The sequence below is a fragment of the Drosophila willistoni genome, chromosome 3R (genome assembly GCF_018902025.1).
Source record: "Drosophila willistoni isolate 14030-0811.24 chromosome 3R, UCI_dwil_1.1, whole genome shotgun sequence".
NCBI lineage: Eukaryota > Metazoa > Arthropoda > Insecta > Diptera > Drosophilidae > Drosophila > Drosophila willistoni.
In genome coordinates, this window is record NC_061086.1 from 2,569,161 (window position 1) to 2,685,057 (window position 115,897).

The following is a 115,897-nucleotide window of genomic DNA, read 5'->3' on the forward strand; positions in this document are numbered from 1 at the left end:
TTTTCACCGGCACTGTACGTACATATGCACAAATTTAGTTTGGACATCTTCGATCTAAAACTCCATTATTTAAGGATTACTCCTGTGGGAGCTTTTTATATAGTGGTCGATCCAGACTGACTGATACATCGATAGTGACAGACCAAAAATACATAAATAAATAAATGTATGTATAAAGTAATAATAAAGAAATAATTTGTTATTCGTTTCACACTTCACAATGAATATACTAGTTCGGTAAGGGTATACAAAAGAGAACAGATACTTCAAGAAAATACCGTTCCTAACAGAGGCTATCGCACCGCAGGGGCAGATATACATACATATGTGAATATGCATATTCTCTCCCGCTCACACTCACAGCTATCTGTCGATTGTTCGAGAGAGTTCGCGAAGAGAACGTCTCGAAGTTTCCGAAAGAGAGCGGCCAGGTATAAATAGGGCCGGCAATTTCTCTTCGCAGCAATTCAATTCAAGCAAGCGAAGTGATAACATCACAGAAACAAGCAAAAGCAAAACAAGCGACTAGCTGAATAAGCTAAACAACTGAAAAACATTAAACGTTAAAAGTGAACAACTAAAACTGTTTAAACAAACTCAAAAGTCAACAGATTAATTTACAAATTCAAGCAAAGAAGAATCATTCAAGAAGTAAATTATTCAAGTAAAAGAACAATAAAAACAAAAGAATGCCTGCAATTGGAATAGATTTGGGTACCACGTTCTCCTGTGTGGGTGTCTATCAACATGGAAAGGTGGAGATTATAGCCAATGACCAGGGCAACCGGACGACGCCCAGTTATGTGGCATTCACCGACTCGGAGCGCCTGATAGGGGATGCAGCTAAGAACCAGGTGGCCATGAATCCAAGAAACACAGTATTCGATGCTAAACGTTTGATAGGCCGCAAGTACGACGATCCCAAGATAGCCGAGGACATCAAGCACTGGCCATTCAAGGTGGTCAGCGATGGAGGCAAGCCAAAGTTGGGAGTTGAGTTTAAAGGCGAGCCGAAGCGTTTCGCGCCCGAGGAGATTAGTTCGATGGTGCTGGCCAAGATGAAGGAGACAGCTGAGGCTTACTTGGGCCAGAGCATCACAGATGCAGTCATCACAGTGCCAGCCTACTTCAACGACTCCCAGAGGCAGGCCACCAAAGATGCGGGCCATATTGCTGGTCTTAATGTGCTGAGAATCATAAATGAGCCAACGGCGGCGGCTTTGGCCTATGGCCTGGACAAGAATCTCAAGGGAGAGCGAAATGTGTTGATATTCGACTTGGGAGGCGGTACTTTTGATGTATCCATTCTTACTATTGATGAAGGATCTCTGTTTGAGGTTCGCGCCACTGCCGGCGACACACATCTTGGCGGAGAGGACTTTGACAACCGACTAGTGACACATTTGGCAGATGAATTCAAGCGGAAGTATAAAAAGGACCTGCGCTCAAATCCACGGGCACTGCGGCGCCTTCGCACAGCGGCTGAGCGTGCCAAGCGCACCCTGTCATCCAGCACAGAAGCCACCATTGAGGTGGATGCATTGTTCGAAGGACAAGACTTCTACACTAAAATAAGTCGTGCCCGATTTGAGGAGCTGTGTGCCGACCTCTTACGCAACACCCTACAGCCTGTGGATAAGGCTCTGAATGATGCCAAGATGGACAAGGGACAAATCCATGACATTGTACTTGTGGGCGGCTCCACCCGGATTCCCAAGGTGCAGAGCCTGCTCCAACAGTTCTTCAACGGAAAGAGTCTGAACCTCTCGATCAACCCAGACGAAGCTGTGGCATATGGAGCTGCTGTCCAAGCTGCTATTCTCAGTGGCGACCAGAGCGGCAAGATCCAGGACGTTCTTCTGGTGGATGTGGCACCACTCTCACTTGGCATAGAGACTGCTGGCGGAGTTATGACCAAATTGATCGAACGCAATTGCCGGATCCCCTGCAAGCAAACCAAAACGTTCTCCACCTATGCCGACAATCAGCCTGGAGTTTCTATTCAGGTGTACGAGGGCGAACGAGTGATGACCAAGGACAACAATGCCCTGGGAACCTTCGATCTGTCTGGAATTCCTCCGGCACCTAGAGGAGTTCCCCAAATAGAAGTCACATTCGACATGGATGCCAACGGAATACTCAATGTCACCGCTAAGGAGATGAGCACGGGCAAAGCCAAGAATATCACAATCAAGAACGACAAGGGACGCCTGTCGCAAGCTGATATCGACCGAATGGTGAGCGATGCGGAGCGTTATGCTGATGAGGACGAGAAACAGCGCCTACGGATCTCTTCCCGTAACAGCTTGGAATCTTACGTCTTTAACGTGAAACAGGCTGTGGAGCAGGCCAGTGCCGACAAACTCAGAGTAACAGACAAGACCTCCGTGATTGAAAAGTGTGACGAGACCATTAAATGGCTGGATACGAACACCACAGCCGAAAAAGAAGAGTTCGACCACAAACTGGAGGAGCTCACCAAACACTGTTCCCCGATCATGACACGAATGCATCAGTCCGCCAGTCATCCGGCCGGAGCTGGATCTGGTGCCAACTGTGGTCAGCAGGCTGGCGGATTTGGTGGCTATTCTGGACCCACTGTTGAGGAAGTCGACTAAGCCAAAGAGATTCTACAATCATAGATATATTTAGTGTTTGAGACTGATAAGAGTTTTTGGTCGATTTGCCATTCCAAATCACTAGACTTAACATAGGAGAATAATAAATTTTTATATTGTTTTAAGTTATCCCAGGCTAGTGTATGGATGTAGTTTTCGTCTAAGCCGAAGGCCTTAGTTGCCAGTGCTTGTATAATATAGTTAGGTTTATAGTTTACAACTATATCCTATACTTTAAAACAATACAATACAATTGTTTTAGGTTAGTAACAAATTCTTAAATATATTCAAATTATTGAATCAAAGTTGAAACACAAATGACTTTTTTCTTCATTTCTCTATCAACAATATTCGTTTTTTAAGTATTTGGTTTATTGGTAAGTAAAACAACGATTCAAATTCCGTGTCATTAAGTTTTTCCTTTTTATACCCTCGCAAAAAGGGTATATAAATTTTGGTCAGAAGTGTGCAACGCATAGAAGGAAGCATCTCCGACATTACAAAGTATATATATTTTTGATCAGCACTACGAGACGAGTTCAAATAGCTATGTTCGTCCGTTCGTATGGATCAATGCAAACTTCTCCTAGACCGTTGAAGCTACAGAGCAGAAATTTCGCATGTAGGCTTGTATATCTTGGATATATCTTGTATATATATCGGATCACTATATCATATAGCTCCCATACAAACGGCAAAGTCACGAACAGTGACTTTTCTCAATAACTTCGTTATTTTCTGAGCTATTGCCGTGAAATTTAATATTGGTCAGTTTATTACACCTACAAACGACTGGGTCAAGATCGGGTGACTACGTCTTAAAGATCCCATAGGAACAATCGCTCGAAAACAGTGACTTTTGTCAATAACTTCGTTACTTTTTACCAGATTGCTTTCAAGTCGCTGTGCCGAATTTGATAAAGATCGGTTACCAAACTATATCATATACATAGCTCCCATAGAAACGATCGATGGAAAATAGTGACTTTGATCAATATCTTCGTTTTTTCCTATGTAGACGGTTCTTTCGCAAACAATAGCCTTTTTAGCTTTTTCCACTTTGATGGCTATAGGTAAGGAAAGAGTTACAAAAAAAGTTGTAAGTGTATACAAACTTTGACGCGGTCGAAGTTCATATACTTATGTGTAAAGCAACCTCCGAGTTCATGTCGAATTTTTTCTAATTAATGTTCCTTCTCTTCATAAATAACGATTGGACTTTGGCATTCGTTTATGAACTGGTGAATTTAGCTATTTGGTTTTTCTAGAATTGTGATGATCTTGAGTTGCAAAAGAGGATCGTTTGACATCCAGTTGCCATAAGTCCGAAAAACCTATACTTACAAATATATAACCTAACAGACATAGACATGACAAAGTCTGATTTAGACCGACCTATCCGGTTGACTCGTGCAACGCAACACGTGCAGTATGTATATAGAAGCCCACATGCAAAATGTTAGCTACAGAGCTTATGCGGTGTAGAAGGCGTTCGCGTTGATCCGAACAGACGGTCGGAAATGACTATATGAATTCGTCTCGCCGTTCTAATCAAGAAGATGCTTTCTTCTATGGTTTGCATACCTCTGAACAAAATGAATACACGCTTTTGTCAATCAATCGTAAGAACTCGAAGCTATAAGCAAAAATACGGTTCGGCTTTACGCAATAAAAATGGAAGTAGGATTGAACTTTCAACTAATAAGTTGTTTAAGTCTGAAAATCGGTTTTTGATTTCTGTACAAAACATTCACTAAATGGTTTTCAATAAATACAGATCTATTTTCCAAGATCATTTGCAGTTTCTTTATATTAGCGTCAAAATTAAATGTAGCGCTCAGATTAAATGTAAGTAAGTTGTCTCGCCGACTTAGGTATACCATAAACCAGTAAAACAAATATTCCAAATTTATAATAACAAATGCATTAACATATTTTTAAAAAACTCTGTTCACATGCTTTTTACAAGCATATCTTATTGTTAGTATTTCGCTCACTCAAGCATACGGCCAACCTAGCGCCACCACCATCCGACGGACAACTCCGTCCTGAATGTTTTGTTTTGTTTTTTTTGAAAGAATTCAGTTGCAGAAAAAGAATTTTGACATGTAAAAATATTATTGTGAAGGACTACAAGGGTATATAAACTTCGGCATAGCCGAAGTTAGCTTCTTTGATATTTTAGTCCGATTTTGATAAAATTCGCTATTTTTATTTTATTACGAGAGATAATTTAGATAGTTTTCAAATTACAGGGGCGGAAAGGGGCGGGGAAAAATCTTTACACATACAAAATTTGCGCATTTACTATGCAAATATATGTATACCAAATACGCTTTTTTTTTTAATTGCGGGGGCGGAAAGGGGCGGGGCAAAAATTTGAAACAAACTTGATCACTTTAGATACTACACGAGTCTATAAGCCAAATTCGGTCGTTGTAGCTTTCATAGACTCCGAGATCTGCGTGTTCATACGGACAGACATACATGGCTAGATCGACTCGGCTGTAGATGCTGATCAAGAATATATATACATTATGGGGTCGGAATATTCATTCAGCCTGTTACATACATTTTCGACTTTAATATACCATTTCACCCTATGGGGGTGAGAGGGGTCCGGGGCTAACTTAAACCGCGCCAAAGTATATATACCCCTTCAAGTTTTTTGTTAGTCCTTTCTTACCTATAGCCGTCAAAGTGGAAAAACGTTTTATCTAAAACGTCTATTGTTTGCAAAAGAACAAGCTTAGCATAGCAAATGACGAAGTTATTGATCAAAATCACTGCTTTCGACCGATCGTTCCTATGGGAGCTATATGATATAGTAACCCGATCTTGATTAAATTTGGCACAGTCATTAACAGATATATAGAACTGACAAATGTTTAATTGAAAGCAAACGCGTCAAAAGTAACGAAGTTATTTAGAAAAGTCACTGTTTTCGACCGATCGTTCCTATGGGAGCTATATGATATAGTCACGCGATCTTGATCAAATATGTGTAATAAACTCACCCATATTAAATTTCACGTTATTGAGAAAAGTCACAGTTCGTGACTTTGCCGTTTGTATGGGAGCAATATGATATAGTGGTCCGATCCCGCTGAATACAAGATATACAACCCCTACAGTATATACAAGCCTACATGCTTTCATTTCAGCTTTGTAGCTCTTACGGTCAAGGAGGAGTTTCCGCTTATCCAGACGGACGGACGGACATGGCTATTTGAACTCGTCCGTCTAGCTGTAAAGTATATACATATACTATATATGGTCAGAGATGCTCCCTTCAATGCATTGCACACTTCGGACCAAAATTAATTTACCCTTTTTGCAAGGGTATACAAAAGTCTTACATTTTTTTCCAAAAGTACCTCTAACAGAAGAGTTTCCGATTCTATTTAACGATCAGCATCAGCAGCCGACTTGATCTAGCCATATATGTACCTCCGTTCGTACGTATAATCAAATTTATTTCGGAATATGTATTTTCTCATCATGAACATCCCACTTTGTGTATATTTATTACTTTTTGAATTCAAAAAAAACCTCAACATCCACTACAACATTGAATGACCAAGAAGTGAGTGTAAAGTGAATGCAGTGAAAAGTGAAAGTCCCTATAATAGACAAATCTGTTTATAGTGTTGTGGATTTTTCGACGATGAGGAGGATCTATGTTCCTCTTAGTGCTACAGTTCATTAAAGCTTTACTATATGTAATAGTATGGAGTTGAAGGAGAAAATCAAAGGACTGGAAGGGAAACAATCGGTGGTTAAAAACAAAAATATAGAACTTCGACAAAGATTATTAGAAATGGAAAATTTAAAAGTTCAAGGTGAGCAGATTGAGCAATTGCATACAGCAAATAATAACAATTCTGAAGGGTTTTGCTCAGCAGCAGAATAATATTGCGAGAATTGAAAGTTTTATCAGTGATACAACAAATTGCAAATAACAAACAGAAAAATACGATTTAAGAAGGGAAACTTAAAGCAGCTAAGAATCAGAAAGATTTAATAGAAAGAAATTGAATTAATGAAAATCGAAAATTAACAAATATTTGATTTCATGGTAAAAAATTTGAAAAAAGACATCTAAAATTTAAAATTGAACTTAGCAAACGAAAAGTCGAATCGAGATAAAGTTAAAAGAGACCTTGATTCGAAAAGGAAAGAATTAGAAAATTGTCTGGCTAAGGAAGAGAATCGCAATAATGAAGTAAAGGAATTAAATTCTAAAGTGACATTTTGTATGAAGGATTTTGAAGAAACTCAAACTATGTTAGCTGATAAAAGTACTGATCTTCAAAACAATTTTTTGTAAATTAACCAGACTAAGAAAACTCCGAAACCCAGTTGTAAAGGCCTTTCATCTGGAATTTATCAATTTTAAGTTAATGGACATGTTACGTTTTCTGCCTTCTGCAATGAAGATATAGAAGGTGGAAGGTGATGGAACTTGGAATGTCTATTGTAATGGACTCGGCAATGTTGAGGGGGAATTTTTTATTGACCTCGAAAAATTGCATCGCATCACCAAATCGGAGCTGAATGAACTGTATATATTTACAATGGGGATTCTTTAAAGGAGATGTCAAATTTGCTAGTTCTGATATGAACTCAAATCGGTGGGAGAATTCAGAGGAACAGTTCAGACAGAATTGACTACCACATAAACAAGACATTTTCTACAAGGGATCGTGGCAAATTTTTAAATTGTGCCATCGCGTGGAGTAGTGGTTGGTGGTATCAAAATTGTTATACAGTGTAAGTACATAATTACAAATAAAATAATAACAAGTAAAAATTCACAATTGTGATATGTTTTTGTATTTAATTATTAGTAATCTCACTGGCAAATATTTTAAAAGTGAAGTCGAGGATGTCAAGAGTATGAAGAGTAAGTATGGGATATTCCTTCTCTCAAAGCTGCCAAGATATAATTTTTCAAATCCTAATAAAATGTATATGTATATGCCTTGTGTCTTTAAAAAAAAATTCTTTGAGCAGATCTCTTTCGATAAAAGAGTGGCTCTTTTAAGAAACAAAAAGAAACTTATTTTTAGGCTGTCATTTTGGAGATAATAGAAGTACCTAATGAGCTGATAACATAAGATTTACCAAATTCCCCAAGGCGTATCAGATTTAGCGCTATATACCTAAACATGGTTGGATTAAAAATTGGTGTTTTGCTTCTCTTGGTGGTTACCATTGAAAACTCAAAAAAGCGAACAGCGAATACACTAGCCTGGTATCCGATTGACTGAGTCTCAGTTTATTCGTAGTAGTTTTAACTAACTGACTAACTAGTAAATTTATATTTTTTATACGATGCACCCATAGGGTGAAATGGTATATTAAAGTCGCCAAAATGTATGTAACAGACAGAAGGAAGCTTTACCGACCCCATAAAGCATATATATTTTTGATCAGGATCAACAGCCGAGTCGATCTAACCATGTGCGTCTGTCCGTCCGTTCGTCTATATGAACACCTAGGTCTCGGAGACTATAGGAGCTCGAGGCAGGCCCGGACTCAAGGTAGGGGGCCCCTTTTAATGAAATTTCATGTAGTAGAGTAGCAGTTTTTAGTCACTAGGGCCCTTCGTACGAGGTTCCCACCAAGAATCATTTTTGTACCATAATAAATCGATGGGCGCTGGGGCCCCTGTCGTTCACAGACTGGAAAAGACTGGGGCCCTTTAAAACGAATGAAGTATAGAAAAATTTTCTTGAAAAACCGAAGTTGAATGTAGCAATATACCAGTCAGCCTCTAGGGGCCCTTCAAACGAGGTTCTCAGTACGAATCATTTTTGAAACGTAATAAACTGATGGACGCTGGGGCCCCTGGAATTCAGAAGCCCTGTAAGCTACTGCAACTTTAGACATTGTTTTCAAAATTTTAGAAACTTTCTTGCTTATGTCAGTTCAAAAAAAAAACTTCAATCAAATTGAAAATGAACGCATTATTAAAGCCTTATACTTACAGAGCAATTTACTTCAAAAACTTTTGACTGTTCAATGATTTAAAATCTAGTAAAATTACGCCTTACGTAGAAGTGCATTGTTGAAAAACGATAGGCAAATAAAATTGTTTGTTTGTTTGTAAGAAGTCGTTTTTTTTTTATTCACATAAGCGATCATACTTGATGTAAAACCTAAAAATGTGTACCTTTCATTTTCCTCGACATAATTTTTCAAGCATCTAGTATAGGAGGCCCTTCAACTTCAATGCCCGGTGGGCCCTCAGGGTCCCAGTCCGGGCCTGGCTAGAGGCACCAAATGGTATTGGTATGTAGACTCGTTTTATTAGCGCGCGGAAACAAATTGTTCAAACTTTTTCCCACGCTCCCTTCCGTTCCCGGAACATACATACATAAAACTAACGACATTAAATTGGATATGTATACTGGATACTAGACGTGCAGATAGTGGCTGTTTAAAAATTTTTCCAGAGAAAAGAAAAATAACCCAATCTTCATTTGTTGAATTCAAAATATGAAATATAAATGAACTCTTAGATTCTAGGCGACACTTGTTTTTAAAAATACTTATTCTAATGACCAACGTTTTCGGGGGTTGAAAATTGTTTATATTTCATGCTCAGCGGTGACTACTTGATACCGCGCCGCTGTTATAATCCTAAGTGTTTTCCACAGAGTGTGGATGCATGTTTTGTTTGGAATTAAGCAATAATTGTTATATGAATCTTTATGACTTATTTTTGTTTTATGTTTTCGTTTCGTTTTGTATATTTCTTGGTGCATCTGATTTGGTGAAGCCATTTCAGATGAACACGATGTTTATTCTTAAACACTTATTTTTGCGAAAACTAACAAAGCCAAAGTCACCAAATTTGGTATGTAACTGGAATACTAGATTAATGGTACATAAATCTCGGATTGAGTTGAAGTGGGCATTTACATATGTACATACATATATAGTTTTCATAGTAACGGTCATAATTCAGTTGCAGATCAATAGTTTTGTTATTTTCCAAATGATTGTCATAATATATAACATTATAATTGTGAAAATATATATACCTACATATGTATATACATTTATTATATTTGTGAATTCTATGTTCAATTGTAAAATCGTATACTCTACAATCTTTCGCTTTCGCAGAAAGTTGTTCTGATTTCATGACCACAATGAACGCAGTTTCTGTATTCATCTACATCATGTGTTCATGTATTTAACGATGTCTGCACAGGGAGGTTACAGAAGCTTTTCACCACATTTCACTTCCACAGTCGGGGATGGAATTTCCCCGAAGCGGGTTATTCCAAGTGTGCTGCAAATGGATAAACACTACCCCCGCTTCCAGGCATGTGCCTGAGTGAGTGAACATGTAAAATTCCTGCGTACATACAGAACAAAATGAACTCGTCGGCGTTTCGTGTTCACGAGGCCATCGTTGCCGCTGTTGGGACTCCAGCACTTAAACTTCCAATTCAGTTAGTATTTTGTCGCTCGAAACGCTAGCACGCGGAACGGCTGAATGTGGCCAACGTGGGTTTCCTTCTTTTTGATTTCACCCAACTAGTCAACTAGCCAATGAAGCAGTCGAAGTCGATATCATAGTTGTTAGTTGAGTGCGGGGAAAACGATTGCAAAGTTGTAGCATACTTTGATGCGCACATTGGAAAAGTTTCCCTTTTTCGTACACATTTTCCCTATAAATTATTGAAAGTTGGCGAGAGAGTGATAAAAAACACATTAGTTTAATGCAGCCGTCTCCCGTCTCCCATGTGCGGGCTACACTTCAAAACGCGTAACAGTCCGTCTCAAAAGACGTCCCTCCGTTGGGGCGACTGCTGCTGGTGCCGCCGGTGTAATTCCTAAAATCGCATTGTTGATTCCTATATTAAAGTAGAATCTAGTTGAAACTGTTATTATTATTATTATTATCGAATTTTCTTATTGTGGTTCGCTTTGGAGGATCTGTGATCGGAACGGTGAAACTACAAGTTTGGTTTATAAAAGAAAATGTTGCATAAGTTGAGGTTGAGGCACATTTGATTGGCGCGCATCTTTTGCCATCGAGACGACTAAAGAATAACGCGTCGCCCACAGGCCTTGCGACAACGCTGCCAATTTGAACTTGGTGGTAAAGGTGAGTTTGAGTTGAGCCGAAATCATGCGCAGAGAGCAATCGAACCTGTATAAATATGAGTATAGGGCCGCTCGAAGGTCTTTTGTCTGCGCTCAGAGCTTTGTCAGGTTTTTTGTGAATGAAGACTTTATACAAATATTCGGAAAGGGGGGAGGTTGGAGGGACTGGATGAAGTGTGACGTAGTCGAGTGTGTGCTTATGAATTGTTAATGCATTTGGCCTAAGGTAACGTGCATATCAATACATTGATAATCTGCTCTATAGTATTTTTGATCTCGTTATGTAAGAGCCACAAACCGAACGATTTCAAGTAAATTGCGATACCATTAACACACTTAATACCGTAGTTCAGGGTTGGGGAGTTGGGGTTGGGGGCTCTATCCTTGGTGAAAGGTCAGCTGCTACATTTTGTTTACCATGGCCAATGCAAGGATTAAATATTTAATGTTGTGCATCGGGTAGAGGGCAGTTAATCATAATAAGCTGAAGGCAGAAGTAACTTAATGCATCCAACTATTACGCTAATTAGTTACTTGCGGCATGGATGAAAGTGGTTAATTTGGACTGTGTGTAAAATCTTGACTTGGAAATATGGTAATGAATATAATATTTTACTATACCCTTTATTTCCTTCTTCTTCCCTTTTAGCGGGTAAAGGTCAAACTTATTCCTAGAGTGTCAAGTAACAACAAGGCAGAACAAGAGAGCGTGAAATAAATTGGACTCTAGCTAGGAGGTGGTCTTTCCATAAACTTCAACAATGATTAACGTTGCTGGCGTTGTGAGCATTGTGCTCTTCTATCTGCTGATTCTGGTGGTCGGTATTTGGGCAGGGCGCAAGAAGCAGTCGGGCAATGATTCAGAGGAGGAGGTTATGTTGGCTGGACGCTCGATTGGATTGTTTGTTGGCATTTTCACCATGACAGCCACCTGGGTGGGTGGCGGATACATTAATGGCACTGCGGAGGCGATCTATACTTCGGGCCTGGTGTGGTGTCAGGCGCCCTTCGGCTATGCCCTTAGTTTGGTGTTCGGTGAGTTCAACTTGAGTGTCTCTCAAGACATAACAACACTAAGAAATGACTTTTATCCTGTCTCTTCTCTTTAGGTGGCATCTTTTTTGCCAATCCGATGCGCAAACAGGGGTATATTACCATGCTGGATCCATTGCAGGACTCGTTTGGCGAACGAATGGGCGGCCTCCTCTTCTTGCCTGCCCTCTGTGGCGAGGTATTCTGGGCTGCGGGAATTCTGGCCGCACTGGGTGCCACTTTGTCGGTCATCATAGACATGGATCATCGCACTTCTGTGATTTTGTCGTCATGCATTGCCATTTTCTACACACTCTTCGGCGGCCTCTATTCGGTGGCATATACGGATGTGATCCAGCTATTCTGTATTTTCATTGGTCTGTGGATGTGTATACCATTTGCCTGGACCAATGAGCATGTGCGCAGTCTAAGCGACATGGATGTGGACTGGATTGGGCATGTGGAGCCGAAGCAACGGTGGTTTTACATAGACTACGGCCTACTTTTAGTCTTCGGTGGTATTCCCTGGCAGGTCTATTTCCAGCGTGTTCTCTCTAGCAAGACAGCAGGGAGGGCCCAATTGTTGTCCTATGTAGCTGCAGCGGGATGCATCCTAATGGCCATACCGCCCGTCTTAATTGGAGCAATAGCCAAAGCAACGCGTGAGTTAGAAATGTCCTACATGAAAAATAAGATGTTCATCATGCTTTTCCATTGTTTTTCTTTGCGTCTTGCAGCTTGGAATGAGACGGATTATAAGGGTCCCTATCCACTCACCGTGGACGAGACAAGCATGATTTTGCCAATGGTATTGCAATATCTGACGCCGGATTTTGTCTCATTCTTTGGTCTGGGAGCCGTCTCTGCCGCTGTCATGTCCTCGGCCGACTCCTCGGTGCTCTCGGCCGCCTCCATGTTTGCACGCAATGTTTACAAATTGATTTTCCGTCAGAAGGCGTCCGAAATGGAAATCATTTGGGTAATGCGCGTCGCCATCATTGTGGTTGGCATATTGGCCACCATAATGGCCCTCACCATTCCCTCGATATACGGCTTATGGTAATTGGATTGCATAATTTAGTCTGATTGACATCTGCATAAGTGCAACCCGACTTCTTTCAGGTCCATGTGTTCGGACTTAGTCTACGTTATCCTGTTTCCCCAACTGCTGATGGTGGTGCACTTTAAGAAGCACTGCAACACCTACGGAAGTTTGGCTGCGTACATTGTGGCCTTGTTAATCCGCTTGTCCGGTGGCGAGGCCATCTTAGGACTACCCGCCTTTATCAAGTATCCCGGATACGATGAGGAGGAAAAGCAACAGATGTTCCCCTTTCGCACAATGGCCATGTTGCTCAGCCTAATCACACTGGTCTTTGTCTCCTGGTGGACCAAGTGAGTTCACTATATCACTGCTTTCTACCTCAGTTCTCTTAATTTTTGTTTTTCCCCTAGAATGATGTTTGAATCGGGTAAATTGCCGCCAAGCTATGATTACTTCCGCTGTGTGGTCAACATACCCGAAGATGTGCAACGTGTGGACGACCAGTCCGAATCTGGCGAGCAATTGTCGGTAATGGCTGGTCCCCTGGCACGATCCTACGGTGCTGCGACTATGGCTGGCAAGGATGAGCGAAACGGGCGGATTAATCCAGCTCTGGAATCCGATGATGACCTACCAGTTGCCGAGGCCCGACGCCTAAATCAGCAAACAGCCCAGGCTCAAGTACAAAAAATGCTGGACAAGGCCACGGGCAGTGGGGGTGGTCAGGTAAGTCAGTCCATGCCCACGCCAGAGCAGGACAATACTGCTTTCTGAGCAATGGCAATGGATTAGGGACTAGATTGAATTGCACAGTATTTTAACTAGTTCGCCTACAACTATGCAATATATTTTGTTTAAACTTCATTTGATTAAGTTGCGCTTGTTTAGAAACGGAGGCGGTCTAAACCAGAGTGGGCGGGGCTGATGATGTTGATAGTGAAAAGTATTTTGAAACACACAAGTGCTCAGGTAAAACAGTGCAGAATGTTGAGAACGTAGAACTTATTTATAATTTTGCCAAGTTGTTGTGTAGATTTTTATGTTTGAATAACAATCCTAAAAAAAACAAACGAAAAACATATTAAATGCATTTCCCATAAAAAATGAAGAAAAGAAAAACTGAAAAATGGACATTTAAATATACGTATTTATTGGCAAAGTTTTGGCAACTTGTAAATCATGTTTGGAACCAAAAACAATATAAAGCCGCATTCCCCTTGAAAACACAAAGAAAATAATGTGAATCATGTGTCCTTCCAAAAAAAGAAGAAAACAAACGATAACGAAATCAACCAAAACTACAAAAATGGGCAAACGATATATAATGAATACATATCAAAATGATGACAGACAACAAATACATATCATGAATGTAACAGTTTAATATGTAAGAGAGAATATCTATATATATATACATTGGATATTATAATATCTATCTACATATCGTACTATACATACATATCACTGTTAGTCTAAGCATACACAAATATAAAGCATACATATATATACATATAGATAATATATAGAAAAAGGAATTTTAGCTGCTCTCAAAGAGCAAAAACCACAAAAGTATAAAAGAAAATAAGAAAAAGCAGAGTTAATGCATTAACGAAAACAAAGAAAAGTAATTCGAACATATTGCGTCGTAGTACCTAAAATATACCTATACATAAACCTATATATATTATAGAGAAATGTCATACACTGAATTTAGAGTCCCAAAACCCCTCCCAAAAAATCTATGAGAAGAAAATTAAAAACCTGCCGAAGATCAATTTTCTGGGCAAAAAAAAACTAACTCAATTGTATACACACGCTGCCTAAATCCCGTCAAACCGAATACAATTTCTGAAAATGAATTCAAAATGTTTTTGAGACTATTCATTGAGTACCTATTTGTATTTGTATTTGATTCACTTGGCTCGTTGCATAACTAACTTGAGAATTAATTGTTACTTAACCGACAACAGAAACTATGAATGAATATAAATGTTTGTAAACTAATCTACTTAATTGTAATAAATGTTGACTGCTTTTTGATTGAGCTTGAGCCTCATATGTTTGTTATATTGGGGTAAAAGTTATTTTTAACGTTTACATAAATGAAATGTTTGATCTACTTAATACATGGGAAATACATACATACATACATAATGCATAAAATACTTTAATTTGTTTGTTGTTACCTATTGTTACCCTTACATCCGATCTGAGTGTATATTTTCGGCTAAAGTTCAATAGAGTCTTCAACTCTTTTTCCGACAAAAGAAAATAAAAACACAAAAATACACTAAATGAATAAAAAAAATATTAATATATATATAAACCAATATGTGTACATAAGAATCGAACTTGAATTAAATCGTTTGTTTTAAGCAAATCTACTAACTAACAAGAAAAACCACCAAATGTTTTATCTACCTAAGTAAAGATTCCCCGATACTACGCCGTTTTGTTGGACCTCTATCATATGTATACCAATTACTATCAATTACCTATCTATCTATCTATTAGGTATTTATTGTTACTCAAACTTTGGCATATTCCATTTGATGTATTGCAAATGTAATTAAATATACCTAATTATTATTTTTAGCGGCATTATGTTAATCAAGAAACAAAAAAACAATTCATAATGACATACTGAATATAAACAAATGAATACATATCAATGTTTAAAGCATAAAAAAACTTACAAAAACCAACAACAACAAAATCAATAAACAACAAAACAAAGTATTCAATAAATAACAAAAATAAATATATATAAATTAAAGTGGTTTCTTTGTTGATACAGAATGAATTTGTGTGTGTGTTTTTGTGTTTTTATGCCCTTGCAAAATGCGTATATTAATTTTGGTCAGAAGTGTGCAACGCATAGAAGGAAGCATCTTCCTCCTAGACCGTAAGAGCTACAGAGTTGAAATTTTGCATGTAGGCTTGTATATACTGCACAGTTTGTATATTTCGGACTCAGCCGGATCGGACCACTATATCATATAGCTCCAGTGACTTTCCAAAATAACTTCGTTATTTTCTAAGGTATTGTCGTGAAATTAATAATAATTAATAATATTGGTGGGTTTATTATATTTATAAACAAGTGTGCCAAATTCGAACAAGATCGGATGACTATATCATATAGCTTATACATATATGAACGATCGGTCGAAAACTGTGACTTTTGTTCACGCGTTTGAAGTTAGCCCCAACCCTCTGTTTTTCTTTGCTTTATTGAAATACAAATTGGCGTAGGCGATTAGTATTTCCAATATTTATAAACTAATTAGTGTAGTACTTTGAGTGTTTGAATGATTACTGATCTAATCGAATTTTTAAATTCGAAATTCAAGTAATTATAAAGTTCTGTTCAGCAGAGAGTTGGCGATAAGAAACCGAACTAATTTCCTGCCTCGACAGACCGGCAAAATAGACATTCAATTTTATTTTTCTGAAAACCATCTAATTAGTTTTCCTTTATTTTATATTTCACTATTTTATATTTATACCCTTGCAAAAAGTGTATATTAATTTTGGTCAGAAGTGTGCAACGCATAGAAGGAAGCATTTCCGACCATATAAAGTATATATATTCTTGATCAGCATGACGAGACGAGTTTATATAGCCTTGTCCGTCCGTCCGTCTGTCCGTCTGTCCGTCCGTCTGGATCAACGCAAACTGCTCCTAGACCGTTAGAGCTATAGAGTTGAAATTTTGCATGTAGGCTTGTATATACTGCAGGTGTTGTATATCTCGGATTCAGCCGGATCGGACCACTATATCATATAGACTTTTCTCAATAACTTCGTTATTATACCCTTGCAAAAAGGGTATATTAATTTTGGTCAGAAGTGTGCAACGCATAGAAGGAAGCATTTCCGACTATATAAAGTATATATATTCTTGATCAGTACGACGAGACGAGTTCATATAGCCATGTCCGTCCGTCCGTCCGTCCGTCCGTCCGTCCGTCTGGATCAACGCAAACTCCTCCTAGACCGTAAGAGCTACAGAGCTGAAATTTTGCATGTAGGCTTGTATATACTGCAGGCGTTGTATATCTCGGATTCAGCCGGATCGGATCACTATATCATATAGCTCCCATACAAATGGCAAAGTCACGAACAGTGACTTTTCTCAATAACTTCGTTATTTTCTGAGCTATTGTCATGAAACTTAATATTGGTGAGTTAATTACACATATAAACGACTGTGCCAAATTTGATCAAGATCGGGTGACTATATCATATAGCTTCCATAGGAACGATCTTTCGAAAACAGTGACTTTTGTCAATAACTTCGTTACTTTTGACGCGATTGCTTTCAAATTAAACATTTGTTAGTTTAATATATCTGTTAATGACTGTGTCGAATTTGATAAAGATCGGGTTACTATATCATATATCTTCCATAGGAACGATCGGTGGAAAACAGTGAATTTGATCAATATCTTCGTTATTTCCTATGTAGGCCGTTCTTTCGGAAATATTAGCCTTTTTAGCTTGAACGTTTTTTCACTTTGATGGCTATAGGTAAGGAAAGAGTTACCATAAAAGTTGCAAGGGTATTCAAACTTTGACGCGGTCGAAGTTAGCCCCGGCCCTCTAGTTTTTTTAGCTATTGTCGTGAAATTTAATATTAGAGAGTTTATAACGCTTGTTAACGACTTTGCCAAGTTTGATCAAGATCGGGTGACTATATCATATAGCTCCCATAGGAACGATCGGTTGAAAACAGTGACTTTTGTCAATAACTTCGTTACTTTTGAAGCAATTGTCATAAACATTTATATTTCTACGTAATCTAAAATTATGCCGTTAACGTTTCATGACAAAAATTTGCAAGAGAGCCACAGACGGCTCTTATTTCGGCTTCTAAGCACAGTGGCCAATTGAAGTGAAATTGGTCTGAAATCGCAAGCAGATTAATAGGACTCAAATAGAATTTTTATTTTTGCAATCCGACAACGGTTTCATGCGGATTTGTTTCAAATGCACTATTGCATTCTTTTAAAGAATGTTTGCAATATTTTTAATAGAGTTTAAATACTAATTTCAAATTTCCTTGGTAATTTTAGTCTGAAGTCAGTTTGATCATTGTATTAATACATTTCACCAACAAACACGCACTGGGCCAAGTATTTGGCATAAAGTCAAATTTAAGTGTAAAGTTGAGATGGTCATTAATTTATACCTTCAAGTTAATGATACGGCACCAAACGGGATTGTTAGTATCCTTGAGTTCATACTTTATATATGTATTACATACATTACGTACATACTTCATATTCTTTATTTTGATATGAATTACGGTTCACAGAAACACACAGAACATAGGCTTATACTCCACAGAAGACAAGTACCTTGAACCAAGTTGTATATACCCTTGCAAAAAGGGTATATTAAATTTGGTCAGAGGTGTGCAACTCATAGAATGATACATCTTTCACCATATAAGGTATATACATGTATTTCTTGCAGTCCTCTGTAGATGAGTTGTCTAAGTGGCCTAGTCATTTAGTCAACAGTACAACGAGGATCCGTGTTCGAATCCCAGGCTAGTGTATGGATGTAGTTTTCGTCTAACAATAAGCCGAAGGCCTTAGTTGCCAGTGTTAGGTTTTAAATTTTTTAACTATATCGTATACATTAATACAATACAACATATATATTCTTCATCACCACGACGAGACGGCCATGTCCCGCCTTCTGTCCGTCCGTCCATCTGGATCAGCGAAAACTTCGTATAGACCGCTGGCATATAAACTTATGATGAAAGGGAATGTTATATGCGCCCATTGCCATAACTTTAGACTTTTTAAATAAAACCTTTTTCACGTTGACGGCTATACGTAGAGAATGAACAGTAACAAAAAAACTTGCAAGGGTTTACAATTTTCGGCGCGGTCGCTGTTAGTCCCTCTCCTTTTTTATACCCTTGTTATTATTATTTATATATTATTAAATTGGTCAGATCTTTGTAACGCACAGAAGGAGACGTTTCCGACCCCGTAAAGTATATATATTCTTGATCATCATAAGACGCTGCAAAGCAAATTTACGCCGCCATCTTAAGAGCTATCAGGATAAAATTTTATATTTCAGCTACTTATAGCCCGAAGCAGATAAAGTATGAAAATTGTCAGCATCGGACCACTATATCGTATAGTTCTAGAAGAAACATTTTTGCAGAAATTTGAATTTGAGTACATGAAATTTACCAATATGATAGTATTATATATAAAATCTTACATCCCAAAATTTCAATCCGATTGGATAAATAGAACACAAGTTACAGTCAATATAAATCGGTTTAACCGTTGCCGGCAGCGCTGCTTGCTGCCTACTACGTCAACGCTACATGAACTGTATGTGTATGAGTGCCGTGCTTTGCTTGGGGAATGAAGGAAGAATGAAAAATATAGTAAAAAGAGTAATAATTTGAATGTTTTGTTTGTGTATTGATGAATTGAGTTGCAGGGAAAGAAATTTCAAAATGTAAAAATATTATTGCCAAGGACTGCAAGGGTATATAAGCTTTGGCATAGCCGAAGTTAGCTTCTTTGATATTTGACCGTAGAGCAGTTATATTTTATTTTATATTATTTAACATCTGTCCTTACAAAACTGACTCCTAAACACGGGGCATTTTCAATAATTCTATCAATTTAAATTATTATTAAAAATATATTACAGAAGAATCTCAGGAGCTTTACTCGTTTGTTTTAGTCTTAGGATTTAGATCTAAAAAGTTACCATGTAATCATTATTTTCTTAATCATTTTTTATGACGTCTCAGTTAAACTGGAGTCTTTAATTAAAATGTACAAAATCGAAATACTTTGAAAGCTTCTGTAATTTATATATGTATTGTAATTTAGCTGAATAATATACTAATGTAAAGTAAGTGCCCTATGCTTGTGCAATCGGTAGACAATCCGTCAAGCTGAACCTATTCCAATGACAATTTGAGACAATAGACGAGCGGAAATTTCTCATAATAAAAATGCAGATCTTGGTTAGCGTTTCAGTGTTTGCTGGAACAATGGCTTCACACAAGAAGATCCAAAAGAGATCTATGTGGAAATAGTTACTGCAGTTAAATAGACGGCACAGTTAGTCACAATAACTAGTTTGTTAATTCGGATAAAGACAGCTTCGAAGGGAGTCAACACAAGTCGGGGAGTCAATTAGCTGGCTGATAATTTAAATGGTACCCATTGCTGGCAATTAACGGGTAATCTCGATCTTAGATTGGAATCGGCAAAATGGGCTCATAACTGGTGTCGCTCAAGAATCGCCCCCTCTAATTGTCGTTGCTGCTGCTAACTTGGCTAGTATCAGATGAATTGGCACGTAAAGTCGATGTTGTGGCAGATGTAGTTATATCCGGTATTTTTTTAACCAATATTTGCATACTTGAGGGGAACCTTCAACTGTCGTTTGTTTGATCTGCCAATTAGCAGACCGCAAGAATTTCAAGTCATGTCATGAATGTGAAGGGTTAGCAGATCGTTCAGCAACGATTAATCAATTCAAGGAAAAGGAGAATAAACGCATATATGTATGTATATTTCTCAATTTTATTTGAATAAATGTTGAAATGATTTTTTGATGTACATACGTATATCTAACGTATAAATGAATTATAACTAAAATTTTAATGGATTTAAATGGGGGTGGAGGATGTATAAGAATATATGAGCAGAAGTATGATAAAGAGAAGGTATTTAGTTCGTTTTTGTTTTTCTTTTTTGTCAATTTGGGAGAGAATAATTTACAAGTAGATACAGATGGCGAGATGATGTTGGGGATGCATGCTTGTGGATACGACGAGTATTCGAAGGCACTTAATCGAGATTCAATGATCCTCACTTCTTGCGATAGGTGTAGCCACCATCGGAGCTGTAGCCCTGCTGAATAGTGTCAGGAACATCCTGACTGGGTCCCGAGTAGGCATAGCCGGCATCCTGGGCAGGTGCGTCATAGGAGTTTGATGGGGCAGTTGGGTAGGGGCCAGACGCAGATGAACCGCCAGATGGTGGAGCACTGTAGCTGGACGAAGAACCGCTGCTGGAGAAACTTTGTGAAGATGAAGAACCACCATTAGTGGATGGAGCTCCATAGGAGCTGGATGGGGCGCTGGGAGCACTGTATGAAGCAGACGGGGCTGAAGAGAAGCTACCGCTTGAAGAAACGAAGTTGCTGGAGCTGAATCCACCACCAGATGAGGGAGCACCATAAGACGACGATGGGGCTGCTGGATATGATCCGCCTACATTGGCACTCGGACTGGGTGCCGAGTAGGAAGACGATGGCGCCGATGGATAAGGCCCTCCTCTTGAAGAATCTGAGCTAGGAGCAGAATATGAACTGGAAGGAGTTGCTGCTGGGTAAGATCCGCCTACATTGGCACTTGGACTAGGAGCAGAGTATGAAGATGATGGCGCTGATCGGTAAGGTCCACCGCTTGAAGAGTCCAAGCTAGGAGCAGAATACGAACTGGAAGGAGCTGCTGCTGGGTAAGAACCGCCAACATTAGCACTTGGACTAGGAGCAGAATATGAAGATGATGGCGCAGATGGGTAAGGTCCACCATTATTTGATCCGGAACTGGGAGCAGAGTACGAGCTGGAAGGAGAGGCAGCTGGATAGGATCCACCACGATTTGCACTGGGACTTGGTGCTGAGTAGGAAGACGATGGCGCCGATGGATAAGGCCCTCCTCTTGAAGAATCTGAGCTAGGAGCAGAATACGAACTGGAAGGAGTTGCTGCTGGGTAAGATCCGCCTACATTGGCACTTGGACTAGGAGCAGAGTATGAAGATGATGGCGCTGATCGGTAAGGTCCACCGCTTGAAGAGTCCAAGCTAGGAGCAGAATACGAACTGGAAGGAGCTGCTGCTGGGTAAGAACCGCCAGCATTAGCACTTGGACTAGGAGCAGAATATGAAGATGATGGCGCAGATGGGTAAGGTCCACCATTATTTGATCCGGAACTGGGAGCAGAGTACGAGCTGGAAGGAGAGGCAGCTGGATAGGATCCACCACGATTTGCACTGGGACTTGGTGCTGAGTAGGAAGACGATGGCGCCGATGGATAAGGCCCTCCTCTTGAAGAATCTGAACTGGGGGCTGAGTACGAACTAGAGGCAGCAGGATAAGATCCGCCTACATTGGCACTTGGACTGGGTGCCGAGTACGAAGAGGCTGGCGCCGATGCGAAAGAACCACCTTTGGAAGATCCCGAACCGGGGGCAGAATATGATGACGAGAAGCTTCCACTGCTATAGCTAGCGCTGGGAGCCCCATAGCTAGACGAGGGCGCAGATATAGGCTGGAACGAAGGCGACGAAGAGAAGCTTAAGCTCGATGAACCTGACGGAGCGCCATACGAAGAAGAGGGGGCAGCTGGGGCGTCATAGGAAGCGGCAGGACCAGAAGTGTATCCACTGCTTCCCAGAGTTTGAGTCTTGGATGGAGCACCATAGTTTGATGACGGAGCTGAGGGCAGAGGAACAAAACTGCTCACACTTGGAGTTCCATATGAGGAAGAGGATTGCGATTGACGAGAGGAAGGAGGGAGGTAAGAAGATGTTGGTGGTTTCGGTGGAGCACCATAGCTAGACGAAGGTGGTGCTGGTGCGCCGTAGCTTTGGGATGGCGGCGATGATTTGGGTGGGCCGTATTTCGAAGATGGTGGAGCTGGTGCACCATAGCTTTGAGATGGTGGAGCAGGGTTCGATTTAGGTGGGCCATAGTTCGAAGAAGGACGACGAGGTTGATGTTTTCGGGCTGGTGGTGGTGCTCCATACGATTGACTCGGACGACTGGGTGGTGGGCCGTAGCTAGCAGATGGACGCGCGGGGGGACCGTACGAACTGGAAGGTCGGGTAGCCGGAGCCGGATAAGGACCTCCTGCAGATCCGCCAAACGATGGAGCCGAATAGCTACTAGATGAAGCACTAGATCCGTGATGAGAATGAGAATGCGAATGGGAATGGGAGCCGAACGATGGAGCAGGTCCCGAAGCTGGCGGCAAATACGAACTAGCAGGAGGAGCTCCATTTTTGCTGGATGGTCTCTGTGGTGCCGATGACGGCGGCAAATATCCGTTATTCAGAGGTGCCTCACGTTTAACTCCAGCCACATCGTAGCCCAGAGCCACAATGAGGACGGCGACGACGAGAATACGAGAAAACTGCAAATGAGGAAATTAGTTTTCTGTGCCGCATCGGTCAATGGCATTTATTTGCTTACCACTCGCATGGCTGCTGTTGTTGCTGCTGCTGCGTTTCAAATGCAAATTATCCAAACTGCCGATGCAAAAATAAAAACAGAAAAGAAAAGAAAATCAAATGCATAAAAATGAAAGAGAAGCGCCAAAGAAAGTGAGTCTTTGTAAAGTAAATTACATAACTTTGCATAACTTTTTTTCTATATGTACTGAAGCATGGAGTGGTTGGCCAGTTGACCCAGCCACCCCAGCACCTAATGGCTATGACCGAGAAATGAAAGCCTTCAATCGCTCATCAATCTTCTACTGTCGACAGATGGCCAATGCCAAGAACTGGCCAACTGTCCAAGCGTGAAAAATTCGCCCCTAATTGGGTGTTTTTTTTTTGGCCAACTACCGAAACCGAATAGTTGTTCAGCTTTTATGCTAAACTACTCCATTCACTCGGCCAAATCTAAGTCCAAAGCAAAGCCAAAGTCAAAGCCACTGCCGCAGTCAAATCCTATAATAATCATCATCATCTGAGGCAATATAAAGTGAAACTTTTCTTTTATATCAAGGCAATTGAATAGAAGCCGCCGGCTAAAAGTCCAAAGCTGCCTCTAGGTCTCTCTATGGCTATGCTTTGTGAAGTGTGGGCGTGCAATCGTAGATTTTATGACATTGCAAAATCGCACAGAAACACAAAAAACACAACAGTGCGAAATTGCCAACTGACAAGACTTGGGTTGGCTTGACTTTTCATCCATTACTTTGGAGTTGGCCCCCACTTTCCAATGTACTATCTCCCCATGCTCCTGCACCTTAAACACCTCTGCCTCCTCGCCTAGTCATCATCGCGTGCGTGCAGCACCGAGTGACATATATTTTTCTTAACGGCTGCCAATTATTGTTTCTCCTCTTTAACTTAATTTTTTTTTCTTTCCCCCCACTTCTACACTTTCCGCTGCTTTATATTGCTTTGACTGTGGCTCGTATTGCAAAAAATATTTACTTACATACCTTTAGACATACATTTAGTAAATTATTTTCTCTACTCTCGCAAGTGTCTAGTGACCCGCGCTAGTGAGGCAATCTAAGTGTCTTCATGTTGCATTGGTCGAGTTTCTAATTGGTTATGCTTCTTATGCAAGCAACCATAGCTAATGAGCTTGGATGCCACGCGAGGCAGCCCGACTACATACGATCAGCCAACTGAAAGTGATTTGTACTTAAATAGATTCGATTTTGCAATTAATGACAACGATTCTTCTTGTGAACAAAAAAATTTCTCACAAAAGGACCAAAACGAGAAGCAACTTGGCCTAAAGGTGAATCTTTCAAAAATAATCCTATAAAGTCAAATATTCTAGATTGTTTGCCTTGTTCTTTTTAATACGAGTTCTTCCGAAAATATATATTAAATTGACGTTCTAGTTTCATAGAACATATGTGTGATTTAACGTGTTATTAAAAATTAAGGAAATTGATCACTTGATCAGTTCTTATTTTATTGAACTGGAATATCACTTAGCTGATTAATTAGTTAGCTCACTATTCGGATGTCAACACTAATCGATGCGGTATCGATAACTACTTAAATTCACTGGGTGAAAGGGCAATTAATCCTGCGAATACCTATTGATAGCTTTGTTTCCTTTATTCTGTGCACCTTAATTCGCTGCAGTGGGTTCACTTCGAGTTCTTAATATTTATCCTTGGTACTGCTGGCACACTAACCGTTCTTTAAGCACCCACAAAAATGACTATAATCTCTGTGGTCTGTGCGGATGATTTCACTTGGAGATGTTAGGCTCAGCCGATGGACGGATTGAAACTATACTGTCGACTGATGCGCAGCATGCACTTTTATAGCTAACACAAATAGTAAAAGCCAAAGTCAAAAATAACAAAGCTTCCATCGTCTTTGGCAGAGGCAGAGGCAGCGGCAGTTCCACTATCCACTATGTTAGCTTATTTTTTTCGGCTACTTTATGTAACTTCAAATGCACTCACTCTCCGCAGAGCAACAACAACAACAAACACTAAGACTAACATTATTAAAATCGAAAAAAAGCTGCCGCTCTTGCTCCCTCTATTGTGGCGCTCATCTGCCAAATGGAGCTTTTTTCTTCTGTTTTTTGTTTTGCTTTTGCGGTTTTTGCATTGATAAACGAAAAAACGAAAGACCAAAAACCCAAAACCAGATCGTTGTTGGTAGTCGCCGGCATGCTAACAAGTTTGCCGTTTACCGTTTGCCAGGCCAAGTTCAGTGGCGGAATCTGCCAATGGCTAACGGTACATGTTGTAGAAATGTGCATTGCGTATACGCCACGCTAACCCAATCAAATTATTTTCATTGCTGTTGTCAACATTTGATTTATTTAGGCCACTGTTGGAGGCATCTCAGGCTTCTTCCAGATATAACTGGCCCAGGGTATGCACTCCTTGAGTAGATGCATATAGGCCATGCCATTGGGGCAGTCCACTTCGGTGGCCGCTTCGCCCAATTTCTCGCAGAGCCAATACTTAGCCGGATCAAAGTGATGAGTGTAGGTTTGTCCCACTTCGGACTCATCCTTGCAGGCCGAGCGTCCCGCGTCAGCAGAGATAACGACAAAAATGCCAGCCAGAATGGCGCACACAACGAATACTGGAAAATATATAGAAACGATAGGACGAGAACGAAATTATCCTTTAGACTCTAATTATCTGTTTACACCCACCGTACTTCATGTTCAGCAAGTAAGAAAGTTCCCCCGGAAACGCACACACAGAAAATGTAAGAACTGTGCGCTCGACTCTGGGCAATTGCGTCTTTTATAGGCTAGGCAAGAACACGCGAAAAATTGACACGCGCTTCCGTTGATTATTATCAAGAGCAACCCAAAATAGACAACATGACAGCGATAAGACGCAGAGGAAAAGTGTCCAAAATAGAATCAACGAAATCGATGGAACAAAGGAGACAAAAGAGGGGGCGCCGATTTTTCAGGCGGGTTGGGCAAATTATTAAAGTAATTGATGCCATTTTGTTGCATCTAGATAAGGCGTCGAAATGGATGCTGTCATTCCATCAGGGAAAAAGTTAATAGGAGGAAAATTTAAAAATGGAAAGGTTGATTGGTTTGCGATATATGGATACAGCTTCATATATATTTATTTACTGGTACACGTGAAACAGAAATCCGAAATAAAATTAGTAGAGTAATGACTTAGTTATTATCTCTTAATCGAACTTTGAAAGAAACAATAATTAAAAACCTTTACTTTAATGTACCATTCAACTATTTATCATTAGTCTTTATACTTCAACTTTCTTGATCTTTCTTTCTTTCTTATCATTTACTACATTTTAAAAAGTAAATAAAAAACTTAATGGAGGTGGGATAAGGTTCTAAAGCCCAAGAAAAATCACATTTCTAAACATTTTTTGTGAAGATATGAACAATCTGGGACTCTTTGTTTTATATACACTTGAAGTATGATTGTCAAATTTTTGAATTCTATATATATATATTTCGATCTGTTGCATGCGCATCTGCTGTGGCTCTATGAAAAAAAGTGTTTGAGGTGACCACGATGCTGGGATCATCCGAACGAAAAATATTAAATTCCTTTTAAAACCTAAAAGATATCCGCTGATGCTTTTTTTTCGAGAATTTTTTTATACCCTTGCAAAAAGGGTATATTAATTTTGGTCAAAAGTGTGCAACGCAGAGAAGGAAGCATCTCCGACCATATAAAGTATATATATTCTTGATCAGCACGACGAGACGAGTTCAAATAGCCATGTCCGTCCGTCCGTCCGTCTGGATCAACGCAAACTCCTCCTAGACCGTTAGAGCTACAGAGCTGAAATTTTGCATGTAGGCTTGTATATACTGCAGGCGTTGTATATCTCGGATTCAGCCGGATCGGATCACTATATCATATAGCTCCCATACAAATGACAAAGTCACGAACAGTGACTTTTCTTAATAACTTTGATATTTTCTGAGCTACTGTCGTGAAATTTCATATTGGTTAGTAAATTACACATATAAACGACTATGCCAAATTTGATCAAGATCGGGTGACTATATCATATAGCTCCCATAGAAACGATCGGTGGAAAACAGTGCCTTTGATCAATATCTTCGTTATTTCCGTGTTTGATTGTAGGCCGTTCTTTCGGAAACATTAGCCTTTTTAGCTTAAACGTTTTTCCACTTTGATTGCTATAGGTAAGGAAAGAGTTACCAAAAATGTTGCAAGGGTATACAAACTTTGACGCGGTCGAAGTTAGCCCCGGCCTTCTGGTTTTCTATTTTTGCAACGGTTTTTAAGTAAAAATTTCGTTTTTCGGCAAAATTAAATAAAAAGATAAAAAGAAAAACGCTTCATGTCGACCTGCTTATTTACGTGTAGAATTTTTCTGAAAAACTTGAAAACGATCAAAGGAGTAATTTTCCCTCTAGAGTGCTCACCGACTTGGTAAATCCTGTTCGTCAGAAAATCGACTTAAAGATTTTATACTCAAACAGCTTCAGGCCAATCAGTTGAAGCGCTATATCTTTGTCTTTGTTTCATCCCGATTTACTTCAGACTTTGACACATTCTTCAAATGCTAAAATTAAAAATCAAAAATAAAAAAAAAATGTGAAAAAATTTGTTTAAAAACTTAAAGATTAATAAGTTTCTTAACTGAACCACCGATTGAGGGAATGCCATCAAGCTGGCGGCCTATTACAGTAATCAATAATCAATAATTATCATAATGATATCATAACGAAACGAATCTGAATTCATTTAAATTGTGAAACAAAAATCACCAGCCCATTAATTGCAACCCATTTTTATTTTTGCATGGATTTTTTTTATTTTTTGTTTTTGTTTCTCTTAGTTATTTAATTTATACATATAATGTTGTTGTTATTGCTTGCCTTTGTCATTTTGCAAAGTATTTTATATTAGTGTTGGCTCTTTTGGTTTATCTCTTTGTATCGTTTTGGCCATTGTTTGGTTTTGGTTTTGGATTTCGATTTTCGATTGTTGAAGCCTCAAGCATTTTCAGCGCCAGCCACTTGACCAACATACCTAAATGGCCAAGTGTGGACAACAAAAAAGTAAAACAAAACCAAAGATTCATGAAAAAATCATTTAACAGCATAAGTTTGACGAAAACAAAAAACCGAACGAAAATCGCTTACAAAATGTTTAAGATTTAATTACAGTTTCCGCATTGAAGTGGTGACCAAACAACGAAAAGTTGCAAGAAATTGGAAATGAGAGGGGCGATGAAGGCACGAATGGAATGGGGGAGAGGTGTTGGGCCGCCGTTGCCAATCAACTTAGTCTATGTCTCGCCTTTTGGGTAAGTAATGATGTGTCCATAGACTGAGACAAACTGCCGAAGATGACGCAGCATACCCGCTGTCCAGTTGATCACCAGTAACCAGTGACCAGTCATCAACTCTTCTGCGGGTGATTTTAGTGCAGCGCCTAATTATCGATTAGTTAGGTCGGTTACGGTTTTGGGGCTTGAGTAAATCTAATTATTGGGAGCAAGTGAAATGTGTCTCATTACTATTGCACAAACCGATCCCCAACAACAATAAAAAACACCAAAAATAGTTATATCGATGTTCATGAGTATGTTAGTAAGTATGAGTTGTTGGTAGAAAATAATTTTAACTAAGTGACTTTTCATGTGTTCAGCCTTTTCCGAGAATTCCGCGAAGTGATAAGATGGCTGCTTGTATCATACGCAATCACTATAAATATGCCAATATGTTGCCCTTGTTTGCAGCATTCGTACTCAAACCGTCTCAACAGAATGCTTAAAGGTAGGGGCGACTTTTTTCGCAAGTTCACCGTATGTAACATGATTCTAAGATTGCAATCCAATGTGTTGTAGCCTCCTTGCTTTGTTGCCTACTTTTGGGCTTGTTCCTGGCTGTCTGCACGGCCTACAACGGACAGGATATCTATGCCGAGCCAAATTGTGACATTGTTAAGGACCATTCCCGCAAATTCCGCGACATTTCCGATCCCACACACTACTGGGTCTGCCCAGAGGGCCAGGAGAAAGCCGATTACATTCAATGCCCCGACAATCACGCCTTCATGGAGCCCGAACAGGGCTGTGTCGTCTGGGAGGAATGGAAATGGATAGAGCCCTATACTAAATAAACTTTTGGCATTTGTCCGACTAAAGCAAAACCAACACCATAAAAACATAAGTTTGGCCAAGTTTTTGATTAGTTTCGATGGCTATCTGGGTGGTGAAATAAATTAATTGTGTGTTCAAACACGAAGGAAGGGTAAGGATCGTCACGCATTGTCCAAACCCTGCCCAAATCCTCTGGTTGTCTTGCCCAGAAGTTCACATGATGCAGAACTTTTAATTAAAAGACACATGAAGAGCCACAACGACATTGTCTGTGGCACTATTTCGGTTACTGTTATGGCTAGAGTTACACGCGTTTTCCCACAGGGGCCCCAACCGACGAGTAGTATGAGTTATATGTTTGATAAACGATAATTAGGCAGTGCGTGTCTGTTGCGCTTGTAATGTTATCTAACACCTTCGATTGCCAATCAAAAGCTGATGCCGACGCTTTGAGTGCTGCTGTTGCTGCTACTACAATCAATCAACTTGTATTGTAAGCCATGTATGTACATACAAACACATATCTTCATAATGTATGTACGTATGTGTAGACATGAAAGATTGTTCAAAAAACAAATCTCGACCATATCTGAAATTAGGGATGGCCAAAATAATAGGACAGTGACAGAAGAATAACCAAATCGCCACACCAAATTAAAAATTCCCATAATATGATTGACTATAAATATATTGATATCAAAACTAATCGGGATTAAATGATAAACGATTATTTCTAGGTAACTGCTTTCGAAAACATTAATTCACACCGGTAATTTTGTATATTCACGACAATCATTCGAAAAAGAAAACAATTCACAGACTTTTACAGATGATTGCATTGCTGATTTTTTTAAGCCGCAAAGATATACGAGATAATCTATGTATACTAGATATTTATCCAATTATTTCCAACTTTGTCTTTTTATGATATTGATAGATATTCTTATACATGGGAAAACACTTCTATTAAATAATCCAAATGGATTATAATGGTTTCTATTATTAGGAAATGTTAGATATACCATATTTAATAAACGTAGAATCCTATCAAATGCCAATATTGATAATTCTAAATCGTGTTTTTGAACACTAAGACATATGTATAAGATAAGTTGATCATCTCTAACACGACAAATACCAAATTGAGGGAGCAGTGCTCCAATTTGAAGCTTGGCATTATAAAAATTGGTTGGTTTGTTATTTTCCTCTCTTAATTTTACCATTTTTTTTTTCTTTTTTACAAGTAAAAGTCATAAATATCAAAGTGAAGGCCTCGATGGAAAGATGAGAAACAGAAAAAAAAATAACAACCACATATTCGTTCGCATTAAAAGTGAAAAGTACTTCAATAAATTTTGTTAGAAATCATTGCCGTAATGTAAACAAGCGGGAGACGGCGACTCGAACTGTGACTGTGAGCTGAAGTGGCTCACTTGTTATGTATGTATGTATGCATGTACGTGTGTCTATGAAAGATACATATCATATGTATGTATGTATGTATGTCTATGTATGTCTATGATACATACATATGTATGTATGTAAGGCAGTGCCCACGGCAATTGAAGTGCTTGTGCTCATCAATGGGCTATGCGGTTGGTGGGGGCGGTAGGTATCTCTGCTCTGAAGAAAGTTACCACGGCCTTGACAAGGCAGAAGTTTCATTATCCGCATAGATAAAGACTCCAACTAATGGCTTTGACAATGACAATGGGGCATGGAAACTAAGCACTTGTCAGGTATTGCAGCAGCAGCAGCAGCAGCCCTACCAGTAGCAATTGGTTCATTTGGCAATATCTTTAAACAATATAGTTAATGGGTACGTCTGTGTGGGTTTTGCATATTTATCAGTTGGTCGCATCGGCTGTCTGACTGACATGACTGAGGATTGCCTCATTTCCATATTTCTGGGTTAAGTTTGCTGCAGTGCCAAAACGCCAAAACGCAAAGAGCACCCAGGCCAAAGCCAAGACAAAACTCTCAAGTGGCGCACTTGGGTCTAGCAATTACATGACAACAGCAATGACAATTATAATAACAATTGTTATTTCTATTATGTATTTATGACTATTTCAATAAATTTAAAACGTAGTTGTGCAAATACGCTATAAGAGTAAGTGCCGAAAAGGGAAGAGGCATCTGAAGAAGTTTATTGTTCAGCGTGATTCAATACACAGCAATCGACATTGAACTAATTTTTTCAGTTTTGAGGTAAAAAACGTTGTATCGTGTTTATCTGGCAAATGGCATTTTAGAACATTATGCAGACATCTACATGTTTATCAATGTGTGATGCAGACCTAATCATCAAACCATCATTATTGTGGCAGAGCAAATTAAACACCAAATGGCTTTAATGGTAATCATAGGTTGTCAAACGAAAGAACTATAATCAATCAACTGATATGCATTGCCTGCGGCAATGACCCTGACTGACTAACATGAGCTAAGAATTTCCAAAAAACTGATCTTTGGCTTTTTAAACTACGTTACCTAAGTTTTTTATATTTTGTTCCATTGAAAATGATTAATTAATCAAGAGAAAGGCTGGAAAAGCTTCAAGTTGATGAGTCAAAATGTTAAGAAATAAAGATAAGACATAACTAGATGCCTCCCTAATATATCTTCTTTTTTTCACCAAATGTTGTAAGAGATGTAGAACAAAACCTACTAAATAAGAACACTTCAAAATAGCATTTCCATACGGGCAATTCTCCAGTGTTGAACGTGACATTCGTAGGCATTCAAACTAAAAAAAAACTATGTCAAAACACATTTTTATATTATAAATGGGCACCAGTTTTAGCTCTTAATTAGTATTCACAAGTTTGGATTTCGTGTTTTAGGAAGGAATTCCCATGCTACAAATACAGACTTTCCATGAGAATCGTCCATTTATTGTTATTGGTATATAGCCATTCTTAGAATTTTAATTTTTACCAGAGTCGGCTCATGGTTGTTTAATATTACTAATATGATGTATGGAACTGAAAGTAAAATGTTCTACCTCTTTTCTTCAAATTGGAGTTAATTCTCGATTGCTTGAAAGTATTCCAGGTGTCCCTGTCCAACACGACTCTAGTCTTTTTTGACAGATGTAGATAATAATTCATTGTTAGAATTTCTGGTTTTAGCTTAGTCAAATGTATTTTTTTTTTACTGTTTATCGAACCATCTTGGTCTCTGTGTCTGAATTAGAGTCTGCTGGAATTATGCCGATTCTATCGGCAAGTGATTCCGATTTGGAGCCGCAGACGAGCGAATGCGTTCCGATTTAATCGATATCGATGGTGTGCTTAGATTTCCTCGTGGCTGATGATGATGCAAACGACTTTTACGTAAAATCATTCATATTTCTATTCCAGGGAATAAGCGACCACCGAGATTTGACCAAGTTGCTGTCCGATCCATTTATATCTATACATATCCTATGAAATTTTTAAAGACGTTAGTTGCCTTTTCGATGGCAACTTGTAGTTCCAGGTTTTTATCGTCGATATCCTTTTTTTTCACTGCAAGTTAACGTAAGTTATCTTGTTGCATGTAGTCCAGTGGCTTGTTCCCGTTCCAGTCCATAATATCTAAATTGGTCTTGTATGCATTGCACAGAAGTTCACACGTGCCATATCTCTGAAATTGGCTGGCAATATGAAGGGGTGTATATCCCCCATTCGTTATAGCATTCACATCGGCTCTAAAGGCGCCAGCCAATAGTTTAACAACATCTTCATTGCCATGTTTTGCAGCCCAATGTAGGGCGTTATAGCCAGTCGCAGGATCCTTTAAGTCTACCATCTCCGGGAATTGGACAGCTGATTTAGCTAGCTGTTGGCAATTGGCTTCAGCCATCGCTACAATCCATTTCTTCGCCTTGGGATGAGCATGTTTAATTCTACATTTTTCGTTTAGTTTGTTCCGAGGCAGTTCTTCAGTCATAAAAATGTAATAAAATAACTTAGCTCAACTTTTGAAGTTTAGTGATCCATTGAATCCATTGTTTTATTTAATGTGTTTATTTTATTGCACTTATTTTTCTTAATTATCATTGTGATTACGGTTATTTTGGTTTCGATATGCTTACTCTAGGATGTTGTTATATGGTCTTATATGGCTCAAGTCAACAAACATCGTGTCGTCTTTTGATCAGTTCCTGTTTTTCATCATATAGGTATATGTATATATACATGTAAAGTTTATTATATTGATTATGTTTATTAATTAAAGTATTATAGACAATCTGGGTGTTTAGATTATATAAAAGACAACTGAGAACAACTTTGATTGGGCTTCGCGACGACTTTCGACTGACAACTGACGACTTTCAACTCTCAACTGCAACTCACGACTGACGACTCTCGCTCCAATTCGCTCTCTCAATGCTCTTGTAGACGCTCTCCCAATTACCAGGGACGGGCATAACCATTCTGATGCGGACAACACCTCTTCACATTCGGCCCCCCTGATTCCGGATCGTCATTGTCAACAACATACCTCCACAGCTTCATATTGTCGGAGCTTGTGCTCGTCTGATTTGGTCCTTCCCCTTGGGCTGCTTTGCGTACATCATAGCGGCCGTTCCTCTTTATCTTAGTTACCTCATAAGGGCCAAGAAAACAACTGGCCAACTTCCGGCCTGCGACAAATTGGGTTCGCTTGATTGCTACGAGATCACCCATCAAGTACCCATGATCCTGCTTGCATCCTTTGTCAAAGTTGCGTTTGTAAGTCATCTGTGCTTCTAGGATATTCTTCTTGGCTTCGTCACGCAAACTCTCTCGCTCAGCATTAAAGTTATTGATGAATTCTTCGTTGATTAGACATAACAGTCGATCTCCTGCTTGTGCACACATTTTCGTTCCAAACATCAGCTCGAATGGCGAAAATTTTGTAGATGCGTGGACCTGTGAGTTAAGAGCCTTTTGAACCTGTGGGACATATTTGTACCATTTGCTTGACTCTTCTGCAGACAGCTTCGATATGACGGCCATATGGATCGATTCATGCGTTCTATTTGCCCGTTGCCTCGAGCAACTCCTGTGGTTGTAAGGATGTGTTCGACTTTATTCTCGGCGACAAATTCTGCTAATGCGTTCGACAAAAAGGCAGAACCTCGGTCACTTATAATACGTTTCGGGAAACCAAATATGTGAGACCAATCTGTCAGCTTTTTTATGACTTCATCGTGGCCTGTTGACTTCGTGGTAAAGAGCCACACAAATTTTGCAAGTCCGTCTACCATGGCAAGGATATATTTGTACGACTTAGACGTATCCATCGGCCCCAAATGGTCGATATGCAGAGTATGCAACCTTTGTCAATCAAATGCTTTGTCAATCAAATGCCAAGTTTTTTGCTGTGAATTATACAACGGATACAATTATCAATAAAATTAAACACCTTACGCTCTAAATGAGGTATCCAATACTGCTGACAAATCGCATGCATTGTGTTGCGGGTAGCAAAATGGCCAATTTCGTGCGCTTCTCGAATTATTTCATTCTCCATCTGTTTCGGCACCACGATTAAATCATTTCCATCTATTGCTTTGTACAGTACACCACCTTTGATCTTGTAATTCTCGTACGACTGTTGATTGAGAATAGTTACCACAATAGTTGTGCTTTTTTGATGCGTGCCGATACCTCCGTTGATATATTATAAATTGATTGTGAATAGAGGCTCAGATGATCCACGTGCTGCATACTTTTCCCTGGTTTGTGAATAATATCGCAGGTGAAGTCTTGCAAATATAGCACATACGATGTCACCTCTCTTGGTACGTCTTCCTTCTTTGTCGTCTGCTTGAACGCTGAACAGTCCGTCACTAATTTAAAGTGAATCCCAATCAGGTAGTGCCGGAACTTTCGTAGAGCCAGGTACATAGATTTGGCTTCTAATATGTAGCTGTGACGTTGAGCTTCGGATTCGGTCGTTTTTTTACTCCAAAAATACACCGGGTAGAGTTTATCGTTAAAACTTTGGAGTAGCATCGCTCCAAAACCATGCTTTGATGCGTCTGTGTGCAACTCGGTGGGAGCATCTCTCGAGTACAGATGCAACAGTGGTTTGCTCGTTAGCAACTCTTTTAACTTCTGCAAAGATTGTAGTTCAGCTGCACCTATATAAAATTTTACATCCTTTCGAAGTAAATTTGTTAATGGTCTTGCGATTTGAGAGTAGTCTTTAATGAATTTTCGGAAAAATCCTGTAAGTCCAAGAAAAGACTGAACTGCTCTAACATTTTTGGGCGTTCCAAATCGATTGACGGCATCTGTTTTTTCTTTGCCTGGCCAAATCTTTCCACCGCAAACGATGTGTCCAAGAAAGTTAATTCTTGACTGTAAGAAACTGCATTTTCCTGCATTATACTGTGCAGCCAATTTCAGAACCTTCTGTGTCTTGTTTAAGCAGTCATCAACGGAATGGGCATACACGATTATATCGTCCATGTACAACTGCATTATATTATCGTTGATTAAATTTTGAAAGACATAATTGACAAATCTTATAAATGCGGCAGGTGAATTTTTAAATCCAAACGTCATCTTATTGAATTCGAAAAGGCCCTCTTTTAGTACAAATGCTGTTAGGTACTTACTGGACTCCTCCACCGGCACGTGGAAAAAACCATTTTCCAAATCCAGAACTGAAAAGAATGTGGCCGCTTGAAGCTTTTCTAGAACTTCTTCTATCAATGGGACCGGAAAGCGGTCAGACAAGGTCATACTTTTGAGTTTTCGAAAATCAATGCAAATCCTTGGTGTACCATCTTTCTTTTGAACAACAACTACCCGACTAGCCACACTCGATGTTGATTTTCATACTATCCCTTGGGTCAGCCATTCGTCTACTTGATTTTTGACTGCTTCTGCCTCGCAGGCAGACAATCTTGATGGCGACTTCGCCCTTCGAAAACGTGTATTCCCCCTCGGCAAATGTGACGGTCAACCTTTCAACGAAGTCGAATCCAATTAAGGCATTGCACTCAACTGCCTCATCAGGCACAATGATAAATTTCTGAGTTGTATGCAGATCGTCAACAACAACATCGGCAACAAAGGCGCCTGTCGGTTTTGTTTCTTTTTTGCCCAGACCAGTCAACGTAGATTCGTTCCTATGCACTTCGATGTTTGGCAACTGTTTCGCAGTGCTTTCCGAGAAGATTGACACATCCGATCCTGTGTCTACAAGCAAGTCAAGCAAAACACCATTTACGGACATCTTTTTAACTCGTCGACGATTAACTATATTGCGGACTTTAAAATCTCCACGAGTATCCTTTTTATCGTTTCCACCATTAAGAGGGCAATTCCTAGCAAAATGTCCGTTCTCATTGCACTTAAAACATTTTGTTTCGCCCAAGCAATCTTTTATTTTGTGTTCAGCTGATCCGCATTTAAAACAAAACTGCCTTTTGGGAAGCTGCGTCTTTGCTACATTCGTTGTGGTTTTAAAAACACTCCTTGGATCGTTCTTGGCCAGTTTATCCACGATTTCATAGGCTTCCTTTAGCTCCTTAAAGGTTTTACATGCATATAGACCAACTTTGAATTCGTTCTTAAGAAACAGATTGTCTACGATGTATCGCAAAACAGCTGACTCTTCTACATCCCCATCAGAGGCGATCATTCTCATAGTGAGAATATACTCTCTCAACAGTTGGTGGACTTCAGCGCTATTTAATTCACACTCAAATTCATCGATTAGACAGCTTTTCAAATTGGCATAATGGTTAACACTTACTGAGTCCAAAAACAGTTTGGCAGCACCTTTCATCTTGCCTCTCGCCTGTGCGTACACTTGCTTTTCGTTGAGCTCAAATGCATCTGCATTGTACTCGAAAACTTCAAACCATCTTCTTGGGCCAGTTCCATTAAATTTTCCAACAATGTTTTCAAGGCAATTCGATGCCATATGGACTTGGCTTTCTCGCTGCTTGTCGACTTGTATTTTAAGCGTCAGCAATTGCATCATCTGTTGCAATTGACTTTGCATTTCCACGGCGTTAGCCATCGCTTGTTCCGTTTCCACTGTTTCAATTTTGTTTATTAGGTCAAGCGCTGTTTCGGTCGCTGCTTCTGTGATTTCTTCGCTCACTGTTCCGATCACTGTTTCGGGCACTGTTTCTGTCTGTCTCTCTCTTTCCTCTTTCAGCTTCTGATGCCGAATTTTTGGCGGCACTGATGATGCTTTGTCTGCTGATATTGGCGCCACAGCCACTGCGTTTTGCGCCTTTTTCGGCGTTTTCTCCGATTTCGATTTTTGAGATGGTGTGCGTGGCGTCATTAAACACTTTGTATGTATGCTGCTGGTTCAACTTTGTCCACTTTTTGGTCTCTTTTTTCTTTTCACGCACGTACATATGTATTAGTATAACATCGATCGTAGAAACCGAATCCAACTGGACGAGTTCCTAAATGTAAAGTTTAATAGCCTAATCCAACTCAGAATGGGACGAGCCCCCAAATGTAAAGTTTAATAGCCTAATCCAACTCAGAATGGGACGAGCCCCCAAATGTAAAGTTTAATACCCTAATCCAACTCAGAATGGGACGACCCCCCAAATGTAAAGTTTATTATATTGATTATGTTTATTAATTAAAGTATTATAGACAATCTGGGTGTTTAGGTTATATAAAAGACAACTGAGAACAATTTTGAGTGGGCTTCGCGACGACTTTCGACTGACAACTGACAACTTTCAACTCTCAACTGCAACTCACGACTGACGACTGACGACTCTCGCTCCAATTCGCTCTCTCAATGCTCTTGTAGACCAGGGCTCGGCACAAAGAGAGCGCTAAAAAAGTTTAGTTGTATGTGTGCACTTGCTTGTATTCGTATGTTGCTTTACACTGCGCAAAATTAAACTTCATCAAATTCTGCCTCGAATCAAGAAAACGAGTGCAGCAAATAATCTTATGCAAGAAAAAGATAGAGAAAACAAAGCAGCGATCAATTTTTTCATGTGTGTTTTCTCAACAAAGCGACATAGATCTGCTTGCGTCGAAATGCTGAGGTAAACTAAATCAACCCTCATCCTCTGTGTGAGAACTTCGGCAGCCGTTCGGTTACACGCATACGAGGTGCCGAACGTGTTCGTCCCCCGGGGGATATGAGTGCCGGGCTCTGTTGTAGACGCTCTCCCAATTACCAGGGACGGGCATAACCATTCTGCTAGAACTTCAGTTTTGAATCTATTCATTTTTCTGCTGTATACTGGATCCGTATAAATCAAAAAAATAAACAATAATTTCCATTGAGAATTTCGGAGAATTTATCTATTGAATGTTGGTTTTTGGCCTGAAATAATTAAATCAATTGATATTTGTCACATTTGACCTCGATTACAAATTTGTACGCCCTTAGGCTTTTGAGGTTTGTGACATATTCTTTTCCTTAAAAAAAAAAACCTACAAGTTCTTTAGTGGCGTTCTTTGCAGCTTCTGTTTCGACTCTAATTATGTATCGCAATCTATCTCTATCTATCTAGCACGCCTTCACGATGGATTTGATTGATGGCTTTTGTGATTTTACTGATAAAATAACCTACATGTACATATGTAGGTAGATAGTTGGTTGAATGTAGTTAGAGCAGCGTAGCGAATATTCGATACTCTATAAATTTATAGAAAGCCAGCAAAGTGTGTTCACTGGCATGATTGAACCAGAGAAGGTAAGTCCTTTCGTTAGATAAATAAAGGTTGGTAAAATTCTTCAATGCATCCTTTTGGCCAAAAACGAATGTACCTACTGACAAGGGCACAAAAGCAATATGAAAACAGTCAAGACAGGTAAATGACAAATTGACATGTCGGAAAAATGATAAATTTACAGCAGACAGATAGATACAAAAACGAAAATCCAAATGACCTCTCATCAAGCTAACAAATAAATTCAAAGCGACAAGGTTTCTTATCAAATAAAGAAAAAACAAAAACTCCTCCCCCGAGCGATCCATCTAACAATTTAGCTCTTAGCCGGTAGCTAAAATTTGAGCATAGGTCAAAGTTCGCAAGTAAGTCAAACCCACAACTCCAACAACAGAGTCGAATTCAAGTCCGTTGCTGACGTCATACGCTAGAACATCTGAACCGAGTGTATCTATGTATGTAGATTTGTATATTTCCTGTACCCACATCAATTAAGTATCCAAATTTGTGGTATCGACATCTGCATCCACCTCTGTTACACCTGATGCTACCACAAAACGTGCCGCGTTTGAGTGGAGAGATCGAACAAATAAATGTTTACTTTGAAGCCCATAAATAATTCAGCTGAAAATACGCAATCTTTATGCATTAAAACTTAATGCCTCTCAAGTGGACCCCGGCATTTCACAATAAATATGCGTAGGTCAGGTGTACGATAGAAAATTGTGTTAAGAAGTTCACTGGAAAAAAAATGCTTTGTCTGAAACCAATTACGTTGGCATTTCCGTGACAATATTAAAAAACCTGAAATAAAAATATCGTCTGACAATTTTCAATGCAATTGGTATAACAATTTTACTGACACTTACAACGAAGGCAAGAAAATTGTAACTCTTTTAATTTGAAAGCTTTCACCACACTTTTACCCCTCTATTCCAGTGGTTTTTGGTTAAACAGCTGATGGAAGTCCATGGGAAGGCACAGATGTCTTTTAGACTCAGTGAGAACTGGAATATGGCCCCCTGACGCATATCCTGAATGATGGAAGGATAGCCGAGCTTCAAGTCGGCTCCGCCTACCGCCATCCAGTTTGGTCTGAGTACGTTTAGTCTAAGTATTGGTGACAAGGCCACACCCACGCGGCCATGTTTGAATGAAATGACAGGCAAAATCAAAATAAAAAACCAAACGAAAGCAAAAAACAAAAAAAATTAAATTAAGATAAGCTTTTTAAATTGAAGAGGACCAGAATGGCAATGGAACAGGCGAAACGATTTGGTGAATTGAAATGCTACTTATTGTTAGTAATAAAAATTTAGGTTACAAGCGACCGAGAGAGATAAAAAGAGAGAGAGAGGGAGTATGAAATTGTGTGAACGGGAGACGTCAGAAGAAGGGGTGGAAAAAAATTAACTGCAAGTGTTTCGCTTTGTAACTAGCTTAGGTAAGGTCATCGAAATGTCAAAAGTTGCATATGTTCGATACGATAACACAGCAACAACACATGCAACACGCATGTCCCATTCTCATGCCATGACATTGTGTTGACATACACGCACAAACGTATACATACGTATTCATACATATGTATGTGTGTTTATGTGGGTGGCAGCGACATTTGCAATTAATTCGCAGACTTTAAATACTTTGTCCTGTCGCCATGACAGCGCCATTTGTGTGAACAAAAATATATATTTATCGATTTATTTTTTATTTTTGGGCTTTTCTCCCGCACTCACTCTCCCATTCCCAGTCCCACTCTCATTCTTTTGTTATCTGGGTCTATCCTCTCTTTTATTCATTCTCTCCTTCTTGATGTCAGCCATTATTAGTTTCAACACTTTCGTCGGCCATTTTGCTTTCTTTCTTTTTTCGCTTTCAAAAATTCCATTACTCTCTCGCACACACACAATCGATGGAATTTCTCAATAGACGCATGTATGTATGTGTGAATGGTTTTTGTGTGTATGTATGTGTATATGTTTGATTCCGTTTGCCAAGCATCTCTCACTCTCAATCTCTTTTACTTTCACCATCATTGTGTCTATCTCCAGTTTTGTATTCTTTGAGATAATGCAAAGTGTCGCCTGAATTTCAATTCTAAACATAATATTCTACTCGCAAAATATCCATTAGATATGATTGCATATCGCTTTCCCATTTGCTTCTTTATGCTCTGTGTAATTTGTCGATAATTTTTCCCAATTTACGTCTTTAATTTCTCTGAGAGCAGGGTTTTGGCCAGTTTCATTAACTGCTGGTAATTTAATATTGTATGTAGCAAAACGGCAGTGAAGGTTCTCTCTCTGAAGGTTCTCTCTCTGCATCCCGTTATATAGCGAATTGAATTTCGCTTCGCAAATTGCTGCCCCATTTGCCTTAACCTTTGTGTGTGGAGCAACACTAACGAGACAGCAGCAGCAGCTCATGTTCCCTTTTGCCCTCCATGGCAACCCTGCCAACAGCACTGACAGCATCAAGGTGGATATCTCAAAAGATAGATCAGTGCACTATTCGGGCAATGGTTGAAAACCAATTTAAATTAAAGCGAGTTCAAGCATCAGCAAAGTGATGACACATTAAGCGTGGATTTATCAAGCCAGGAACATGCTGTTACATATGTACATATATCCAGTAAAACCTTGTCTATATTACATGAGGTAGCTATAACTATACCAGTTGAGACGGTTCCAAAAGATATGGGATGACAACAAATTAATGTCCATGAAATATTTATGGCGGGCTTAATGCCTAAAAGGGAAGAAATACATGCACATATGTATGTACATAATTCAATACATTTAAAATATTAAGCGAGAGACGTTCTCAGACACTTATGTACCTATTGTGTATAACAATTATTAAAAAAAATTAATAGATAGTGTATTATTAAATTAAATTCCATATAGGATTTGAAATCTGAACCTATCCGAATCAATATATGTATGTACCCTTTCCAGTTGGACCATTTATACTGATACAGTACCTCAATCTCGCTCAAGTTAAGTGTTGCTCGAAAGAATTTTAAGCGCTTTGATCCCATAAGTAGGCTTAGTTCCCTCTATATATCTATATATATAAAATTCTCGAGTATGTAGTGTTTGTTACCAAACTACTCCGAAACGGCTCGACCGATTCTCACGAAATTTTTTATGCAGATCGTGTAGGACTGAGAATAGGCCAACATCTATTTTTTATACCCAAATAATAACGAGCTCACGATTAAAACTGACTAACTGTGCTGGATATCTGAACTACCCTGTGTTTTATACGAGTGAAATTAGACACACGGCCTACTTGATAAGAGATGAAATTCAACAAAAATAATTTAAATCTTCCAATCGAAACAGGCCGTGAAAAACCATATACAACGTTGAGACTTTCTAGATTTCAGTAAGGTGATGTACACTGTTGAGTTCACACGGCTTCGCTTGGGGATTTCCGTATACAAAAATTTAATTTTCCAGTTTTTTTTTCGGAACAAACAGTTGAAATTTTCTTTTAACTTCAGGACAAGCGTTCTGTCGCTGTCGCCGAGTGTGGTTCGGTGGAAGGCGCGCACAAGAATTGTGCGTCTCGAGTTCAGTCGTTGTTACAACTCGAGTGCGACCGAACTCGCTGCGCTAATTATTGATCAAGAAAATAATACACGTTATACACCAATCAGTTTTCCAACTTGATTTATTACAACAATGCCACGAACACGCAGGGGGGCTAATTTGAGTCGTCAAACAAACAGATCTAGAGGCATGCAAGATAGAAGATCAATAAGATCAGATGCAGAAAGGCAACAAAGTAATGCAGATGTCCGTGTAAGAATGGCGCAGTTACGAGATGAGCGAAACCAACAAAGACAATTGGAACGAAGAGAAGCGCGCAGATTCGTAGCGTAGATTGACGACGTGGCTGGAATCATGGTTGGCGACCATACAGCTACGCGACAAATCGTGATTCGAAGAAGAAATAATTCTCTTCAGTCCATTCCTGATACCCATCGTTTATATGATGCTCTCCAATATCCACTCATTTTTTGGAAGGGACAAGACGGATATTGCATAAACCTTAAGCAACGAGATCCGGTAACAGGTAATTCATTCATTAAGAATATGAAAACTCTTCAATTAATACATGGATATCTATATATATAAAATTCTCGAGTGTGGTGTTTGTTACCAAACTACTCCGAAACGGCTCGACCGATTCTCACGAAATTTTTTATGCAGATCGTGTAGGACTGAGAATAGGCCAACATCTATTTTTTATACCCAAGCTTTAAGAGTAGTAAAAGATTTTGCTCAACCTTTTGCCATCCATCTAAATTACTTTTACATTGAACCCACCACGGCTGTGCAATGGCACACGATTGGTTATTAAAAAATTAATGAAGAACGTGATTGAGGCCACCATTTTAAATGGCAAGTTTCTAGCTAAAAGGTAACACGAAATTCTTTGACTGTTAGGCGTTACGAAGTTCGCCGGGTTTGCTAGTATATATATAGAATCTATATTATAGATATATATATATATACGTTTTCTATTCCGTACAATACACCGTGTATGCAATAGTAGGTCATGAACTTAGTTTTTAAAGGCGAAGATTTCACACTAATTATTCATATCACCTAAGTATTCGCACAAAAATATGGACTTTGGTATTGGTATTCATTTAGTTCAAATTCTCAACTAATTTTCGCATTGAAGACATGGTATGGTTTATGCAATTTTGGAGTTCTTTAGCAAAGTCTGTTGATTATACAACTTCGAGTTTCTTGAAATAGCTAGACAGACGATCTGCCCACCTTATTCGGTTGCCTTTGAAATAATCTTCTTTTTGAAAATTGACCTCGACCCAGCTTAAATGGAAGGTTTGACTTATACTTTTCCAAATGTTAAAAAAAATTCTGATTAAATGAACAAAATGCATTATGTACTTCGTATTCATATTAATTTATACTCATTTTAAAAACTCTTAAAACTCTATTTTAATTATTATAATTATACTCTTGCAAAAAGGGTATATTAATTTTAATCAGAAATGTGCAACGCAAAGAAGGAAGCATCTTCGACCATATAAAGCATATATATTCTTGATCAGCACGATGAGACGAGTTCAAATAGCCATGTCCGTCCGTCTGTCCATCTGGACCTTTTAGACCGTAAGAGCTTCAGAGGTCAAATGTTGCATGTATGCATATATCTCGGATTCAGCCGGATGGACCACTATATCATATAGCTCCCATACAAACAGCAAAGTCTTGACTTTTCGCAATAACTTCGTTATTTTCTGAGCTATTTGAAATTTAATATTTGTGAGTTTAGTACGGCTATAAACGACTGTGCCAAATTTTATTAAGATCGGGTGACTATATCATATAGCTCCTATAGGAACGATCGGTCGAAAGAAGTGACTTTTGTCAATAACTTCGTTACCTTAGACTCGATTGCTTTCAAATTAAATATTTGTTAGTTTATAACTGTTAATGAACTTGAATATCTGTTAATGAATTTGATGAAGATCGGGTGACCATATCATATAGCTCCCATAGGAACGATCGGTATCTTCGTTATTCCTATGCTAAGATTGTAGCCGTCCTTTCGCAAACATTAGCCTTTTTATATAAATCGTGTTTCCACTTTGATGGCTATAAGTAAGGAAAGAGTTACCAAAAAAATTGCAAGGGTATACAAACTTTGACGCGGTCGAAGTTAGCCCCGGCCCTCTGGTTAATAATTAGATTATAATAAGTAAATTGAAAGACTTTATTGTTAATTTATCTTTTTATTCATGTAAAAAAATAAATATATTTTAAACAATACTAGTTAAGTGATAGTTTCGTTGTATGCTTTTTCTACCCTTACAAAAAATGTGTATTAATTTTGGCTGAGTGACAGTGACTTTTCTCCATAACTTCGTCACTCTTGACGCGATTTTAATATATCTATTAATAACTGTTCCAAATTAAAGCCAGGGCTTTAATAATCGGGGCTAACTTCGACCGCGTAAAGGTTTGTATACCCTTGCAACTTGTTTAATAACTCTTTCCTTACATATGAACATATTCAAGTGCACAATTATATTTTAATGCGTATATGTTTAATTGTTTATACTTGCAACAACGTGTTACAAGTTGAGCTCATTGTATTAAATGATTATTTGTATGAATATACTACAATAGTCACCCGATCTTAATCACATTTAGCACACTCGTTTATAGGTGTAATAAACTCACCAAAATGCAACAGTTGCCAGTCGAACAGTTACGCCGAATATTGGTGCTATTTATTGAATTCTTAATTGCCGCTCAGAACAGTACTCTACTACTTATATTTACACAAATAATTAGAAACATAAAAACAACAACAACAATTTGATTGGGATCGGGAAAGCATTTTAGGGAAAAAAACTAAAAGAGATGAGACCCTAAACGATCAGACAATCCTTATGCTAACCAGTATTAGAACAAGAGATCATCGTTGGAAGGCTCAATTTTTATGTGAAATTAATATTTATGTGCAATAAATCATCGCTAGTGAAATCTTTCGTTTTACCTATTTGTTACTGAATAATTTTAATTATTATTTTTTAATTTTCTTCCAAACAAGCCTTCAAAGGGAAAAAAGGGAGGAAGAGGCGGTGGTGGAGGTAGTTCAATTTCAATAACAGGTAAGTCCACCTCAGGCAACGATGGAAGAGTTAGATTCAGCAGAGGAAAGGCTGGCAAAGGTAAAGCAGGCAGAGGTAATGCTGGTAAGGGAATTGGTGGAAGAGGCAGAGGCGGAAGAGGAAAACCCGGCAATGGTAATGGGAAGAACGGGTCATCAGAATTAGGATGATGATGATTATGATGGTGAAAATGATGCTGCGGCCTGGTCGTTATTGCAGATGTTGTCTTCAATGTCGTTGTCGGTTCACCAGTGGTGGATGTGGTCGCCGCAATATTTGTTGTTGATGTCGACACCTCAGGAGTTGTTGTTTCGGATGTGGAAGTAGGCGTTGTCTCCGTTGTTTCTTCTGTTGTGGTTGTCGATTCTGTTGTCGTTGGCATCTTAGTTGTAGTAGATTTCGTCGTTTTTGGCTTCTCAGTCGTTGATTTCGTTGTTTTTGGCTTTTTAGAAGTTGTCGATTTCGTTGTTTTTGGCTTCTTTGTGGTGGTCGATCTAGTAGTTTTCTTTGTTGTTGTGGGACGTTCAGTAGTTAGAGATTTTTCGGTAGTTGTTGTCTCCGCATTATCTGTTGTTGATGTCGACTCCTCAGGAGTTGTTGTTTCTGATGTGGAGGATATCGGAATTGTCTCTTCAGTAGTAGGCGTTGTCTCCGTTGTTTCTTCTGTGGTGGTTGTCGATTCCGTTGTCGTTGGCTTCTTAGTCGTTGTCGATTTCGTTGTTTTTGGCTTTTTAGTAGTTGTCGAATTCGTTGTTTTTGGCTTCGTAGTTGTAGTAGATTTCGTCGTTTTTGGCTTCTTAGTCGTTGTTGATTTCGTTGTTTTTGGCTTTTTAGTAGTTGTCGATTTTGTTGTTTTTGGCTTCTTTGTGGTGGTCGATCTAGTAGTTTTCTTTGTTGTTGTGGGACGTTCAGTAGTTAGAGATTTTTCGGTAGTTGTTGTCTCCGCATTATCTGTTGTTGATGTCGACTCCTCAGGAGTTGTTGTTTCTGATGTGGAGGATATCGTAGTTGTCTCTTCAGTAGTAGGCGTTGTCTCCGTTGTTTCTTCTGTGGTGGTTGTCGATTCCGTTGTCGTTGGCTTTTTAGTCGTTGTCGATTTCGTTGTTTTTGGCTTCTTAGTTGTAGTAGATTTCGTCGTTTTTGGCTTCTTAGTCGTTGTTGATTTCGTTGTTTTTGGCTTTTTAGTTGTAGTAGATTTCGTCGTTTTTGGCTTCTTAGTCGTTGTTGATTTCGTTGTTTTTGGCTTTTTAGTAGTTGTCGATTTTGTTGTTTTTGGCTTCTTTGTGGTGGTCGATCTAGTAGTTTTCTTTGTTGTTGTGGGACGTTCAGTAGTTAGAGATTTTTCGGTAGTTGTTGTCTCCGCATTATCTGTTGTTGATGTCGACTCCTCAGGAGTTGTTGTTTCTGATTTGGAGGATGTCGTAGTTGTCTCTTCAGTAGTAGGCGTTGTCTCCGTTGTTTCTTCTGTGGTGGTTGTCGATTCCGTTGTCGTTGGCTTCTTAGTCGTTGTCGATTTCGTTGTTTTTGGCTTCTTAGTTGTAGTAGATTTCGTCGTTTTTGGCTTCTTAGTCGTTGTTGATTTCGTTGTTTTTGGCTTTTTAGTAGTTGTCGATTTTGTTGTTTTTGGCTTCTTTGTGGTGGTCGATCTAGTAGTTTTCTTTGTTGTTGTGGGACGTTCAGTAGTTAGAGATTTTTCGGTAGTTGTTGTCTCCGCATTATCTGTTGTTGATGTCGACTCCTCAGGAGTTGTTGTTTCTGATGTGGAGGATATCGTAGTTGTCTCTTCAGTAGTAGGCGTTGTCTCCGTTGTTTCTTCTGTGGTGGTTGTCGATTCCGTTGTCGTTGGCTTCTTAGTCGTTGTCGATTTCGTTGTTTTTGGCTTCTTAGTTGTAGTAGATTTCGTCGTTTTTGGCTTTTTAGTAGTTGTCGAATTCGTTGTTTTTGGCTTCTTAGTCGTTGTTGATTTCGTTGTTTTTGGCTTTTTAGTAGTTGTCGATTTTGTTGTTTTTGGCTTCTTTGTGGTGCTCGATCTAGTAGTTTTCTTTGTTGTTGTGGGACGTTCAGTAGTTAGAGATTTTTCGCTAGTTGTTGTCTCCGCATTAACTGTTGTTGATGTCGACTCCTCAGGAGTTGTTGTTTCTGATGTGGAGGATATCGTAGTTGTCTCTTCAGTAGTAGGCGTTGTCTCCGTTGCTTCTTCCGTGGTGGTTGTCGATTCTGTTGTCGTTGGCTTCTTAGTCGTTGTCGATTTCGTTGTTTTTGGCTTCTTAGTTGTAGTAGATTTCGTCGTTTTTGGCTTCTTAGTCGTTGTTGATTTCGTTGTTTTTGGCCTTTTAGTAGTTGTTGATTTCGTTGTTTTTGGCTTTTTAGTAGTTGTCGATTTCGTTGTTTTTGGCTTCTTAGTCGTTGATTTCGTTGTTTTTGGCTTTTTAGTCGTTGTCGATCTAGTAATTTTCTTTGTTGTTGTGGTCTCCGTATTATCTGTTGTTGATGTCGACTCCTCAGGAGTTGTTTTTTCTGATGTGGAGGATATCGTAGTTGTCTCTTCAGTAGTAGGCGTTGTATCCGTTGTTTCTTCTGTGGTGGTTGTCGATTCTGTTGTCGTTGGCTTCTTAGTCGTTGTCGATTTTGTTGTTTTTGGCTTTTTAGTAGTTGTTGATTTCGTTGTTTTTGGCTTTTTAGTAGTTGTCGATTTCGTTGTTTTTGGCTTCTTTGTGGTGGTCGATCTAGTAGTTTTCTTTGTTGTTGTGGGACGTTCAGTAGTTAGAGATTTTTCGGTATTTGTTGTCTCCGCATTATCTGTTGTTGATGTCGACTCCTCAGGAGTTGTTGTTTCTGATGTGGAGGATATCGTAGTTGTCTCTTCAGTAGTAGGCATTGTCACCGTTGTTTCTTCTGTGGTGGTTGTCGATTCTGTTGTCGTTGGCTTCTTAGTCGTTGTCGATTTCGTTGTTTTTGGCTTTTTAGTAGTTGTTGATTTCGTTGTTTTTGGCTTTTTAGTAGTTGTCGATTTTGTTGTTTTTGGCTTCTTTGTGGTGGTCGATCTAGTAGTTTTCTTTGTTGTTGTAGGACGTTCAGTAGTTAGAGATTTTTCGCTAGTTGTTGTCTCCGCATTATCTGTTGTTGATGTCGACTCCTCAGGAGTTGTTGTTTCTGATGTGGAGGATATCGTAGTTGTCTCTTCAGTAGTAGGCGTTGTCTCCGTTGTTTCTTTTGTAGTGGTTGTCCATTCTGTTGTCGTTGGCTTCTTAGTCGTTGTCGATTTCGTTGTTTTTGGCTTCTTAGTCGTTGTTGATTTCGTTGTTTTTGGCTTTTTAGTAGTTGTTGATTTCGTTGTTTTTGGCTTTTTAGTTGTAGTAGATTTCGTCGTTTTTGGCTTCTTAGTCGTTGTTGATTTCGTTGTTTTTGGCTTTTTAGTAGTTGTCGATTTTGTTGTTTTTGGCTTCTTTGTGGTGGTCGATCTAGTAGTTTTCTTTGTTGTTGTGGGACGTTCAGTAGTTAGAGATTTTTCGGTAGTTGTTGTCTCCGCATTATCTGTTGTTGATGTCGACTCCTCAGGAGTTGTTGTTTCTGATGTGGAGGATATCGTAGTTGTCTCTTCAGTAGTAGGCGTTGTCTCCGTTGTTTCTTCTGTGGTGGTTGTCGATTCCGTTGTCGTTGGATTCTTAGTCGTTGTCGATTTCGTTGTTTTTGGCTTCTTAGTTGTAGTAGATTTCGTCGTTTTTGGCTTTTTAGTAGTTGTCGAATTCGTTGTTTTTGGCTTCTTAGTCGTTGTTGATTTCGTTGTTTTTGGCTTTTTAGTAGTTGTTGATTTCGTTGTTTTTGGCTTTTTAGTTGTAGTAGATTTCGTCGTTTTTGGCTTCTTAGTCGTTGTTGATTTCGTTGTTTTTGGCTTTTTAGTAGTTGTCGATTTTGTTGTTTTTGGCTTCTTTGTGGTGGTCGATCTAGTAGTTTTCTTTGTTGTTGTGGGACGTTCAGTAGTTAGAGATTTTTCGGTAGTTGTTGTCTCCGCATTATCTGTTGTTGATGTCGACTCCTCAGGAGTTGTTGTTTCTGATGTGGAGGATATCGTAGTTGTCTCTTCAGTAGTAGGCGTTGTCTCCGTTGTTTCTTCTGTGGTGGTTGTCGATTCCGTTGTCGTTGGATTCTTAGTCGTTGTCGATTTCGTTGTTTTTGGCTTCTTAGTTGTAGTAGATTTCGTCGTTTTTGGCTTTTTAGTAGTTGTCGAATTCGTTGTTTTTGGCTTCTTAGTCGTTGTTGATTTCGTTGTTTTTGGCTTTTTAGTAGTTGTTGATTTCGTTGTTTTTGGCTTTTTAGTTGTAGTAGATTTCGTCGTTTTTGGCTTCTTAGTCGTTGTTGATTTCGTTGTTTTTGGCTTTTTAGTAGTTGTCGATTTTGTTGTTTTTGGCTTCTTTGTGGTGGTCGATCTAGTAGTTTTCTTTGTTGTTGTAGGACGTTCAGTAGTTAGAGATTTTTCGCTAGTTGTTGTCTCCGCATTATCTGTTGTTGATGTCGACTCCTCAGGAGTTGTTGTTTCTGATGTGGAGGATATCGTAGTTGTCTCTTCAGTAGTAGGCGTTGTCTCCGTTGTTTCTTTTGTAGTGGTTGTCCATTCTGTTGTCGTTGGCTTCTTAGTCGTTGTCGATTTCGTTGTTTTTGGCTTCTTAGTCGTTGTTGATTTCGTTGTTTTTGGCTTTTTAGTAGTTGTTGATTTCGTTGTTTTTGGCTTTTTAGTTGTAGTAGATTTCGTCGTTTTTGGCTTCTTAGTCGTTGTTGATTTCGTTGTTTTTGGCTTTTTAGTAGTTGTCGATTTTGTTGTTTTTGGCTTCTTTGTGGTGGTCGATCTAGTAGTTTTCTTTGTTGTTGTGGGACGTTCAGTAGTTAGAGATTTTTCGGTAGTTGTTGTCTCCGCATTATCTGTTGTTGATGTCGACTCCTCAGGAGTTGTTGTTTCTGATGTGGAGGATATCGTAGTTGTCTCTTCAGTAGTAGGCGTTGTCTCCGTTGTTTCTTCTGTGGTGGTTGTCGATTCCGTTGTCGTTGGATTCTTAGTCGTTGTCGATTTCGTTGTTTTTGGCTTCTTAGTTGTAGTAGATTTCGTCGTTTTTGGCTTTTTAGTAGTTGTCGAATTCGTTGTTTTTGGCTTCTTAGTCGTTGTTGATTTCGTTGTTTTTGGCTTTTTAGTAGTTGTTGATTTCGTTGTTTTTGGCTTTTTAGTTGTAGTAGATTTCGTCGTTTTTGGCTTCTTAGTCGTTGTTGATTTCGTTGTTTTTGGCTTTTTAGTAGTTGTCGATTTTGTTGTTTTTGGCTTCTTTGTGGTGGTCGATCTAGTAGTTTTCTTTGTTGTTGTGGGACGTTCAGTAGTTAGAGATTTTTCGCTAGTTGTTGTCTCCGCATTATCTGTTGTTGATGTCGACTCCTCAGGAGTTGTTGTTTCTGATGTGGAGGATATCGTAGTTGTCTCTTCAGTAGTAGGCGTTGTCTCCGTTGTTTCTTCTGTGGTGGTTGTCGATTCCGTTGTCGTTGGATTCTTAGTCGTTGTCGATTTCGTTGTTTTTGGCTTCTTAGTTGTAGTAGATTTCGTCGTTTTTGGCTTCTTAGTCGTTGTTGATTTCGTTGTTTTTGGCTTTTTAGTAGTTGTCGATTTTGTTGTTTTTGGCTTCTTTGTGGTGGTCGATCTAGTAGTTTTCTTTGTTGTTGTGGGACGTTCAGTAGTTAGAGATTTTTCGCTTGTTGTTGTCTCCGCATTAACTGTTGTTGATGTCGACTCCTCAGGAGTTGTTGTTTCTGATGTGGAGGATATCGTAGTTGTCTCTTCAGTAGTAGGCGTTGTCTCCGTTGTTTCTTCTGTGGTGGTTGTCGATTCCGTTGTCGTTGGCTTCTTAGTCGTTGTCGATTTCGTTGTTTTTGGCTTCTTAGTTGTAGTAGATTTCGTCGTTTTTGGCTTCTTAGTCGTTGTTGATTTCGTTGTTTTTGGCTTTTTAGTAGTTGTCGATTTTGTTGTTTTTGGCTTCTTTGTGGTGGTCGATCTAGTAGTTTTCTTTGTTGTTGTGGGACGTTCAGTAGTTAGAGATTTTTCGCTTGTTGTTGTCTCCGCATTAACTGTTGTTGATGTCGACTCCTCAGGAGTTGTTGTTTCTGATGTGGAGGATATCGTAGTTGTCTCTTCAGTAGTAGGCGTTGTCTCCGTTGTTTCTTCTGTGGTGGTTGTCGATTCCGTTTTCGTTGGATTCTTAGTCGTTGTCGATTTCGTTGTTTTTGGCTTCTTAGTTGTAGTAGATTTCGTCGTTTTTGGCTTTTTAGTAGTTGTCGAATTCGTTGTTTTTGGCTTCTTAGTCGTTGTTGATTTCGTTGTTTTTGGCTTTTTAGTAGTTGTCGATTTTGTTGTTTTTGGCTTCTTTGTGGTGGTCGATCTAGTAGTTTTCTTTGTTGTTGTGGGACGTTCAGTAGTTAGAGATTTTTCGGTATTTGTTGTCTCCGCATTATCTGTTGTTGATGTCGACTCCTCAGGAGTTGTTGTTTCTGATGTGGAGGATATCGTAGTTGTCTCTTCAGTAGTAGGCGTTGTCTCCGTTGTTTCTTTTGTAGTGGTTGTCCATTCTGTTGTCGTTGGCTTCTTAGTCGTTGTCGATTTCGTTGTTTTTGGCTTCTTAGTCGTTGTTGATTTCGTTGTTTTTGGCTTTTTAGTAGTTGTCGATTTTGTTGTTTTTGGCTTCTTTGTGGTGGTCGATCTAGTAGTTTTCTTTGTTGTTGTGGGACGTTCAGTAGTTAGAGATTTTTCGGTAGTTGTTGTCTCCGCATTAACTGTTGTTGATGTCGACTCCTCAGGAGTTGTTGTTTCTGATGTGGAGGATATCGTAGTTGTCTCTTCAGTAGTAGGCGTTGTCTCCGTTGTTTCTTTTGTAGTGGTTGTCCATTCTGTTGTCGTTGGCTTCTTAGTCGTTGTCGATTTCGTTGCATTTGGCTTTTTAGTAGTTGTTGATTTCGTTGTTTTTGGCTTTTTAGTAGTTGTCGATTTTGTTGTTTTTGGCTTCTTTGTGGTGGTCGATCTAGTAGTTTTCTTTGTTGTTGTAGGACGTTCAGTAGTTAGAGATTTTTCGCTAGTTGTTGTCTCCGCATTATGTGTTGTTGATGTCGACTCCTCAGGAGTTGTTGTTTCTGATGTGGAGGATATCGTAGTTGTCTCTTCAGTAGTAGGCGTTGTCTCCGTTGTTTCTTTTGTAGTGGTTGTCCATTCTGTTGTCGTTGGCTTCTTAGTCGTTGTCGATTTCGTTGTTTTTGGCTTCTTAGTCGTTGTTGATTTCGTTGTTTTTGGCTTTTTAGTAGTTGTCGATTTTGTTGTTTTTGGCTTCTTTGTGGTGGTCGATCTAGTAGTTTTCTTTGTTGTTGTGGGACGTTCAGTAGTTAGAGATTTTTCGGTAGTTGTTGTCTCCGCATTAACTGTTGTTGATGTCGACTCCTCAGGAGTTGTTGTTTCTGATGTGGAGGATATCGTAGTTGTCTCTTCAGTAGTAGGCGTTGTCTCCGTTGCTTCTTCCGTGGTGGTTGTCGATTCTGTTGTTGTTGGCTTCTTAGTCGTTGTCGATTTCGTTGTTTTTGGCTTCTTAGTTGTAGTAGATTTTGTCGTTTTTGGCTTCTTAGTCGTTGTTGATTTCGTTGTTTTTTGCTTTTTAGTAGTTGTCGATTTTGTTGTTTTTGGCTTCTTTGTGGTGGTCGATCTAGTAGTTTTCTTTGTTGTTGTGGGACGTTCAGTAGTTAGAGATTTTTCGGTAGTTGTTGTCTCCGCATTATCTGTTGTTGATGTCGACTCCTCAGGAGTTGTTGTTTCTGATGTGGAGGATATCGTAGTTGTCTCTTCAGTAGTAGGCGTTGTCTCCGTTGCTTCTTCCGTGGTGGTTGTCGATTCTGTTGTTGTTGGCTTCTTAGTCGTTGTCGATTTCGTTGTTTTTGGCTTCTTAGTTGTAGTAGATTTTGTCGTTTTTGGCTTCTTAGTCGTTGTTGATTTCGTTGTTTTTGGCTTTTTAGTAGTTGTCGATTTTGTTGTTTTTGGCTTCTCTGTGGTGGTCGATCTAGTAGTTTTCTTTGTTGTTGTGGGACGTTCAGTACTTAGAGATTTTTCGGTATTTGTTGTCTCCGCATTATCTGTTGTTGATGTCGACTCCTCAGGAGTTGTTGTTTCTGATGTGGAGGATATCGTAGTTGTCTCTTCAGTAGTAGGCGTTGTCTCCGTTGTTTCTTTTGTAGTGGTTGTCCATTCTGTTGTCGTTGGCTTCTTAGTCGTTGTCGATTTCGTTGTTTTTGGCTTCTTAGTCGTTGTTGATTTCGTTGTTTTTGGCTTTTTAGTAGTTGTCGATTTTGTTGTTTTTGGCTTCTTTGTGGTGGTCGATCTAGTAGTTTTCTTTGTTGTTGTGGGACGTTCAGTAGTTAGAGATTTTTCGGTAGTTGTTGTCTCCGCATTAACTGTTGTTGATGTCGACTCCTCAGGAGTTGTTGTTTCTGATGTGGAGGATATCGTAGTTGTCTCTTCAGTAGTAGGCGTTGTCTCCGTTGTTTCTTTTGTAGTGGTTGTCCATTCTGTTGTCGTTGGCTTCTTAGTCGTTGTCGATTTCGTTGCATTTGGCTTTTTAGTAGTTGTTGATTTCGTTGTTTTTGGCTTTTTAGTAGTTGTCGATTTTGTTGTTTTTGGCTTCTTTGTGGTGGTCGATCTAGTAGTTTTCTTTGTTGTTGTAGGACGTTCAGTAGTTAGAGATTTTTCGCTAGTTGTTGTCTCCGCATTATGTGTTGTTGATGTCGACTCCTCAGGAGTTGTTGTTTCTGATGTGGAGGATATCGTAGTTGTCTCTTCAGTAGTAGGCGTTGTCTCCGTTGTTTCTTTTGTAGTGGTTGTCCATTCTGTTGTCGTTGGCTTCTTAGTCGTTGTCGATTTCGTTGTTTTTGGCTTCTTAGTCGTTGTTGATTTCGTTGTTTTTGGCTTTTTAGTAGTTGTCGATTTTGTTGTTTTTGGCTTCTTTGTGGTGGTCGATCTAGTAGTTTTCTTTGTTGTTGTGGGACGTTCAGTACTTAGAGATTTTTCGGTAGTTGTTGTCTCCGCATTATCTGTTGTTGATGTCGACTCCTCAGGAGTTGTTGTTTCTGATGTGGAGGATATCGTAGTTGTCTCTTCAGTAGTAGGCGTTGTCTCCGTTGTTTCTTCTGCGGTGGTTGTCGACTCCGTTGTCGTTGGCTTCTTAGTCGTTGTCGATTTCGTTGTTTTTGGCTTCTTAGTTGTAGTAGATTTCGTCGTTTTTGGCTTCTTAGTCGTTGTTGATTTCGTTGTTTTTGGCTTTTTAGTAGTTGTCGATTTTGTTGTTTTTGGCTTCTTTGTGGTGGTCGATCTAGTAGTTTTCTTTGTTGTTGTGGGACGTTCAGTAGTTAGAGATTTTTCGCTTGTTGTTGTCTCCGCATTAACTGTTGTTGATGTCGACTCCTCAGGAGTTGTTGTTTCTGATGTGGAGGATATCGTAGTTGTCTCTTCAGTAGTAGGCGTTGTCTCCGTTGTTTCTTCTGTGGTGGTTGTCGATTCCGTTGTCGTTGGCTTCTTAGTCGTTGTCGATTTCGTTGTTTTTGGCTTCTTAGTTGTAGTAGATTTCGTCGTTTTTGGCTTCTTAGTCGTTGTTGATTTCGTTGTTTTTGGCTTTTTAGTAGTTGTCGATTTTGTTGTTTTTGGCTTCTTTGTGGTGGTCGATCTAGTAGTTTTCTTTGTTGTTGTGGGACGTTCAGTAGTTAGAGATTTTTCGCTTGTTGTTGTCTCCGCATTAACTGTTGTTGATGTCGACTCCTCAGGAGTTGTTGTTTCTGATGTGGAGGATATCGTAGTTGTCTCTTCAGTAGTAGGCGTTGTCTCCGTTGTTTCTTCTGTGGTGGTTGTCGATTCCGTTTTCGTTGGATTCTTAGTCGTTGTCGATTTCGTTGTTTTTGGCTTCTTAGTTGTAGTAGATTTCGTCGTTTTTGGCTTTTTAGTAGTTGTCGAATTCGTTGTTTTTGGCTTCTTAGTCGTTGTTGATTTCGTTGTTTTTGGCTTTTTAGTAGTTGTCGATTTTGTTGTTTTTGGCTTCTTTGTGGTGCTCGATCTAGTAGTTTTCTTTGTTGTTGTGGGACGTTCAGTAGTTAGAGATTTTTCGGTATTTGTTGTCTCCGCATTATCTGTTGTTGATGTCGACTCCTCAGGAGTTGTTGTTTCTGATGTGGAGGATATCGTAGTTGTCTCTTCAGTAGTAGGCGTTGTCTCCGTTGTTTCTTTTGTAGTGGTTGTCCATTCTGTTGTCGTTGGCTTCTTAGTCGTTGTCGATTTCGTTGTTTTTGGCTTCTTAGTCGTTGTTGATTTCGTTGTTTTTGGCTTTTTAGTAGTTGTCGATTTTGTTGTTTTTGGCTTCTTTGTGGTGGTCGATCTAGTAGTTTTCTTTGTTGTTGTGGGACGTTCAGTAGTTAGAGATTTTTCGGTAGTTGTTGTCTCCGCATTAACTGTTGTTGATGTCGACTCCTCAGGAGTTGTTGTTTCTGATGTGGAGGATATCGTAGTTGTCTCTTCAGTAGTAGGCGTTGTCTCCGTTGTTTCTTTTGTAGTGGTTGTCCATTCTGTTGTCGTTGGCTTCTTAGTCGTTGTCGATTTCGTTGCATTTGGCTTTTTAGTAGTTGTTGATTTCGTTGTTTTTGGCTTTTTAGTAGTTGTCGATTTTGTTGTTTTTGGCTTCTTTGTGGTGGTCGATCTAGTAGTTTTCTTTGTTGTTGTAGGACGTTCAGTAGTTAGAGATTTTTCGCTAGTTGTTGTCTCCGCATTATGTGTTGTTGATGTCGACTCCTCAGGAGTTGTTGTTTCTGATGTGGAGGATATCGTAGTTGTCTCTTCAGTAGTAGGCGTTGTCTCCGTTGTTTCTTTTGTAGTGGTTGTCCATTCTGTTGTCGTTGGCTTCTTAGTCGTTGTCGATTTCGTTGTTTTTGGCTTCTTAGTCGTTGTTGATTTCGTTGTTTTTTGCTTTTTAGTAGTTGTCGATTTTGTTGTTTTTGGCTTCTTTGTGGTGGTCGATCTAGTAGTTTTCTTTGTTGTTGTGGGACGTTCAGTAGTTAGAGATTTTTCGGTAGTTGTTGTCTCCGCATTATCTGTTGTTGATGTCGACTCCTCAGGAGTTGTTGTTTCTGATGTGGAGGATATCGTAGTTGTCTCTTCAGTAGTAGGCGTTGTCTCCGTTGTTTCTTCTGTGGTGGTTGTCGATTCTGTTGTCGTTGGCTTCTTAGTCGTTGTCGATTTCGTTGTTTTTGGCTTCTTAGTTGTAGTAGATTTTGTCGGTTTTGGCTTCTTAGTCGTTGTTGATTTCGTTGTTTTTGGCTTTTTAGTAGTTGTCGATTTTGTTGTTTTTGGCTTCTCTGTGGTGGTCGATCTAGTAGTTTTCTTTGTTGTTGTGGGACGTTCAGTACTTAGAGATTTTTCGGTATTTGTTGTCTCCGCATTATCTGTTGTTGATGTCGACTCCTCAGGAGTTGTTGTTTCTGATGTGGAGGATATCGTAGTTGTCTCTTCAGTAGTAGGCGTTGTCTCCGTTGTTTCTTTTGTAGTGGTTGTCCATTCTGTTGTCGTTGGCTTCTTAGTCGTTGTCGATTTCGTTGTTTTTGGCTTCTTAGTCGTTGTTGATTTCGTTGTTTTTGGCTTTTTAGTAGTTGTCGATTTTGTTGTTTTTGGCTTCTTTGTGGTGGTCGATCTAGTAGTTTTCTTTGTTGTTGTGGGACGTTCAGTAGTTAGAGATTTTTCGGTAGTTGTTGTCTCCGCATTAACTGTTGTTGATGTCGACTCCTCAGGAGTTGTTGTTTCTGATGTGGAGGATATCGTAGTTGTCTCTTCAGTAGTAGGCGTTGTCTCCGTTGTTTCTTTTGTAGTGGTTGTCCATTCTGTTGTCGTTGGCTTCTTAGTCGTTGTCGATTTCGTTGCATTTGGCTTTTTAGTAGTTGTTGATTTCGTTGTTTTTGGCTTTTTAGTAGTTGTCGATTTTGTTGTTTTTGGCTTCTTTGTGGTGGTCGATCTAGTAGTTTTCTTTGTTGTTGTAGGACGTTCAGTAGTTAGAGATTTTTCGCTAGTTGTTGTCTCCGCATTATGTGTTGTTGATGTCGACTCCTCAGGAGTTGTTGTTTCTGATGTGGAGGATATCGTAGTTGTCTCTTCAGTAGTAGGCGTTGTCTCCGTTGTTTCTTTTGTAGTGGTTGTCCATTCTGTTGTCGTTGGCTTCTTAGTCGTTGTCGATTTCGTTGTTTTTGGCTTCTTAGTCGTTGTTGATTTCGTTGTTTTTGGCTTTTTAGTAGTTGTCGATTTTGTTGTTTTTGGCTTCTTTGTGGTGGTCGATCTAGTAGTTTTCTTTGTTGTTGTGGGACGTTCAGTAGTTAGAGATTTTTCGGTAGTTGTTGTCTCCGCATTAACTGTTGTTGATGTCGACTCCTCAGGAGTTGTTGTTTCTGATGTGGAGGATATCGTAGTTGTCTCTTCAGTAGTAGGCGTTGTCTCCGTTGCTTCTTCCGTGGTGGTTGTCGATTCTGTTGTTGTTGGCTTCTTAGTCGTTGTCGATTTCGTTGTTTTTGGCTTCTTAGTTGTAGTAGATTTTGTCGTTTTTGGCTTCTTAGTCGTTGTTGATTTCGTTGTTTTTGGCTTTTTAGTAGTTGTCGATTTTGTTGTTTTTGGCTTCTTTGTGGTGGTCGATCTAGTAGTTTTCTTTGTTGTTGTGGGACGTTCAGTAGTTAGAGATTTTTCGGTAGTTGTTGTCTCCGCATTATCTGTTGTTGATGTCGACTCCTCAGGAGTTGTTGTTTCTGATGTGGAGGATATCGTAGTTGTCTCTTCAGTAGTAGGCGTTGTCTCCGTTGTTTCTTCTGTGGTGGTTGTCGATTCTGTTGTCGTTGGCTTCTTAGTCGTTGTCGATTTCGTTGTTTTTGGCTTCTTAGTTGTAGTAGATTTTGTCGGTTTTGGCTTCTTAGTCGTTGTTGATTTCGTTGTTTTTGGCTTTTTAGTAGTTGTCGATTTTGTTGTTTTTGGCTTCTCTGTGGTGGTCGATCTAGTAGTTTTCTTTGTTGTTGTGGGACGTTCAGTACTTAGAGATTTTTCGGTAGTTGTTGTCTCCGCATTATCTGTTGTTGATGTCGACTCCTCAGGAGTTGTTGTTTCTGATGTGGAGGATATCGTAGTTGTCTCTTCAGTAGTAGGCGTTGTCTCCGTTGTTTCTTCTGTGGTGGTTGTCGATTCTGTTGTCGTTGGCTTCTTAGTCGTTGTCGATTTCGTTGTTTTTGGCTTTTTAGTAGTTGTTGATTTCGTTGTTTTTGGCTTTTTAGTAGTTGTCGATTTCGTTGTTTTTGGCTTCTCTGTGGTGGTCGATCTAGTAGTTTTCTTTGTTGTTGTGGGACGTTCAGTACTTAGAGATTTTTCGGTAGTTGTTGTCTCCGCATTATCTGTTGTTGATGTCGACTCCTCAGGAGTTGTTGTTTCTGATGTGGAGGATATCGTAGTTGTCTCTTCAGTAGTAGGCGTTGTCTCCGTTGTTTCTTCTGCGGTGGTTGTCGACTCCGTTGTCGTTGGCTTCTTAGTCGTTCTCGATTTCGTCGTTTTTGGCTTCTTAGTTGTAGTAGATTTCGTCGTTTTTGGCTTCTTAGTCGTTGTTGTTTTCGTTGTTTTTGGCTTCTTAGTAGTTGTCGATTTCGTTGTTTTTGGCTTCTTTGTGGTGGTCGATCTAGTAGTTTTCATTGTTGTTGTGGGACGTTCAGTAGTTAGAGATTTTTCGGTAGTTGTTGTCTCCGCATTATCTGTTGTTGATGTCGACTCCTCAGGAGTTGTTGTTTCTGATGTGGAGGATATCGTAGTTGTATCTTCAGTCGTTGGCGTTGTCTCCGTTGTTTCTTCTGTGGTGGTTGTCGATTCTGTTGTCGTTGGCTTTTTAGTTGCAGTAGATTTCGTCGTTTTCGGCTTCTTAGTCGTTGTTGATTTCGTTGTTTTCTTAGTGGTTGTCGACTTTGTTGTTTTTGGTGTTTTAGTTGTTGTCGATTGCGTAGTTTTTACTGTTGTTGTGGGACCTTCAGTAGTTGCAGACTTCTTAGTAGTTTTCGTCTTTGAATTCTCTGTTGACGTAGATTCTTTAGGAGTTGACGTCTCTGTTGTTGTTGTTTCATCAGAAGCTGCCGTTTTCTCTGTTATTTGTTCTGTGGTTGTCGATTTCGTTGTTGCTGGCTTTTTAGTGGTTGTCGATTTCGTTGTTTTTGGCTTCTTAGTGGTTGTCGACTTTGATGTTTTTGGTGTTTTAGTTGTTGTTGATTTCGTTGTTTTTGGCTTTTTAGTCGTTGTCGATTTCGTTGTTTTTGGCTTCTTAGTGGTTGTCGACTTTGTTGTTTTTGGTGTTTTAGTTGTTGTCGATTTCGTAGTTGTTATTGTTGTTGTGGGGCCTTCAGTAGTTACAGACTTCTCAGTAGTTTTCGTCTTTGAATTCTCTGTTGACGTAGATTCTTTAGGAGTTGACGTCTCTGTTGTTGTTGTTTCATCAGAAGCTGCCGTTTTCTCTGTTGTTTGTTCTGTGGTTGTCGATTTCGTTGTTGCTGGCTTTTTAGTGGTTGTCGATTTCGTTGTTTTTGGCTTTTTAGTGGTTGTCGACTTTGTTGTTTTTGGTGTTTTAGTTGTTGTCGATTTCGTAGTTTTTACTGTTGTTGTGGGGCCTTCAGTAGTTACAGACTTCTCAGTAGTTTTCGTCTTTGAATTCTCTGTTGACGTAGATTCTTTAGGAGTTGACGTCTCTGTTGTTGTTGTTTCATCAGAAGCTGCCGTTTTCTCTGTTGTTTGTTCTGTGGTTGTCGATTTCGTTGTTGCTGGCTTTTTAGTGGTTGTCGATTTCGTTGTTTTTGGCTTTTTAGTGGTTGTCGACTTTGTTGTTTTTGGTGTTTTAGTTGTTGTCGATTTCGTAGTTTTTACTGTTGTTGTGGGGCCTTCAGTAGTTACAGACTTCTCAGTAGTTTTCGTCTTTGAATTCTCTGTTGACGTAGATTCTTTAGGAGTTGACGTCTCTGTTGTTGTTGTTTCATCAGAAGCTGCCGTTTTCTCTGTTGTTTGTTCTGTGGTTGTCGATTTCGTTGTTGCTGGCTTTTTAGTGGTTGTCGATTTCGTTGTTTTTGGCTTCTTAGTGGTTGTCGACTTTGATGTTTTTGGTGTTTTAGTTGTTGTTGATTTCGTTGTTTTTGGCTTTTTAGTCGTTGTCGATTTCGTTGTTTTTGGCTTTTTAGTGGTTGTCGACTTTGTTGTTTTTGGTGTTTTAGTTGTTGTCGATTTCGTAGTTTTTACTGTTGTTGTGGGGCCTTCAGTAGTTACAGACTTCTCAGTAGTTTTCGTCTTTGAATTCTCTGTTGACGTAGATTCTTTAGGAGTTGACGTCTCTGTTGTTGTTGTTTCATCAGAAGCTGCCGTTTTCTCTGTTGTTTGTTCTGTGGTTGTCGATTTCGTTGTTGCTGGCTTTTTAGTGGTTGTCGATTTCGTTGTTTTTGGCTTCTTAGTGGTTGTCGACTTTGATGTTTTTGGTGTTTTAGTTGTTGTTGATTTCGTTGTTTTTGGCTTTTTAGTCGTTGTCGATTTCGTTGTTTTTGGCTTTTTAGTGGTTGTCGACTTTGTTGTTTTTGGTGTTTTAGTTGTTGTCGATTTCGTAGTTTTTACTGTTGTTGTGGGGCCTTCAGTAGTTACAGACTTCTCAGTAGTTTTCGTCTTTGAATTCTCTGTTGACGTAGATTCTTTAGGAGTTGACGTCTCTGTTGTTGTTGTTTCATCAGAAGCTGCCGTTTTCTCTGTTGTTTGTTCTGTGGTTGTCGATTTCGTTGTTGCTGGCTTTTTAGTGGTTGTCGATTTCGTTGTTTTTGGCTTTTTAGTGGTTGTCGACTTTGTTGTTTTTGGTGTTTTAGTTGTTGTCGATTTCGTAGTTTTTACTGTTGTTGTGGGGCCTTCAGTAGTTACAGACTTCTCAGTAGTTTTCGTCTTTGAATTCTCTGTTGACGTAGATTCTTTAGGAGTTGACGTCTCTGTTGTTGTTGTTTCATGAGAAGCTGCCGTTTCCTCTGTTGTTTGGTCTGTGGTTGTCGATTTCGTTGTTGCTGGCTTTTTAGTGGTTGTCGATTTCGTTGTTTTTGGCTTTTTAGTGGTTGTCGACTTTGTTGTTTTTGGTGTTTTAGTTGTTGTCGATTTCGTAGTTTTTACTGTTGTTGTGGGGCCTTCAGTAGTTACAGACTTCTCAGTAGTTTTCGTCTTTGAATTCTCTGTTGACGTAGATTCTTTAGGAGTTGACGTCTCTGTTGTTGTTGTTTCATCAGAAGCTGCCGTTTCCTCTGTTGTTTGGTCTGTGGTTGTCGATTTCGTTGTTGCTGGCTTTTTAGTGGTTGTCGATTTCGTTGTTTTTGGCTTTTTAGTGGTTGTCGACTTTGTTGTTTTTGGTGTTTTAGTTGTTGTCGATTTCGTAGTTTTTACTGTTGTTGTGGGGCCTTCAGTAGTTACAGACTTCTCAGTAGTTTTCGTCTTTGAATTCTCTGTTGACGTAGATTCTTTAGGAGTTGACGTCTCTGTTGTTGTTGTTTCATCAGAAGCTGCCGTTTTCTCTGTTGTTTGTTCTGTGGTTGTCGATTTCGTTGTTGCTGGCTTTTTAGTGGTTGTCGATTTCGTTGTTTTTGACTTCTTAGTGGTTGTCGACTTTGTTGTTTTTGGTGTTTTAGTTGTTGTCGATTTCGTAGTTTTTACTGTTGTTGTGGGACCTTCAGTAGTTACAGACTTCTCAGTAGTTTTCGTCTTTGAATTCTCTATTGACGTAGATTCTTTAGGAGTTGACGTCTCTGTTGTTGTTGTTTCATCAGAAGCTGCCGTTTTCTCTGTTGTTTGTTCTGTGGTTGTCGATTTCGTTGTTGCTGGCTTTTTAGTGGTTGTCGATTTCGTTGTTTTTGGCTTTTTAGTGGTTGTCGACTTTGTTGTTTTTGGTGTTTTAGTTGTTGTCGATTTCGTAGTTTTTACTGTTGTTGTGGGGCCTTCAGTAGTTACAGACTTCTCAGTAGTTTTCGTCTTTGAATTCTCTGTTGACGTAGATTCTTTAGGAGTTGACGTCTCTGTTGTTGTTGTTTCATCAGAAGCTGCCGTTTTCTCTGTTGTTTGTTCTGTGGTTGTCGATTTCGTTGTTGCTGGCTTTTTAGTGGTTGTCGATTTCGTTGTTTTTGGCTTCTTAGTGGTTGTCGACTTTGTTGTTTTTGGTGTTTTAGTTGTTGTCGATTTCGTAGTTTTTACTGTTGTTGTGGGGCCTTCAGTAGTTACAGACTTCTCAGTAGTTTTCGTCTTTGAATTCTCTGTTGACGTAGATTCTTTAGGAGTTGACGTCTCTGTTGTTGTTGTTTCATCAGAAGCTGCCGTTTTCTCTGTTGTTTGTTCTGTGGTTGTCGATTTCGTTGTTGCTGGCTTTTTAGTGGTTTTTGTTTTGGTTGTTTTTGGCTTCCTTGTGGTAGTCGGTATAGTAGTTTTTTTTGTTGTTGTTGGATGGTCTTTGGTTACAGATTTTTCGGTAGTTGTGGTTTCTTCAGGATTTTTCGTCTTCGTAGTTGTTAATGTATTAGTTGTTGTTGTTTTATTACAGCTTAGATTAAGATGGGGAAATAAATTGCAGAGGCTTTCCGTTGTTCTTCTATGTTGAGATCCAATAATTGCAGTCTCCGGCGCATTCTCGTTATCTGCACTTCTTACGTGGATTGCAAAAGCAGCTTGGCATATTGCAAATAACCAAAAATTCCCAAGAAGTCTCTGCAATCAATTTTGCATGATAATTGCTTTTGCGTTTAAATTTTGTTACTTACCATGATGAGCCAAGCAGGAAACTGAATCGTTCTCTGACTTAAGAAGTATTTATATTCCAAAGGCGAAGTGTGATAGCACACAAAAAGCCAATAGTTCAAATAGTTCAAATAGAGTTCAAAAAAGGTCATATTATGTGAAATATTCAAAACCATCAAAGTACCTAAATGTAATTAAGATAACTCGAAGTTTCAAAATTGATTTTGGACAAGTAAAATTGTATGTCAAATTTTTTCATTTTCCGGAGAATTCTTATTAAACATTAGAAACCTAATGCATGTCGATAAACTAAAGCTGACATGATATTTTGATGTTCGCGTAAGCTTGATGTGAATGCTTCCTGCCGAACATGATAAAAACTAAAGCTGACATGATATTTTGATGTTCGCGTAAGCTTGATGTGAATGCTTCCTGCCGAACATGATAAAAACTCTCAACATGAGTGTTGATTATAATTGTCTTTCCCCCACTACAACAGGTTGAATAGAAATGTTCAAATTTTTCAGAAGATAAGGGACAGTTGATGTTTGCGTGTCGTTAACCTTTCATGAACTTTAACCTCAACTTAACGCTGTTTATAAATTGTTTTATTTTCATAGCATCTGCAATCTTAGCATAGGAAATAACGAAGATATTGATCAAAGTCACTGTTTACCACAGATTGTTCTTATGGGAGCAATATTATATAGTCGCCCGATCTTGATCAAATTTGGCACAGCCATTAATAGTTATTGTAAAACTGACAAATATTTAATTGAAAGCAATCGCGTTAAAAGTAATAAAGTTATTGACAAAAGTCACTGTTTTCGACCGATCGTTCCTATTGGAGCTATATGATATAGTCACCCGATCTTAATCAAATTTGGCAGAGTCGTTTTTACGTATAATAAACCCACCAATATTATTAATTAATATTCATTTCATCTTTGTACAGTCGTTTGTATGTGCAAAAAACTTACCAATATTAACTTTCACGACAATAGCTCAGAAAATATCGAAGTTATTGAGAAAAGTCACTGCGCGTGACTTTGGGAGCTCGATCAAGACGGACGGACATGGCTATAAGAACTCGTTTCGACGTGCAGATCAAGAGTATATATATTTCATATGGTCGGAGATGCTTCCTTCTATGCGTTGCGCACTTCTGAATTATATACCCTTTTTGCAAGGGGTGATGAGGGAGAAAAACAGGGACATGGATTGCCATTGTGTGTTTCAATTGGCTATTTAATTTTTAGTGAGGATTAATACAAGTGAGTACGTACAGTGGTGGGCACAAAGTTAGGGCATTTTGTATTTTCGAATATTTATCATGATTTTCTTAAATCCCAAGTATTATAGTTTAAAAAAAAGAGATTTGTAGTTAATTCTAAATTTTTGTGTTATTGTTGATGCAATCATGTTTCGTTGTATGCTGTTTTTTTAAAATTCTATAAAGTTTTAGAAGCAAGTTATATTATTCCAATTTTTTCCCAATGGTGGTATAGGTGGCGGTGGTGGCAATTCAAGTTCAATAGTTGGGATATCAACGACAGAAAGCGGTGGCAAAGGACGAAGATCTGGAAATGGGAAAAAGGGGCCGCAAGAAATATAGTGATGATGATGATAATGATGATGTTGATGATGTTGAGTCGGGATTGAGTCTTCGTTGAGTTTTCGTTGACTCAGTAGTTGTCGATGTTGTTGTTGTGTTCTTAGTTGTTGAGGTTGACGTTGTCTCTTCAGTTGTTGTCGTCTCCGTAGTTGGTGTTGTCTCTTCAGTTGTTGTCGTCTCCGTAGTTGATGTTGAAGTTGGTGTTGTCTTTGTTGTTGTAGTTGTGTCATAGTCTAGATTAAGGTAAGGAACTTGCAAAGGGTTTCCGTTGATGTTATTGCTGAGGTTGTTTTGTCATTTTCGATTGTTTGTGTTGTGGATGTAGTAGTGGATTCCCCAGTAGATATCGTTGTCGTTGCATTGTTGCAGTTGAGGTTGAGGTGAGTAAATAACTCGCAAAGGCTTTTTGTTGTTGTTGCATCATTATCCGCCTTTTTTACCAGTTTTATTAAAGCAGCTTAACAAGGTACGATTATCGATAAATACCTTTGAAGTTTCTGCAAATAAGTTTGCTTTATAGTTCATTTTTCATCGTTTTATGTGCTTTTAAAATTTTATGCTACTTACCATGATGAGCCAAACAAGAAACTGAATTTTTTTGGTTTAAGAAGTATTTATATGGCAAACGAACTGTGTGATAGGACACAATGAGACAATGATTGAAATACTTGTAACAGAGTTCAAAGAATGTCAAATTACGTGAAATGTTAAAGCCCATAAAATAACTAAATGTTATTAAGATAGTTCGAAATTGTCAAATTTTGTCAACAATCGTCGGTTTCTTGTTAAACATTAGAAACCTAATGGATGCCGATGGACATGATACATGCTCGTTTAAGATTAATGTAAATGCCTCCTGTGGAACTCGATAAAAACATTAATTTTGAATGAACTTCAACGTCCACTTAACACTATATGTCTATTAGTAACATGTTTGTAAAATTTATCATTTTCCTAGCATATGCATATGTACTGTTTCAATTTGGAGACAATGGTTGCCAAGACTTCTAATATTTAAAAAAGTCTTTACACAATCATTGCATTTTACGTTGGTCGCTTTGCTCCAGGAAAAAAATATTATTATATTTCTGAAAAATACTGTATGTCTCATAAATATATAGCCCAAACTAGCAAACCCGGCGAACTTCGTAACTCCTAACAGTCAAAGAATTTCGTGTTACCTTTTAGCTTGAAACTTGCCATTTAAAATGGTGGCCTCAATCACGTTCTTCATTAATTTTTTAATAACCAATCGTGTGCCATTGCACAGCCGTGGTGGGTTCAAGTTACGGAGCAAAATCACCGGAGATCCTACTTTCAATTGTAAGTGGTGCGGTGGCATGCCTGGCAAATCCAAGGAATTCAAAAATTCTACTGGGTAATTTACAGCTTCGATAGTATTGCAAACTGTATCAACAGATTTGTATGACACAGAGTCTGTTGGCAACAATTGTTGTATCTTGAAATTTAATCCATGAACGTCCACATTTTTCGCTGCTAAAATGGCTCTTTCTGCCAGCCACTCAAGATTGTGTGTGTACATCGGGAAATATACAGTCGATGAGAACATCTTGCGAGTGGACGATTGTGCAAAAACCGGTTGGTAATTTTATTGATCCAGTATTTTCATGTACGGCAACTTTCCCATTGCCAATATCTAATAGCTGTTTCGAAAAAGTTTCGGCGGATGGATCCTGAAGCGTTTGAACGCGCATGTTCACATGCCCTGCCACGCTTCGCTGTGCCCGCTTTTGAAAAATTAAAATTGCGGTTGGTAATTTTATTGCTGAAATTCAAGTTAAACCCTTGAAGTAGATGTCTTTGGATATGTTGAACGTCTTATTACTATGTTAAATTCTATTTAACTCTATTGCTGAGTTGCAGTTAAGTATAAATTACAGTCTATTTGTTAAGCAATTTAGATGGATGGCAAAAGGTTGAGCAAAATCTTTTACTACTCTTAAAGCTTGGGTATAAAAAATAGATGTTGGCCGATTCTCAGTCCTACACGATCTGCATAAAAAATTTCGTGAGAATCGGTCGAGCCGTTTCGGAGTAGTTTGGTAACAAACACCACACTCGAGAATTTTATATATATAGATAAATTAATTGAATAGATTAAAAGTATCTTAAAATCTAGTATTTAGTATTTGTAGCCTTGCAAAGGTGAAAGGTCTCTGCGTTTTTCAGTCATTTTATCGAAACTATATATTCGTTGAAATCGGCTCGATTAAAATATTACAATATAGAAAATAAGTCGACTAGTACTTTTAGGCATATCTACATATATGGAAAATGTCAATTTTTAGAATAACAGTTCAATTTGAACAGTAATCTTTCAATCCAAATGTAAATACATAATTATTTAATTAAAATATGTATTAGGAAGATTCGTAATTACACTAGATAGTGTAAGTCATGAAATTAGCTGTATGAATTTGATATGGTTGCAAGGAATAGAAGGAACCATCTCCGACCATATAAGGTGAAAATAGCCATGTCCTTACGTCCGTCCGTCTGGACCGACGCGAACTCCTCTTAGACCTTAAGAGCTACCGAGTTGAAATTTAGCATGTAGGCTTTTATGTATATACTGCGCTGTTTGTTTATCTCGGATTCAGCCGGATCGGATCACTATATCATATTGCTCACATACAAGCGGCAAAGTCACGAACAGTGACTTTACTCAATTACTTCGTTTTGCTCTGAGCTATTGTCATGAAATTTAATATTAGGTACAGTCATATTGATCAAGATCGAGTGACTATATCAAATCATATAGCATAGAAACAATCGATCGAAAACAGTGGCTATGTTTAGAAAATTCGTTATTTTCTATAGCATTAGACTTTTAAAACGTTTCTTCACCTTGACGGCTATAGGCAGGGAAAGAGTAACAAAAAACTTGCAAGGGTATACAAACTTTGACGCGGTTGAAGAGAGCAACGGTCCTCTGTTTTTTTTAACAGAGGAACTTAGAGCCTAACAACAAGTTTCAGATATTTTTCTTACTCTAGTACTTAATATATACTGGGTATGCTGCAAGCGGCCATTATCACTTATTATTGGGTTGGTATGTCATTCCTTTTAATACAAGTTATATTTTTAGTTTAAGCAAGAGAATTTGCAAGAACATTTGAATGTGCTTCCAGCTTTGCAGAATACTTTAGTAGCTGAGTGCCTATTTTAGATTTCACGCTAAGTAAATTTTAATAATTTTGATGATCATTTTAAATTTTAAATTTTGATGATCATTCTCAGAATCTTCGGCTGCGCAGTTGTTTAACATCGATATTGCTGATACTCCAGATGGGCTTCACTACAGATTTATATATAAGGACTTTATGCTATAGATGTAGAGGGGAGCGAGCACTGAGGATCCAATGTAAGCTACTCGCATTCTGTTCTAGCTGTGATTTCTTTCCTTCGATGCGCTCGCACCAAGTTAGTCTTCTGTCGAGGAGTATTATTAAAAATTAACTCTTTTTTTTTTGTATTAAGAAAAAAATATTTCCTAAGTTTATAAAATTGAAATAAAATAGATTTTTTTGTTATTTTCATCACCGAATTTGTCAAAATATTGCCAATTTATTTCTATAGCCCAAACTAACAAAGTTTTCTAGAAAATTTAGTTTTCGAAGTAAAGATTTTCCATGTGGTACCTCAAACCAAGGTTTTCTTGAAAATTTTGAAAACAAACGCCAGCGTTAATATTGATAGCATACTTTTGGCACCTACAAAATCGAATTCCATGGCAACTAGTTAGTTAATCAACGGTTGAGTTTTCTATTTGACTTGCATTGATATTTGCAATGTAAATGTGCGTGGTCTAGTAGTAGAAAAAAAGAACATCTAAATGTAATGTCTCGTTCTATAGGTTCCGTTTCAGTCAAAAAGATATCTAACCGTCAGAAATAACTTCCCTTTTTGATAGCTAACTCTTCACTGAATCGTCTACATCCCAGCGGGAGGACAACACAGTTGAGAACGCTTTTGGTTGCTATTCCTGTCGCTGCCATCAAACAACGTTTGACACTCTGTGGGGTAGCTACCAGCCCAGAAAGCTAAAGCCAAAAACCTGACGCTGGCAACCTGCTGTCTATCCGCCTGTCAATATCAGCAGACATAAAAGGATCAGTAACGTGCAATATAAAGTCATCAGCCCAGACAGACAGACAGACTGTCAGATAGACAGCAATGAAAATATTTTAATGAAAATATAATTTCAAACACTTTTAAAATGCGGTAACAGAGAGTTAAGGGTAAAGGCCTCAGGTCAGGTGTGTGTACCTCTTTAGGTATATAACCCAATTGTAAGTTATCACAGGCTCAATCAAATTAGGCTAGACGGATGTGAGTTGTGTTGGCAGATTCTTAAACCATTTATGGTAAGTTCTTGATTATACCCATCTCTTTTTCTCACTTTTCTACCCCCATCTTGGCCAAATCAAGAGATACTATGTGCATATTTAAAAATACACGCACACGCACATACAGACACACTTTTGGATGTGGGTAGTTACACACATACCAACAGTATAAAAAATCGATAGATTGTAGGCACATAACAAGAAGGCGGAGACGGTTTACCTTGGCCAAAAGGCAGAGACCAGACCCCAGGCACAGCGTGATATTTTTTAAGTGTTGTTTTTGTTGTTCTTTGCCTGACATGGTGTATGGGGATGGGAATGGTAATGGGAATGGGGATGGGGATGGGGAATGGAAATATGGGTGGTTGGAAATGGTGGTGTCTATTTTACGCCTCGATTACATTCGAGCAGATGCCATGAAACCAAATATCTAATTGCCAAAAGACCCACACAACGTGTATGTGTGAGTTTTTTTCTAATTGAAAATAAACATTGCTCGATGTTTTTCAATGTGATTTTCTTTCTTAGACCAAGCGAAATTCAACCTTGAAAGTTCAAATTTGATTCACGTCGTTTTTTTCTCTGTGGAATCAGTTAAAAATGTATGATTTGATATAGAATAAGTCATAGCTTGTGGATTACTTCTTTTGAAATGGTAATTCAACACTGAAGATGACTAGAAATACCACTTCGAAAACATAAAGAGTATTCAATGGCATAATATTTAGAATTCCAAGTCATCAGATGAACTCACGACAATACAAAAACCTCACAAAATCTCTTCGGTATTGCATTTCTAAACATTGCGGTAATCTTATACTAAACTCGAGTCTTTAGATAAGTTACGAAATTTCACATCGCAGACAATTAGCTGTAAATTAAAATTGAATTAGAGCTAAATACTAAACAAATCGTCGAAAATTTCTACTGCAAATTCCCTTGACTAATTCTTTTCCCTCCTTCCTGCCGTCTATATATAGAGGCAACTGCGTTTTTGTTTGTTCTATTGTGAGCTCGTACCTAACAAGCGTGCCTTTTCTCTATTTCTTCTATTTCTTTGGGATAGCGTGTCTTTCAGACATTTTTTTGTGCTGTTGTTGTTTGTATGGGCCCAAAGCACTCCAACGTAGGTTGAAACAAGAACTCCTTGGCCGCCGCGGGCGAGTAACCTTGTTTTGCAACCACTTTGGGCAACCAAAAGTACGTTAGCCTCCACGTCGGCAGTGGCGATGATGATTAAGATGATGATTAACCTGATGATGATGATGATAGTTGTTCCATATATTTCTGCCTCCGCCTACATATGTATGAAGGTACATAAGTCGAGCTATGTGCTTTATATTTATAAAGCGCACAGCACGCGACCAGGCACACCCACTGTGGGGCACACCTTGATTTACCTTTATGGTTTACCTTAATTTTTTGCTCATGTGACTGTTATCGATCGACAGGCAGCCTTAGTATGTATCAAGACACTCAAGAAGTAGTTTCAACAAAATGTGAACCCACGTAATTGCCTTGACGCGGGCGGCATTTGTAATCTTCGTGGACTTAAGATGGAAATTCCTTGAAACTGGAAACTTTTGGCAGAGCTCAATAAAGTTGAAAACTATTGCTTAGAGACTATATAACTAATATAGGTATATATTATAACTAGAGCGTAGAGTGCGTGGTAATATTCTATTATAATAAGTCATGATATAATCAATCAATTAGAAGTTACCCTCTAAATTTGCTTTAACCTTCCCATGACTTTGAGGAGTAGGAGTAGAGCAGCTCAGCAGACGGAAAACAATTCTTATTACTTTTTGTCTTATTACTCAAAATAAAACTAGATAAAAGCAGATAAAGCTATGCAAAAGAATTGGACTCTCTTTATCTCTTTCTTTTGGCCACTTCAATCTAATGCCCGACATTTGAGCCAGAGAGCACAAGTTAAGTCTTGATAAATTGGACAACAAGAAGAAATCTAAAGGCAAAGTGATAAATGACAAAGAAATTGGCACATTGAGTGACCATTTGAAAGGGAGATCCAAAATTCAAACAATGGCGACATAAAAAGGTAGTTGACTGCATATCCTTCTCTAGAGAGTCCTCTCTAGTCATTTGATTTTCATTTGTTCGCACCTGATTATCGTGCTGGGAATCGGGCGGTGTAAAACAATTATGCCGTGTGATTTGGAGATGAAAAAGAATAAACCCCTGTATGTATGTATGTGTGTGTGGACCCACATAACTTACATAACCTACCGCCTGTGTACACCTGGATGGCTCTGTGTTTGGCACAAAAACCACAGGAGGAAGCTAAGCAATCAGAGGAAAAAAAACAAGAAGAAACACACTCAGTTTGGCCAGACAGGTAGCTCGAAAAGAAATTGATTTTCTTTGCAAATGCGCGAATGCGAACAGAAATTTATTCAAATGGGCTCAACTGGGCGAGAGTAATGTGCATGGGAAAACCAACAACGCGACGGCGGGCAGTCGGCAGCCAATTGGCTGACTGTCTCCATCAGGCGCATGCGTTGTATCCTGCGCCGTGGAAAGCTCATTCGGTCGGTCCCCTGCTCGCTTGGTTGGACGGGCAGCGTATCATCAGCATTCCAGGCTGAATACCGACAAAATAACGGTATACCAGGCGAGTAGCGCTTACCATAGCCAGACAGAAGTTACCTTTGCTCCTGCCCGGACGACACAACGCACGCTTGCCTACTTGCTGTCCGTTGGCGTTGTCTGGCCTCTTCCTCTCCCACACAGCAGAGTTTTTGTGTAGATTCTTGATTTAGAACAAGAAAACTGCGATTTCAACTTCGAATTCAATTATACAACATTTGCAGAATTTTCGCGTCCATTGTGGAGTTGCGGTACACGGTGTAGAGTGTCAGGTGTTCGGTTCGGTTTGAATTCGGTGCGAGTGCTGGTGTGTGTATTGCTTCGTGGTGTGTATCTTTTTTGTGGCTCAACTTTTTACATAATCCCCCACCAAAAAATTAAAAATAAGTGAAATTTTCAAAATCTGAGCCAAGAACGATATCTTAGGAGAATCTTTTGAAAATCAGGAGAAGAACGGTCGCGCGCCTTTGTTTCCTCCTACCCGGATTTGGGTATTTGTCTGCATCGGAACGAACGTGGCGTCCAACGAGGGCAACACCAGCAGCGCCGCGGGCAGTGGCGCGGAGTCAGCCGCACTGTTCTCCAAATTGCGTAGCTTCTCCATTGGCAGCGGTCCCAACTCGCCGCAGCGTGTTGTCTCCAATTTGCGCGGTTTCCTAACACATCGCCTCAGCAACATCACACCGAGCGATACAGGTGAGTTCCTTTAGGTTCTGCCACCACCACCACATTGGGTAACAATGCTGCAATTTATTCGAGTGCTTACGTAACCTGACGTTTCTAAAAATGCATATAATTAAAACTAAACAACATCTCGTCTGCAAACACAAGAAAAACCCGAGCCACAAGAGCTCCAAGTGGTGTCCTCCTCGTTGGCCTCGTCATCAAAAGACCTCCTCTTCAGCATTGTCCTTTGACCAACACACGAAGCTCCATGTGTGTGTGAGAGAGGGAGTCTGTGTATGTGTGTATACATGCCCCTCGACATTTGCCACATTTCACAGGGTGGGCACATTTTATTTATGGCCCACTCATCTGACAATGAGTTTCACCTTTTTCCTCAATGAGCGGTGACCCAAAATGGAATGGAACAGTAACATTTCACTGTCTGCCACCGACTGAGACGCGACCTCGTGAGTCCTTCTTATGCAACACCAAAACAACAAATGCTTGTGAATTAAACACAAACCCAGAAAAAAAAGCAAATGAAAGAAATTTTCAAACTATTCCAAATCATTAAGAAATCTTTAAATCTCCAGAAATTTTTTAATACTTTGAAGCTTTTCTTACATAAGTAATACATGTATAGAGCATTGAATAGATTCAAAAGCACAAACGAATTATTTGGTTTTTTAAATGTCGTGTATTTCACTTAAGAGTCACTGGCTTCTCACAACTCAAAGAACTTAGCACGCTGAAAACCGAGGTCTCCTTGGATCTACTGAATAATATTGCGTTTTTCACATTTGAATTTTTCATTAATATTATGTATCTCTTTGAAATCATCGTTAGGATGTTGTTAGAATTGTATGATCTCAATAATTCGAGCATACTTTAAGGCGCAATAAGTAGTTATGAATTTAGTTTTGATTTGTTAAGTGTTGTGTTAGGGCCCTTAATTTGATCTTTGCTAAGAAGTTTTGACTTTTTTTCCTGTTTTTTGTACGTTGAGAATTGTAAATGAACTTAGAAAATGATGTGGCGTTATGATAAATATCTTCAAATGTTGTTTGTTTGCTTCCTAGGTGGACTTTACCACAGCTAAGCCTTATCTAAGGTTGTTGCACTTAAAATGTTATATTTGACGAGAACTCATATTTTATCTCTGGCACCAATAGAGAGAAATGGTTTATTAAATTCACAAAATTATTTGCATATTTGTTTAATGGCAGAGGTTTTAATAACTATAAGAAGTAGAACTATTTTATTTTGAATATAGATTTGTGCAAAATGTGTGCTGATCAATTTTTGACCCTGCGATTTAAAAAAAGGAAGTTCAATGCCCATATTTAAGGAACATAAAAAGATAGATCTACCAATTGTAGAATATTGATTCGGGTGGCATGGATGCATATCATTTATTAGATTTTGGAAATAAGTAATTGAAAAGAAGATGAAACAAATAGATGAAAAGAAAATTAATTAAAATTAACTTTAGTATAAGACTCGCTATACACTAGAAAATAAGTTAATTTATTTATGAGGGTTTGTACATATCAAACAGTTTTTTCACTTGCTACATAGTCAGCGAGCGTTGAGACAATAATGAGAGAATTCAAATTTAAATGTTTTCTAGATGTTTGTCTAGATTTCAACCTCTTTGGGTTTTAGCATAAATCTTACTAATTTATAAGATTATTATTCAGGCAGCACAAAAGGCAAGGAGGCTATCTGTATAGCTATTTCAAGAACCACCACGTTCCATCATCATCAGACTTATTGTTAGCTAAAGAATCTAGAGTTTTAATGGTCATGCCCCATTTTCAACGCTAAAAGTAGTTGGGAATTCAAACTACATGTTTTCTAGATGTAGAAGATTAAAATGTCTAACAGTTCTAAAAGTCCCATTAAAAAGTGTGTTAGAGTATACTACTCCATATTCATTTATAATCTATTTATGCCCTTGCATGAGGTTTCTCAGCGAAAAACAATTGAAGTAATATTTTAAAAAATGCTTTGACAATATCGCTGATACGCTGTCAGCACACAGAATATATGACATAGTATTTTAATTGATGGCATTTTTATCAATAGGCGCCTTTCAGTGTAATTTGGACAATCACTTCGATTGACATCACCTGAACACCACACAATTATTGATCACTATTGGTGCGCTTTAATTTGCTGAGGTCAGAATCAGACAACTTATTGAGCCAAAGATGGAACATGCCCTTCATGATTCTCTGACTAATCAAATTTGTGTACGCTGTTTAATTAAGTCATTACAACCACTGAAATGTTCAGTTTGCCGATTTACCAAGATATGAGAATTTCTCGTTGGATGGAATTGAGGGGAGGCTAGTTCCTAGCCACCTGACAGCCTGCCTGCCACCAGGACTAAACAATTTTATTTGGTCCTTGGGTCTGCGGATACGGATGCGGCTGCTGTGCCTGCTGCATAATGAAGGCAATAAATATAAATTTCACACACACAAACAAAAATACAAACGAGACAACGGCCAACGTCATTAGATTGTTTGCCTTGTAGACGCGTTTGTAACGCTGATGTGTTCATAGCGGTTTCTTGTCAAAACAGAAAGGGTCCCAACCATCTAGCCACATTCAGCCCGGAGGGTTGGAAACTGGGTGGTGGTGGTAAACCTAGAAACAAAGCCTGCCAGGAAGGTAGCTCGTAATAAGCTAAACGAGAAACAAGTAACGCATTTGTCTTGATGCTGTCTGATAAAAATTGTGCCCCGAGTCCCCCCATGCCTGTGTTTGTTGTTTCTCTGCGAGGGTTGGCCATTGAGCCATCAGTGGACTCGAAGAGACGGAGGGCGTTTGGCAGAACGTCTGCTTTTGGCGGCATCAAGCAACGATAGCAGGAGCAGCGACATCAGAAGTCGTAAAACGGTCGCTGATGGTGTTGTTGATTGCTTCTTCGCATTAGCAGGACTACAAATAGCCACATTTTGTCTTGGCCCAAGAAACAGACCCAAAGACCTGTTCTGTTAATCAAAATTGAAAGAGAAAATTAAGTAAGATGAAAAAGAAATTGTATCGAAAGGTAATTTATTTTTCTTCTTACATGAAAGAAGGCCATAAACTTTACAAGTTCGAGTAATTTATGTGCAAATCAATTTGTAATATGAGATGACTGACCAACAACACAACGACACACATCCAGACCGAGTCTGAAAGTTAGGGGTGCACATGTGAGGAGGACTCAAAAGAAACACTTCCACCATTCCGCACCGCACTTCCACTCCCATTGAATAGGTTCTCCTTGGCCACGCCCAGTTAATGTTTTGATTTATAGGCAGCCACACACTAAAGGGGCAGCCCTTTGGTGCTATTACCCATGTAGCTAAAACAAAATGGCGTCAACATTTCACTTGTCCCTTTCTGCTCTTTTTGTACTTTTATGATTATAGAACTTGCCTTGGGCTGAGTGCCAGCAACAGCATCCATTTCCCAACTCCATAGGGAATAGATAACAGCCCAGCTAAAGAGAGCAGACAAGACACCCTAGTTAATGCTTTGAGCATTTCGAAAATTTAAGTGAAAACTTTTTTGTGGCAACCTACGGCTAAGCCACATTGCGCTTAACCCAGTGAAATCGATAGGGGCAAAGACAAGGCAATTAAACTTGAAACGCAAATGTCGTCACTCCACCAGCGACAAAGGAACGCAGCGAAAAGACAAGAAAAAAGGGGGTTAAGGCTAAAGTGCCAACCACATTAATCGATCAAGAACGACAAAAAGACAGCACACACCTATAAAGACATCGATACAGAAAGACCAAAGGTGTGTGTATGTGTGTGGGAGAAAGTGGGAGTGGGCTTAGTCTCATTAGTTGACCACAGTTCATTAGCAGCCACAAGCAAATCGAGCACACAAATTGCAAGCGCCTGAAATTAGGCAATAAATTATAGTTCGCCCTGCCTATCCGGCAACCCTTCAGGGCTCAGCATTCAACATGAGGCACAGGCACTTGAACAAAGCAGCTTACAACACTTGCGGAAACTCTTACAAGGGGTGATTTGTTCTTCCATCGGCAATATCTCTCCATATGTATACACAGCTCGATAGGTCGACTTGGAACACTTGTAAGGATTTCACGCTGCCTTTTTGTCAAGTGGCCGTTGGGTGTGAAAAATACAGCTTAGTATTAATATTGCGATGGATACACTCACTGGATGGAAACTTGAAGCTTTTTTTTTCATCCATATCATTTAAAATGCAAACAGCCCCCCCAATAGCCAAGGACAGATACACTTTTGTATACATTTTTTATGGTTTACCCTTCAGGAAAATGAAATTTTATTTTACGCTGATTACCTCGTCAGACACACAGACGAAGGCGGCACACCCAACCACGCCCTAAAAGCCAGACAACCAACAATGTTGAATATTATTTATTTGCCACCCCAGCAACAGGGGGGAAAACTGCTGTCAGAGTTCCCAAGGTAACAGTGGCAGGTGACAAAAAATCGCCAATCATCTTAAAGGTGAAGCCGCCTTTCATTTCAAAAAGATTCCCAGTGCATAACGAATCCATGCTACCATATACAAACATGGAAAGATTCGTTCTGCTCCGTCCCAAGGCAAATTCAGATGCATTTTTAATGAACAAAAGTTTCTGTTTTACTGTGAAGCCTTTATAAGCAAAACACATGGGTTTCCATAATTCACTTGCGGCAAAAACTGATGAAAGCTGCGCCAAAATGAAAAGTAAGCAAGATACCAAAACGCTTGCCTGCTAATTGTGTCGATTCGAAACCATAAGCCTGGCCTTCTGGGGTTGCGACCAACAGTCGCAAACATGAAAAGGAAACCCGAATGACATGATGCCCCAGGATAATGAACACAGACTGCTCAACAAAGACCAAACCAGACCAGAACAGACGAGGCGAGGCCATTCAAATTAAATGAATGGAATGAAGCAAACGCAAAAACCGAAAACTGAGACTCTTTCGCTTTCAGAAATATTTTTGATATAAATGCTTATGCATCGGCGACTGGGAAATTTGTCAGCTGTAGCTATATGGGAAAATCAATAAAATTATACAAGCGTAAACGCTGAAACGAACACGGTTGGTCTTTAGAAATTCCTTATTATTATAATCAACATGTAGCCACACGTTTCTGCACTTGACTTGAGCAGCTGCAGGCGGCCCATGAGCAACCCCCAATGCAGATGAAAGCTGGCCCCAGCAACCACCATATCCCCCCAGGGTCAAGAGCGACCTCCCACCTGGCCAGCGCCTCGGTTTGCCTGCAAAATAAGAAAACTTGAAAATTAAAGTCCATGGAAATGGAAGTGGAATGGATGGAAACGGTAGAGCTGCACACAGCATAATTGACTCACGGTCCCGCCTCGATCGAGGGCAGTACATAAAAGATACATATGTACATATATACAACTTGGATTGGGGATTCTGGAGATGGGGTGTTCACTCTACACATGAACGTGGTCATGAAAATTTAATGATAAAACGAAATGTTTTTGTTACGTCTATGCAGTAAGATACAGGGAGGGGGTGAGTGAGCAGGGTCTGGGAGGCGTGCCAGAATGGGGGAGGCCAGAAGTTGGTTCTATAGCAGCACACGTCCTGTTTTAATGTTTACCCAAATGGGGGTGGCTTGACTCCAGACTGTGCCAAGGTAGCAAAAAAAAAAAATAAAATAATATATATGTATGTACGTCGAAATTAGATCAACAATGATAGCTGGCATGGGACAGAGCTCGAGCCAACACAGACAGACCTATCCGACATTATCAAAGTGGATTATAAAGCGAAACAAGATAAAGTTGTGAAAAATATATATACATACATATGTATATACAAACAGTATTTCCTGTTTCCAGGACAGCAAATAAAAACTATTTTCATCAAATTAAGTTGCATTGGATAATACGTTAACAAAAAAATCCCCTAAAATGGCTCTTGACTTCATTCGTAGGTGTCACTCGGCTACCGAAATTCATATACTATATATTATTTGAAGGAATTACTTATTTTACTTCATGATACTAATGCAAATCTTTGGGAAACAGTTTTTATACCCTTGCAAAAAGGGTATATTAATTTTGGTCAGAAGTGTGTAACGCATAGAAGGAAGCATTTCCGACTATATAGTCATATAAAGTATATATTTCTTGATCAGCATGACGAGACGAGTTCATATAGCCATGTGCGTCCGTCCGTCCGTCCGTCCGTCTGTCCGTCCGTCTGGATCAACGCAAACTCCTCCTAGACCGTAAAAGCTACAGAGCTGAAATTTTGCATGTAGGCTTGTATATACTGCAGGCGTTGTATATCTCGGATTCAGCCGGATCGGATCACTTATCATATAGCTCCCATACAAAAGGCAAAGTCACGAACTGTGACTTTTCTTAATAACTTCGTTATTTTCTGAGCTATTGTCATGAAATTTAGTATTAGTGAGTTAATTACACATATAAACGACTGTGCCAAATTTGATTCAAGATCGGGTGTCTATATCATATAGCTCCCATAGGAACGATCTTTCGAAAACAGTGACTTTTGTCAATAACTTCGTCACTTTTGACGCGATTGCTTTCAAATTAAACATTTGTTAGTTTAATATATCTATTAATGACTGTGCCGAATTTGATAAAGATCGGGTTACTATATAATATAGCTCCCATAGGAACGATCGGTGGAAAACAGTGACTTTGATCAATATCTTAGTTTTTTCCTATGCTAAGATTGTTGGCCGTTCTTTCGCAAACATTAGCCTTTTTAGCTTGAACATTTTTCCACTTTGATGGCTATAGGTAAGGAAAGAGTTACCATAAAAGTTGCAAGGGTATACAAACTTTGACGTGGTCGAAGTTAGCCCCGGCCCTCTGGTTTTATTGTAGAATTTGTCATATAATTTTTATATATTCATATTTTATGCCCTCAAGCTCACACCTATTAATATGGCCATGAGTGTACCTCAAGTGTTATCATGGCAATGAGAAAAAGGGGAAATCCACTTATTATTTATACTTTTCCTAATTTCGTCCCTGGGTTCGAATTGTATACAACTGAATAATGTAGGCTTTAAGAAAAAACGTAATAATGTCAAAGAACCTCTATGGGAGTTTTCGTGCAACTCGAATTTGACTTGAATTTTTTTTGTCTAAGTGTACACTTTTTTGTCTAAGTGTACAAGGAACCAGAGGGCCGGGGCTAACTTCGACCGCGTCAAAGTTTGTATACCCTTGCAACTTTTTTGGTAACTTTTTCCTTACCTATAGCCATCAAAGTGGAAAAACGTTTAAGCTAAAAGGGCTAATGTGTCCGAAAGAACGGCCTACAATCTACATAGGAAATAACGAAGATATTGATCAAAGTCACTGTTTTCCACCGATTGTTCCTATGGGAGCTATATGATATAGCTACCCGATCCTTATCAAATTTGGCACAGTCATTAACAGATATATTAAACTAACAAATGTTTAATTTGAAAGCAATCGCGTCAAAAGTAACGAAGTTATTGACAAAAGTCACTGTTTTCGAAAGATCGTTCCTATGGGAGCTATATGATATAGTCACCCGATCTTGATCAAATTTGGCATAGTCGTTTATATGTGTAATTAACTTTACAATATTAAATTTCATGATAATAGCTCAGAAAATAACGAAGTTATTAAGAAAAGTCACTGTTCGTGACTTTGCTGTTTGTATGGGAGCTATATGATATAGTGGTCCGATCCGGCTGAATCCGAGATATCCATCCCCTGCAGTATATACAAGCCTACATGCAAAATTTCAGCTCTGTAGCTCTTTCGGTCTAGGAGTTTGCGTTGATCCAGACGGACGGACGGACGGACGGACGGTCATGGCGATTTGAACTCGTCTCGTCGTGCTGATCAAGAATATATATACTTTATATGGTCGGAAATGCTTCCTTCTATGCGTTGCACACTTTTGACCAAAATTAATATACCCTTTTTGCAAGGGTATAAAAAGGTTGTTCCACTTGAAGGCTTAGTGTGTGGGTCGCAGTCCTTGTTGCTCGCGTGCCAGTCGAGAGGTCCTTCGACCTTTTGTGTGGAGAAAAAGCAATAATTATAATTACGGCAACGACTCAGGGTTCAGCGTTTTTGATGAGTACAACCACGTGGCTTAAAGTGTATTTCTACTTCACTTTTTCAACATTTAACACAAGCCGCAAAACCCAATTAAAATAATTGCCATATAATCTCCTGTTTCTGTTTTTTTGCCTGAATATGCAATTTCAATAATTATAAATTGTACCTATGTACATACCCAGCAACCTACACTAACTATATGTATATATTAATCACTATATATGTATGTATAACAATGAAGGTGTGTGGGTATATACATATATGTACATATCTATGACATAGTCTTTTAGTATTTGTTTTATGATTGAAATGTGTGTCTTACGAAGCTAATCTTATATAAATCGCTGTGAGAAAAATGCCAAGAACTAATCCTAACATTAAACATTTTCTGTTCACCAGCAGGCATCCTTTTGCAACACAGAAACAACATTTCAATCATAAAAGCAAATGAATTCCTATTCTAAATATTAATAAAAAAATAATAATCGAAAACGAAAATGAAAATGAAAATGAGCAAGAGATGCATTTTAACCAATGAAATTCAATCGAAATCCAAATTATATGCCTAGAGAAAGACTAACGAAATCTTGTTTCTGTGTCGTTAAAGGTTGTTCACTGGCATACCAACAACTCGCACACCTTCAATAGCAACAACAACAACAACTCTAACTGCAACAACAACACGAAATCATGTAAAAGCACAAAAACAATAACAAGTGCAGGAAACTCAGTTAACCACAAAGCAACGAGAAAAGTAAAACCACATTAAAAGCTGCCGGCCAAATCCTTTAAACTGGAACTGAAACTGAATTTGGAATTGGAACTGGAACTGCCACTGAGACAGGCAATTTGTGTACACCGGAACCAGAAACGCTGACGTGTGTCAAACAATCGGAGAGCAATATCCGAAACAAAGATCATGAAAACGATCAGCTAGAAAACATTTTGAGAAGATCAATTCTAAAATTAGTAAATATCACAACAAGAGAGAGAGAGAGAGAGAGAGAGAGAGAGAGAGAGAGAGCAAAGAACTTTTAGTACAAAGCAAAAGAAAAGAAAAAACAAACCAAAATGGCCTCATTTCAAATACCTTTAATTAACCTCGAGATGCGCGAGGTCAAGGAGATCGTTTGGGAGAAGATTCAAGAGCCGGTGAATCAGCGTCGTCTGATCCTGGTCATCGTGTCGATAGCCCTGCTGCTGGACAACATGCTGTATATGGTGATAGTGCCCATTATACCGGACTATCTGCGCGAAATAGGCAGCTTCGATGACGGCCCAACGCCACCGCCACTGCGAGATAATATCACGGGCAAGATCATACCCGTGCATCACGATCATCACGGACAGGACTCGGCAACGGGCATACTGTTCGCCTCCAAGGCCATTGTGCAATTGATGGTGAATCCATTCTCTGGCGGACTTATCGATAAGATTGGTTACGACATACCCATGATGATTGGCCTGACAATTATGTTCTTCTCGACGGCTGTGTTCGCCTGCGGCAGCAGTTACAGTGTTCTGTTCTTTGCACGCTCCCTGCAGGGAGCAGGATCGGCATTTGCCGATACAGCCGGATTGGCCATGATTGCGGATCGCTTCACGGAGGAGAATGAACGTTCTCAGGCGCTGGGCATTGCATTGGCGTTTATCAGTTTTGGGTGCTTGGTGGCGCCACCGTTTGGCGGAGCTTTGTATCAATTTGCCGGCAAGGAGGTTCCATTCTTAATTCTGGCTCTGGTCTGCCTAGTCGATGGCTTGATGCTGTTGCTGGTGATGAAGCCGTTCAAGGAGCAAATCAAGCAGAGCAAAGAGGTCCAGGATCAAGTAATTCCGATTTGGCGCCTCCTCATGGATCCCTATATAGCGGTATGTGCTGGTGCACTGACCATGTCCAATGTGGCTCTGGCCTTCCTCGAGCCCACCATATCGCTGTGGATGGAGGACACAATGACCACAGATAACTGGAAAATCGGCATGGTCTGGCTCCCAGCATTCTTTCCCCATGTCCTGGGCGTGGTCATCACAGTAAAAATGGCTAGAAAGTATCCGCAGCATCAATGGCTGATGGCAGCCGGAGGATTGGCTCTAGAGGGCTTTTCCTGCTTCATCATTCCGTTCTGCAGCGGCTACAAGATGCTTATGCTGCCCATTTGTGTCATCTGCTTTGGCATCGCCCTCATCGACACTGCCCTGCTGCCAACTCTGGGCTATCTGGTGGATGTCCGCTATGTCTCTGTCTATGGCAGCATTTATGCCATCGCGGACATTTCGTATTCCATAGCGTATGCCGTGGGACCCATCATTGCCGGCGGTGTGGTGGAGGCCATTGGATTCACTGCCCTCAACTTTCTAATTGCCTTCTCCAACCTGGCCTACGTGCCTGTGCTTCGCAAGCTGCGCAATATCTACGACTTCAAGCCGTTCGAGAACGAGGCCAACATCCTGATGCAGGATCCACCCAATAAGGAGTATCAAACGTATGTCATGCACGATCAGAAGCCAGTCGAAGGCGGCGTCAAAAACCATCTAGAGTATGGTCAGCAGTATCAGCAGGAGCAGGAGACGAGTCTGAATGACCAGCAGTACGACTATCAGCAGTCCGGTGGCTATCAACAGGATCAAAACTATCAGCCTGGTTATCAGGAGCAGGGCGGTAGCTATCAACAGCCACAGCAGGGACAACAGCGAGTGGCTAATCCCTTCCAACAACAGCAGCAGCAGCAACAACAGCCGCCAAGCAGAGGTCCTGCTGCCCCAGCCAATCCATTTAGACAAGGATTTTAAACTGTTGTCTTACAAAAAAGAAAAATTAGCATTAATGAAATTACCTTTTCCGTTAGCCAGTTTATCGTTTTCGTTATAGATTCACACGATTCTTTGTTGAAGCAATTACTACATATATATATAAACCTATAATTATTATACTATATACATATAAATGATATAGGCAAGTGGTACGTACACTATAACAAGCATGACATGCAGTTACATAGTTAAAGCAAACAGAAGTAATGCCTTGCACTGCACTTCTCCCGCCCAATTTTGTATTATACACACAAGTTGAACTACGCGAAAAGCGAATACCATATGACATATATATGTAAATATATATATACATAACTCTATGTGGAGTTGTTCCGATCTATCTCGGAACTCTCTATGCCCTATACTCAGTAATCAAGCAGCCGTTTTCGTGTCTATCAGAGAAGCTAGAGAAACCAAAGAGAGTTAGTCATATATAGATAGTTAGGTCAGATCAGCGGATGAGAGCAGCTCTCTGCCATATCACATAAATATCAGATATACATACATACATATATACAAAGTTAGTTATAAGCGGATGGGCTGACCATGCAACCCTTGGCATCAAATGTCGCCGTTCCACATGCAATGGCATCAATATCGCAGACATATCAAAACGATGCACAACAATTAGAAACTCTTTCGGGTGCCATTGTGGCGGGTTTGATGGATCTGAGGCGACCACCTGGTCAGCTGGTCTATATGATTTCACTTTCGCGAAAACCACTGAAATTTATATAATTTTTATTTTGATTTTTCTAACATAAGACACAACCAAGGTAACGATACATATCAGAGTCTCAATGGCTCGCCTGTTTAAATTACCAAAAGTGATATTACTTATTGCTATTAGTCTATATATCTATATGTATACACTTATACATATATATACCTATAATACCTATTTATACATATATCGTATCATATCAGTAAATTACATATGTTTAGGTCGTACATATATTATACGTGTACATATAACGAAAACAGCTCGAAACCAATTTGAAATTATTCAAAGTTTCACATTTACCTACCAATCAATTATTATTTGCTTGTGGACTCTATGGGCAGACAGGGTGAATCCCTGATCCATTGCCTCCCTTTGGGAGGTGGTGCCGCCATAGGAGATCCCTGATAGCATAGCATAAATGTGTGTACCTTGTGTATAAGCTAAATACATACATATATACTTATATATACATAAATATCTGTAGGCAATATTCTCAATTGATTTCAATTGCACCAACATTTTTTTAAAGAGGCGGCCTTTTCTGCCACGCATATATATTATACACCCCCAATTAAATGTATATTAAATTTGCATTTTTTATAAAATTATATATATACACATACCTACATATATGTATGTCGGATTGTCAGAAAATATTTTGATGGAAATGGTATGGATATATCCACAAAAACATATCAGTGAAACGTGCATTCTGGAACTACACTTACGATTGCCATCAATGAGACAAAAACAAAGGCAATTGAAGGTTTAATATGTAGACAGATAAACAGAAAGACAGACAGACAGACGGAAAGACATCAGCTAAATATATATATACATACATACAAACATATTAAAAAACAGCAACAAAAATCCACTGATTTTTAGGCAATTTTTTGAGTTTGATCATGTCTATATTAAGTATTCAAAAATAAAATCACGTAAATAGTATTCAAGTTTTATCAATAACTTTACTATTCCAGATTATTTTTTTTTATTTCTTCTTGCACACATGCACACATAGTTACATATACACCTACAAAATCTAAGTAATCTTATATCTATAAAATGAAATTTAAACTCATGAAAAAATCTCCCATCAAAGGTATCAATTAAATCGATGAAAGACAAAGTAGAGGCAAACAATTATATACATATATATATATATATGTGTAATATAAAGAGTATATTATAAATATAATAAACAAAACTAAAAACAATTAAAATAGGCAATAACAAAATTTGTGCTAACAAATGCAAGCAAATTATGTTCGTTTAAGTAATTAAAAATTTGGATACATAAATACATATAATTTTCTAGATATATAATCTCATCATGAGTCCCAAAACAACCCCTAGAAAAAAGCAATATCTTGACGCCATTCCGATTAACCATGAACAACACAATTTGCAAATTGTCAACTTCGAGCCTTTGGCATGACCTGAACACAAAAATAAAACAGTTCAAAACAATAGAATTCGCAAAACCCATTCATTAAGAGATGAAATCTTCCACAGAAAAACAAATACCACACACAAAATGCAAACACAAATAAATGAATTTTAAACATTTACATTTATATCTAATCATCGCATTAAGTAGTTAACTGACTCAAATGACAGATGAGTGAAATGAAGAAGCAGCATCGTGAAGGATCGACGACAGTAGCTTAATAAAAATATATTAACTAATTATACCCATTAATATTAAACAATTAGCAGTGCCGGCAAATGTGTAATATCCAATATATATATAAATATAGTAAATGGGACAAAATGTTGCATTCAAACTAGTCAATGTATCTCATGTATCATAGTAAGTACAATAAAAAACACACAGATACATACATATGTATCCAATAGTTGTAATGGAATATATGCATTGATTTTAAACGATTAAAATGTATGTATTAAAGGTGTTAAATGTTCAATAATCAACAATTACAATTAAAATTATATTTAAAAAAAAAAACGGAAAAAAATAACCAAAAAAAGACAATTCGAATTCATTTAACAAAAAAACAACAAATTAGAAATTATTTTTGTGGCAATCGATCACTTGGAAATTTAATTAATTCAAAATGTTCATATCTGGCATATGGAAACGATATTTTCTATATACGATCGACGAGTATAATGTATGTGTTGTGCGTTTTTAGTAAAAAAATTGAGTTCTACAACTTTTAGATGAAGCAAATAATCCAATTGAAGCCCTTAAGCAAATGCCGCCACAGTTTAGTTTAGATTTTAGTTTTAGTTTTTTGTTCTTGTATATATATAAATATATACATAAGCTTAAACAAAAACAAAAACAGAAATTAATATTTAACAACGTCTACAATTTCAATTTGTTTCCTCTAATGTTATAGACGTTTGTGTTGCATAATGAATAACTAACTTACTGATCAACAAGCATAAACAAATAACTAATAAGATGTTCAAAAAAATAAAGAAACAAAAACAAAAAAAAGTATATGAATGAAAATGCTATGTATTATTATGTAAACCCAAAAGTTCTGTAATGTTGCTGTTCTATTTTCAAAAGTCTATCCATCTAAAAAATCTTTCCCTCTCTATATATATATATATATGAAATTATGTTTGTATGTATCTTGATATTGAAATCGTTTCAAAAGTTACACTCCCTTATCCCTAGCCCACATTACAGAAGCAAAACTAAAGTCTAACTTAAGGCGCAATGAGTATCCGAATTGGAAAGGCGAAGGCGTTTGTAATATGTAAACCTAAACTAACCTAGCTAGAGCATACAAAACATTTCAAGAAAGTCACAACTGACAACCAAAAATAACAACAAAAAAAAAAAATAAAAACTATTCCATAATCAAATGTTTACAAACAAAAACCAAATAAGAGGAAAGAAATGACAGAAATAGAAAGGGATTTTTGGCTTGCCAAAGTCCTGCAGTATTCTTGAGGACTTTGAAGCTTAACTTAGGCTTACAACGAGGACACTCAAGAATGTGAAATCCCCTCTCACACATCCACACCCAGGCATAGCAACAAACACACACACCCATTTGACATATGAATTTGAAATGCATTCAACTAAATTCAATATCAATTTGAATTTGCAACACAAACGCGAAAAAAATGAATTGTTAAACCGGGATAAAACATTGTGTGAATTAAATATAAATCGAAATGAGCAGCAAGCTACACAAACTTGAAGGCGAACATATTGTGTTCAAGTCAAATGGAATAGCTAAAGCGAAATCAAACACACACACACATCATACAGTCATACCCATACATACATGCATATACAAATACAACAAGTACTATTGAAATATAATTGTTAACCATGGAAAAAAAACAAAATGTTCTTTCATTTATTGACAACTTTTTCCATTAATAGTTAATGAAATTAATTAACTAATAAGAGAAACGCGGAGAGGGAAAACTTTTTCAACAGTTTTCCCATTTTTGTGGTTGTTTTCCTAGCGGACAGCGGAGAATGTGAGAAAAACATTCTATTATTGCAATTTCCATTAGCAAAGTTTGAACTCAGTTTGGACACGGAAGCTGTCTCAATGTATCTACCTATCTACCTAGCCACCTATCATCCATCTATTGGTATTGTAAGCAAAGTAAATCCATCTGCCACATTGTTCTAATGGCTAACACAATACGTCAGCAATTTACGCTTTCCGCTTGTTTCGAATGCCAACAATTACAACAACTTTTGAATGCCTCAGTGCGGCAGTTAATTTGAGTTTGTTTGCCATTACGAACAACAAAACACACAGAAGAAGAAAAAAAACAGAAAAACAGAAAACCAAATCGAAATGAACAGGGTAAAAACGACTTACCAGACCGAAGCATCGAACAGACCACAAAAGCGCAGTGCCCTCAGCAGAGAATGGAATGTGTTGAAGGTTGTACGTCAAACAGAAAGGGCAGAAGGAAAGAAAAAGTAGCGCTAAGACCGTAAAGGATTTACGGCTCAATTGTTCTATGCGTGCGCCGACGACGACTTGTATGAAGACCAGGACCAGGACCACGACGAGGACACGGACACGGGCAAGAGCAACCCCTCGAAATAAATAAAAGCCCTTTACGAGCAGCGAACAAAGGAGCAAAAACTCATTCATTCAATCGCTCAATGTTATGACCCGGCAGCATCCCTGACGCAGCCGGTATCCCGCCTATCTGCCTATTCCATAACACACTGGTACCAGCTCCCAGACACTGTGGCTGCGGTTTCGGGCGAAGGGTCGCTTGTTGGGTCACAGCTTGGGCCTTGTTTCGAATGCTTGCTGCTGCTGGTGTTTTATGTAGTCACAACGTGTCGCGTGGGCGGCATCGGATTTGTTTTGCCTTTTTAAATTCTTCTCCTTCATTTGCTTCGGCAGCAGCTGCCCTTGTACTCGTACCCATGCCCCGATCCAAGCGTTCTAATGAGCTAGCCACGCTCTTTGTGAGTTGAGGGCGCGTGGGGGGTATTGGGGGTTGACTGTTGCTAAATTGGAATCATGCCGGCAGAAACATTATTTTTCATTGGGATTACATTTTTATCGCATTCTCTGACAGGCGGCAGCAGTTGCCTGTCGCTTCCTTTTCGAGCGTGATTTTTGCAGCTTAATAATGAGCCTGGTTTTTGCTGTTCGGCGCAGTTTATTGCTCGTATTTAAAGTGGCCCAATCCACCCCACTCCCCTCTCATCCCTTCTCATTGGTGGTTGGGTGGTGTTAAAGCGTAATGCTTACACGTTAATGCATAGATCCATTGGCCCAAATCGAATTTGGGGCCCCAAAATAATCAAACTTTTGATACAATCATGAGTAGCCACAAAACTGACAGCAATGGACAAATTGAAGCTGACTGAAGGGACAACATCTGAATCCATTGAGGGTGGCTGAGACTCCAGCAGAGCCTTTTAATGGTGCATGAATATCTGATTAGTCGGCATCTGTCAGGCTAATCAAAAATCCTCGCCATCAATCACTCAATTGGTAAAACGTCCCAATCCATGTATGGAATTGAAAGTGACACAGTGATTCACCAAACCGGATGCTCCAACAATGCTCCATCAGTACACTCAGAAAAATAAATTTGTTAATTCCTTATGATAGCAAATCACAAACGTGTCGAGTCTATTTTCGAAAATCGTTAACCCACCGTTTAGCCCATGGCACGTTCAGCTAGCTCTCTATAACTTAATTCTCTATCGATTCCAGAAAAATTGAATTTAAGAATGGTCCCGGAACAAAGTGTAAGTAGTGTAAGCATTGGCTTTTTAAAATGGCAATTGAAAAAACTAAATGGGAAAAATAATGATGTAAATTGCATTAAAAACATCGATATCTATGTTCGTCGATGGTTTAATAATTATTAATATTAATATAATGGTCGTTGTGTTGAAACATCGGAATAAAATCTTGATGCATTGACGTACGACCGAAGTTTTTCTGAATCAATAAAGTTGCAGTGCTTGTAATATATGTATAGTTGGGTTTGATAGTTTACAACTATATCCTATACTTTAATAATAATAAGAGGGCCGGGGCTAATTTCGGCCGCATTAAAGTTTGTATACCATTACAAGTTGTTTGTTACTAAAAGCATAGGAAATAACGAAGTAATTGATAAAAGTCACTGTTTCCGAACAAACGTTTCTATGGGAGATATACGATATCGTCACCCTATCTTAATCAAATCAGGGACGGTCGTTTTTAGGTGTAATAAACTCACTAATATGAAATTTGACGACAATAGCTCAAATGAAGTAAGTAAGTCGTCTCGCCGACTAAGGTATACCATACACCAGTAAAGCAAATATTTCATCTTTATTAAACAAATGCATTTTCACATGCTTTTTACAAGCATATCTTAGTATCTCGCTCACTCAATCATACAAGCACCCTAGCGCCCCCACCAGCCAACGGCCAACTCCGGCCTTATGGAAAAACATTTATATGCATAGCTCGACTGTTTTTTGTCCGATTTTGATCAAATTTGGTATTTTGCTAGATATTAGTATTAAATTTAAATGTGCCAAATTTGATTGCATAAGGTAAAAAAATACGGGAGATAATCAAGTTTTTCAAATTACGGGGGCGGAAAAGGGCGTGGCTAAATTTTTATACATATAAAATGTGTGCATTTACTAAGCGAATATACATACTAAATATGGTGTCTCTAGCTGGAATAGTTTTTGCGATAAACGCTTTTTTTAAATTGCGTGGGCGGAAAGAGGCGTGGCAAAAATTTGAAATAAACTTGATCACTCTACATACTACATGAGTCTACATACCAATTTTGGTGGCTCTAGCTCTTACAGTCTCCAAGATCTAGGTGTTCATACGGACAGACGGACATGGCTAGATCGACTCGGTTGTTGATCCTGATCAAGAATATATATACTTTGTGGGGTCGGAGATGCTTCCTTCTGCCTGTTACATACATTTTGGCGACTTTAATATACCATTTCACCCTATGGGTGTATTGTATAAAAATACCGTAGTAGCTACGTACTAGCATGGATTTTATACTGGGATTCAGCCGAATGTGTCAATTTTGTATACCTATCATGATCTGGTGACTATATAAATTTGATCAAAATATAACGTACGGATAACATGCTACAGCCGCCGCATCGCTCCATCCTAAGATTGTAGGGCGTTCTTCCACGGAAATGCGACTTTTTAGATAAAACGTTTATCCCCTTTGACGCCTGCAGGCGTATACGAACTTCGGCAAGCCTGAAGTTTGCCCTGGCCCTCTAGTTTTTATTTGAAGCTGTACAAAATTTCATTACACATTAAGATGCATGCAAAGTTAACGTTAGCAGTATATACATATGTATTCTGTTCTATGCAAGCTAGAGTTGTAATAATCCGCTATAAACTCACAGAGTTGAGTGTAAAATCTCAAGTGTTGAGATATAATCGAGACCAGTGCGCGGTTAGTCTTTCTTTTTAGGAAATTGCGACATGTCAGCCACCTGCAGACGCCCCACACTCTTGTCACCTGCCCTGCCTGCCCTTGCCAGGATACGAATACAGTTCACGCCTCGGGGCGTCAACTAGGGTTACGCCACCCATGTCGCTGGCCATTCGTTTTCATTTTTCAAGGAGACTATTTATTTAATTTTCCTACGCATCAACTGCAGAAGTTTTTAATTAGAATTTATGTAAAACGAAGAAATGTTGAGAGAACATTGGCTAATACTTCGTTTAAGGTTTAAACGTTGCCATCATTTGAGGATGTTTGAAGCTTATTGCTTAAAGAAATGAGAAATTCAACATCCCCTCGTCTAATTGCTTAATTTGAATTTCTCAACGTTGCTGGCTAATACAATTAATTATAATTTTTAGCTGGTTAACTTGGATATGATGACTATGCCAGCCAACAATATGATTGGTTGGCACAAAACAACGGCCAGCTGTAAGGAGCGGAGCGGAGCGGGGCGGATGTTCAAATTGCCGCCACGTGACTCCATTGTGTGATTACCTAGTTGTTGCCATTGTAGTGAAGATAATGAAAAAAGGATAATAAATTGCATTAAATTTGACATCATTTGAGGGTAGGCGACGCGTGCGAGCCCCAACTCAGTCGCTCTTTTGATCGTGATTGTCATAAAACCATTTTTATTAATAACATTATGATTGCCCACAATAGAATCAAAGGTGGAGACATGGCAGGAAGTGGGCTCTCAAATTGGCAGCCATTTTTGATTACATTTTTTTGTCAATCTTGCCATGGATTTTCTCCACAATGCGACCTTAAACCGGAAACCTTTGCTACTTGGAGAAGGAAGCACTTAGTCGCTCGAGTTACAGTCTCATGACAATCAAAGTTTTCATAGGAAATCCAAACGGATGGACAGGCGATTCAACTGCTGCAAAAGGAAGTTGCTTTCGCTCGTCTAAGAGTTTCCACTTTTATTGCAATTCAGTTTTGTGCGGATGTCTGCGAAAGACAATAAATGGCAAACTTGCACGAAATTCGTGAGATAAATGATATCCTTACATACGTGCATATGTGTGTATATACATTGGGGGTGGTCGATTCCAATTTCAGTTGCCCTGAAGGTCGGCATCTGGCGATTGCACGTTATTTGAGACATGTTAAAGATTTTGGAATTCACCCCCTTACAAATCGTGTACTATGACGCATTTCATAGTCTGCCCTATCTGACTGTCAGATAAGCCAAAGAATTCCTCGCAAACGACTCGAATCACACTCGATAGAATTGTGACATTGATCAAATACCCCACTCAAAACTTAACAACAATTTCTTAAATTCTGTTGCTGTTGTTGTGTTAACAAGAAATTAGTCAACATAACAATTAAATTTGCTGTTCAACAACTAATCAGTTAACGATTTCTATTTCTTTTTTTAGGATGGAGAGACTCAATATTATCCATACCGAAAAAGTGGCTTTCCACTGCAGAGTCTGTCGACGAATTTGGATTCCCTGACGTGAGTACAATTGATTAAACAAAAATTTCAAATATTTACCCAAAAGCAAGGGGCTGCCTGAGTACGCTTACAACCTGAATAATTCAAAAGAACACATACTCGAATGTATAGACAGATAGATAGACCAACATACAGACGGGCAGACTTGTAGACGGGCCAAAAAAATAACGGAAGGACTAATCCTGTTTGCTATAATTACAAATGCAAATAACGAGGGCTTTTGTGCAGCCAGGCAACCGACTCACTTCCAGCCAACTCACTCCGTACACAGTGTGGGCAAACAAACGTGCCAGCCATCCAACCCCCGTTACCACACTATTACCTGACAAAAGGCACAGCAGCCCCCCCACACAAAGTATCAGCAGGTTGTGTATCCACCCCCGAAAGAAAATAAAATTAGACATCAAAATTGTAAACCAGCTACAAGGCAGGTCCATCAGGTTGGATGGATAAAGCCAAGAGAAGCTTTTCCGATTTCAACTGCGAGTAGAAGGGTTCGGACAACTTTCGGCGAAGACCCAACCGATTCTAAGCCGAAGTATACACACTCCTACACACTCTTGTTTTAAATGAATAGTAAGGGGTTTCCAAGAAAAGAAAAAGAAGAAAAAACTCATCAAGAATTACAAAATAAATATTTATCTTTGTGAGCTTTTTTTCTATATATGAATGCATAGTTTTACTACTCTTAAATCAGCTTACATTCTGAAAAGATCTACAGTGTGTCCCAAATTATAGGACAACTTTAGAGAAAAAATTGTCGAATGTGCTATTCGGTTTTAAGTCGTTTGCTTTGAAACCAGTGGAATGAAAAGTAGTTAAAAGTAGCAATCAAACCAAACCAATCACAAATTACACCTAAATTCTTTTTCTCAGGATTTGCACTCAGAAACAAATTTGTAGCTAAATAAGGACGAGTATAGGCACGGCAATTCTGAACGCAGATATTAGTAGGCGAAAAGGAAATGTTTCGAGCTTAGATTTGAAAACATATGTAAATCATTGATATTTCATTCGGAATTGAGAACCGCAATTTTGAAAACGGAACGAAACTGCTTTCGCTTTTCGTTTGAAATACATAGATTCGGGAACGAGAACAGGCCTGAATATTATATAGAGCCTTGGACACGAACCTGGATGATATCCTCGTTGTGACTTTTTGACTGGGCTACTACTCATTTCCCAAGCACTGTTGTAATTTAGGACACTTAATGTAGTTAGGTCTATAGCATTTTTAAACGATAATTACCATCAGTTATTATACATAGAACAGTATGACAATTAGAAATCAAGTTGGAACTTTCAAGAGGTCATTAAAAATCTGTCTAAAAAAAAGTTGTCTAAAACTTGATTAATCTGTGGAGTCAACAAGTTCTCAGCCAATGTTTAACCATTTTTTACAATATTATGTATAAACGGTATAAACGGATGTGGCATTTCAAACATTATGCAATTTTATCTTCATTGTTGGCCATTATAGGTTTGTCAACTATATTTCTTTTATTGATAACACAATGGGAAGTGCTTTTCCACAGGCCAAGTATTCCATTGACACTCGGAAAATCGATTCTCATTGAGAATGATGTGTGCGAATCCACTAGGGAATTCCAAGGTGCCCGAATCTCTCAATTGATGAACATGTTAAAGAAATGTCAAGTGAGACAGAGAAAACAAAATAAAATGAGTTGGCGAGGGGAGATTCAAGCCATGGCCATGGTTTCCTTATTTTTCTTTTTTTTCTAGTGATTTGAAATTTAGGTCCCCAAGGCAAACAGCTTTTTTTTACTTTTTCTTTTCTTTTTTTGTTATATTGTGTTGCTAGGATTTTCACTTTTTGCTTCTACTTTAACAGCACAAACGTTATGCATACAAATGAGGGAAATGGGAAAATGGGAAAATGGGGAAACGGTTCGATGGGGGAAAAGTTAAAGGAAATGAAATTCGGCTGATACAAACGGCAAAAGGGGTTGCTCTTGAAAATGTACTGAAAACTCATTCTATTTATTTTTGTTTCCCCCTCTGCCACTGCAGACTCTACCAAAGGTACCTGTCCCACCGCTAGAGGAAACAATGGCCGACTATGTGCGTGCAGTGGAGCCGATCACGACACCGGCTCAGCTGGAGCACACCAAGGAGCTGATCAAACAGTTCACAGCCCCGAATGGCATGGGTCCGAGACTTCATCAATATCTGCTGGAGAAGCGCGACGTCGAGGATAATTGGGTGAGCATTGATCGTTGATTGAAATCAAACTTTATTCTGATTGAATGCAGGAGAAGGCTAAATAGAAAAGAAATTTGACTTATGACGAAGGGGTTGGGGGCTCATCGACAATGACCGGGGCGGTGGGCACAGGAGTCTCGGGCGATGGAACATCGGAGTCAGCTGGCGACGGGGGTCCGGGAACAGCGATGGTGGTGCCAGAGGGTGTGACCACGCTGTCATCGCTGGCCGTTGTTGTGGTAGTTTCATCAGCAGTAGGTGGTGTTGGTGCGGAGGTGGTAGTGGTGGTTGCTTTGGTGGTGGTGGTGGTGCTAGATTCTCCGGGAGCTTCAGTTGTGGTTGTAGTGGTTGTTGTGGTAGTGGTGCTAGAGCTGGAGCCGCTTTCGGTTGAGTCATCCTTCACTGTGGTAGAGACGGTTGTTGTGGACACACTTGTGCCATTGATGGGCACGCAAGTGACATTGATCGTCAAACCATGACACCGGACTGTTGGGATATATTCTTTGCAGCTGGCACATCTCTGGAGCGGATAGCTGAAATAGGTGCCTTCGCTGCAGACGACTAGACCTGTTGTGTTGGCCTTCTTATCTGTGCATGTGTAGTAGGAACCGGGGTTCTCATAGTTGGGCAGTTTTAGATTTGGATAACCCTCAATACACCCGATAGGAGTGTCAATAGCGTTCTCATATTCAGGGACATTGCAGCTCTGGGCATGAATGCTGACAGCCATCAAAGTGGCAACGACAAAGAGCACTGCAAATAGAATAGAACCGAATTTAATTCTACCTGGTGTCCTGCAGTCAAAAAGGTGATTCCTTACCGGCTTTCATTTTGTTGCTACGAATATTCCCTCGGATTTGGCTTGGAGATGTATTGCTGACTCGGTGATCAATGCTACTATTCCATTCAGTCATGGGCAAAGCCTTTTTATGCCAGTCTCCAGTCTAACTGCGAGTCGCAATTCTCCTACATTCGGCTACATTTTTAATCAGTTCGCGTCTAGATTAATTCTTGTTGCCCTGGTGCAAAATTGAAGTCAAACGAACGAAATAATTGAAATGCTCTGTGTAGCTTTGATAATCTTTGCCAAAGATAACACATGACGGAAACTACAGTACATTAAAATACCAGAAAATAGCTAGACAGGTTGTCAACCATCATCACTGATCAATTGTAATAATGGTTCAGTAACTACATATAGAGAGCATTCTCAAACATTACCAAGATCATCTGCGGGGATGGATGGAATCGCTCACATGACTTAATGGCATTTCTGATGAATTTGAAATGATATAGACAAAGGAATTGCTACAAATGAATAGATAAGGGCATCACATATCTGACATTGTCAAAGGTTTCCCCTGAAAACATTTGAATTTTCAGAAATGAAATATTGTCATTCGACAATAACTTGACATTCTCATTGACTTCCGCTTTTCTTTTGGAACAGATAGCTATCTTTTACTTTAGATTCTGTTGGGAAATTTCTTTCAAGTTGAACATGTCAGACAACGTTGTGTAACTGTCTCTGCTCCTCCTCCGATTCGTCGGTTACTTTCTGTTTTGTTTGGCACATTACATTATCAATTTGAGGTGTCAAGGTAAAGGCCTATCGGAATATTCCACAAATAACCCAAAAAATGGCAATCAATTAACATTTTTTGACGCTTGATAAGAGTTCCTTCCCACGAAGAATATGTTAGAATGTGTTCGGGTGGGTGGGTCGATTCTTGGAAGAACGCTTCAACCCAACACAGACCAACACACTCCAATACCCAAGAACATTCTCAAAATTGTTTCGTGCAGTTAAAACATAATTGTTAATTTTATTTGAGGATTAATTGAACATTTTCGAATGAAATTCCGCTTGGTGAAGATAAAAAGATTGAATTAGAAATTGTCTGAACTGCTCTTTGGATGGTGAAAGAGAGTTAGGCCGATGGCTTCTTCTGGACCTTACGTGGGGGAGCTGGCTTCTTGGCGGCCTTGGCTGGCACAGGAGCTGGCACCGAGGTCTTCTTGGCAGCGCTGGTACTGGTGCCCTTGCCGGGCTTGGGAACAGTCGGCTTCTTGGCTCCACTGGACACTGGCTTGGGGACGGGCACTGGTTTCTTCACCGACTGCGATTCAACCTGAACTGTGGGTGGAGTTGGTGGAGCAGGAGCTGGTGTAGGAGGAATGGGATGGGCCACTGCTTGCTCGCCACTTTCGTTCTCTTGTTCATGCTCATGTTCATGCTCATGTTCATGGTGATGATGGCCATGATGTTCGTGCTCGTGCACTTGTTCCTCGGACTGCTCTTGTGTGACCACTCCAATCACTGGCGGGGAATCGACGACCAGGTGAGTGGTGACCGGCTCGGACGTGGGCAGCTTATCCATGGGTGGAGCAGGTACATAGAGGGCCGGAGCGGCACATTGCTGGAGAACGAAGGTGAACACCTCGCCGGCAGGACAGTGAACAGTCAACTGATTGCCATGAACGCCCTGACAGACGTAGTACTCGGAGTTGCTGTGGTAGCTGGGCCAACGGATACTGATCTCATCGCGGGTGCACTGCAGCTTGTAGTCCAGACGGGCCTGCGACAGAGCCGCCAGGCTGAGAAGGGTCAAAGCGATAACTGTAAAGGACCAAATTTCAGCTCCACGACGAATTCTACTCGGCAAAACGTTTTCAAACTAACCTTTCATATTGTATCCGGGTGGGCTGATTGTGGGTGCTGGGGTATCCGTGTGTATCAAGGGGAACTGTGTTACTGGTACTGTTCCGACAGAGGTCGTCTTGTCATTATTTATAGTGTCTCATCAGCAATCGCTATCACAATCGAAGATCACTGATCAGCGATAACAACAAGTTCTTCGGCTGATAAACTTTCCCCAGCATCGCCCAGCATGCCCCACCCAAAAAACTTGGCTAATTGAATCTGTGTCGTACATAATGACATTTCCATGTTGTCCCCCCCATCCATCCATCCATTCACTCTTTCTTTCCAGGCCTACTATTACTGGCTTAATGAAATGTACATGGACGTCCGCATACCATTGCCCATCAACTCGAATCCTGGAATGGTGATGCCGCCGCGACGCTTTAAGACCGTACACGATGTGGCCCACTTTGCAGCTCAATTGCTCGACCTTCTGCTGGCCCATAAGGAAATGCTAGACAATGGTGAACTGCCATTGGAGCGGGCCGCCTCGCGTGAGAAGAACCAACCTCTGTGCATGGCGCAATATTATCGTTTGCTCGGCTCGTGTCGTCGTCCGGGCATTGAGCGAGATTCCCAGTTCTTGCCATCTCGAGAGCGACTCAGCGATGAGGATCGTCATGTGGTGGTCATTTGCCGCAATCAGATGTACTGTGTCGTGTTGCAGGCCAGCGATAGAGGCACTTTAAGCCAGAGTGAGATTGCCTCCCAGATACTCTACGTTCTGAGCGATGCTCCATGTTTGCCGGGCAAACCGGCTCCAATCGGGCTGTTAACTGCCGAGCCGAGATCCATTTGGGCCAAAGATCGCGAAGCTCTCCAACTGGACGAACGCAATCAGCGTAATCTGGAGCTTATTGAGACAGCTCTGGTCGTTCTCTGTCTGGATGAACCTTTGGGCAAACATTTCAATGCACGCGGTTTCACTGGCGCCTCCCCCACAATTCACAAGGTTGGCGAGCGCGACGATACCAATATGGCCCACGAGATGATCCATGGCGGCGGCAGTGAGTACAATTCGGGAAATCGTTGGTTCGACAAGACCATGCAGGTAATGCCAACCAAAACAAATGACATCTGGTATCCCGTCATTAAAATTTCTCTCGTTTGGACAGCTTATCATCTGTACCGACGGCACTTGGGGACTCTGCTACGAGCACTCGACATCAGAGGGCATAGCTGTTGTCCAGTTGCTGGAAAAGATTCTGAAAAAAATAGACGAACAGCCAGATGAGGAGGTTGGCTTGCCCCAACACCATTTGCCACCGCCAGAGCGTTTGGAGTGGCATGTCAGCCAGCAACTGAAGCAGAGATTCGGCCAAGCGTCCAAGAGTGTTGACAAGGCCATTGATGATCTCGATTTCTATGTCTATTGTTATCAGGGGTATGGTAAAAACTTCATCAAGTCCAGCCAGGTCAGTCCGGATGTCTATATACAACTGGCTCTACAACTGGCCCACTATAAGCTCTATGGCCATCTTGTGGCCACCTATGAGAGTGCTTCCACCCGACGCTTCCTGCATGTAAGTTGTGAATTCGATTCAACTTTATAACTTCTCTGATGCCCTCTTTCTTGGGACACGACAGGGACGTGTGGACTGCATCAGGGCGGCCAGCATGGAGGCCTTGGAATGGTCCAAAGCCATGTGCCAGGGTGAAGGGGCCAATGTGACCCTTGAGAGCGATCGAGAGGATGATTACGAAGAGTCACGAAAGGTCAAGTTTAGCATTTACAGCGTAAGTAATTGGTGATCAAAGTACGCAGGTCTAGAATCCTATGCTATCAATCCCTTTAGAAGGATCATCTGCGGGAGCTGTTCCGCTGCGCTGTGGCCCGCCAAACGGAGGTCATGGTGAAGAACATATTGGGCAATGGCATCGATATACCTTTGCTCGGATTGCGTGAGGCTAGCCTGGAGGTCAATGGCGAGATGCACGAACTGTTCACCGATGAGACATATAAGATATCGCAATGCTTCTTACTTTCCACGAGTCAGGTATCAGAGAGCATTCCAGTTGTCCAGAAACACATGGCACCAAGCACTTTGCACCATTTTTATCTCTGTTTGCACTACTACTATTACCTAATCACATTCTGCACCCCCCTCCACAGATGCACCACAGATACGTCCATATGTAAGCTAGTCTCCTGGTTATTCTCTGTCCAAAAGTCGTCCAATATTGTCAATCTGCATCCTTAAACTTTTTCCACAGGTCGCCTGCACCACAAACAGCTTCATGGGCTATGGCCCTGTGACGCCTCGTGGATATGGCTGCTCCTACAATCCCCAACCCGAGCGGATTATCTTCTGCGTGTCGGCGTTCTACAATTGCGAGGATACGAGTGCCTCTCGCTTTGCCAAATCCCTGCAGAACTCGCTCGACATTATGCGTGATCTTCTGCAGAACTAAAAGAAAACAATTTGAGCCACAAGCTCAACGACAAACATATCAATAAATGTACCTTAACTCTACTACTTACCAGAAGAAAAAAAACTCCAAGAAACAAGAAACTAAATGTAACTTTGTGGTTTATTGTCGTCCACATGAGTCGGACATTTCCTTTTGATGACCAACCACCAAGTATTTAAGTAGAAGTCTCCCAAAATCAAACAGAAACTAACTAAAAACATACACAAAACCAAATGTCAATCATGGACACATTAAGATGAAATGCTACTTAATTATATTCACAAATATGTATGTATGTTTGTATGCAAATCGTTTGCTTTACCTGTTTACCGTTATTCAAATCGACTTGTAGAGGAATTAGCAAAAGAAATCTAGTCAATTAAATGTTTTTAGAGTAATTTTATGCGTATTGCAATTGTTAGTGAGTGTTAATCTGTTGACTATACGATATATGATTTGAACTATCGGTTAAAAGCTACAATTTCCCCCAATTACCTAGTAACTGTGTAGTACTTATAATTATTAGCTGAGCTTACTAACCATAGTTTTGCGGACACTGATGTGACGCTGCCCAAAAGTATGCTAATATTCTGACAACAAAAAAATATACGCTTGTTAAAATCGAAAACTTTCAAAGATTTTGTTAATCGTTTTACTTAAGTGTTATTAGAGTTAAATTACAATACATACACACACATACACACAAGCAAACATGAATTAATCTATAAATCTGTTGAAAATACCTTGAAAATTTTATGGGAATTTAGTGAGCAGAATTTGTGACCTAGACTAAAGATTCGACCAGAGTACTTTAGGTGCTGCCCACTGACATCAAGCAGAAAGATTTTTTTGGATGAATATATTCATAACTATATAATACCCATGCATATAGACTTGAGACGTAACAATACATATCAATAAATTTATACAATACTGTTTAATTAACCATACCAGAAAACCAACAAAAAAATGTTGGGGAATTAAAAGCAAAGTATAGACAAACCACAAAAAATGAAGGTAAATGTTAACCTGTAGAAAGGAAAAATTTATATGTATGTTTGTTTGTTTAAAATGTTAGCGAAATGAGTGTTTTGTAGTGACTATAAAAAGGTAAAAAATAAAAAATATATATATACGTACGTTATTTACAAGAAAGTATATACACATACATATGGAAATGTTAATGTAACAAATATGTAACTAGTTGCTGTGTTCATTGTTGCTCTAAAATTCAAAATATATATTATATATGTATGTATGTATGTATCATTATATGTTTGCAAACTGTTAACTGAACTAAACTATTGCTATGGATTAATCAATTCTATAATTAACCAATTATGTTTGTTGACTATCGTTAAGTTTGCTAAATATTTGTTTCAAGTGTATGCAAAAAAAGAAAATAATCACAAAGCTAAATAAATGCATTATACATAAAACAGCAACAGCAGTTGAAATCCTGACCTACATATGCATTTACGAGGGCGGTCTTAAATGTTTTTACATTCGACTGAAAAGCCAAAAACATTTTCCTTTCATTCCTTTGATTACATTTTAAAAAGTTGCTAAATATTTGAAGCCTAAGTGGGTTAAAAATGCGATTATTGTACCTAAACAATATAGAAATTATCAACTCACAAGTTGAAATATTTGTAGTATTTATATTTTCAAGACGAAGGTTACATAGAATAATGTAATGTAAAATGGTCATAATTTTTCCGTTTTAATCTTTGTGATGACTTAAATCCGTATAGTTGGATATCAATTGATAGGACTTTTTAACCTGCCCTTGTATACAAATCCTAATACGGATGCCTACGCACCTAGAATAGGGTAATTCTATTTTTTACTCTAAGAGAATGATAAGCTCGCTTCCGAGAAAAGTTTACCAAAAGTTGGATGTTTCGCCGGAAGATTGCGCATTATTTATACGAAAGATATAGATATATGAATGGCATATATGTATATATGTATGTAGATGCGATAAGCCCAGCACATGTGATAAACTGAAGGCACTTGATTAATATTTTAATTAAATCAAAAGAAGTGAAAAGAAAAAACAAAAACCAATGACCCGATTTACTAGCCATATAAAAGACAGCCGATGGCATAATGTCAACAGTTGTTCGAGAGTCTTCCAAAAACAATCAACATGAAATGTAAGTAACCATTCTAAAAGAGAGAAATTCGGTTTAATAGTTATTCTGGATCCTTGCAGTCTTCCATTTACTTCTGACCCTCTGTCTGGCCATTCTTTTGTGCGTTGGACCAATGGTTCAGGCCCAAGTGCCCTCAATTCCAACAGATGCGCCTACTCCCCCAACTGGATCTGGCGGTAGCGAAGCCACGACCAGTTCTGGCTTCCCCGGACCACCAACAGCAGCCAGCACCGCAGCGACTCCCGAAGTTAGTACCATTTACCCAGAGTACGGCGTCTAAGGGGCTATTTCCAAGAGTCAAATTAAATATTCTGTTAAAGCAATCAATGAATCGGTGTTTACATTTACATTTAAATATAGCATAAACGGATATTTATTGTCCAACATAAAACTAGACGCATATAAATTACACAATACACAACACACACACACACACACACTTCGTTACATATATAATCCACTATATGTAAGGGGGTATGCGAGGATGAAGCCCAAACTGGAGGCGACTAAGTTGCCTTACAGTTTAGCTTGTTGCCACATTGCGTCGAAAGGATCCGCGAACCTGAATCTGCAGTTGTTCGCTACTGCAATCATCTCGGCCCGACTGCAATTCGACAAATAGATAATTAGACAATCGATAAACAACTAAAGCTATCCCAATCTCACAACTGACCTTGCAAAAGTTCTGTTCCAGCAGTTCCATAGCCGTCAAACGCTGTTTTGGATCATGTTGCAGACAATGGTCAATGAAATCGTGACCCTCCTGTGAAAGACTCTCAGGTGCCTGAGGTTTCTCTCCCATTCCTACTTTAAACATGATTTGGAAATTAGAATCGAATTGAGCCCAAGGCCGCTAAAAAAAAAAAAATACAACAATTAACTTTGCAGCTCTATAAAACATTAGTTTGATTAATATTAATAGTCAAGACTGTCCATTTTAGTCCATGAGTTATAAAGGTAAAGCTTACAATTTAGTTAGTCCAAATTTGGAACTCATCACTTATACACAGATTGTGGGCAACTCGAAAAGCCAGAAAACTATTCTTGATTTGCTCTTTGATATGATTTCTTAATAAGTTAATCAAAACCTTGTTCGATCATAGTATGTTTGGTTGAAAACGGGGAAAATAATGTCCATCCTTGGAATGTGGAAGGTAAAGACAACCCCAATGGATATAACATACATCCCTTGGGCTGTACGGCATTTCCTCAATCAGATCAAGCAATTAAGGCAGCTCACGAATGACTCATTTGATAATGCCTACTGCTGATTCCGCATTTAAAAAGTGATACCTAAGTTCCCACAACTTACGAAACATGCCAGTAATTTGTACTATTATCAGATATCGGTTATCAGTTTAGTGCTCACCTTGCCCGAGGCCATCTCGACGACAACGCAACCCACCGACCAGATATCAGCGGCGCGTCCATGGCCATCGCTGTTCGTCTTGGTAAACACCTCTGGAGCCATGTAGGCCTGGGTGCCCACATAACCTTGCAGTTCACCGGGGACAGTGGTGTGGGCCTGGATCTTCACCGCCGATCCAAAGTCTCCCAGTTTCAGGCTGTTGCTGCCGTCCACGAGGAAAATGTTAGCAGTCTTGATGTCGCGATGCACTATTCCGTGTTTGTGCAACTCGGCCACGCCCGACAGCAGTTGGGCGGTGAAACGACGGGCCAATGCTTCGGGCAATCCGCCAGTCAGCTCCACCAGGGACTCCAGAGTACCCTCGGAGCAGAGCTCCATGAAAATGAGCAACTCTTCGCGATGCACTTCGATGCCGTAGTAGCGCACAAGATTTTTATGCTTGATGCCCTCAAGAATCTTCAGCTCTTCAGCAACATTCTTAAGAGCACGAGTCTCGCCTGGCTGAATGGCGATCTCCTTCATGGCCATCAGTTCACCCGTGTTGTTATTGACAGCCGTGTACACTTTGCCGAAGCGTCCCTGACCAATCTTGATGCCGCGATGCCAGCGGAAGTGCACACTGCGAGCTCGGATGTGCACCTTGTCGCTGGAATTAAGTGCCTTGACCTGGCCAATAAGTCGCCGATCCCGCAGACGCTCTTCGAGATCCAGATCCAAGCGATTGACAGCATCGCGAACTCTTTCCTGCCTCAAGGCAAGCGGTGTGCTCGCTGAGGCTGAAGTGGGTGGCGGAGTCTGAGGTACCAGGAGGCGGAGCTCGCCGTTTGGACTGCTCTGGCAAGGTGTGTCCACGTAATCCGCGCTATCCACGGAACTGTACACATTCGACGACTGCTGCAGCATATCCTCCTTGAGGCTAAACTGCGGATGAAGCAATTTGTTGTACGGTGGCGATTGCAGCGGCGGTGTATTGGGATTCAAAACGATGCCAGCTGACATGGGCGTTCGTGTGGGCGTCCGGGAACGCGAGGTAGCCGGCGACGATGTTTTGCGTGTGCGTGGTGAGGCCTTCTTGCGCGCCACCTTCTCCGGCTCTGAGGTAATGCCAATCACATGTGAGATGCAGCGGTCCATTTGCTGTTTAAGTTCCTCGAACTGATGCTCGTTAAGATGCTGGGTGATCTGCGGATCACATGCCAAAATGAGAAACTCTAGCCCTTGGGAGGCCCAACGTGGTCGCATGCCGCGTCCCCGCTCGCATCTCTCCATGACGAAGTGCATCCACATCTTGGCATACGTGATGATGCCCAGCGCCAGGTCAACGGTGTGGGCGCCGCTGTCTTTCTGGTCCATAATTCGCTGTTCAAACAGCCGTATCACATCCTTGTGATACTCGAACCCAAATTTATAGCCCTGATGGAGAATCTCACGGGTCCGAGACAGCACCGCCTGGCGATCCTGTTCGTCCAGGTCGCGCATATTGTTCATGCAGCATCGCTTCTGCACGCCCTCAATGATCTCGGTCAATTTGTTGCGCACCTCTAGGACATCTTGCTGCAGCAACTTGAAGGCAGCCTTCACATCCGAACAGATAAAGTCGTGCTGCTGAGTGGCCACATCGTGCTCGTAGTGCTCCCGATGGAAATCCGTTGTCTCCACATCGCGACAGAAGGTCTTGGCAAAGAAGAGCACCTTAATGGAGCGCTCCCGCTCCACGGTCAACAAAGCCTGAGTCTCGCGGCAAATGGTCAACAGTTGCCACTTAAGTTCCTCATTGTCGTCATTGTCTGCCGCCCCGGCTATCTGCTTGTCCAGCTCGGCGGAGCGTTGCACTAGCCGTGTTGCAATGCTACGCAGCAACTTGCTGATGATGCCGCAAAATTTCTGCGAGGCCAACGTATGCATGCCCTTGATCATGGGACTAATCAGCTTGGTGAACATCCACTCCTTCTCCAGCACAGACTTTTGATTTGTCTCCGGCACGGCAACCAGCACCAACTGATCGATGTACTCCAAATAGAGCTCAAAGGTCTTTCGTACCGTCGCATCGTAGTGATTGAGAATACTAATGTACTTTCCCATCTCCGTCTCATTCTCGACCAGAGCTGTCGTTATGTGCCTCTGGTAGCGTTCACGGTGCGTCAATGCTAGCGTTAGGCCTTCGCGCAGCTCCTTCATCAACTGCTCCAGACTGAGTGGATTGGGACGCACTGGCCGAGTCTCGAGTCGCATGCGGAGGAACTCATGCATAAACTGCAACGGGATTCCGCTGAGGAATACAAAGGTGGGAATGTATGAGGGCAGATTGATCGATTGGGCCTCCTCGCTCCAGTAGCCGTATGTGCGCAGTTCGATGACCTGCTCGCGACTTATATGCGGATCCAGGCGTGGCACATCTTCCTCGATGGCTTCCGCATCCAGTTCCACGTCGTAGTCCTCTGTGCCAGGTTTCTCCAGAGCAATGTGCGCCTTGTACAGCGCCACATTGTGCAGCTTGTGCAGGAATGCGAGAGACTTGGCCAGGCCTCGGCATTTAAGGACATTCTCGATGAACTTGCGATACAAGGCCGAGGACTGCTCTCCATCGTTGCTGCAGGTACCCAATGGCTCGACACTAAATATATTTATGTCGTGCATAGATCCTTTTCGCAACTGTGGACACTCATTTGATATTGACAGCTGACTGATCTCCGTCGAGGTGGATCTGCAAAGGAATCAGTGTAAATTAATTGTCGGACTTATCGATTCGACCCTAGTCATTATTACTCACTCATTACTACTGGAAGTTTCGCCGGGCACATGTGTGCTATCGTTGAGCATGAACTGCACCTTAGCGCAGGACATGCTTCCATTACCATTGGGACACCCACCACCCGCTCTTCTCCCGCCAGCCACACTGGGCGGTTTCGAGGAGTCTATGGAATTGACAGCCGAGTCGTTCTCGTTCTCCACTCCCGAGGAGGAGGAGTTGCCGCTGTCGGACCCAATATACGAGGTCTGCACCGGCCACGAGAACTTCTCATCTTGCAGTCTGGCAAGAATCTTACCCAAAATGCTTAACTTCAGTTTGTTCTGCTTGGTAATGTTGTACCACAGGCACATGGACTTGATGCGCCCCACAAAGCTCTGCGACTTGTAAATGGGATGTGACGCCCCCATGGCCTGTGACGAGGGATATAGCGACTCGGCGACCTCCAGACGTGTCAGCATATCCTCCACCTCCCGCAACGCCAACTCCTGCTGATCCATGCAATCCTTGCAGTATAGGGAAATGCATCCCTGGCACATCTTGCTGGGCAAAGGAGCTAGAATCGAGTTTAAAACAAAATTGCAAGTCACCTTTTACATTGGTTTCGAGCAAGAAGTACTCACAACTGGCATTTGAGTTGCCATCCGAGTGAATGCCACTGTCCAGACTGATCAAACTCGGTTCGCGACGATAGCGGGGCTGAAATCTGTAGCTAATTATCTGGGTCAGCAGATCAGAGACGCCCAGACGGGCATCGAACAGATATTTGTCTTGCTGCTCCACAGTACGATCGGCCTGCCAGGCCTGCAGCTCCAGCCAGATGAGATCCTTCAGCTCCGTTTGCCAGGTGTGCTCTTCCTGCGACGGCTTGGCCTCCTGCCTATCCACACTGCCCAACTTGATGAGATTGGCAAATGTCTCGTGGAAATCCTTGCGTTTGCCCAGGCCTGCCTTCTGTTTGCCATCGCCTTTGAGTATGCCAGCCGGCAGAAGCTGCGAAGCAAAGGCCAGAGGCGGAGCTGAAGAGCGGCAACCGATTGGCCGCGAGGAGACACAGCGATATCTGTTACAGCTCTCCACAACTTTGGAAGCAATCCTCAGTGGCAGTGGCGCCGACACATCCGAACTAAGTGGCATAATCTTATCCAGAGATTCCAGGGGATGCGCTCCCTCGTGGAAACTATTGCCCCGCGGTGGTGGCACCGCTGCCGTGGCCAACGAATTCTTCATCTCTCGCTCCGAGTCACGCAGCAGCGATTGCAGCCGTTTATCCGTCCGTTTCTCATCGTTGACAAACATCTCATTGAGGAGGGCGCAGTCCATGGTGTTGCGGCGCAGGACACGAGATCGGGCCATACGTGACATGCCCTTCTTTGGAGTCCCTCCAGCACTAGCTGGGGAATCTGTGGACCTGCAAAAGAAACATATTAGTGATCCTGAATGAGCATATGCAAAAGCTGGGAGAGCCAACATGGAGAAACATATGGAACCATATGGCGAGTTCTCATACTCGGCACTGATAACCACCCAACATGTCGGGACCATCATCGATTCGAGTGAGTCCACTCCATAGCGTGGACACAAACCCTTATCGCATATGATATTACATAATTTTGATTGATTTCTCTTTTTATCTGTTTGCAAAACCTATTCAAGTCAAGTCCACCACTCTGCTCTTCTCTCTATGAATCTCTCTTTCTCTCTGCTCTATGATCTCTATCAACTTACGCTACAACATTGGCCACTTTTTGCTTGCGTTCCCAGTCCCGATTCTTGATTTTGAGACGTGTGCGTGGTGGAGTTGTGCCGAATTCCTCGTAGTGGGCGGCCAACTCATCGTCGGGATGCAAATCCTCCTCCAGGGTACCAATGCGGGCATTCAGCATTTGCACTGGCCGCGATGCCGCTTGCTTCACCCGAAACTCCACTCTAATTAGGAGAAAAGACAGCGAAAGAAGAGACTAATCAGTTGAAAGTTGGACTTAAATGGAGCCAAGGTCTAATAATTGTTTTGGCTAATTGGCATGCAGCCAAGTGCCAGCTAATCGCCGATAAGAGGGAGGTAAATATATGGTGGTATATGGTTAGGACTATGAAGGGATGGGAAGGGCCATAGGAGACGTGACTATTGGTTTATCTTATCGACCCTCACTGCAGACAGACGCATGTCACGCCCGTAATTATGCTTTAATTTTAGCACAGGTTTGATTTACACCACAAACGAGATATTAATTGGCAGCATTTTTACGTCCAATCGGCAATTCGCGGCACTTTTGCATCAGCCTATTTCATCATTGATATGGAATCCTTTAAAATATCCTCTACTGAACAAAATCCATCACGATGATTCAAAACTCGTAAAGATATCCGTAACGTACATGACGGAAAGCAATGATTACACAAAAAAAATTCCCTAAAGTCATTGATAACTTTCCTTAACCCTTTCCATGTACTTACTTTTTTCGCCGCATTCTGTCCGAGCTAAGCTTATACAATGGCTTTCAAACTGTAAAGGCGGCAACGAGAGCCGCAAGAGAAAAAATGATAAAATTCTCGTTTTTTTTTTTTGTACTCTTTTGTGCTTTTTGTTTTCGGTTTCTTCTTTGGCGCTCAGGGCTTTAAAGTGTTTCACCACAGTGATTATATTTCCTTAATTTGAAAAAAAATTGAAATGGTCCGCGGGGGTCCCCTCCCCGGTATTTATACGGGGACTGCGACAATAATAATGCCAAATACATATAGATTATATATACGTATATCTGTCCACACGCGAATGTGTACATATAATACTCGCAATTACAGTGTTCAGTGCTGGAGAACTTTAGACGCGGCCAAGCGAGAAAACAAAAAATAAAAAAAAAACGAGCAACGATGACTGTGTGTGTACATATGCCGCAGGGCAAAGGGGTGGTGGAAGTCGATTTTCTCTGGGTGGGTGGGTGCTTGATGTTGGTTTTTATCTTTCTTTTCTTCTTTTTGAGCTAACCAACATTCCGTTTAAACACACACAGTGTCAGTTCAGTGGGCTCCTTTGAAATTTCATAAGCCGCTCGCTTGGTCTCCGAATAATTTGATCACTTGACACTTTCATTGTTAGGGGCGAATTGAAATGCGGTGCGGCGGGCACTCAATTTATTAGCACTTTAGCAAACAGAATTTACCCCATGTAGTCGCACAGCAAAATATGATTTCTAGTGTACGAGATTCTACAAACACATGTGCATATACATAGACAGACCAGACCAACTACGTATTTATGGGAGAGCCGACCGACCGACCACCGAGCGACTGCAGCCCACAGTCGGAACCGTTAAACTAAACCATCGAACGGCGGGGCACTAGGAGTCATTGTCATCCGAATTGCTGTATTGTTTATGCCCAACCAGAGAATCAGGAGAATCAAAGAGCAAGCCAGGGCATGAGAGGTAGAGAGAGCGCGATTAAGAGAGTGAGTGAGTGGGAGAGCAAACGTGTTTACCGGTGGGTGGCTAAAGAGAACTTGTGGAACGCAAGTGGCAAATCGAACCATCGACTGATCAGAATTCCATTTGTGGCTTGTAATTGGCTTCCAACTGACAGTTTCTGTTTACATATTCATTAATTTAATATTATTGTTAAGTACGATGATTATTAACGGCAAAGCCAAAGACAGAAAACAAGTGTTTTTTCAGCTAGACTGAGACTATTTATCAATAATCCCACTAAAAAACAAACGAAATTCAATAATCGATAAAATTCTCCATCTAGACAAATAATTTGGATTAAATATTAAAAAAAATCAATATCCCGTATCAATTGGCAATGGGACAACACTGCGTATGAGTAATATGTTTGCCCGGATAAGCTGAAAAGAGCCAAAGCAAAAGCAAACACACTGTTTAAATTGAATTGCAAATTAAATGCTGGGAATAGAATCACCTGCAGCTTATATGTTTAGATATGGACTTGGTTTCTATATTATATTTATGTTCGATTAAACTACTACTTTTCCCACTACTGTATCCCACAAAATTTGCTATTATTCTCCAATGCCATTGCAAAAACTTGATTTTTTTGAGAATGCTAATCCTTTCAGATCTAGATAATCTTCGTTTTTTAAAGTAGGTAAGTAACAAATCACAAATTGCATTTGTTTTTAAATGTAAATTGTTCCGATTGTAGCGAATTTCTAATAAACTTTTAAACTGACTAAGCAAACATCATATTGATCACTTTTTAAATTTATTAAACCATTCATCACTTGCACTTTCCCTTTAAATTTGTACATACCTTTTTTGCCCAATATCATTCTGAATATGATATTTTGGTTTGTTGGCCCATTATTAACTTTAATAGCAGCTAGCACTTCTTTTTAAAATAATTTAAAATATCTGTTTGAATTACGCCCCTTTTGAAATTTAAGCCAAGCCGTCTAACAATAAGTCGGATCGAGGTCAACTTGAAAAAGATTATTTAAAACGCAGCACAAAAGATGTGATCAGGTTTGAAAAGCTGAGTCGATATAGCCATGTTCGTCTGTCCGTATCTCCGTCCGTCTGTGCGTATGCGTTTTACTCAGCCATCTTAAGAGCTATCGGGATAAATTTTTTGGGGGCTTTTTATTACCCGGGTGAGATAAAGTAGAAGAAGAAACATTTTCATAAAAATTGGAGTAGCCCCATGAAATTTACTAATATGATAGTATTGGATTTAAAACCCCAGATCCCAAAATTTGAATGTGATCGGATAAATATAACACAAGTTACAGTCAATATAAATCGGCTCAAGCGCTGCCTACTACGTCATCATTAAATCAACAAAGCACACGCATGCACACACACATGTGTATGCGTGACGTGCTTTGCTTAGGGAATGATGAAAGAAGAAAAAAATTTTAGTAAGAAGAGTAGTAATGTTTTGTTTGTGTATTGATGAATTGAGTTGCAGGGAAAGAAATTTCAAAATGTAAAGATTTTATTGCCAAGGACCGCAAGGGTATATAAACTTCGGCATAGCCCAAGTTAGTTTCTTTGATATTTTTTTTTTTATTTTCCAACATGTTTATTTTAGCATTTTTGATTGGCCGCCATGAAAATTCTTTTGAGAATTCTAATTTGTGTTAATATAAATATTAACATATTAAATATTCTTAAAATGAAAATAATTTTAATCACATATGTATGTTTCTATGTATTTACGAGATATGTACGTTGGGGGAAAAGTAGGAAAAACATTGTATTTTAAGAAATTTTTAGTTTAATACATTTAGATATGCATATATGTACATACATACATATGTAAATATGTACACAAATACATAATCAATTTCATATATTTCTATTGTTTAAAATTTTGATTTTTTGCTTTGCTTTTGCAAATTATCTTTGGAAGATTTATAACAGATCTTGTAGATAAATACATACATTAAATATGTACCTACAGATAATAATTCTTTATTTTTTGTTGTTTTGTTTCTACAAAAATCAGAATATACTGTTAATGATAGACGCGTGCTAAAATGTTCATGTTGTGTGTGTGTGGGCCATTGCGGAAATACATAGGTTGCCAGGCATGCGTATGTGTGTGTAGGCAGCCAATTCTAATTACGCTTATCAAAACTTATTAGATTGTACTCATTTACACTCATAATTTGTTTTGTGTATTTTTGGCCTGGCCATCGTTCCAATCAAAAACCAGAGAGAGAGAGAGACTGACAATCTTACGGCGGCAAGTGGCAAGTGCACGGTGCACCTCAAATTTTGTTACGGTAATTAAACATGTGTGCGTGTGTACGTGAGAGACAGATGGAACAAACTTCGTTTAAGAGTGTGAAACTACAGTTAATAAAAGACCTTCGTTTGTGTTTTGGTTTTTCTTTTCGTTTGTTGTTTTTTTCTTATTGGAATTCCATTCAAGAGACAAACTAAAGACAAACGAGAGAAGAAAGCAAATTTGATTTCAAAACAGAATCAGGTCTCTCTCGCGAGGCGGACGACGCGTATAACGAAAGAGGTTACAAAGCGAAATGTGCAGGCGCACGTATTAAAACGCGTTTTAATTTCCCCCCTCCCGCCATTCGCCACCATCCTCTCTTGACAACCTCAACGACTTTAAGCCAAGCAAATTGATCACCAGCAACAACAACAACAAACTGGTGTACGAGACAAGGAGGAAGAAGAACGAGTAGAGAGTTCCAAGACATGCCAATCTGGAGACTTAAATTAATTTCACTAAACTTCTGTGGTAGAACAGGTGACAGAAAGTCAGCAACACACACACACACACACAAGTGTATGTGTGAATGCTAAACTGTGTTAAGACATGCAAGATTTTTGTATTGAAGAAATGGGTTTATCCCATCCAAATTGAAACAGAAAACTTTTCACTTCACATACTATGTGAGCTTTGACATTGAGATACCCTCTAAGAAATGAAGGCGACGAGCCAATTTTGATAGGCAAATCGATCAAAAAGGCAAGAGCAAGGGCGTATTTTCCATTGTAGTTAGAGACAAACTCTATTTGTTGGTTGTTGTATAACCAAATAAAATATGTTCTCAACATTAAGGAAAGAAACACGAAGCGTCACATGCCCTAAAAAGGACAATAGCAGAGCGTTGCCAGATCTTTTAAATAATACACAAAAACAAAACCAATTTCAATCTCCTTATCAGTGTTTTATTTCTTAAAATAAAGATTTTCAAAACAATTCTGCAGATCCTTCTACACTACGGACCACAATCAGTCTATGTGGAACTCCCAATGGATACCCACCGGCTAAACCTAACGCAATAATTGGACATTTTTTAAAAAATAATAATGCTTAAATCATATTAGTTACCTTCGATACTAAACGACCATCGACTTCTGCCCGAAAGAGAATATTGTTTTATCAGTCCTCTTGTTGATTAAAAATGACTTATCAATATGCTCCAAATCTGATTTATATAAAGTATAATGCAAACAATCGACACAATTTAACAGAAGAGATCACATTCAACTCGTCAAGAGGAGACGTGACTAGGATTTTCTACTGCCAAAAGAGTCATTTTTGGTATTATTTTCATCGAAAAGATTATATGATCAGAAATTCGATAAAAGATTTTTATTTTTACCTTATAAAACGATGTAGCGATGAATTCACCTTTTAATGTTTTTGGGTTTACAGGGTGCTAAAAATGAATAAGCGAAATACATCGTAAAAACGACGAAAAAAAAGCGGAAAAGGTACCACAATAAATGCCATAGATATGCATATGCATGTCCCTGTCTCTCACGCTCTCTCTCTTTCGGTCTCTCTCGGCCTCTTTTTGGCTATGTCGTTGTGTTGTCTTATCAGGCAAGAGTCATCGTTATCAGCAAATATCTTAGAAGACTTAAAAACCCCCACCGAAAAAAATGAAGGCACAACAACAACAAAAAACAAAAACGAAAACGAAACCTGGGCTATGATCAATGGTTCCATGCATAATTATAATTATTGCGCTGCAGAGCTAAAGAAATAAAACACAAACTATACAAAATGTACATACATAAATAATAATGAGGGAAAAAAACAAAGTGTTCGATTTCAAGAAAAAAGTTCACATTTTTACAATAATTTGTTGCTGCCTTGCAAAAAAAAAAAACCAAAAACCAGTAAGCCAGGCTAACATTGATTGGCTGGCTGACATAGCACCTCCTCTCCACCTTTCGAAGTGATATAATTGTATGATTTCGCCTCGTTTTTCAAGATGACAATATTGTTGCTCCTTTCTTTACATAAATTTAGCTAATACATATGTACATAACAACTGCTTAAGGCTTAGCTAAATTTGGTAGTTTGTTTCGGATAATGCAAACTCTTGGCCAAAATTCAATTACCCCTTGTCGAGGGTACTTCGAGGGCTTATTCATCGGGTTCGTTGATTTGATTTGGTTTTTCAAAACACGTTGTTTACGTTTCAACAATTAAAAAACTGGAGACGAAAAGAAAGAGAGAGAGAGAGAGAACTCTCACAATCTCACCCACACATGGATGCAGAGACAAGTTTCTAATACATATACATACATTAGTCTGGTCTGTATATGTGTCGTAACGAGTCTTTTACTTCAACTTCTTTTTGTTTTGTTCGTTCGCTTTGGGATTTCCCCCCATTAAATAACGCACATTGACTAGAGGCTCTCACCTTGCAACATCCTCGTCCACACTTTGCTCACGCCGTAATCGTATGGGAGGCACGGGTGGCTTTGTGGCTTCTTCTTCTTCCGATTTTTGTTGCTGTTGTTGTTGTTGCTCCTCATGGTCTGTTGTTGCTGCAGCCGGCGGTATTTGTAAGCCTTGAAGTGCCACCAAATCGATTGTACGCACTCTTCTGCGATTATTTGACATATTTGTTGGTTATTCTTGGAATTCCTAAGCAGCTTCGCTCTACACTACACACACACACACACACACACACGCATAAACACACAAGATTAGCACAAGAGTTTGCTAATGTGGGAGAAACTGAGTGTGTGCAGGAAGGAGGGGGATACAGAGGATGTTAATCAAATTTATTTTAATTTTTACTTTCACGACACAAGAAACACACACGTATCCACATGGAACCGATAAAACCAGGTGACGCGTCTCACCTGGGCACCAGGTTTTCTTAGGTATTTGTTGCGTTGCTATTTTTTGTCTTGTCGATTAGACAAGCAGTTGCAATGGCAAGAATGAATTTATTTATATCCACTTTTTAATATTTTACTCCACATTTTTAACGCGTTTTTTTTTTATTAAAAGTCGCAGTTTTTTTTTTATTTTTTATTTAAGCGACAGCGAAGAACACTGGCAATTTTAAACAGCAAAAACAACACTGAGAAAAAAATCAGTGGAGATGAGCACTGTTAAGTTGAAATTTAGAGTGCTACCAACTGTTTGGAATTTTGGAAAAGTATTGTTGATTATTTTAGCTTGAAGGATTTAGCCAAAGTATTGTTGATTATTTTAGCTTGAAAGGATTTAGCCAAAGTATTGTTGAAATTAAAATTAATATTACTTCAAAATGGCTTTTAAAATATTACATATTGTAGGGATAATTTTTAAATATAAACAAATTTTCAAACTTTTTGTCAGAAAATATGGCTAAATTGACAACACTAAAATTAACACTGTTAAGAAAGTTAGCAGACTCATTCGTGAGTCAGGGCTGCAAAATTATGAATTTTCACGCCAGCTCAGAAGTTTAATGATTTCACAATATTCATTTTAAAATTTTTTTGCGTTGTACACTTTAATATACAACTAATACTAATACTAATAATAAAGCAAAAATCTTGAAACGTATTTTTTTATATATATAACAAACCAGTTGTTAAGGTCGTGCACTTTAACCAAAAATTAAATATAATTCTTCTTTTCTTTCCCTTTTTTTGCATTTTCTGATCCTATAACAAAGATTTTGCTATTTAAATCTAAAGAATTCGAAAATAATTAGCTGATTGAAATGAAAGTTAAAGTTACTTTGATATCTGTAGATTCCTGTTTATACATAGTTTAAATTAGTCGAAAGGGGCTAAATTATGCTCATAAATATTGGAGATTCGAACTTCTAAATTCGGTTTCGCATTTTAAGACAATTTTTACTAAC

General features: G+C 39.5%; 12 protein-coding genes across 14 annotated transcripts; 6 read left to right on the plus strand and 6 right to left on the minus strand.

Annotated features, from left to right (window-relative positions):
• The first annotated feature begins 466 nt into the window (after positions 1-466).
• Positions 467-2,747, plus strand: LOC6650372 (major heat shock 70 kDa protein Ab). Its single transcript, XM_002072650.4, has one exon. It carries the CDS (start codon positions 690-692, stop codon positions 2,616-2,618), a length of 1,929 nt encoding a protein of 642 aa, XP_002072686.2. The 5' UTR covers positions 467-689; the 3' UTR covers positions 2,619-2,747.
• Positions 2,748-10,092: 7,345 nt separating this feature from the next.
• Positions 10,093-14,326, plus strand: LOC6650373 (high-affinity choline transporter 1). The gene is made up of 6 exons (XM_002072651.4): positions 10,093-10,746; positions 11,395-11,780; positions 11,855-12,439; positions 12,515-12,836; positions 12,900-13,172; positions 13,233-14,326. The coding sequence occupies exons 2-6, from the start codon at positions 11,507-11,509 to the stop codon at positions 13,594-13,596; spliced, it is 1,818 nt and encodes a 605-aa protein (XP_002072687.1). The 5' UTR covers positions 10,093-10,746; positions 11,395-11,506; the 3' UTR covers positions 13,597-14,326.
• Positions 14,327-20,502: 6,176 nt separating this feature from the next.
• LOC6650374 (pro-resilin) lies at positions 20,503-23,092 on the minus strand. Its single transcript, XM_002072652.4, has 2 exons — positions 23,084-23,092; positions 20,503-23,024 (listed from the first exon to the last, which is right to left on the minus strand). The coding sequence occupies exons 1-2, from the start codon at positions 23,090-23,092 to the stop codon at positions 20,694-20,696; spliced, it is 2,340 nt and encodes a 779-aa protein (XP_002072688.1). The 3' UTR covers positions 20,503-20,693.
• A 2,310-nt stretch (positions 23,093-25,402) lies between these two features.
• On the minus strand, positions 25,403-25,815 carry LOC6650375. Its single transcript, XM_002072653.2, has 2 exons — positions 25,766-25,815; positions 25,403-25,692 (listed from the first exon to the last, which is right to left on the minus strand). Exons 1-2 carry the CDS (start codon positions 25,773-25,775, stop codon positions 25,424-25,426), a joined length of 279 nt encoding a protein of 92 aa, XP_002072689.1. The 5' UTR covers positions 25,776-25,815; the 3' UTR covers positions 25,403-25,423.
• Positions 25,816-28,842: 3,027 nt separating this feature from the next.
• LOC6650418 lies at positions 28,843-29,263 on the plus strand. Its single transcript, XM_002072654.4, has 2 exons — positions 28,843-28,867; positions 28,939-29,263. Exons 1-2 carry the CDS (start codon positions 28,858-28,860, stop codon positions 29,211-29,213), a joined length of 285 nt encoding a protein of 94 aa, XP_002072690.1. The 5' UTR covers positions 28,843-28,857; the 3' UTR covers positions 29,214-29,263.
• A 16,543-nt stretch (positions 29,264-45,806) lies between these two features.
• LOC124459729 (salivary glue protein Sgs-3-like) lies at positions 45,807-69,632 on the minus strand. Its single transcript, XM_047009333.1, has 3 exons — positions 69,552-69,632; positions 46,896-47,422; positions 45,807-45,876 (listed from the first exon to the last, which is right to left on the minus strand). Exons 1-3 carry the CDS (start codon positions 69,630-69,632, stop codon positions 45,807-45,809), a joined length of 678 nt encoding a protein of 225 aa, XP_046865289.1.
• LOC6650420 (choline O-acetyltransferase) lies at positions 69,631-101,473 on the plus strand. Its single transcript, XM_047009334.1, has 9 exons — positions 69,631-69,652; positions 72,350-72,637; positions 92,610-92,689; positions 94,721-94,912; positions 97,906-98,667; positions 98,732-99,139; positions 99,204-99,353; positions 99,413-99,613; positions 99,831-101,473. The coding sequence occupies exons 1-9, from the start codon at positions 69,631-69,633 to the stop codon at positions 100,026-100,028; spliced, it is 2,301 nt and encodes a 766-aa protein (XP_046865290.1). The 3' UTR covers positions 100,029-101,473.
• On the plus strand, positions 72,575-84,393 carry LOC26529871 (vesicular acetylcholine transporter). Its single transcript, XM_023180043.2, has 2 exons — positions 72,575-72,637; positions 81,319-84,393. Exon 2 carries the CDS (start codon positions 81,783-81,785, stop codon positions 83,496-83,498), a length of 1,716 nt encoding a protein of 571 aa, XP_023035811.1. The 5' UTR covers positions 72,575-72,637; positions 81,319-81,782; the 3' UTR covers positions 83,499-84,393.
• LOC26530131 (peritrophin-55) lies at positions 94,927-95,768 on the minus strand. The gene is made up of 2 exons (XM_015177008.3): positions 95,733-95,768; positions 94,927-95,665 (listed from the first exon to the last, which is right to left on the minus strand). The coding sequence occupies exons 1-2, from the start codon at positions 95,740-95,742 to the stop codon at positions 94,992-94,994; spliced, it is 684 nt and encodes a 227-aa protein (XP_015032494.2). The 5' UTR covers positions 95,743-95,768; the 3' UTR covers positions 94,927-94,991.
• Positions 96,714-97,665, minus strand: LOC6650421 (NEDD8-specific protease 1). Its single transcript, XM_002072657.4, has 2 exons — positions 97,596-97,665; positions 96,714-97,532 (listed from the first exon to the last, which is right to left on the minus strand). The coding sequence occupies exons 1-2, from the start codon at positions 97,600-97,602 to the stop codon at positions 96,844-96,846; spliced, it is 696 nt and encodes a 231-aa protein (XP_002072693.1). The 5' UTR covers positions 97,603-97,665; the 3' UTR covers positions 96,714-96,843.
• Positions 101,474-102,171: 698 nt separating the features above from the next.
• Positions 102,172-102,524, plus strand: LOC111519480. The gene is made up of 2 exons (XM_023180592.2): positions 102,172-102,187; positions 102,247-102,524. Exons 1-2 carry the CDS (start codon positions 102,181-102,183, stop codon positions 102,465-102,467), a joined length of 228 nt encoding a protein of 75 aa, XP_023036360.1. The 5' UTR covers positions 102,172-102,180; the 3' UTR covers positions 102,468-102,524.
• Positions 102,525-102,530: 6 nt separating this feature from the next.
• Positions 102,531-115,001, minus strand: LOC6650423 (mitogen-activated protein kinase kinase kinase 4). 3 transcript variants are annotated; one of them, XM_015176857.3, is made up of 7 exons: positions 114,452-115,000; positions 108,034-108,234; positions 106,929-107,716; positions 106,327-106,861; positions 103,557-106,260; positions 102,861-103,040; positions 102,531-102,791 (listed from the first exon to the last, which is right to left on the minus strand). In XM_015176857.3, exons 1-7 carry the CDS (start codon positions 114,652-114,654, stop codon positions 102,711-102,713), a joined length of 4,692 nt encoding a protein of 1,563 aa, XP_015032343.2. In that variant the 5' UTR covers positions 114,655-115,000; the 3' UTR covers positions 102,531-102,710. The 3 variants fall into 3 exon arrangements, with proteins under 3 accessions (XP_015032343.2, XP_002072695.2, XP_023036404.1); XM_002072659.4 differs by lacking the exon at positions 114,452-115,000 and adding an exon at positions 108,763-109,604; XM_023180636.2 differs by lacking the exon at positions 108,034-108,234 and having other exon boundaries at positions 114,452-115,001.
• Between the last annotated feature and the right edge of the window lie 896 nt (positions 115,002-115,897).

Excerpts from the sequence above, each read along its gene's own strand:
- LOC6650372 (XM_002072650.4), top strand. The coding sequence starts at position 690 with ATGCCTGCAATTGGAATAGATTTGGGTACCACGTTCTCCTGTGTGGGT.
- LOC6650373 (XM_002072651.4), top strand. The coding sequence starts at position 11,507 with ATGATTAACGTTGCTGGCGTTGTGAGCATTGTGCTCTTCTATCTGCTG. Across the intron at positions 11,781-11,854 it reads TGCCCTTAGTTTGGTGTTCG|GTGGCATCTTTTTTGCCAAT; the intron begins GTGAGTTCAACT and ends TCTTCTCTTTAG. Across the intron at positions 12,440-12,514 it reads AGCAATAGCCAAAGCAACGC|CTTGGAATGAGACGGATTAT; the intron begins GTGAGTTAGAAA and ends TGCGTCTTGCAG.
- LOC6650420 (XM_047009334.1), top strand. The coding sequence starts at position 69,631 with ATGGTGTATGGGGATGGGAATG. Across the intron at positions 94,913-97,905 it reads GCGACGTCGAGGATAATTGG|GCCTACTATTACTGGCTTAA; the intron begins GTGAGCATTGAT and ends CTTTCTTTCCAG. Across the intron at positions 99,140-99,203 it reads CCACCCGACGCTTCCTGCAT|GGACGTGTGGACTGCATCAG; the intron begins GTAAGTTGTGAA and ends GGGACACGACAG.
- LOC124459729 (XM_047009333.1), bottom strand. The coding sequence starts at position 69,632 with ATGTCAGGCAAAGAACAACAAAAACAACACTTAAAAAATATCACGCTG. Across the intron at positions 47,423-69,551 it reads GTCTCTGCCTTTTGGCCAAG|CCAAAAACGACGAAATCTAC; the intron begins GTAAACCGTCTC and ends ACTACTAAAAAG. Across the intron at positions 45,877-46,895 it reads GAAACAACAACTCCTGAGGA|AATCGACAACCACAACAGAA; the intron begins GTCGACATCAAC and ends CAACGACAACAG.
- LOC26529871 (XM_023180043.2), top strand. The coding sequence starts at position 81,783 with ATGGCCTCATTTCAAATACCTTTAATTAACCTCGAGATGCGCGAGGTC.
- LOC6650423 (XM_015176857.3), bottom strand. The coding sequence starts at position 114,654 with ATGTCAAATAATCGCAGAAGAGTGCGTACAATCGATTTGGTGGCACTT. Across the intron at positions 107,717-108,033 it reads AAAGTGGCCAATGTTGTAGC|GTCCACAGATTCCCCAGCTA; the intron begins GTAAGTTGATAG and ends TTTCTTTTGCAG. Across the intron at positions 106,261-106,326 it reads GAAACTTCCAGTAGTAATGA|ATCCACCTCGACGGAGATCA; the intron begins GTGAGTAATAAT and ends ATTCCTTTGCAG.